Source organism: Miniopterus natalensis, chromosome 13 (genome assembly GCF_054644295.1).
Source record: "Miniopterus natalensis isolate mMinNat1 chromosome 13, mMinNat1.hap1, whole genome shotgun sequence".
Lineage (NCBI taxonomy): Eukaryota > Metazoa > Chordata > Mammalia > Chiroptera > Miniopteridae > Miniopterus > Miniopterus natalensis.
Window position 1 is genome coordinate 28,206,887 of NC_142093.1, and position 127,977 is coordinate 28,334,863.

Consider the following 127,977-nt stretch of genomic DNA (forward strand, 5'->3'; position numbering starts at 1 on the left):
TCAGCGGGGCGCAGACGGCCTGCGCCGAGGCGGCTGCGGCCCTCCGGGCAGCTGGGATGTTGCTCAACAATCATCAGAACTATAGAAGTGTTACAACAGCGAACAGGAGATAAGTTTATTTTTGTTTCCAAAAGGCTTTAGATTTTAAGTGTCTCGTCCCTGATTCAGGCCCAAAGCCGGTGACTCCACAGAGGAGACGGAGAGGGTGCCGGCGCCACCTTACCGACCGGCTCCAACCCGACACGTCTGGCGGTGGCTTCAACGTTTCACAAAAACTCAGTGACCAAATACTGTCCACCGCCGCGCCGGCAGCCCTTCAGTTCACAACACTCAGTTTCGGGTCCCGCGCTCCGGGCCCCTGGGCGCACACCCGGCGTTTACTTCCAGGCGCCGAGCGCGGGGCGCGGCCGAGCGCACCCTCCCGGCGGCGGCCCCGCAGAGGGGCAGAGCGCGTCCCCGCGTCCCCCGCGTCCCCGGCCGCCCTCGCGCCGGGCCCCGCAGTCTCATTTGCCGCCCTCCGACGCGTGACCCCGGCGCGCTCACGTCCCGGGCCGGCGACAGGCGCGGGGTGCGCCGCGCGGCCCCATGTGCCCCCTCCTCCCGGCGGCCGCCGCGGTCGCCGCGTCCCGCTCCTCGCTCCGGCTCCTCAGCTGCGGGCGCGCCGCCATGTCTACCGCGGGGCCCCTCAAGTCCGTGGACTACGAGGTGTTCGGGAGAGTGCAGGGTAGGGGACCCCCTACTGTGGGAGGCCACAGAGGTGTTAGGGGAGAGGGGGAGAGTGCTCAGAGGGGGCTTCTCCTCCTAGGGGTCCCCTTCCCCGGGGCCCGGACTTCCGCTGGGCCATGACACAGCACCGCCAGGGGAAGGGGGCGGAGGGCGCGTGCGCGGGAGAGCTGGGGGGCGGGGGGCGGGGGGAGCGGGGGGAGGGGAGGGCAGGGGAGCGGGGCGAGGGGAGGGCAGGGGAGCGGGGGGAGGGGAGGGCAGGGGAGCGGGGAGTTGGGGGGAGGGGAGGGCAGGGGAGCGGGGAGCTGGGGGGAGGGAGAAAGGGGCGCGGGGGCGCGGGGGCACCTGGAGCCGGCTGAGGGGGTGGGCCGGGAGGGAAAGACGGAGCTGGGTAGGAAGGAGGCGGTCCTTGAACTGGTTGTCCTGCTACTCGCACTGAAACCACTGGGCTAAGACACCTCCATGAGGTCTGAAGGTTCACTTCGCTGGGGTTATACTTTTTTTTTTTTTTTGTACTGTGTAACTCTGGCTTGAGTTACTATTGCAGTTATTATTAGAAAGCAATGGATGAAAATAATATAAATACTTTTAGAAGTATAATAAGTATTATTAAATGGAAAGGTAACTTACATTGGAAATCTATTTCATAAGGAGAAATCTTGGTTAAAGGAAGGGTTGAATTATCTTTTATTTTGGGACTCTAGAGGTGTTTACGCTTTGGGGCAATGTGCCAGGGTAGGATTAGGGATGCGTGAGACTGTGACTTCGGTAAGGAGATGGGCCTTTCTTTCAAGGAGTGGTTGTGAGAAGGGAGGTAGTAGAGTGGGAGAACCTTCTCCGACAGTGTCAGGGAAGAATACCTGCGGAGGCTGAGGACTTGGAAATCCATTCCCTTAAAATTACCCATGGCTTTGCACCCTGTATAAAATATTCCGGTGCATCCAGGGATATGGTTCTCTGGACTGAAAACTGCCACAATACGTCACTGAAACATATTACACATAAAATATGAAAATGGTGGCGAAGGTCACCTGACAGAATATTTGGTCTCCTGGACAGAAGTGGCAGTAATTAAGGTGTGTGTGTGTGTGTGTGTGTGTGTGTGTGTGTGCGCACGCGGGCACATTCACACGGGTGACATTTACTGGGAGTGTTCCATGTGCCAAGCATCTTACTATTATTTACTTAACCCTTATCACAATGTTTTGACATATATATCTTATTCCTTTTTTATTTTTTTTTTATTTTTAAATATATCTTTCTTGATTTCAGAGACAGGAAGGGAGAGGGAGAGAAACATCAGTGATGAGAAAGTCATTGATCAGCTGCCTCCCGCACGCCCCCTACTGGAGATGGAGTCCGAAACCTGGGCTTGTGCCCTGACCAAATCGAACCCCGATCGCCTGGATCCCAGGTCGATGCTCAACCCCTGAGCAATGCCTGGCCAGGCTCTTATTCCTGTTTTAACAATGATAAAACATATAGAGAGGTTCAGTAATTTGGACAAGCCCTTTTATATGTAGCATTTAAAATATTTTTATAGCCCTACAAAAACCCCATTTGTAATATTATCCGTCTTTATTGCCTTGCTATTCTTTCTTCATCTTCGTTTGGTGCCATAATACACTATCGTGAGGAAACAAATATCTCTTGTTAATTTAAATCCACTTACAAAATTACCTAAAATTACCTAACCCACTGTTTCTTCTTCTGTATTTTTTTTAACCAGGCTCAATTGCTGTACATAGAAACAGTATCTTTTGGCTGACATATCCGCTATGATTTCCCAATTTTTTCTTCTATTTTTTTTTCAAATAAGGTATAATTTAAATTCATAACATTCACCCTTTTTAGTGTACAGCTTAATGGGTTCTGAAATATTCATACAGTCATGTGAACACCACCGCAGTTGAGATACAGAATAGTGTCATCACCCCCAAAAGTTCCCTGGTGCCCCTTTGCAGCCTGGCCCTTGGCAACCACTGCTTCGTTTCCTGTCCCAGTGGCTTTGTCTTTTCCAGAATGTGGAATTAAAATTAAAATAGAAATGTTTTTATTACATTTAAACTTGGATTTAGTCCTTGTATTTAAAGAAAAAATTCTAAAAGCTGGGGATAGGTAAATTTTATGTCAAATATACTCAACTGCCCTTATAATAGGCATTTTACTTGGCATTTTAAAATAGAATAAATATACAATTTGATGTTTTATTATACTTTGAATAAAATATTCAAATAAAATGAAATATTCAGATTACAAATTTTCTCCCAAAGTAATCTTCCTTTTCTCTTTTCATTTTAAAAGAAAATAATTTTTAAAAACACATTTTGAATGTATTCAGATATTAAAAGTTTAGTTCATTTCATTTACTTACTATTTAATAAAATAGATAAAAGTTAAATTAGGAAACATTTTTAAAGGTAGACAAGCTGACTTTATTTTTATCTTTCTTTTATACAGGTGTCTGCTTCAGAATGGTAAGTCAATACAATCTGTGTATTTTTGGAGGGGGCATTTTTTCTCCCACAGTTATTTTTAATCACAGAGATAAAGCAGTTTTCTGCTTAGTTCTGGTCTACTGCTTATTTCCCATCATTGACAGTAAATAAAAATGTATTTGTATTTCTTCAAATACAAATTACTGGTTGAGATTTTTGTTAGATCTGTCTTTACAAAGTAGTCTTAAAAACATTACAGCCTCCTTAGCCTTTAGCTAATGTTTTCTATGAATTTCAAAATATCTCTCTTGAGGTGATCAAATTAAACATTTTGATTAGATATATTAAATACAAAATATGGGATCTTCCACTTATTCTGGAGGGAAGAAACCCTCTCCCCATGGGGATGTATCTCAAATTGCGTAACGGAACATGCTCGTGTTGCATAGTGGTCCTTAGGTTTTTAGAAGTTCAAGCTCCTTATTGCCTCTAAAATCTTTATTTTGTTAGCATACTCCTTTCCTAACGGGTAAATGTGACTTGTATGTTCACCTACTATCTGAGCTGGCAATCACAAGATTAGGTCTCTGTTCCTAACCTCTGAGTGTTCTGACGTGGTCCCACCTAGAAAGTCTCCACACTTTGAGATAGCTGCATCCTCTACAGTTCAGATTTTTCCTTTTTCATTATTACCTATGAGAGCTTGGCTTATTTTCAGAAATGGCCCGTACGTCAACCTTAGCTGTAACCATCTCGGTTTGTGTTACCTCATATTGTTTGCACCGTGGAGTGGAGAGAGAGAAATCTTGGTCAACCTGGCTTCCAAACAGAAGAACTTGTTTTTAAAAAGTTCTAGCAGACTGGATCCACAAGAATTTTAGTATGATGTAGTTAAAATAACTCAAAATCAAAATATTGCTAGGCTTTTATTTGCCAATAGCAAAACTGAATTTGGAACCAAGAAAAGGAATTTTTAAAAACTAACAAGAATAGTAGGAGAAATAAATTTGCCTGTAGAGAATCATAACATTTGTTTGGCAAATCCAGAGCCAACAGAAAAACCACAGACTACTTTAATCCAGTACTTTCTATTGATCCTAACTGGATATTTTTCCTCGGTGAAATTCCTTGAGAATTTCAGAGTGATCATCATTTGGAACCCAGATTAACAATGTTTAGTGTTAACTGATGTGAGGGCAATGCAGCCAAATTTTATGGATCCCAAAACACATCATGGAAACTTTTGAAGTAATTCTTACTATCAGCTTATTTTCTCATAACATGCTTCTCTTTACTGAAAGTGGAATTTGACAAAAAATTATATTTAAGTGAAGGTTCTTATAAATAGAGGTATTCATTACTGTTGGTCAGCTGCACAATTTTTTGGCATAGACTATATTTTAGGAAATAAATGATCAGGTTAGTGCTTTTTGAATGTTAGAATCAAGTATGTTGACTTCAGACTTTTGATGATGGACTTTCTTTCCCTTGTTTTCTCCTGAAACCAGTACACAGAAGGTGAGGCTAAGAAAATAGGAGTGGTTGGCTGGGTGAAGAACACCAGCAAAGGCACTGTGACAGGCCAAGTGCAAGGCCCTGAGGAGAAAGTCAATTCCATGTAAGTAGCAAGGCTAATAACACTCATGCAATTTATGAACTTACTGATGTTTTATCGGATAATAGGAATAGTATTGATGTACCAAATTCAGTTTGTAGATTGTAACTAAACTAACATGCTTTTAGGCAGATCAGCAAAGAAATTCTCAGACTTGGGAATGGAATTTCTGCATTTAGGAATGGGTTTCCCAGGTGGACAGGCCCTCAAAAAGATCAATGGCACTACTCTCCAATCTCTGTGAATTGTGTTTTAATTCACTAATGTGGGGGGAACATCCAGGGTCCACCCATCTTTCATCTAAAGTGGTTGTGACAGAAGCATATGCCTTGGATGGTTCTTGAAGTTTTTAAAGTAGCCTTCAAGGCAAAAAGATTGTCATCTCCTTTTTATTGTTTAAACATCTTTTCAATCTAATTGTAATTTTATTTTTACTGTCAGTGAAAGTGTGTTTAATGAGCTGTATAGTTACCATAATATGAGTCCTTGCACATCAAAGGAGACTAGATTCAGAAATATAGAAAAAAGTGCCCTGTCATCTTCAAAGGCCTTATCTTTTCAGCTTTGTAAATTCCACTGCTGTCTGTAGTCTTGTTTTAAAAAAATGAAAAAACAGCTAATATTTATTGAGCATATGCACCATGTTAGGCAATATGCTACACACTTTACATAGATTATCATATTTGCAAGGTAGGTCTAATTAATACCCAATTTATTTTATTTCATTGTTTGCAATTTATCTGTTTTCAGATTTAAAAAGCAATACTTTTTTGTTTATTGTAATAACTGAAGTAATATGCAGAGAGTTATAAAAGCAAAGCTGGTAATCTTCCCCTTCCCCTTTACTGCCCTCCCTTTATGTAACCTGTGCCAACCTTCTGAAGCTTTCTCTTTCATGTAAAAGTATTTAAGCACACATTTATAATTAGCGTTCTCCTTCTTTTTACTGAAATAGAATACCTTGTGCATATTTTTCTGTAACTAGTTTTGCTATTTGATGGACATTCAGCAGTCAGTAAATATATAACTACCAACTCCTTATTTTTTCTAATTTCTTTATGTATAGTTACTTGTGCTTGTGTGTAAAACTATACCCTAACTTGAAAAGTGGGGTCCAAAAATTCAATTTTATAAAATGTTAATAGAAAATATTTTTCTGTAGGATTGTCACAACATGCACAAAAGAAGAGACTGTGAAACTTAAAGTTGTGTAGAACTAATAGTTCAGTGTGCAAGGAAATGACAAATGGCTAAGAGGAAGATTGAGAATGGGGACTGTGTGGGGGAGGGACACTCATGTCAATCATGTTATATCCTAATCCATGTTGTAGCAGGTTTTTAATTAACATCAGTGCAATCATGTCACACATTCTTTTTTTCCAAGCCCTGCACACCCCTCCCCCCCCCAAACCACCAGTAATCTGTGTTAGCAACCTGGTGCATTTCCTTCTGTATTTGTTTGTGATCAGTGTTTGCTTTTTAAAAATGAGATTATGGTGTATGCACTTCTCTTCATCTCACTTTTATCATTCAAAAATACATCCAGAAAAATTCCCCCAAGTCAAATGGTATAGCTCTAACTCATTCTTTTTAATGGCTGCTTAATATTCCACAGTATAGATATACCACTATTTATTGCATTTGGGGACTCATTTTATTGTTTTTGGGAACTCATTTTATTTCCTTCTGTTTTTTTGTGTGCATTTTTTTTGGCAATAAGAGCAATGCTAAAATAAACATTTTATTGGTGATTTTATTTTTATAGGATAGATCCCCAGGAGTGTGATTTGTTGGTTGAAGTGTCTGTGTGCTATTAATTTTAAAATATTTGTCAGACTGCTTTCAAAACACTTGTAAACAAATTTCATTTTTTCCTTCTTTATCCTGTCAGCAGTTGGTATTATTGCTCTTTATTTTACCTGATTATGGGTAGAGTGATATGTGATTTTTTACTATAATTTGCATTTTTAATTTTTATAAACTCAAATATGGTTCTCTTTTCTTTCTGGTTAGTAAACAGACTGTAAGAGTTATTTCCTAGGTATCCTTCTAACTTTTTGATGCTTTATTTATTACATTGCTTATTTATTCCATCTGGAATTTGTTTTTTATTTTATAATAGGAGATTAGGGACTGACTATATTCTACCAGATGGATAGCCAGTTGTACCAGCACCATTTATTAAATAGTCATTATTTTCCCATTGAATTGAAGTACATTTTTGTCATATATTAAAATCTCATGTCAACTGAATTTTATTTCTGGATTCTCCGTTCTCCTGATTGATCTACTTATATATGCCTAGACTAATGCTCCATACTGATTTAATTAAAGTGGCTTTCTAGCTTGGCCAGGCGTGGCTCAGCAATTGAGCATTGACCTAGGATCCAGGAGATAGCAGTTCGATTCCCAGTCAGGGCACATGCCCGGGTGGCGAGCTTGATCCCCAGTCAGGGGCGTGCAGGAAGCAGCCGATCAGTGACTCTCTCATCACTGATGTTTCTCTCTCTCTCCCTCTCCTTTCCTCTCTCTGAAATCAATTAAGATATATTTAAAAAATAAATAAAGAGGCTTTCCAGTATATTTCCTTTTTTTTCATTCATTTATTTGTTTTACTGGGTATTTTCTCTCTAAACTTTAAGATAGTTTTATCCATTTAATTGGAATTATATTTTTTGTTTTGTTTTCTTTTTACTGAATTTATTGGGGTGACACTGGAAGATTTTTTTTAAATGTTTTTATTGATTTAAAAAAAATCTTTATTGATTTTAGAGAGAGGAAGGGAGAGAGAGAGATAGAAACATCAATGATGAGAGTCAATGATCAGCTGCCTCCTGCACGCCCCCGACTGGGGATGGAGCCCGCAACCTGGGCCTGTGCCCTGACCGGGAATCGAACCCCGATCTCCTGGATCCTAGCTCAATGCTCAATTGCTGAGCCACGCCTGGCTGGCTATATTTGTTTCTTAAAATACTTACCTGTCTTACAAATATGTTTTTAAAAATAAACTTTATTTTTAGAGGCTTAGATTTACAGCAAAATTGTGAAGATAGTACACCCAGTTTCCCCTATTAACATTTTACATTAGTGTGATGCATATGTTTCAGTTAATAACACATATTGATGCATTCGTATTAACTACAGTCCGTAGTTCATTCAGATTTCCTCAGCTTTTACCTAATGTTCCTTTTCTCTTTTAGAAACTCATCTTTAATGTGCCTTTTAATTTCACATTTTTACGGTATTACGAGGCTTCATATCAAGGTATCCCGTGTACGAATGTGGGTGCCTTTTCATTTGCTCAGGTCTTTAAACTCACCCTTCAGCGTGGTCTTATCGTGGTCGCCCTGGGCTCGTCTTCCTCATGGGCTTGGCCTGAGCCTGCACCGCGCCCGAATGGGTGCCTGTCCCCAGTCCTACGCTCTTTTCCTCCTCGACTTACTCACTTGTTCCGTGAAACGTAATTCTCAACAAACTCCCCGAGGGCAGGTGCATGAGAGACCAAAACACTGTATTTTGCCTGCCTTCATTTGCCCTAGTACTTGATTGTTCAAGTTATAAAATCCTGTGCCAAAAACAGTCTCTCCCATTCAGGATTTTAAAGGCATCGTCCCGTAACATCGCGTGTTGCTGCTGAGAGATTTGATGTCATTCTCACACAAAGGACTGGAAGTGACGTCTGCTTATTCCTCTCAGAAAGTTTTATAGATGTTCATTTATCTGTGTCTGCATTTTCACACTCCTCTGCCTCTGTCCACGTTTTAATTTCACTTTAAATGCTGGGCTGTTGGAAGAGGAAGGTTGTCTTTTTTCTTCTTTTTTTTGGTGACAATTTCTTTCCCTCTGTCTTCCTGGCTTTCCTCTTTTGGAACTTCTATATGGACCCCATCCTCTAATTTTCAGTTTTTCTCACCTGTTTCCAAACTGTTATCTGGGAAATTGCCTCAACTTTGTCTACCACCCTTCCTGTTAATTCTTTTGTTTGTTTCTGCTGCTATATCTTAATTTTTCTACTTCATAGCATCTTGGTTTTTCATATCTCTATGAGGATATTGTGTGAGGATATTTTAAAGTTTTCTTCTGCTTTTTGCATTGTTTCTGTTTCCTCCAACTTCGTTTTCTTTTACCTCTCCTTGACTTTTCTTTGTTTCCTGTTTTGCTTCTCTCTGGCATGCTGCAGGCTTTCCTTACAATCATATTTTCAGCAACTTACTCATAAATATGAACAGACAGCCAAGAATAAACAGACTTTTAAGGAAATTTTCCAACATGTAATTGTAGACTCGTTGGCTTGAGGAATGGTGGTGACTGATGGAGAGCTGGCCGTGTTGTTGGGGATCCTCCAAATGTTAAATCAATAGGCCTCTGCAGCCCCTCATCCCTTCAAATCTCAACTCTTCTGTGGGTTCCAATTGTTTTTTTGCTTCTGCAGGCACTTGGGCTGCAATATCGTTTGTTTTTCTGTGTTATTTATTCTTCCTCCATCTGTTTTCCTTCTGATTTGTGGAAATCTCCTTTTCAGGTTATAGTTTTGTATCAGCTAGAAATGTTTTCATCTGCAAGTTAATAGAAAACCAGACTTAAAATGGATAAAATAATTAGGAGTTCTTTTTCTCAGTAACAAGAAGTCTGGGGTAGGTGGTCAGTGGCCTTGGTTCAGTAGCTCAGGGATATGAGGACCAACCTCTGTGATTCTCTTGGACTTTCCCTCATGGTCAAAAGTGGAAAAGTGCAGCTGCACATAATATGCACGATTAAAGCAGAAGGCGGCAGGAAGGGACAAGGTTGTGCTGCTTCCCCTGAACTTCCTAACACGGACGTCTCCTTGTGTCTCATTGACTCCTAGGGGGTCATATAGTTATTTTTTGCTACAAAGAAGACTGGGAAATTGGTTTGGCATATTGATACCCTGAACAAAATAGGCGTTCCCTTGCCTAGGAAGAAGGGGAGATGAATGGGTTCTAGGTAGTCAATGCGTGATGTTTGTAACATCTTTTACATTTTGATGCTATCATTTTAATGGGGTTTCAGGGAAGAGGAGATAAACATCTCACATTGAACGGTACTGTGAAGGTGAGAAGATCCCCATACAGTGCCTGGTGCATAATAAGTAATCAATAAACATTTGCTATCATTATATGACCCTTGTGCTCTGTCTTTGCACATGTGTTTTAGTGGCAGTTAGACTGTCCGGGTGGAAATGCCACTAAGATCTTGGATATATGGTGCATTCCTGCAGAGAAACTGGGCTAGAGAAATAAATTTGGTTGTCATCAGTATGTGGATAGTGTTTGAAGCCACGTACGTGGATGGGATTATGCTGGGAGAGCTGATGTGATGACAGGCAAGCAGGAACCAGACACCAGAGAGTGTAAATCAAGCTTAACAAATATTATAAAGTGTCATTGCAATGAAAAATATTTAGATTTGAAAGAATGAATTTATTCCTCTAGCATCTACTATATGCAGTACAGTGTTTAAAGTACTGAATTATCAAAAAGTTAAACCACAGTAAGAGAAGTTACAGAAATAGATTGTAAAGTCAGATGAAATGTGGTGCATTTGTAGCTATATAAATATTGCCTTATTTCTGCTAGTTTTTAAAAGCTTTTTTATTTTTTATTATCTTTTAGAATGCTATAACAGTAAGTCACAGAAATCAGAGTCAAATTGTCTTTAAAAACACAGGTGTGGTTTCTTCCCAAGTTATTGAAATGTGGAATTCAAAAGGGACCATCATGTAGAGGCAGCCTGGCTGTGATTATAGCAGCCCTGCTCTATTTTTGCTAACGAGCCAGCAGGATCCAAGGACACACTACAGATGTGTGTATATGTGTGTGGGGTGTGTGTGTGTGTGTGTGTGTGTGTGTGTGTTCTTCCCCGCCTGTGTTTCATTTTCTCAGAAAGAATGACTGATGGCTTTCTTTAGCAATTTGCATTATATTATTTGAATTGCCAACATTTTTTATGTGTAGAAACCATTTTGAATCTATTGTTTTATTAAACCTACTTTTTTTCAAAATTAAACAGTATTTTCTGTTTCTTGGCAATCATTTTAAATTAATGTGTAGAGTTATGACACTGAGCATTAACCTTTGACTAAATCTACACAAAATATATTTTTCTTAAATACTAAATAGTAATTTTGCAAAAACAAAGAACCGAAAAAACAAGAAAACTAAAAACATTTGTATTTGGAGACAGTGAGCCAAATTCTAAAATTCAGATTACATCTTGGTTGCTCCATATTTTGAAAACCACATGTCATGTATCTCTGTCCTCTGTACTTCAAAGCATCATTCTCAGACTGGGGTGTGTATAAGAGGGTGATCAAATACATCAGGATGGGAGGGATGCTTGCAGGCAGTGTCGGTGTTTAGGCTGGAGAAAAGAACACTTGAAGGGATAATGATAGTTTCTGGTATCCGAAGGGCTGGCACACAGGAGAGGAGACCTGTTCCCTGTTGTTCCAGAGGTGATAATTTTGGTTGTAGCAATGAGTGAATTCACTTATTTCAGTTCACCTGATAAAGAATGTTCTTGTAAAGCATCTAATGTGTCTAATGGAATTTTATCAATAACTAGGAGTGGTTGGTATCAGAGGTTGGGAAACTATAACCTTGAGCCAGATCTGGCCTGTTGCCAGTTCTGTAAATGAAGGTTTACACAGTCACACCCACTCATTCATATTTTGTCTGCCGTTGCTTTCGTGTTACCACTGCAGAGTTGAGTAGTTGCAACCAAGACTGGATGGATGGCCACAAAGCCTAAAATCTTTACTATCTGGCCCTTTACAGAAAAAGTTTGCTGACCCCTGGTGTAGATTCCACTCAGCGGAAGGTGCTCCCTCCCGCCTTGGGGAGCAGGGCAGGCCTCTGTTTCTGGCCTCGTCTGCTGCTCTCCCTCTCACTGCCTTTCAGTCCCTCCACCACCCCGAGCTCTTCCTCCCGTAGGGCAGGACATTTGCAGAAGCCCCACCCTCTGTCTGGGATGGATGCCTGTTTCCATCTCCAAACCTCGAGATTGCTCCCCACTCACCCTGTTCTATCCTCTCACCACATGCTCTGCTGCTACAGGATTATGAAGAATTAAGATTCCCCACTTCCACCCCAAGAGAATGCCGTCATCTGTAAGTAACAGAAAGCCTGATACACAAGTGGCTCATGCAGATGGGACTTTGTTCTTCTTAGATATAGAGGGGTTTGGAGGTCAGTGGACCTTGCACTTGATCAGCTGATCATCAGTGTCAGGATCCAGGAATGTAGGATGCTCTTGTCCTTTCCCTCATGGTTGTGAAATGACTGCTGCAGCTTCTAGCATCACACCCACACTCAAGGCTGGGGGAAGGGGTGGGTCTGGGGCTGTTCCCTTTTATCTGGAAAGCAAACATTTGCAGAAACCTGCAGCACACTTCCATATGTGTGCTTCTGGCCATTCCTAACTATAATTGGCTTCTCCAGCCACTGGTAAGGAAGGTGTTTTGTGTTTTTTTATCAGATGGTCAGGTATAGCTGTAAGAGGAGACAGAGAGGCTCAGGAAGAAACAAGTTTATTATACTTACAGGTCCTAGAGACAGAAGGCACGGCATACCACTCAGGGTCATGGGAAAACCTCAGGGTGGTCAGAAGGGGGTTTAGGCCAGAGCCTTTGTTGGGGTTTCTGGGGGAAAGGCAGGGCAGGGCTGGACAGGGTAAGCAGTTGAGGACTGGCTAGTTTGAGTAGTGCTAGAGAGCTTTGGACTACAGGGGTGGTCCCTAGTTGCCTGGCACTTGGCCCTGGGATGTTTGAGAGAGAGAGAGAGAGAGAGGCATATTGCCTCCTGGGATGACAGGCCTGATAGAGGAAATAGGGCTCTGGATTTATTAGTTTGCATGTTAGAGTCATGCTCAGGACTGAGCTCTTTGCTATCTTCAGGAATTTGCTGTCCTCCAGAAAGGGCAGTCTTTCTCCAGCCAGAAAGGTTTTTAAAGGTATCAAACCGTAATATACAGAAAATAAAAAATACATGCAATACAGTGAGGGAGAGGGGAGTAATTAATACAGGTGTTGGGTTCACCACTCAGTGTCCACCATACCTCTCAAGACTCCTTAAGGGAAGGCATTGTCTTTCCTGTTCTTCCTCAAACTCCCAGTGCCTAGCAGAGTACCTGGCACACAGAATGAAGGGTGATGGGTGTGTCCGAAAGAGAAGGCAGAACAAGGACATTTGGGAGAAGGGGATGGCAGGTGCAAAGGCAGTGAGCTGAAAGAACCTCTGTTGTGTATTTGGGGACAAGTGACTGGAGCCTAGACAGGTGACAGGGACTACTGGAAATTGAGGCTGAAAAGGTAGTTTGTGGCCAAACTGTGAAAAGCCTTGCATATCATGTTAGTTTGTTCTTTCTGTCAGCTTTGGGGAGGCATTGAAAAGTTTGAGGCGAAGGATTTGTGGGTTAATGTTAACTTGGAAATGTGGGGTAGGAACTGGAGGAAGAGAGATTGGCATCAGGGAGGCTAGTTAACAGTATCATACTGTGGCTTGATAAATTTGGGGAATTTGGAAAATGTAATTTTGAAGTCATCCTCTAGAACAGTTATCTCCAAGTATGACCCTGGACCAGTAGTGTCTGCGTTACGGCAATTTGTTAAAAATGCAAGTTCTTGGGACCCACTCTAGACATTAGCAAGCCCTCCAGGTGACTCTGCACTACCTGAAGCTGGAGAGTCACTAACCAGAGCAATAGACACTTGGGTGGAGGAGAGTTTGGAGATCACTTGATCTGATGCAACCAATCTGCCCATTAGAATCACCTGGGGCACTTTTTCAGGGCAATTGGGATGAGTCCCACAGCAGAGCTAAAACCAGAGTGTCCAGGAGTGGGAACCAGGCATCAGTTTATTTCCATTGCTCCCAGGTGATTCCAATGTGCAGCCAGGGCTGAGAATCACTGATCTTGTCTAGTCACTGAGCTTGTCTTGACAAAGCTCAGGGCTGGAAGATGAGTTGCTCAAGGTCATACAGCAAGTTCAGGTAAGAACACACTTTTTAAGCTGTCCTCTCCATTATGCTTTAAATACTGTTACAGCCCAGCCCAGTGTGGCTCAGCGGTTAAGCATTGACGTAGGATCCAGGAGATTGTGGTTTGATTCCCAGTCAGGGCACATGCCCAGGTTGCGGGCTCGATCCCCAGTCAGGGGCGTGCGGGAGGTGGCCGATCAATGACTCTCTGTCATCACTGATGTTTCTATCTCTCTCTCCCTCTCCCTTCCTCTCTCTGAAATCAATAATGATATATTAAAAAAATACTATTCCAATTTTTTGGTAATTTGCCTTAAGATAATGGCTTCTAAATCATTCACGGAAATGAATATAACTGCCAAAACTTCAGAAGAAAAATAGGTTACAGATAGCATTATAAAAAATTCAGTTCCCCTTTGGTTAACAGTATTTTACACTTTAGAAAGTTATCCTTTTTATAAAGATTATGTAAAGATGTGTATATTTTATGTGACAGATAAGATATGGATAAATAGTGCTTTGTTTTGTGTGTGTAAGTAATGACCGTTTTTCAAACTCTAGGTGGAGCTCTTTGGTTTATGTTGTTTTGTGTATCATTTTGAGAGTCTTTGTTTTAAAAAGGAGCTGTCTTGGATTTTAAAAAATTAAATATTTATAATGACTATCCTTAACATTTCTCAGCTCTTTTTTTTTTTTCTGGTTATAGAAGTCAGTTGGATACAAACTCATATATTTGTTTCATTGCTTGACCAAAAAATCCAAATCCAGACCTCTGAGAGTCATTTTCGAATCTCTTAATTAAATCTATAATGTTATCTCACAGAGTTTAACGAATGGGATATGTTTCCCATGTTTTTTGTTTCTTATAAAGCCTCAATGTTGAAATAGAATTTCTGTGCGATGATTTTCCTTTTCTGAATAATGTCAGTGGAGAAAGACCTTGTAAATAACACAGTTGTTGCTATAGGAATTTCTTCAGCTATTTTTACCCTATTGTGCACAAAGTGTTAACAGCTCCTTTCCTGTAACATAAATGAAACATCTGCTGCCATTTCTTTTTCTCTTTCCCCTTTACCAGCTCAGTATTCTCCCTTCTGCTGGGAGCGCACTTGAAGCAACGTTCCCAGAATATGCACATGTTTTTCGTGTAAGCCAGTGGTTGTGGTTCCTAGACCAGGAGCATTACCATCACCTGAAAGGTGGTTAGACATGCAGATTCTCAGGGCCCTCCCCAGACCTATTGAACTGGGAACCATGGGGGGAGGTCCAGCAATCTGTGTTGAGCCACTGGCATAGGCTATTTTGAAGGGATAAAAATCCTATACTCATTGGTGCTCACATAAAAGTAGTCATTCTGTGCGATCAGCTATGCCCATTTTGAGGTTGCCGGGCACTTTTTTAATCACCTAGGGGTTTAGTTCAAAGGCAGAATATTCAGTCAGTAAGTCTGAGGTGGAGCCTGATGTGTGATGTGGATTTTGCTTGTCCCTGGATCACACTTTGAGTAGGGAGGCCAGCCAAATAAGACATATTGAGACTATGCCCCTGCCCACATGTGAGAGTGATCTATGTTGTGGGTATATATTCTTTATTTAGTATTCCTCATGTCCATGGGGTTTTCCTTTTCAGTCACAGTGGGAAGAGACAATTTCTGGAATATAATGATCTCTTGTTTAGTTTATAATGACTCACCCTTGCTAAATGCTACAAGAGTGTATTGTTTGCCAGTATCTTTGCCTGAGACCCTGTATTTTAATCAGCAGTAGGCATACTTGAGGATTGCATTGTTTTTTCAGTTGAGAAACTAACTCATTCATGATATATTGAAGCAAGAGAAAATTCTGAAGTTTGGTGGTGTTTTCAAACAAAATAATTTCATATAAAAAGACGTGGTTCATAAATGTTTAGAATTATTCCTTGAGTGTTCGATAGTTATTGAGCACCTGCCATGTGAAGCATTATGTTAGTCACTTTGGGAAATTTCAAAAATAGGTACAGGTCCTTGACCTTGAGATTACAATTTACCAGAGAAAATAAAACACCTGTGAAAGTTAATTGCCAAACTACGGACTATTCCATCAAATGGTAAAGAGGTGTGGTAGGCCCTCAGAAGACCAAAGGATAACTCTTGGCTTGAGGGGGTTAAAACTATGCAGTCTGGCCCGGCTGGCGTGGCTCAGTGGCTGAGCATCAACCTAGGATCCAGGAGATTGCAGTTCGATTCCTAGTCAGGGCACATGCCTGGGTTGTGGGCTCGATCCCCAGCAGGGTGTGTGCAGGAGGCAGCCGATCAATGACCCTCTCTCATCATTGACATTTCTCTTTCTCTCTCTTCCTTCCTCTCTCTGAAATCAATAAAAAAAATTTTTTTAAAAGAAAGACAAAAAAAACCCTATGGAGTATGACTTGGTTGGGCTTTGAGGGTGGGCGGAATTTGGATATTCAGAGGAGAGTGAAGGGAGGGGGCTCCATAAAGAACAAGGTGGCAGGGCCAAGGTGCAGCCTCGAAAACTAACCATAAGTGCACGTGAGAACAGGGGAGTAGTTGAGACTGCGGAGAGCTTAGACTTTTCCCCATAACAGTGGAAACTTAAATTCAAGATTCTCTAGCAGTTTGGCTGTAGTACCCCCACCTGCCATCCGCCTCCTCCCCCATTTCCTAGCTTCACGTTTACCGACCTAGTGCCTGCGGTAATGCTCACCTGACAAGGCTGAGAGATGTAGCTCACAAGTGGGGAGGCCGGCGGCCCCTCTTCATGAGGGACTCTGTTTTGGTTTTGCCTAGTTCTTTTTGATGCTTTCAACAATTGCATTTGGCCTAGCCATCTCAAAAGCTAGGTGGTAATCCCTAGGTCCCTTCGTCATCACTACATCTATTGACCCGTGACCTTTTGTGTCCAGCTCCTGCTGAATATAAAAGCGCATCCAGTGTATCTCCACTCATTTCTTTACCAGTCCTCGTTATATTCAGTTTTGCCAAAATATTTTTGGATTTTGACTCAGTTAAGGAGCATATTCATTGTTCCTCTCAGCTTATCAACTGAGAAATGTGATAAACACCCTTTCTCTAATCATTGTCCAAATAATGGATGACAATATTGAACAGGACAGGCCTCACTAGCATGCTTTAGAAACTTCTCTTTTTTCACATAGACATGTTTGCAAAGATGTAATGATATTATTCTTTTGGGCATTATATAATAATATTCTTCAAATGCATAGAAAAGTGAGGGAATAGCATAATGAACACTACATCTAGTTTTCATATTTGTAATTTAAAAAATATTTCTGTCACAAATATAGACACTGATTTTTCCCCTCCCTGATTTGGGCAAACCAGCTGTAAAAGACATTTGAGGTATTGTTGGGGGACATTTGAATATGGCCTGGGCTTTCACGAACATTAAGGGATTAGTGCTAAATTTGTTAGGTGCCATAGTAGCATCACAGTTATGTAGGAAAATGTTCTTTTTTCACAACTGTGTACAAAAGTTTTGGGGCAGAATGTCATGATGTCCATAATTTTATTTACAGTACTTCAGACTGTCATGAAAACTCCAGTGGGAAGAGAGTTGAATAGGAGGTACCTAAAGAGAGTCAGAGTAATGGCTAAATGGCCTTTTGTCATCTACACTGACGGCAATTGTTTCGAGTCTGGGATATTTTCACAAATTTTAAATAACAAGCCAACTTTAAAAAATCAGCACGTACTGTGCAAAAAAGAAAGTCATCCTGTTCCTGGGCCCTAAGCCAGCTCAGAACCTGCTCTGTCCCATTTCTTTACCCTTAATATTACTGTAATTTAAAATAATAAAAATTGTTTCTATATTTTGATGTAGCCTTCTCAAAACTGTTTGTCAAAATGTCCCACTTTGACCATTGACTCCACCAAAACATGCCTTACACAAAACCCCTGTGTCAAATCTGCTACCTCAGAATGTCCAATAAAGGAAGAAAGCTATGTGATGGTGAATTAGGGACCATAGGATGTAATTGGCTATTACCAAGGGAAGTGTGATTAATATAATTTTAGATACATTACTACGATAATATTTAGACAAGTGTAGCAGAATCGAGTATTGTTATAGATCTGCTGAGTTATTTGAAAGTATATATGTATGGTAATCACTGAATTTAACTAGGAAACTCAATGAATTTAATAAAGAGGAAGAACAGTGAAAATGTAAGAACTTGGAAAAATGTAAAATGGATAAGACACTAGTACTGTAGAGGATGATTATCATAGATAATACATTAATTGTAGCCTGGCTATGTCTATAACTATTAGAAGTAAAATTTGAAGTATTGCCATTTTCTGGGTGGCTCAGGATGACAAAGGCAAAATCTGTATTGAATGCATGCACTTAAATAGCATAGAAAATGGGCAGCCAAGCGAAACACCGGTAAGATGAGCCAAAGATTTACTTTTGGCACCAGTTTCCATTTCTATATGCTTGCTGGAATTTGCAAAACTTGGGTTCGCAGCCCAGAGCTGATTAGAAATGTTACAAGAAGAATTTTTTTTACCTGAACTATTTTAAATGGTATTCTATCTACATTCCTCCCTTACTCCTCCCCGCCCCTCCAAATTAGAAGCTATTTAGTAAAAAAAGGGAACCTTTATTTTAACGACTCCACTCTATAATTTCAGTAATGAATCTTCCAGGGCCAATTAACAGGTATAGCTCCATTTGTGCCAAACCAGATGGCCCCTGTGCTCTTGAGTTCTTGTGTCTCTGTATGTCAGTTCTCTGCTGTGTTGGCTCTGCCTGGTTTTTGTTTTTGTTTTCTGTTTCTTTGACTTTTGGGGCATGCTCATGAAAGCCTTCCCTTCTCCCAACTCACTTCAATTTCTAATCTGTGGGCATTACTGACATATATACACGTATACTCACCTTTATTTGGCCTCTCGATAAACAATCTTCAACTTGTAGGAATTTAAGACTAGTTATGATCTACCGGCTATATCTATATTCATGTTACTCTAGACATTTTTGACAAACAGCACACAGGAAAGGTCCACAAAAATTATTAGGTTTTCCTTAAAGAAAAATATTGCCTCTGTGTTTATAAGTTAATTTCGTTTTTAATAAAACACCTGTTGCACATGTTTTAAAAAGTCAAATAGTGCTAAAAGTAAACACACAAAACCAGAAGCTCCCCTCTTCAACCCATCCCATCCCTCAGCAACTATTTTAGTGATTTCTTTGGGCATTTCTCCCAATTTCCAAATAATATACTTAAAGCGGTATCTCTAAAATCATTACTTTAGACATCATCTATTGACTTTGTTTCAATAAATAAATCTACTGACTTTCTGTTAGGACAGATGAGCTCTGTTGTACTACAGAACTCTTTTAGAGCACTACTCAGACTCTGTTTAACCTCTGTGTGCACAACGTAACCCTTTCACTGATTATACCAGCTTTCCTTCCCTCACTTCCCCGGTATAGTCACATCTGACTTTTGGTTAAACAAATCAGCAGTTGGTTTTCTTTTTTTTTTAAATCCTCACCCATGGATATTTTTTACATTGCTCTTTAGAGAGAGAAAGAGAGAGAGAGAGAGAGAGAGAGAGATTGGTTGTCTCGCACACACGCCAGCCGGAGCCAGGGATTGAGCCCGCAACAGAAGTACATGCCCTTGGTCAGAATCGAACCCAGGACCCCTCAGTCTGCAGGCCGACGCTCTAACCACTGAGCCAAACCAGCTAGGGCAGTAGTTGGTTTTCCTATTCTTAGAACTCTGTGTTCACTGCTAAGCAAGGTGGCATATTCCCCAAGAACGCGGCACTTAACCGGGCTGCCCTTGCAGGTGCGGGTGAGCTGCCGCCCTTCCTCAGACTCTTTTAAAGCCTACAAGGGGGTGCAGCTGCTCACCTTCCTCCTAAGAAGCCCCAGGAAGGCAACTGCCTTCAGTTGTTGATTTCTTTTAGAATTCGGTGATATTTAGTGGTACTTGGTTGTCATTTGTAGGCAATAGAATCCTGTTATACTTTATTAAAACACTTTTTATGACAGAATAGACATCTCTTAGATGGTTGGAAGCATGCTCACATCTCTGGCTAGACTGGAGAGTCTTGAGGGCAGGGATTGTGAATGAGGCTTTATAAAGAACAGAGAATTTGAGAAGGAGAGGTGAAGCTCAAAGGCCCAAGGAAGGAGGCTGTGCTTCATACGTTAGGTCTCTGGGCTGTTGTATCTGAGGCCCTGGAGCTCCTGGAATGGAATGTAGCTGTGCAGTCCCAGGGGGAAGGAGGCTCTGGTTAACCAGTTACTGCTCCTTTTTCATAGCTTATCAGTTGGGAATTGGAGGCTGTGAGGTTGAACTTGTGGCTTTTGAGGCTCGTGGGTTATCTCATATTCCCAAAGTTTCCTGGTGGCCTTTTTCATGTCCACTCTGTCCAACCTCAAATATGGATCCTTTCATCTCATAAAACTACAAGAGCTTTAAAAATCAAATACATGAGCTGTTTTCAGTCGCAGATATTCTCCCAGTGCCGAAGGTACCGAGTGGAGTAAGGGAATTCATGGGACAGAAAACTGAGTTAATACTTGTCTCTCTATTAAGAGTTTTAATTCCTGATGACTGAATTTATATCTTTTTTATTAAGTAAATTTAGCTGCCTTTGGTGGCATTTGTGGTTACATAAGAGTTACAATATGTTGTTGGTTGCTAAATACATTATTAACCTGTTTGAGAGTAACTCTGGCACTTTTTGTTCATGAAGGTCAGCTTTCACCAGCAGAAGGATTACAAACAAAATTAACAGGGGAACTTACTTTTATTTCATTTAAGAGCTCTTTTCACCCCTTAAATTAGTGATTCTAAAAATTTTGAACTGGAAAATTTAATAGAGGAAGTAGATCTACGCTTCTTTGGAAATTGTACTTGTCAGTTCTATTTTTGGTTTCTTAGGAAACAAGTTAAAAGCAGCTCTTTAGACTTTAATACATTTCTAATTACATTTCTTTCTCCTCTTTTGAAAAGCTTGGTTTTCTTTAAAAAGGTGCTGAGTTCTTTGCTTGTATCAATAGGAATATTGATTTTAAAAATTCATATCCCCTCCAACCATAGTCAGTAATATATTATACATATAAATCCTGGCGGAGGGACAGCACAAAAGTCAGGTGTTTTAAGCAAAGCTTTCGAAACTGAAGTTGTTTAATGTGATCACATGCTTTTATTTGTGAACACATTTGTAGCAACTGAAGTGGTGGCCTGGGTCGAGTTTCCTTCATCCCTGCAGATCACCAGCTGCCCATGCAACCGGCGGCAGTGAGTGGGTGCGGAGACAGGGTTAGTTTCCACACCTGGACCAGCCGGAGGAGGGGGAGAGGGGGGCAGGCGTGGTGGGGAAACGGAACTGCAGTCACCTCTCAGCCCCCATGTCCATAGTCTGTAGCTCAGGGACCGTGTGCGTTGCAAGGCTATGTGACTGATTTCCACTGGGTAATGCACATCTTTTCCCATGTACTTTAGAGATGAAAAGTGGGAGGAGAGGGGAATTTTGCAGATTAGTTGCTACGTGTTTTGGTGTTTCGAACCAAGGGAAGTTGTACAATCCCTCAGCTTGTCTTCCTTTCTGATGTTGTCTTTCACAACCACCACCTGGTTATTAATGACTCTTCAGCTGCTGTCACCAAGTTCCAGGGAGATTCGTATTGGCCCTGACAATCTGTAGAGGCATGGGGAGTACATATGCTCTCTGCCATTGCCATGTACCTGCTCCATTGGCCACCTTCCTCCCTAAAACTCTAAGCTTGGGGAGTCATTTATCTTCACATGGTTGTCTACTTGTCATTCAGTTATCCACTCACATATCACTTCCTCAGTGGGGACTGTGTTGCTTACTGCATCAGAGTAGGCCTAGTGTTCCTCCCTGTCATATCACCTTATCTTTAACCATAGCACTTGTTGCCATTGGATATTTTTATATTTACTTGTTTATTCTCTATCTCCCTCCGAGATCTATGCTTCATGAAAATTGGGCCTATCTCCTGACTTGTTCGATGGTCTATCCCATCATCAAGAGAAGGGATTCAGCCCCCCCCTTTTTTATGTGCAGAACCAGCTAGCAAATATTTTAGGCTCCATTGCCCAATGGTCTCTGTCAAAACTACTCAACTTTGCCATCTTAGCACAAACACAGCCATAGACAATATGTAAACAAATGAATGAAGCTGTATCCCAATAAAACTTTATTTATGGACACTGAAATCTGAATTTCACATAATTTTTATTATGAATATTATTTTTTCATTTCTCCTAACCATTGTAATACATAAAAAACATTCTTAGCTTGTGAGATTTATAAAAACAGAAGGTTCGCCTGCAGGCTAGTTTGCTGACCCCTGATGAAGAACATTGATTGGCTGGTACTCACTGCAAGTGTATGATTGTGAATGAATAAAAAAATAGAGTGATGGGGGAATTTTTACACAAAGAAATCAATGTATTTGCTCCTAAAAATAGAATGGGAAAGTATGTTTATAAACCAATCCTGAATGTATAGATTATTCTGGAAGGGTAAGGATAATACTGTCTTTTGACTGTCTGGGTTTGGCCTGGAGTGTGCAGATTACCAAAACAGCAACAACTCATTTCCTTTTTTATTTTATTTTTTACTGTAAATTTGCTTAGTATCAAACTCATACACATTGTGATACAGATTGTCAGTTGTCTCCTAATATCCAACTGTTCCCTTTAGTAATAGAAGCTCTGAATTTAAGCTGTACCCATGGGCTCCTTTCATAAGACTGTATTTGTCAGTCTCCTTAAAGTCAGTGTGGCCATAGAAATAAATTGGCCACTGGGATGTGAATGAAAATAGTGTGTGTAGTGTCTGGGTTATGCCTGGATTGTGTCCTTAAAGCAGGGGTGGGGAACATCCAGCCCGGGGGCTGTATACGGCCCACAAAAATCATTTTGTCTGACCCTCCTAAGGCAACCGCAGGCACGACTCAAAATTCAATTAATCTAGGAGCTTTTTTCATAGCTAATTTTTAAGTTGATAATTTTGGATGGCCCTCAAATGATGTTATAGATATCCAAATGGCTCTTGGAAGAAAAAAGATTCCCCACCCCTAAGAGGAAGGATTTAACAAAGTAATTTGTCATTTCTTTCTCCTAAGCATTTCCATCACTTAGATCCTTCCTGCAGTTGGAAGCAGGGTCTGTCTCCAAGGCCACAGTAATACAACATTTACAAACAGTCATTTTTTATTTTGAGGACAAAGGGAAATGTGGAGAAACATTATCCAGAGGCCTGAAGAGTGGTAGTCATGAGAGTAGATGTTCAGCATATGGGCTGCATTTTCCAGTTCAACGTGCCACATCCTGAGTAACAGAGGCACTTGTACATTCTTTAATAAATGTATTTATTTGTGTCTTTGTAAGTGGTGGCCCTATAAAGTATGGGCCCAGGGAAGGGGGGCTCTGGCTAGGGTCTAAGGGCAGTACTGCCTAGAATTTCCTACTTATATAGACCAATAAACGTTCTTACTTAAGCTAGTTTTTAAAAAAAATCCTAAATCATTCAATAAAAATTATCTACAATTAAATAGACTTAGGGAATAGATATATGTATAGAATATATGTGAAGAAAACTACAAGCCCTTATTAAAATACATGTCAGAAAAGCAGAAAACTTGAATAAATGGGGAGAGGTGCTATTTCTTTGATTAAAAAGACTCAATACTATAAAGATATAAATTCATTTCTAATTAATTAGTGCACTTAAAGCAATTGTAATTGTAGTGAAAATTGTGATGGTCTCCCAACATCTATTCCATTCCAGGTCTGTGGGTGCCCCCATTAATCCAAGTAAATATATATTTTTTCCCTTACCAAATGACTTTTTAATTTTCAGATCACAACACATATTCTCCTTTAAACCCATCCCTAGACTCAAATTATGTAATTATGAAGGTTAGAGAAACTTCTGTCCATGTTGCATATCATTATATCACTTTGGGGACTTGGGTAGTATTTGGTATACTGGGCATTCAGTAGATATTTGTCCAAGTTATATCTTCACTTTCATAACTTTACAGTCAATTTCTTTCTACTTGTGCACAATTATTATTTCAAGTAAATCATTTTGATCTTATCCTTCCTGGTTTTGATTGATTAAAAAAAAAAAAAGAATAGGTGACAGAATTCAGGCTAATGACACACAGACAATTTTCTGGTGCTTTCTTGTCTTCTGCTAGATGTGGGTAAGGATGCAGCGGTCCAGGCTGCATCTGGCAGACCACCCTGCACCCATGAAGAGACCTAGCTGAAGGGTGAACTTGACGTTGGATAGCAAGGCTGGGAGGTGGGAGACAGAAATCGGGGGCTTATTAATGACACCCATGGGCCATTGTTTCAAGCACCCCTGAAATTTGGCCTACCTTTGTACTCATAGTTATGAAATCCAATCATTTCCTTTATTGTTTAAGCCTCATTGACTTGGGCTGTCAGTGTTTTGCAGCATAGAGCATGTTAACTAATATTGTAATCATTATTTCCCAGGGATTTCTTTGTAAAAGAAATGACAGCCTGGCCGGGCGTGGCTCAGCAGTTGAGCCTCAACCTAGGATCCAGGCGATCGGGGTTCGATTCCCGGTCAGGTTGCGGGCTTGGTCCCCAGTTGGGGGCGTGCAGGAGGCAGCCAATCAATGACTCTCTCATCATTGATGTTTCTCTCTCTCCCTCTCCTTTCTTCTCTCTGAAGTCAATAAAGATATATTTTTAAAAAAAAAAAATTACAAAATGCTTTTAAAACTTATCTTAAAGAATGAAAAATTTAAAATCCTAAGAGTAATTTTTGCAGTATAATACTGATACAAATAAAGACCAGTTAGGCCAATAAAATAGAATAGAAAGTTCAGAAACAGACTCTAATACATGCACTTACTATATGATAAAGATGGATAATTTTAATAAACAATGCTGAGACCATTGGTAACTATTTGGAAAAAAATAACAGCTCTCTCCCTTCTATCAAATAAATCCTATCTAGATTAAGATTTAAATGTAAAAGATTAAACCATTAAAGAACTAAAAGAATATATAGATACCAAATCTTGGAGTTAGTAAAGGCATTATAAACTGAAAGTCAAATAAAATGTGAAGGAAATGCAGGAGGGTCTTGAAGTATTTAAAACCTTATATGCCTAAGGACACCATAATAAAAAATTATGGTCAAAAGGTAAATTGTCAAATATAGAGTAAAATAGCCCATTAATTTGATTTTATTTGTACTGTGTTCAAAAGATTAAAACCAGAGTTTTTAATAGGCATGATATATGAAACCTCAAGACTGATCATCTTTCACCCCATCAGCAGTTTCTTTTGGGAACACTGTGTAATGGGCTTTAGTCAGTTCTACAGGAAGTAAGACATCAATAATTGGAAATGAAAAAATTTAACTATACACTTTTATTGAGTTAAAGCTTTTGTCTGACCCAGCTTTTTCATCCATGAGGCATGCTATTCAAAACTTAAGTGCACTGATTGATTGATATTTTTCTTTTACCAGGAAATCTGTTATTGCAATATAATATTACAGAAATACACACTACAAATCCTACCTATAGAGTATTAGGTACTATCAACATCAAAGACCCTTATTTTCTCAACATTTAATTTCTTCTATATTTAGCCTGTTCACAAGTTCTAATAACATTTCTTCTTCTTTTCCTGTTGCTTTGTAATATTACAATCAATTTCTTTGTAAGTGCAATGTGTGATATCCCCGACTAGATGTGAAAACTATTTAGGTTAGGCCCTAGCCAGTTTTGCTCAGTGGCTAGAGCGTCGATTTCGGTCAAGGGCACATCAAGGCGCATGCGGGAGACAACCAATCGATGTGTCTCTCTCACATCAATGTTTCTCTCCCACCCTCTCTGAAAAGCAATGGAAAAGATATCCTCAGGTGAGCATTAAAAAATAAATAGAATAAAACTATTTAGGTTAGGAATAAATTATCTTCTTTTATAAACCTTTCCTAAACTTTATTAAAATGCTATCCCCACAGTGTGTGGTCACATGACTGGGATATTCCTTAAACTGTGAATATTGAGTTGGTATCACTAGTGAAAACTCCAGGAGCTATTTTGGGATATTTTGTTTTCTGATAATGAATATTCAAGTGGAAGCAGGAAAAGAGAGCCATACACATTTGCTTGTTTTTGAGACCTCCCCAAACTAGATCAGAATGGAGACCTCAAACCTCAGTGACTAAACTGCATCACTCCTTTCTGGTTAAGTTTCCAGTGGCAGGTTTTGATCTTCACAGAACATTGTGCGCACCTGCCCGCAGGTTGGCATTTCTCTTTTGTTAGCCTTATTAGCTCCTTTGGGAATGTTGCTGATGTCAGGAGAGAAGTGTTAGATTCCTGCAGCGCTTCTAAGATGGGGGGAGGACAGTGTCGGCCATAGACCAACTTGGTCAGTCTCACGTACCTCACCAGACCTTCTCAGATGCCTAGATTTCTTTCTTTGACATAACTAACTCAGAGATGATAATTTATGGATATATCTCCTTTGACATTCAGTCATCTTTTATGACCATTGTTTGTATATTTAATCTCTTGAGTCAGTGTTAGGAATAGGTTTAGCTGCATGTCACAGAAATAAGTAATATTGTAATATTGGGTGAAACAAAATATTCAAGGCTCACATGCAGTTAATTCCCTGGTTACAAGGATCCCAGACTCCATTCTCCGGGTCACCTCATATTTGCAAGATGTTCTCCATAGCTCCGGCTATAAAACATCCACAGCCCAGAAAGCTCCTATCATAATCAGGATACTGTGCTAGCCAGGGTTTATCAACCTTGGCTCTACTGATATTTGGACCAGATAATTCTTAATTGTGGGAGGCTGTCCTGAGCTACAGGATGTTTAGCGTGTCTCACGTAATTGGGTCAGGGATACTCCTCTACAGCTAATTTTGCACTTTTCATGTGATTCAGGCTTTGCTTTAGGGTTAAATATATACCAATAATTATGAGTAATGTACTTATCAAACAAACCCGTTTTTAGAGTATATGTATTTTCTAGATATTTATGGCTATATTCTCTTTCACTAATTCATGTATTTACTCTTCTAATTTACTTCTTTTATCTGGTTCAGAGATCACAAACTCAGAGTTGGTTGTTGACTTCAACCTGGGGCTGATATATTCTGTTGAGATGGAATAAAGTTGTTGTTGTGTTATCTTATTGTAAACTTATCTTCTGACAGGGCATACACGCTCCGCCTCCCTCTTATACCTGGCACTTCCCACATTTAAAAAAAATATATATTTTATATATTTTTTATTAAATTCACTCCCCACATTTTTGTTAGCTCCTCTGTCCTTGAAGGCATGTGGGTTTCAAGTTTGGGACCTTGGGCTCAAAATGTCATTATAATGCATTTGCTTGCAAATAGTTTTCTTAAATACTTCTACTGGATGATGTTGTGAATTAGAGGTGCATGTCATGAATTGCAATTTAGATCAGTTATTTACTGTCATTGTTGGCTGTTCCTAGAGAATGACTTTGAATTGTCTTCCAGTACAATTAAAATGTTTTGTTTTTTTAATAAGTCCTGTGCTGTTTCTAAAATGTTTCTGTCCAAAATGTGTTATTATATGTTTTCATTTCATTAGGTTGCCTGTCACTTGGCTAAAGGTATAATTAGTGATATCTCTATTGTGTTCAAAACTAATATACTAAAAGGCACTTTGAAAACAAGATACTTTATCCTTTATGCTTTGACAGGCAGAAGAGCCCTTACGGTTTTCACAGATGGCATCCTTTATTTATACCAGGTGTCTGTCAGCGAGTGTTCTATAAATTCTCCATGATATCATGGTCTCTTCCTTGTTCCCTGAAGCAGGTGTACCACTTATTTCACTTTAGTTCAACAAATCCTCTTTGTGACCTTTTCCACAATTATAGAGTAAATAAAATTCACTTACTTGCTCCAAAATATAATTTAGAAATGCAAACTAAATGTTCCCCTGTAGGGGGTGCAATCTGTTTTAAACTCTTAATATCTGTAATGAAAGCTATAAACCATAGAGGGAACATTCATAGGCACTCTGTGTATTAACACAGATTTTTTTTTTAATATATCTTTATTGATTTCAGAGAGAGGAAAGGAGAGGGAGAGAAAGAGATAGAAACATCAATGATGAGAGTCATTGATCGGCTGTCTAGCCCGCAACCTGGGCATGTGCCCTGACTGGGAATAGAACCCCGATCGCCTGGATCCTAGGTCAAGGTTCAGCCGCTGAGCCACGCCCAGTCGGGCTAACACAGATTTTTTAAGTGATTTGAAAACCATGTAAATTTTATGATAGCCAATGTTTTTCTCAAGTTATAAAATTTGAATAATGTTAGGATAAAAACAATACGCTTATTTTTTAATGTTTTCGGGTATTAATCAGGATTCTCCCAAGAATCAGAACCAATAGTATGTATATGTAATATATTCTTACTTATATGTGTATACATTTGAACTTATGTAAATTATATATATACACACACAAATGTACAAACACATATACATATAGGTAGAAGTAGAGATGGAGACAGACTGATTTTTCACTGTGGGAGCTGGCAAGTTCAAAATCTGCAGGACAGGCTGGAAATTCAGGTAGGAGTTGATGTTGCAGTCCTGAGTCTAAGGCTGAAAACTCAGGCAGAATTTCTAAGTTGAAGTCTGAAGGCAGAATTCTTTCTTGTCTTGGAAACTTCAGTCTTTCCTCTTAAGATGTTCAATTGATTGGATGAGGTTCACCCACATTATGGAGGATAATCTGTTGACTTAAAGTCTACAGATTGTAAATGTCGATCATGTCTGTAAAATACATTTACAGCAACATCTAGACTCGTATTTGACCAAACAACTGAGCACTATGGTCTAGCCAAGTTGACATATAACATTAATCATCACTGACATCTTGCATACATTTATATCAATGTAGGCATGGACCTAAATAAATATAATGGTTGCTAGGTATTTGGCAGCCTGGCTTTACTATTTAGTACAATTCTGCAGTAATAAAGATGTTAATTTATACCGTAGTACTCGAAAGTTGAACGTGTAGGCCATGAAACACATAAACCGTAAACCATACTTCTTGTCAGTTTGGATTTTTTCTATAATATTTTTTGGGGTCAATCTCCTATAATAGTATTGTTTCAGTTTGTTCTTTGAAACTTAGATTTCAAGTTCTTTGTGTGCGTTCGATATTGGGCAGTCTTGAACACATAATTAGAATAGTGGCCAAAATGTGGATTAAAGAGGGAAGGTTAATCAACTTGCTATCCTGTGGAATTTCTAAAATCCTAAAATTTTTATAACACAGAATGTTCCAGGACCTCACAGAGATCCATAAAATGTATCTTGTGGGTTATGTTCCTCATTTGTTTTGTGTAAGCTTCCAGTTCAAGGAGATGTCAAGCTTGGATGTCTTCTAGTTGCCCTTATCCTATAATTCTTTTTTTTTTTTGGTCTCCAAGTTAAAAAAAATACTTTATTTATCATTCCTTCTACAGTTCTAAAGTGGCTGGTTCTCCCACTCTCCCTTTCTCTCCTCCCTCTCTCCTCTCCTTCTCAGTTCTGATCCTGATGTTCATAACATACTGTCCTTAATCTTGGATGTCTTATTTTTAATTTACGTGACAGTCTTCATCTATATTTTCTTTCCTAAGGTTATTACAATTTACTTTTTAAACTCTAGAATGGTGTTCAGTGTGTGTGTGCGTGCACATATGTGTGTATTTGTGTGTCTTTAATTGTGGGAGCTTGATCTCTGTGTGACTTTCCATTAGCTTGACATCATCATGTGACCCCTAGGGTTGAGCAGGAAATGAGTTTTTGTCCGGAATAGCAGGATACAACAGAAATTATTTTCTTAGCTCCAAAACCTCTTTGCTGCAGGAGCACAAATTGAAATGGTGGCTTAGTGATTGATTTAACTCATTAGACAACCTGCTGATAACAATTTATGTTTAGACTTTGGAAGGAATGGGAGATATTTTTCCAGGGCTCTGTATAGGTCCCAGTTATAGAAAAAAGTAAGAAGAAAAACTGTTACTTGTATATAGTATTGAGCAATATTCTGTGTCATAAATTAAACTTTATAGGATTAATCATTTGTCATATTGGGTCCTGATACCCTATCGTGTGATTGTGTGTGTGGGGGGGAGTCATATATGTTACTGAGGCAATCCCTAATATAAAGTTTATTAGCTTTTCTTTGATTTGTCCTTTGTTAAAGAAAAGTATTGAGGAAATGACAAACACTTTTTATTTTTTTTGGCAAGCTCAGCTTTTTCAGGCTGTTTATTTTTGCAGATGTATTTCATCACTTCTTAAGAATGAAGCTAGGAATGTTTGCTGGCTTCTAGGTTAGTACCACCCAGAAATTTTTTAAAAAAATCTGTTTTCTTAAAATATGATATTTGGGGGAGGTAGGGAATCTTTTCATTTTTGTGAACTAGTAGATTTTAAAGATATATTTAAATAATGCATTTTAATGCTGCTTTTAAATATACAGCATATTTTAATTCCATATTGCACTCAGGAAATATTTATTAAATGAATCATAACCCAATTAGTATTAATTGTTTATGTTTTGTATGTCTTTTCTTCAATTGATAACTTTTGGAGAGCAGAGAGCATATATATTTTTGTGTTTTCTGCATACTAATACAGTGCTAAGTATTGGACCATTGTTTGGTAATTATTTAAAAATTTTTCTTCATAATAATAGTGTTAAGACGTATCACTTAGAATTGCCATCTTGCTGTATGTAATGGAAATCTAATTAAAGTAGCTTAATCAGAAAGGAGTTATTTTTCTCAAAAGAAAACAAGAAGTTTGGAAGTAGACAGTCTAGGGCTGGTACAGAGGTGTCATGATGTCAGTGTCCCAGGTTTTTTTGTCCTTAACATATGGCTTTTGTCCTTGTATTCGTATGAGACTCTTCTCCAAGCACCATATTCATTTTTCTGTTACTTTCTATCAGAAAACAGTAGCTTGTCTGGAGGTCTCTGCAAATAGCCTTCTGCTCTTATCTTTTTAGTCAGAACGAGGGTCACATGGGCATTTCTGTCGGCCAAGGAATTTTGGAAGGTGGGTATTTTTAACTGGGTGCATTGCCATCTAGGCAAAATTTGGAATCTTGACGATAAGACACATGTCAAAAGTTTGACAATCCAAGACAACTATGTGATAAATTCCATATACGGAGCCAGACAGTACATGCTATCAAAGATTAGAGGTAGAAGAGCTTTCTGGAAGATAGAGTTGACTAGGAAATCTTCAGTGTAAGAGGCCTGTAGGTCTTGAGCAGAGTCTTAAAAGATGGGTCAGGTATTTTATAGGGGAACTGGATGCCTGTTTTGCAAGTGAGGAATAACATGCTTAAGATATATTTTTGAATCACTAGAGCAGCTAGTGATATGTTCTCATATTATGGGACAATAGAAAATTAAGTTGGGACAACATAATGGAGGGTTTTGAATGTTGCCACAGTGGGTTTGGATTTGAGACTTGTTCAGATCAGCAGATCTATTGCAGGTTTCTGAAAAGAGGCATAATATAAGGAAGTAGAATAGAAATGGTAATATGTTAGATTTTTAAAATAATGTTAATTCACGGATTAGTTCACTAGAATTAATATCTAATGCTGTACCTCCTACCTAGTAGTTAAGATAGTTCATAAGATTTTTACCAAAGCAATTAGTCCTAAGGTATATTTAAAATAGATATTTGATATTGTTATAATTGAGGCCCTGAGTTATGGAACAATGGCACAACAGAAATCAAATTTGCTGTTAAGCTTATTTTTTTATATTGCCAAGGAATTCTTGGTTTCTGTTATCACTACATAGATTTGAAACACTGTTGTCAGCATATTTTATCATATTAATACCCAAGTGTAATCTTTCTTAATTAAAATCATTTCTCTAAGCTTGTACTGAATCATTTATAAAATGATTGAAAACAGACTGGTGCTCTTTTGACTAAGTGTACTCTTATTTATTATGTTCTCAACCTAGAATTTTAAATTTGTTGAAAATGCTTAAATTTCAGAGCACTGATGTTGGCTTAATGTTTTATTTTCCTTTGTAAATTAATCTTAATACATTTTACAAAGTTTCTTTTAAATAAGTGAGGTATGTTAGAGTTTTTCCTAGATATACTTATGAATTTTTAAAAATGATAGATGCTTATTCAACTGAAAATTTCAAAGATTTGTTATTTTTTATTTTAATAATGAGATCAGTTACTTTTGATGGTTTGACATAGCAGTTTGAGTAAAGAGACAGTCTGATTCAATTGAAACATGAGAAACATGCTTGAAATTATTTCCTATATAATTATCAATGAATATCTGAAGACTGAGTTACCTCTTTTATTTACTAATTGGAATATTAGAATTTCATCTCCATTAGTGCCTCATCTCTCCAGAATCTCCTCCCTAATTACCATAAGATCTTTCCTTTCAGAATCTCATTAATGTGAATTTAACTCCATGTAGAAATAATGCAATTACATTCAATTAGTTAAAATTTAGTATTCATTGTTGGGGGCTTTTTGATTGTTGGTCAGCCCCCATCCCACGGATACTGGGTTTGGCCATGAGACTGCTTCGGTCGATGGAATGTTAGTGGATATTGACATAAAGACTTATACATACACTTGCATGGTTGCCTTTGGTTTTGCACTCTGATAATTTGCCACGAGAAGAGCTTTTCCTGGGCAGCTGCTGCCCCCTCAGCTTAGGTCCCAGAGTGAACACAGGTGGAGTAAACCTTGAGCCCATCCCAAAGCGTGAAGCAGAGACACCCAACTAAGTCCTTCTTAGACCAAACTTCAGTTAACATACAGACCCATGAGTGTGAGAATAAATGTCTGTTATGAGCCACGAGTTTGAGATGCTTTGTTCTATAGGATTATTATGGCAATAGCTGACTAATACAGTCTAAAAAATAGGACTCTTCATTAAGAAAAAGCATAATTGTACATTGTTAAACTATCAGCTCCCTGCTTTATTAGATGAAAAGTAATAGCACAGTACACTAATTAATTGAGAGTTTCTTTTGGCTGGTGGGCATTGCAAGTTTTACTGAGTAAAATGCCTGAAATGAAACTTGAGGAATCAGTTGAAGTGCTTTTTTTTTTTTTTTTTAATTAACCTGGTTGGTACTTTAATCATAAAATAGAATGGCATAGGAGCCATGGCTAACATTTGTTGAAGGCCTACTTACACACATGGTTGGCATCCATATCACATCTTCTTTTCATAGCAAACCTGTCAATCAGTCAACACATTTATTGAACACTTACTATATGTCAGGTATTGCAAGATGTATGTTATTTGATTTTTGTTGAATGAAGAAAGTAAGGCTCAGAGAGATTAATAAAAGAATTTATATGCATACATGCATAACCCGTGGACACAGACAATAGTGGGGTGAAGGCCTGGGGGGAGGGGTACAAGGTAGAGGGGATCAATGGGGGAAAAAGGGGACATTTGTAATACTTTCAACAGTAAAGATAAATTTTAAAAAATAAAAATAAATAAAAATAAAAATGAAAAAAAGTAAGGCTCAGAAAAGTTAAGTGACTATTCAAGTTCTCACAGCTAGGAAAGGGAAGAGCTAGGATTAGACTTGAGGTCTATCTGACTTCAAAGATAATACTTTTATCATCATTGTGTTCATGTTTGGAAGGGTGGTAGAAGTAGGGGAAAAAATGGAATTTTACTTACTTCCTACCTCTTTCCAAAATTGTAATTACAAAAATTGCAGAATGAATCTGGGTATAAGCTTTTCTGGACTTTTCCCAGACCAGACCACTTTTCCTGTTAGCTATTCAGAGTGAATTTAAGGAGTTTGAGAGCTTGGTTTGTTTATGAGCCTAGAATTTAGATGGTGGTATCAATTTAAATAGTCTGAAGTGCTTGGTTCTACAACACCGTGTTAGAAACTGTTGCAGGGCCACTTCTGCTTCCAATTAAGCCCAGACAACTGACTTGTCTTGCATGATTTGCCACTAAAATTTTAATTTGTGTCAGAATTATTATCATCATTTTTAAAAAAATCGTCACCTGAGGATATTTTGAGAGAGAGAGAGAAAGAGAGAGAAACATCAAAGTGAGTGAGAAACATCTCCTGTACACTCCCTGACCAGAGATCGAACCCGCAACCTTTTGGTGTACAGGAAAACACTCCAACCAAGCCACCCGGGCGGGGCCTGTCAGAATTATTTTTAAAGGGAGAAATCTGAAAACCAGTTGACCAAAAGAACTTCAGTTCTCACTCATTTTTAATATAATTGTAATTGGTTGGTCTTTAACTTAGGAGGCAATTTTCCTAGTAACTCGCAGACATTAGTTCCTTTAAATAAAACCTTACCAAAGATACTGCCTTAATGGTGTTTTGAGGAGCTCATGTTTTCTTACATTCCATGATTATAGTGGTGCTGTTTTTTATTTAACAAACATTATTTTCTTTATTAAGCAAAGCATTGCATTGGGCGTGTTTCAAACATGTAAGCAATAATAAAAGAGGGTGAGTGAAAGACAAGACAGATCTGGAATGTGAGATGCATTTGGAAGTGGGTTGTCTCCAGATGCCACATGGGAACATTGGCATTAAGAGTCTATTACTGTTCGTCGGGTCTTAATACTAAGATTGCAAAAAGAACATTTTATCTTTGTGTGACCTTGACCAAATTCTTTAACCTTCCTAAATCTCTCATTTCTTATGTGTTAGATGGGTATTATGTCTGCCTTACCTAACTCAAAAAGTTGTTGTGAGGGTCAGATAAAAACATCTGTGAAAGTACTTTGCATTGTACAGTAGTAGCTACAGACATTAGTGATTATGTTTGTGGGGCAAACAAAAGTAGGCAGGATGGAGGAGGGAAAGGAAGTTTGCTCTTAAATTCATTCCTGCAGTATGGTTGAAATGGATAGTCCTCAGATCCCAAACGGCTGAAAGATGGCCAGGGAAGGGGCTACCAGCCTGGGCAGAGCAGTGACAGGGCTCTTTAACTGGCCCCGTGAATGCCGATTCCAATCCTTTCAGGCAATATTTGAGTGTCTGCAATGTGCTGGGCACCATGTGAGTTACTAAGGGTACGCACAATGACAGGAGTCGGTGCTTGCCCCCTAGCAGTTCCCAGTCCAGCTGTGGACAGCACAGCTGTGCGTCTCTAGCAGTGAGCCGGGACAAGGGCTGGGCTGAGGGATTGGAGCAGAAAAGGAGCTGGGTATTGTGATTGGGTCTTGCATGTCTTTTTCATGATTAAATATAATAATAGGATGATTTAAAAATAATCCACCATATTTTGATCGTTGAAATCACATAGGAAAGAAAAATATTAAGGACATTTTAAAAGGTTGGTTACAAACAAACATCATAATAACACATTTTTTCTTTTAACAGATGAGGAGTGACAGGACTATTGTCATCTTTACAGTTTTGTAGAGTTTCAGGTTTCTTATATGTTCTTTTTAGGCTTCAGAGACATCATTATCACAATGAAGTTCTACTCTTTTGCTAGTCTGTGTTCCAGTTGTGGGACACTAAATCTTCGGGCCTCATTTTTAACTTCATCTCATGTATTCAAAAGTTAAATTGCTAGTGATCTTTATCTCTCACAGTTTTTAAAGGAAATAAATGGATAATATATTACTCATACTAATAAGGACCCAATGACAAAGATTATTCCCAATCAGTGGTAATCATTTTTGGCTCTTGAATGCCTAAGGATTTCTTTTCTCTTTCTTTCTTTTTTAGACAAATAATAAAATAAGCATTTATTTTCTGAATATACAACAGGGAGGGGAGACATTCCAGAAGATACCAAGGAATGTAAGGAAGATAACTAAGATTAAAACTCACTGCAGAAAATCCGGGGTGTGTGTGTGTGTGGGGGGGGTGTAGTCTGGTATTGATGTGAATTCTCTACTATACACTATACCTAACTAATATTTTCCTCCAGTGGAGCTGCTACTTTGGTGCCGACTTTAACTTAAATATTTAGAAAAAATCTGGGAAAGATGGTGAGAAAATGAAGTCTTGTATAAACAGGCAGGTCTTAATTATTTGTATTTACTGCAGAAATACCAGAGTGGCACCAGTGCGGCCCAAGTACTCACTGTTACCGTAAATTCACGCAATGTACTGGAGCCTTTGAGAGGTGGTAGACAACCCCACATTCAAGATTCAAAACAAAAAATATTTCAATACCCAAGTGAGTAGAAACGGATCCTCCCAGCTCAGTCTGGACCCATCTTTTAAAGATGTTGAGCGTCTGGAATTTTTATGTGCATTTGTGAGGCTGCAGCTTCCCCTGACACACAATTCCTTGTGATTGCTGGCAGTAGGCAGCAAGAAAGGGCAGAGCCAGGAAGGACAAAGAATTTTACGGTACAGAACTTTCCATCACGTACTGATGTCAGGAAAAGAGTGGAGCCATTTCTGATAAGAAGGAAGTGTTAATTTTAAACAGCTGTGAGTGTTCTTGCTGGGATCTACTCCTGTAAAGCAACAGCAGGGTAATTCATGGGCTGTGGGTCACAAGATGAGTTTGAGTAATCAATCCCTAAGTGAAACCGAGAAGTAAATACTAGAAGAGGTGACAGAGTTCAGCCCCCGGGGGTGGAACACAGAGTCTTTTACAATTTGATTTTCCTGCCCAGGTTTAGATTTGGCAGCAGCTACACCCCTCCTTTAAGCCCTCACCCCTCCCTGATGGTGAATCAACACTCAGGAAACTATAGAAGCACAGTATAAAAATTACCCCTAAGTTAGAGTTGCAGAAATTACATTGAAAATTATACAGCATTCCTGCTACCCAGGCTAACTCTCAGTAGCACACTCATTTCAATGCTTAAAGGAACGCGATCATGTTTCTCTAAACCTTTTTATTAATACCTTTGGCTGGAATAATGAAAAGCTGCCTGAGTCTATGAAACTGGGTAAGAGACTGTTATTTTGGTGAAGATACATATTTTCTGAAGATCTGTCTGCAGGCGATTAGGTCCAAGCGTTGGATGTGAGTTGAATTTGGAAGTTGACTGCTTTTGGTTCTAACTTGGACCTTTGGGGGTACACCCAGTTTTAAATCCAGCCTTAATACCTATGTGTGTTTTGAGTATCTTTTTTCAAAGAATGTGGAACAACTTTTTCTTTTTCCAGAGGCAGCTAAGCTGCATATTACGTGGGTAGGGGCTGGGGTTCTTGCTCTGCTCTTCCTTGTACGAGTTTGGAGTACATCACTCACTTTTTCTCTCTCTCGGCCTTTTCACTTGACTTCTAAAATATACACACTAATCGTGGCCCCCTTCCTCTGAAGGTGTCACACATGTTACATTCTTTGTGATGGAGCCTTAAAATGTTAGAAATAAGTGGTGACATTTTAAGACTTTATCAACCCAAGGTATTTCTATGTGTATGAACGGTGGCACCATTATGGCTTGAAATAAGAGCAAATCGTGTAAATGAATGCTATATCATTTTATCATCATTCTTATTCCCATTTAGTGAATATTTATATTCATATTTTATAAAAATTCTGCAAGTATTTGGAACTGTGGAAAGGGAATCAAAGGCCTGTACGTGACTATTTTCAGATTCCACCTCAGGTTACGGCTTTGAACTCTCAGGGTTGAGGATCTCAGCGGCCTTGTAGAAGTGAACCAGGCCCATACTCAAAGCTACCACCATTTGGGCTTGGTTTTGCAAAACTTTCCAGTCATCTGCTCAGAAAGCTAAAGCCCAGGGGCTCTTCAAGATAAGCCATGATGACAGAGTGGCTATAAAAGTAGCCTCTCATGGATGTAGAGAACTATGAACAGGTCAGGCTGGCTGAACAACAGCCCCTTCCTCTTGGAAAGGAAAGGAAAAGGGAGGGGAGGGGAGGGGAAGGGGGGGAGGGGAGGGGAAGGGGGGGAAGGGAGGGGAGGGGAGGGGCGGAAGGAAGCTGGGTGCAAGTAATGAATGTCAATCCCTTATTGCTTTCTTTTGGGAAAGTGATCACATTTACTATAAATTGGAAGGAAGGAAGGAAGGAAAGGAGGGAGGGAGGGAGGGAGGGAGGGGGGGTTTACGTACAAGTATTGAAGCAGATCAGAAATGCAGAGACATATGGCATCAGGCAAATCTTGAGCCTTAATCAAGGTCTACAGATAGTAATGTAGCCTGTTATTTTCCAGGTGGGAAGATGGAAACCATTGTAATAGCAGCAGCTAACATTTATGGAGTGTTCATTATTTACTAGACAGTATTTATTACGTATTATCTATAGATTACTCGTATGTGAGGCAGGTGCCGTCTTCATCTCTATTTTGGAGGTAAAGAGATCAGGGTATACAGAGATTAAGAATGTTACTCAAGGTCATACACAGCTGTGCTACCTTTCAGACCCAGGGAACCCGATTGCAGAAACCATGCTCTTAACCAGTATGCCATACTGCTTCCCATGAATTTGAAAAGTAGATTCATAGTTCATCAGTTGGTGTTGTGGGGAGGAGATGGTGTGGACTGGTGGAATCTAGTCCTAACAGAGGCCAAGTTCTAAATTATTTAGGAAGTGGCCCAAATAGCAAGGTAATCCTAAAAAAAAAAAAAGATGATTCATTCCAACAGGAATTGGGTATTGGATATTGTTGGAATGTCCCATTAAGTATTAGAGACCCATAACAAGGAGATTGAGACTTCACAGTAAGAAACACAGCTATTGGAAATGTATATAAGGCAAGGAACCCAGTCACAGTGAACCGTAGTAAAATCAGAGGAACAGGAATTCAGGGCAGAGCCAGGAATATCTTGACAAAGGATTTCTTATGTTATCTCCCCTGCTGAGGACTGGAGTTGGCCCCAGAATCACATGCATAGCTATAAGTCAGGGCTAATTTAACAGATTCAGCTCAGAGGGAGAGAGAAGCAAGGGCACCGAGCCAGGTAGGCCATTACAAATTAACCCAACTGGGTTAGAGTTCCAGGCAAGAGGCTAATTTTACTAATTTTACTAACATTATTTTCTCACCATGGCAGCGCCACATCTATGGGAGATGGCATCATGTAACACTGACATTAGATATCCAAAGACTGTGGAATGGCAGATGAATTTTCATACTATAATTACAAAATTCAATACCATCCTTTCATATCTATCTTATGGCCCAGATTAAGTTGTATTTTTTTAAAAAACATAGTCTGTTACATAATATATTGATTGTAGAGTTCATAAAGTCATTTGGAATGTCATTAGGGAAAATAATTAGATATGAGTTATTTAAATAATTAATTCATATTGTTTATTCTGTTTTATAATTTTGGAGAATATATATGATTTGAAGAGTTATTGATTTGTATCCTTAAAAGATAAAACTTTAAGACAGCAGTACTTAGGAGAGTCATTTAAGTAGTTTTGCTAATCCAGTCCTCAGTTCTGTGAAAGAAAAAATAAAGCTGTTTTCATGTAGTGCTTATCCAGCTGCCTCCATGTTTTATCTTTTAACAGCTCTAAAGACTGTATAATTATGTTTTTTCTAAAGCTCATACTTTCCTAATCTAGTTGTAAGTGCTGTTAAAAATCTCCCCCAAATGTTTTTCAGAACCCAGATTAGTTTCATTTGTGCTAGGAAGCTGTTCTCCAGGTGACAGACATAATATAGGGTGGTTTCTACCCCAAAGTATTTCTCTTGCTTAGTCTGTGTTTTTGTCACTGGGCTCTATTTCTCTGATTGTTTCCACTCTGTCTTCTTCCATGGCTCCGCCCATTGATTAGAAATGGCTGCAGCAGCTCCAGACATGACATCCTTGTACTGCATTTTCCATAGGGGTGGAGAGCTTCTGACTGGACCAGTTTAAATCTTGGGGTTGCTTTTGGCCCAATCACTGGGAGCAGGGGGTTGGGGTGCAGTGACTGGCTTATCCCTGCCCTTTCCTGAATCATACACTGGACAAAAGGAATGGTGTTAATCTGCTTAGTTCAAACAGTAGACCTGATGTCTTGGTCAGTGTCACCCAAATCATGGAGGCACATAACAGAGGTGACGTGGGACTGGGAAGGCATCTTTACCTTGTTCCCAATTTCACATGGAAAGTTTTCAACGTTTTACCTTGAATTATGATATTTCGCTATAGGGGTTTAAAAAAAATTATCAATTTAAAGAAATTACCTTCACAGTGAGCTAAGAGTTAATTTTTAAAATCATGAATCGAGGTTGACTTTTGTTTTGTCTAAATCTGTTGCGATGATCCTGTGGATTCTTTCTTTATTCTGTGATAAATTACACTGATTGATTTTTAAAGCAGTTTTAACGGGGTATGACAGCACACAATGAGCTGCACATATCTGTAGTACATAGTTTGGTCATTTTCACATATGTGTATACCTGTGACATCAGCACTGAAATCAAAGTAATGAACACATGCATTCCTGCTCTCTGAAGTTTCCTCCTGTTCCTCTGCAGTCCCCTCTGCAGTCCCCTTCCTCCCACACACCCCGCCACACAAGCCCCAGGCAACTAATGGTCTATTTGCTGTCCCTATAGATTAGTTGCATTACTGATTGAATTTTTGAATGTTAAACTCACTTTCCATATCTGAAATAAACCCGCCTTAATCATTATGTATTATCTTCCTTACACATTTCTGTATTCATTTATCTAACTTTTGCTTAGGATTTTTGCATCTATGTTTATAAATGCAATTGGGCTGCAATTTTTTTTCTAATGCCCCTGTCATACCTTTCTATCAAGGTTATGCTGGCCTCCTAAAATAGGCTGGAGGGTGTTTTCCATTCTCTAGAAGAGTTTGTGTAAGACAGATGTTAGTTTTTCCTTAAGTATTTGCTTTGACTCAATCAGCAAAAGCAACTGGGCCTAGAGTTTTCTTTGTGGGAAGGTTTTTAGTTTTTGGTTCAATTTTAAAATTGTTACAGAACTGTTCCCATATTGTTTCTTCTTGTGCTATCAGATTTTGTAAGATGCATAATTTCTTGACTTTTTTATTGAAATATAACGGAGACATTGTGCATAATAATAAGCATAAAACTTATGATTTGTTACAAATGCACAATTTGTTGATATAAAGTTGTTTATAATATTCTCTTATCTTTTAATATCTGTAGGCTCTGTAATGATATTCCCTCTTTTATTCCTGATATGGTTATTTAAGTTGACTCTGTATTTCTTTATTCTACATGGTGGCGGGGGTGTATAAACTTATTTGTCATTTCAAAGAACTAAGTTATATCTTTGTTGATCTTCTCTATTGTATGTTTGTTTTCTGTTTTACTTGTTGCTGTTCTTTTATTTTCTTTAGATTTAAGTTGTTTTTTTTATAACTTTTTATTATAGATGTTTAGTTTATTACCTTATAGTTTTTCTTCTCTATTACATGTATTTGGGGACATAAATTTTCCTCTTAAAATGGGTTTAATATATCATAAATTTTCATGAACATTCACTTCAAAATATGTTCTAATTTCCATTGTGAGTTCTTCTTTGACCCAGGGGTTATTAGGAAGTGTATTTCTTAATTTACAAGCATTCTAAGCATATTTTCATTATTGATTTCTAGTCTAATGTCTTAGTGTTCAAAGAATTTACTTCGTATGAATTAGATTTGTTGGAATTTGTGGCTATTTGCTTTTACATATGATTGATTTTTATAATGACCCATATATATGTGAAAGCAATGTATGTTCTAGTCTTGGGTACAGTATTTTATGTGTGGCTATTAGGTCAAATATGTAAATTGTGTTGTTTAAATCTTGTATATCTTTTGAAAAATGTCTTTATTGATTTCAGATAGAGAAAGGGAGAGGGAGGGAGAGAGAAACAGCAATAATAAGAGCCATTGATCGGCTGCCTCCTGCACGCCCCCTACTGGGGATCAAGCCTGCAACCCGGGCATGTGCCCTGACCGGGAATCAAACCTTGACCTCCTGGTTCATAGGTCAGCACTCAACCACTGAGCCACTCCAGGCAATCTTGTATATTTTTATAAATCATATTGTCTGATGTACCTGAAAGAGGTATGTTAAAATCTCCCTATGATTTTTTTTATTTCTCTATTTTGTTTTATTAATATTTGTTTAATATATAATTTGGGGCTATGTTATTAGGTGCATAAAATGTAGAATGATTATCTTTAAAGAACTTAAATGTTTGTCATTTTGAAGTATACCTATTTCTAACAATGGTTTTTGCCTAAAGTCTCCTTTGATACAAATACAGTTTATATGCTATTGTTCATGCATTTTCATTTTAGATGTGCTTAAAATCCCCTAATTATTTTAACGATTGCCATATTCAGTTAAAATTAATTTAGATTTATCCATATGTTTGTCCTTTTTGTTGTTCTTTGAGCTCCCATCTGGGAACTGAATCCCTTAATATTTTCTTTAGACTGCTGGTGAAAAGCTCTACAGTTTCCCCTGAAAATGTCTCTTTCACTTCAGTACTGAGGAGTAACTTCACTGGTAGGGATTTCTAGGTTTACAGCTCTATTCTTTCAGCACTCCGAAGGCACCATTCCATTTTCTTCTGGTTCTCTTGATACTTTTGAGAAGTTTTGATGTTAATCTGTCTCTTTTTTCCCCCCTTAATTTTAATGCTCTTCCTTTAACTTCGATTTTCAGCATTTATACTATGATGTGCCACAGTGTGCTTTTCTTTTATCTTGTGGAAGGTTCAGAGAGCTGCTAGAATCCATGGCTTTTGTCAATTTGGGGAAAGTCTCAGCTGTTACCTTCTCCAGTGTTGCTGCCTCGTTCCCTTTCCTCCCTTCTAGGGACTTTCTCAGTATCTCACATTTGGGCATACGTGAATGTCCCTGATGAGCAGTCTGACCCCATCCCTGCCACACTGCCTTGCTCCCTTACCTGTTTCTAACTACCTTGCTGATTCTCTAATGAGCCAAGCATGCTCTTACCCAAGGGCTTTTGGAAATATCGATTCCTTAGCCGGGAATATTGCTTTCAGGTATGTCCAAGACTCATTCCCGTACATGATTCAGGTCTCTGCTCAAGTGTGGCCTTACCAGAGACGCTTTCCCTGGTCGCTTTTTCAAAATTATTACCCAGACACCGCCTCTCCCATATTGTACTCTAACCCTTTACCTGGTTTTATGTTCCTTCATAGCACTTACTACAATACCACACAGTATATATTTAATTTTTATCTGCTTGTTATCTATCTCCCTCTATTAGAATATAAACTTCATGAGGCAAGAGACTGTTTTGCTCACAGCTGTATCCCAACCCCTGGAATAGTGCCCAAATCAGAGGCTGGTGCTTAATGAGCACTTGTAGAGTGAATGGATGATTAACAGGTAGTATATATAGAAAGATAGAGTTCAACGAATAAAGAAGACAGGGAGAAATAAACTAAGCAAGGCTTTTCACTTTTATTATCTATATTTTGTTCTTTTGAATATAAAGATAGCATCATTGATGATATTTTTATCCATCCTTGTTACCTAAAATAGCAAAATGGAACATTAATATGTTTGAAAATATTGCTTTCATTAGTTTAAGCTACCTGGCGTCTCATCATTTAGTTTGGACATGTGCTCCATAAATTTTTAAAGATATTTAATTTTAATTAAAAAAAATTAGGACGTCTGTAATACTTTCAACAATAAAGACAAAATTTAAAAAATAAAAATTTAAACCTACTGTATTAATCAACTTGGACTGGCATAAAATACCATACACTGGGTGGCTTAAACAACAGAGATTTATCTTCTCCTAGTTCTAGAGGCTAGAAATCCAAGATCTGAGTGCCAGCCCGGTCAGGTTCTGGTAAGGACTGTCTTCCTGGTTTGCAGATGGCTGCCTTCTTGCTATGTCCTCACATGACACAGAGAGAGCTCCAGTGTCCCTTCCTCCCCTTACCACGGCACTAATCCCATTATAAGGTCCCCACACTCATGACTTCATCTGAACCTAATTATCTCCCAAAGCCCCATCTCCTAATACCATCACATTGGAATTAGGACTTCTACATTCAAATTTTGAGATACACAACTCAGTCCATAGCACCTACCAAATAAGATGCATTAGTTTCCAGTGAATTAATAAATATGTACATTCAAGACTTAGGTGTTTTCATAGGGTGTAATTACTGTGATTGCACATAAAAATTTATTATTTTTGCAAAATATTGTGAATGCTTATGAGTAAAAGGCTAAATTGGCCAACACTTAGGTACTGCCTGGCTTATTTCATTTGTTGTTTGAATGGATATCTAGTGTATAGCTATTTAGGGACTCACATGAAAAATCACTTTTATTGGCAAAAAGCCTAGCTCTGATCTTCTAAAGGTCTTTTAGGAATTTTTTTCCTTAAATAAATAATAAATCCACCTATAATGCCTAGACCTACATACAATATGCAGTCATTATAGCTACTTATAAAGAATCTGTAGTGTAAGTCAAAGCTGCTTGGCTGGACAGACTTGACTTTCGTAATAGTAAGGTATTTGCTTCCCTGGCACCAGCAGTATTTTGCTAGATTGCCTGAGGTCAGCATGCCTTCCCGATGTTCATGGACTGTGCTGCTTTGCCAGGAATGTTTCTAAGGGATTCTGCCTGAAAGAAGAGATGCCATACTGTAACTACCTATAGAGAGAGCAAGAAGGCCTCTGTTTCATTCTGTCAGTCAGCCTAAAACAAACAGCCAGCTTAGAAACAGAAATGGAACTCAAAATCATCAGAGACTCCCCTCACTGCCCATGCATTTCCTTGTCTAGAATGAAACTAACGATGTAAATGAAAGCTTCTTGGAAAGGTTAAGGAGGAAAAGCATCCACCACCCCACTGCTCCTCCTATTTTTCACCCCTGAAATAGGATGGTTGGTATCTGATATGAACTAGAGGAGTATTTGAGGCTGCGCCATATGTCCCTGTTAGAAACACTGAGCTCATAATGACTAAGGATCTCCAGGGGGTTATCTAAGCTACCAAGGTTATAAAGGGCACAGCACTATCATAGGTGTAGTAACATTTAGTGTGATTCTTTCCTGACCACCCATGGTGACCTAAGAAGGTATCATGGCAGACGAACTCTAAATAGAGGGGCTCACGCATAATTCACCAAAGAGCCAACATGTTTCAAGGAAGAAGGTACTGGTAAATATTTCTAAATGTCATCTGTGTACATATGAACCTCTTCATTTCTTTGCTTTTAGAATTCATCTCTTGTGAGAACAAAGTACTTTTTCAGCAATCCCTAAATTTAAAGTATTTATAACTGAAATGATACATCTACTCACCAATGAAAAAGTCAGAGTGTTCCCCAGAAGGAAATGGGACCCCAGTGGCCCAGGGGCCAAGAGCTCCATCACCAGCAGCAGGAGTTCCTTCTCAGAAGGAAGCTCAGGGGTGCTCCTGCCTGTGAGACCAGCGGGCGGTGGAGGGCCTGGGGTCACTGCAAGGAAGCGGGAGGACTGCGACTCCACAGGGCTGCCGGGGGGGGGGGGGGGGGGGCGGGAGGGCCGTCACCATCCCACTGCTGCATTTTTGGAAACTGAACTCTAGATGAGGCCTGAGATCCCAATCCCTCAACTAAGAAGAGAATGATAAATAAACTACATATTGGTTTATTAAATTAGAGTGGGAAATGTACCTCATTCAGGAGTCAGTCTGCATGATACTGGAACTTTCTTGGCAAGCAGTAAGTCAAAAAAGAAAATTGCCCTGTTTCAAGAAGTGAGGCATCAAACTTCTGTGGCCTGGAGAACTCGCTCTTCTCTCCACTCTGGAGATGTGTCTTTTCCTGATTAATAACTTGAAAAGGTTGTCTCTGGTCAGAACTCTTCTGCCATATCTAAAGACGCCAGTAACGTTTTCTTCAACTTTTCATTTTCCCATTTTTCTTGGTCCTCAGAAGTTTGTCACTGTAGCATCCTGTCTCAGCATACCAATGACAAAATTCCCAAGACCGAGGCTTATGTTACAAGGGTGCCATTTAAAGCAACTCTCATGAGAGGAGCAGCTCTGCAGCAGGTGAGGCGAGGACAGAGGTGATGCAGGGCTCGGGGCACCTGGGGGCCAGGCCTAGGGCTTCTGTTACCTAACGGTCTGACCTTGACTATGTTTTTCTGGCTTCAGTGGCTTATGCTGCAAAATAAGATCCCTTTCACCTTTGACATGTAACCCAGATTTAGCGCTTTATTTTAGCAGTTCTAGAAAGAAGACGTTTAGGCTGAAGGGCTGAATCTCTGTTCTCATTGAGGTTTTGTACCATAGTTTTCTCGGTTACGTCTTTGCTTTTAACCTGGCAGCCTTTATTTGTGTTCTTTTATCTTCGTTTGGGGAGCTGGCGATTAAGTGCGATCGACGTGGTCCACAGGGTCTGTTCTTTTCACCTCTGGAGCAAGGACTACCACAGGGGAGCACCCCTCCCCTCCCCAAATGCCTGGGAATGGCAAGCCATGAAAAACACTTTTGGAAGGAAGTCAATTCAATTAGTACAAAAGTTGATTAACCTCTAATTTAGGCATATCATAGGAAACTATTTATAATATAAAGCCGATCTGCATCCAAATTCCCATGGAAATAGCAGTCTTACAACAAAATATGTCCTTGCACTGTTCTAAAATCTCCAGCTGCTTTAAGTGTGACGCTGCACCTAAAACAGAAACCTACTAACAGAGTGTGTTTGAAGGGCGTTCTCAGGTGCTCAGGAGGGAGGCTTGACCCGAAAACATTCACTGAAAGGGGGCAGTACCCCCGGGCTTTCCCTCCAACTTCTTTCATGGAAACTTCTGAGAGCGTTGTGCTGTTCCCGCCTGAAGTCAGGCGGTGGGAGAGACTGCTGAAAAGCTTTCCAGTCTCCCCTCCTCGGAGACGGAGCCTTATCTCTGTTTGGGGCCGCGGGGGTAGGCACCTTCTTCTCTCGAACGAGCAAATGAAGCTCTGGTTCGAGAGATCAGCCGTATTCCAGGAATGCCACACTTACTCATTAAATGCAGTGATGGCGAGAGTGTGAAAATATTTCAGGTGAGATAACAGTACATGGAAGAAGCGAGCTGTAAGGGGCCTAATAAGTGTGCAGACGCCATGACCACCGCAGGCTCGGGGAAGGAGCAGGTTCGCCGCATCCTTAATATTTCAGTTAATTGGTGCAAACCCGTGCACGCCACGCGGAGGTGACTCTCAGGCGAGTCACTGCCGTCCGCAGCGGTGACAACACGGCACCGCACGAGGCAGAGCGACTTGTCCTGTAAACAGAGGAGCCTTCCAGAATCTCGTCCCCAGGTGGCCCTGCCGGCCACTGACCCCGTGAGGCAGTTCGACGTATCGTAGTCATTTCGTCTTGGTGGCTGTTGGTTTTCTCCATTAAAGTAGAAAACAGGCTTATAAGTGACAGACTAAACATATCCTTGGCACTTCAGGTAAAATAAATAACCCGAGGTGACCATCCTTCTTTGGCACACCCCTGGTCAGGGGTTTGCAGCCGCAGGTACACACCCTCTCATCATTCTAAGGGTTTGCTTGATACGAGTTTATGTAGTCCCAGTTTGTCATTTCTCTTTTGACTCTTCTATGGAATTTTTTTAAACCGTGTAAATTTTAAATTTTTTTCATGTATTTGTGTTTACCAATCTCTTCCTTTACGCCTCCAGATTTTAAATGGAAAGGCCTCCACACCCCAAGTTAATAATGAACTTCTCCCTTGCATTCTTCTACTGCTGTTATGATTTCATATTTTAAATTTAAATCTTTGCTCCTTTGGAATTTACCTGGTATAAAGCATGAGGCATGAATCCAACTTAATCTTATTAAAAATGTCTCTCCAGGTGTCTAAAGACAATTTTTTTTTTTTAACCCTCACCCCAGGATATTTTTTCATTGCTTTTCAGAGAGAGTGGGAGGGAGAGAGAGAGAGAGAAACATCACTGTGAGAGACACACATCGGTTGGTTGCCTGCTGCGTGAGCCCCGACCCGGGCCGGGGATCGAGCCTGCACCCGAGGTCTGTGCTCTTGGCTGGAGTCGAACCTGGGACCCGACCCTTCAGTCCACAGGCCGACACTCTAACCACTCAGCCAAACCGGCCAGGGCTCTAAAGACAATTTTTTGAGTTGTCCATCTTTTCTTCACTGATTTCAGACACCATGTTTGTCAGACACAAAATTCTGTATGTGTCAGGGTCTGTTTCTAGGCTTCTTGTCTGTTCCATGTATTCATCTGTCTATTCTTGCGTCAGGACTATGTTTTTAATTATTGTTGCTTTATGTTATTTTATAGTGAGCATTAGGAATAGTCCCCTCATTTCTACTATTTTTTTTGGACAGGAGTGTCTTGAAATTCTTGTATACTTTTAAAAAATGTAGTCTAGAATTTGCTTGTCTAATTCTCCTCCCATCCCTTCCTCAATATTTGGCTTTGTTATTGTAATTACAATAAATTTCTAAATTAGCTTAGAAAGAACTGACAACTTTATGAGGCTGAGGCTTGCTCGGTACAAACTTGGTATGCCATTCCCTTTGTACAAGTCTTTGTGCCCTTCAGGAATGCTTTAAAATTGTATTCATAAATCTTACATATTTCTAAAACGTTTTCTTTGATATTTCATCTTTGGTTGTTACCATTGTAAATGGAGTCTCCCCCCACTTCATTTTCTAACTCACTCTGTGCATCTGAAATTCATGATGTATAGTAATTCTGTTTCATGCTACCTTACTAAATTTTCTTATTGTATGTAGTACATTTTCAGTTAAATATCTCAGGTTTTCCGTAGCAATCACAAATTGTGATGGTTTTATTTCCTTCTCTAAATGTATGTATCTCTAGTTTCTTCCTCTTATTGTGTTGTCTAACATCCATGACTCTTAGATAATAGTTGTAACAAGTGGGCGTCCTTCTTTGTTCCTGACTTTACTGGGAATGTTGCCTACTGTGGCCCCAGTAAGTGCAATGGTCACTTTAGGACCAATGTGTATTTTATCAAGTTAAAAAGACATCCATCTATTTCTACTTTATTGAGTTTAACCATATTTCAAAGTGATAGTAAAGCCCCAGGGTATCTGCAGCCTCCCTAGAATGATAGGATCAAAGCTCTAAAAGGAAACCTAACACTTTCTAGCCCACCTCCCTCCCCTCCTGAGTAATAAATTCCAACCACAGGAAGACTGCAGTCCCCCCCAGAAGTCACGAAATTATTTTAGAAAACAAGCTGGAACTTAAAAAAATGACTGTCTCTTAGGTCTCCCGCCAGCGGTCCTTTGGGTGTACAGAACCAGCCTTGGAGATTTCTCTTACGCCCGTTCCTGCCCCCCTGTGCTTCCCACTTTCTCCCCCCTGGTTTCTCTCCCACTTTCCCCTCGAGACGCCCCCACTCAGCCCTCCTCCTCCCACCGCACGCCTGGGCCTCACACGCCGCGGGGCTGTGCAGCCTTCCCCCAGCTGCCCGTTGCTGAGGAGCCAAGTTTATCAAAGATTTCTAGACAGTGACATAATCCCGTTTCCACCCCAAAAGACCTCTGCCATTTGGTCTTCCTGGACAAAGTGCAATAGTTACTTCTGGAATTAAAGCAAAAAGCTTGTTGGAGCCATTGAACACCTGAAAATACGCTTCAGCTGAGACGGTGCCTTTAGCAAAGCGATTTGAACCAACAGTAGAGTAGATGTGCCGCAAACACCATTGTCTCTTATATTCATTTGTGGGTGGTATTTGGATCGCAAAAGAAATTAGGTCATGTTTACAAAATTCAAAGGAAAACCATAAGCAATTACATAATAGAACTGTACTTTTTTTTTTTTTTAAAGCTACAATCTTTTTATTTATTTATTGGTTTTTTAGAGAGGGGAAAGAAGGCGAGAAGGGGGAGGGGGCAGGCAGGCAGACAGACATTGATTGGTTGCCTCCCGACCCGGGATTGAACCCCCAACCTGGGCATGTGCCCTGACCGGGAGTCGAACCCGCCACCTTTGAGTGTATGGGACGACGCTCTAACTAACTGAGCCCCGTGGGCCAGGGCAGTACTGTACTTCTGATTTTGTACTTATTGTGTGTCATGACTTGCATTAATAAACATCAAAATTAGTAAAAGTTTTAAATGCTAAGAAAACCTGTATACAAATGGGAAAAAAATAGTCACTTGGCAAATTATTTTGATTAATAATTTTCTGCTACAAAACGGAAGATAGTATTTCTATTCATATATAGTTATCAGGCTTTGGAGTCCAGCTTGGGTCTGATCCCGGCCTTACCACTCACTGCCTGGCCGAGTGACTGGAAGAGTGACCTGGTCTCAGCACAGCCTCGCTTTCCTCCCCTGCGGCACGCGGCGCGGGTGGCAGCCGAGGGAGTGCTGCGCGTCCGTGCGGGCCTTAGCGAGTGGAAGCTGGGCCAGCACAGCCTGTCGCTAAGGGCTGTAATAAAGACTTTCTTTAACGTTTATGAATTTGGAGATTAATGAGCAAATGTCACCGCTCTGATACAATTTGGATATATAATTGCAAAGCAGCTCACTTCTCCACTTCCTCTTTTCTGAGAGAGAACCAAGGTACTTGTATGGGTTTGACTGAAGTTCTGCTCCGGCTCTTCTTAGGAATTATTTGGGCAGACATGCCAATTACCACTTACCAAAAACCCAGAGCCTAAAAATATGTTAGCTTTTTAAAATTAAGTTTTCATCAGACAATTATTATTTACTGACCATCTAATAAGTGGAATACGAAAGTACTACAAAAGACTAACATGATTCATACTCTACATATTTAGAGCTATAGAGGACTTGGGGATCTTTTATTTACACATTCATTAAGTAATTCTGGAGTGTCTGTTTTGTGCTAGATACAATGCTAATGCCCTGGAGATACATAGGTGAAACGATAGGTTCCTCCTCTGAAGAAGCTTACAGTCTAGTATGTGTCTAGAAAGGAACTTAAAAGCCATCTCTTAAAATAGTGTAAGCCTTCTCTGACACTCCTAACCCTCAGGTGAGGGAAACAGTCCTCTTATGTGTCCCATAGCCCCCTACACTTGCACTTATTTTAGCATTTCTTATACTGCATCAGTTGTCTCCTATGCTGGACTACAGGCTGCTTGAGGACAGGGACTGTGTCTTACTTATCACAGAAGCTCTGGCAGTGGCTGAAGTCACCCGGGAACAGCACAGAGAAAGGCAAGCCAGTGGAGGCCACAGAGTCTTGTGGGAAGCTTATATTTAAGGGGTAGGTAAATCTTCAGATTTTGAAGTGATGTTTCAAACCTGTCATTAGAAAGATGAGGCCCCTGGCCTGTGTGGCTCCATGGTTAGAGGCTGGCCATGGCGAGGGGTCTTGGGTTTGATTCCAAGTCAAGGGCAGGTACCTGAGTTGCAGGTTCTCCCTGGTCCTGGTTGGGGTGCAATGCAGGAGGCAGCCAGTGGATGTGCCTCTCTCACATCAGTGTTCCTCTCTCTCCCCTCCTCCTCTCTTCTGCTCTCTCTAAAAAGCCACGGAAAAAATATCCCCAGGTGAGGAATAACAGCAGCAACAAAAAGATGAGGAAAACTGTCTTTGGAATTAAGTGGTTTGCCTACAGTTACGGCAGAGCGCTCTTAAAAACCCAGGCGCCCCAACTCGTAACTCTCAGCACTATTAGCTTACTGCTCCAGACTCTATAGTTTAGTCTTAAAATGGAAAACCCCACCTACCACCTTTCCTCTCCTCAACTATCTTGTATGACAGACTAAAATCTTGGATTTTGGACCCCTTTATATAAAACAAAGTATCCTATATTTCTTATGCTCCTACCAATAGCAAAGAAAATTTTACCATTGGAAACTACAGGGCAAGCGGTCTATATGGACACCATTTAAAATTATAATGTGCTATATGAATCAATGGGAATTGTGAAAAACATAATTAAATCTATCTTATGTTTCAAAGGCAATAAATTAATCTTTTTCTAATTGTTTTTATATCCTTTATGTAAAACAAAAACAAAGCCCCTGTATTTTCTTTCAACACTGCATTATCCCCAAATACCTTGCCATATACAGACATGGAATGATTTTGCTGAAATAAACCCAAACCAAATAATTTCATTACAGAAGTTTTACAGATTTTCCTTCATTAATCCTGCCATCTTCAATGCTATGTCCCAAATGTGTGGTTTGAAATTCTTTTAACTCTTAATTATCAAATGAAATATTTATACCACAAAGTGGGAGGCCTGAAAAGATATGAAACTCTGATGTATACCATCTGAATAAGCGGGTACCACATCATGGAGCCAAGTCCCAGAACAGCATCATCCTTGCTGAGCCACAGAGCTAAGTAATACCTGGAGAGTATCCTTTATTTGGCTGGAAGAACTGAGCTTTGAAAATGAACCATCACAAACCACGATTAATGAACTGTTTATAACTGAAAAATTCAGATAAGGTCTGTTGATAAAATGAGTGGGAGCACTAAATACTAAAAGTTGATGGCCCATACCTCAATAGCTGAACATTTTTTATTCTCGAAAAATGGATTTTAGCCATTTGAGTATGGCATGGTAAATGATCCTGTTAGAATTCTCATATATGGACATATAGCCACCAAAATATCTCAAACATATTTTGAAATTGGCCATTTTCTATCATAGAGGTTCCAGAAAAATGAGGGATTCTTCTGTTTTTAAATTTTCCTTTGGTTACTTTGGGTTTCTTTTTAATTTTTGTTTTTCTTAAGCATATTTTATTAACTTCTAATACACATGTAGAACTGTTTCACAAATTTAATACCCTCATGTGTTCAGCACCCAGATCAAGACACAGAACATCACCAGCCACCAGAGTCCACCCTCATACTCCCTTCCAGTAAATAGGCACCGATCCCCAAAACTGTTGGGAAACAATTCTCCTGGGTCTTTGTTTCTGCACAGCTTTCAAGCAGAGGGACTAACTGCCTTTGTTCAGAATCTTTTCAAGGACATCTGTGAGTAACCTTGGGAGACAGAGACAGTGTCTCCCTCCAGAGCAAAGGGCAGGTGTGCTTAGAGCCTTGAAAAAAGAGATTATCTCTCTTGTGGAGCAAAGTACAAGTTTGCTTACTGTTCAGTATAATAAAGATAATATCTCCCTTCACAGCGAAGGGCAGACATGCTTACTTCCCATTACAAAATATTGAGGTTCCCCAAACCCAGGGTTCCTCTCCTATAATGCAACTCACTGTGTGTGTGGGTGTCACTTAGCTCTCTTTATGCTACAGAATTAGAAATTAGAGCTCAAAAAGCTGGTGCAGGTACAGACACTGGCTATTATGTTGTAAGGTCCTTTATCTCTGACTCAGCGTCCGTGATGGGGGCAAGCTAACTTCTTAGCTTGTAAGTAGGGTAAAATCTCACATTCTTTACAGCTCTTGGTAGTAATCCCTTCTACCATCATAGATTAGTTTTAATTGTTCTTAAACTTCAATATAAATGGAATTATATACCATGTACTCTTGTGTCACGCTTCTTTCATCCAACATCATGTTTGGAAGATTCATTCATGTTATTGCATATAGGCATAGTTCTTTATTTCTCATCATATCCCATTGTGTGAATATTGAAAAACTTGTTTATTTTTTCTACTAGTGATGGATATTGGGGCAGTTCCCAGTGTGAACCATTAGAATTGTGCTGTTACAAACACTTTTATGCATGTCTTTGTGAATATATGTATTTCTGTTGGGTATGTTTCCAAGCTGGATTAGGGAGTGTGCATAGATAGTTTCCTAAAGTTTGTACCAAGCTACTCGCCCATCAGCAGTGTATGAACATTCTGGTTTCTCTGTGTACTTTTCCACCCTTGTTATTTTCCATCTTTTTAGTTTGTTTTGTTTTGTTTTGTTTTGTTTTGAGACTGGCATGCTTTTATTTTACCAGTGTGCCTGTAAGGAAAGATAAATATGCTAAAGGTACACTCCAGTTTTACAAAGGAATCTCACAAGTATTTTTGCTACTTAGGAAACGAGTAAATTGTCTAGACAATTATAGCCACAGCTTTTTTGGGTTATTTTTCCATGAAGACAATTTCCAGAGTCTTCAGTGTCTAACAAGACCAGGTTATTTGAATTATATTTCTAAAGATACAGTTTTAACAGAAACCAGTTGAAAACTGTTATGACTATTTGTGTAAGTCTATCTTATACAGGAAAGAGACTGATATTCTTCCAGATAATCCTGATTGAAAGCAAAAGAAAATTGATACAGCTGAATCTTCCCAGTAAGCAGAAACAGAGAAGGTAAAAGGATTTTACTAAATATTAGTGAAATAAGGGCACAATATGAATCTTACACATAAATAAAAAAGCACCCAAAGTTGCCTGTTTCTCTTTTTAAAAAATATGTTTTTATTGATTTTTGAGAGAGACGAAGGAAGAGGGGGAGAGAGAAACATTGATGTGAGAGAGAAACATCTATTGGTTGCCTCCCATACTCACTCTGACAGAGGACCGATCCCACAACCAATATATCCCAAGCAGAGGAGAAATGCAAATACAACAATAACAATGACAATAAAACATATTAGAGAGTGATAAGTGCTACGGAAAAAAACAATAGGTAGAGTTGAGTGAGGGTACTGAGAGTTCTGGATATAGGGAATAGGGCAGAGATTGTAGTTTAATAGGGTGGTCAGGTAATGGGCACGTATTTAATATGATGGTAGAGCCAGCATTTCATGATGAATTAGATATGGGATATAAGAGAAAGAGAAGTTGAGGATGATTCCATGGATTTTGACCTGAACAGCTGGTAGGATGGAGTTGCCAGAAGCAGAAATAGGGAAGGCTGTGATGAAGCAGATCCTTGCAGGAAAACCAGTAGTTTGCTTTCGGACATGTTAAGTTTGAGATGACTGTTGGACAACAGAGTTGAGATACTAAGTGGGCAGGATGAGTCTGGAGCTCAGGAGAGGTCCGGGACAGAGATACATACTTTGGAATAATTAGTATACATGATAATTAAGGCCAGAGGGCTGGATGAAATCACCAAAGGTGTGAGTATCGACAGACTGAGCCCTGGGGTTTCCAATGTTATAAGGTCAGGCAGAAGAAGAACCAGCAGAGGAGACTTAAGAGACCAGGGAGGGAGGAGGGAACCTGAGAGTGTGCAATGTGCTGGAAGCCACGTGTGTAGTGTTACAACTGTGATGCAGTGCTGATGGGTCAAGTAAAATAAGGGCTTAGAATTGACATTGGATTTTACAACCAAAGGGTTACTGGTGACTCAATAAGAGCCCTTTCCGTGAAGTGGTGGGGGTTGGAATAGGTTTGAAAGGGAATGGGAGGAAAGAAATTTGAGACAGTGAATATTAATTCTTTTGAGGAATTTGCTCCAAAAGAAAATAAAGAAATGGGGTCATCACTTGACAAGAACTGTTTTGGAGGAGTGGTAGGGTGACAGTTTGGCTGTAAGGAATTTAAGAGAAAATGGGAAGGGACAAAATGGAAACAAGTCAGCAAGTATAAATGACTCTTGAGGACTTCTGCTCCAAAGAAATGGGATGATGGCGGATGGAGAGAGAGAGTGGTCAAAGAAAATGTTTTTCAAATGGAAGAAAAAGAAATATGTGTGCATGCTGACGTGAATGATTCAGTAGGGAGTGAAAATTAAAGAGAATCATTGGAGGGATGTCCTTGAATAGGTGAGAGCAGATGGAGTCTAGGGCCTGAATGGAGGGGAAGGAGGAGTTGGCTTTAGATAGGAGCTTGACAACTTAACCCTTTGCGGTAGTTTGTCTACTCTCAGCCACCAAAGCTTTTTTACCGTTCCGGTCGTATGTCTGCTCTCAGCCACCACAGCAAGGAACCGTACGAATCTTAACTCTATTCATTCATGTATCAGTTCATAATCTCTCTGAAAGCTCTTAATTCCGACCAGTACGACACCCATGTCCAAATTTAATACGACCGCAAGGGGTTAATCTATGGGAACCAGCAGGAAGGCAAAATATGAAGGTGTGTATGTTGGTCGGTGAGTCAAAGTGACAGTGGAATCTGTGAAATTCTCTTCTGATTGCTTCAGGGTTCTCGGTAAAATAGAAGGTAGGATTATCGGGTGAGGGTGAGGTGAGGAGAGGAGAGGAGAGGCAGTGTGTCTCAGAGGCGAAAGAGCCATGGAATACTTGTCTAGCGAACAGGAGAGTGACTGGGCTATGACATGTGGTATGACTGTCCAACAGCATTCAGGTCACGAATTTCAAGTGAGGCCCATAAGCAGGTCTGTGAATATTTTTCAGTCACATTCAGTTACAGGTGCAGAATGATTGAGCAGCTGGATCAGAGCTGAAACGAGAAGGGCAATAGAATGGTCACAATAATTGATCTCAGAATTTAAGATGGAGGAATAGAGGACATACAGGGACAAGGGGCAGTAAAAGGGTGGCCTGATCAATGGATTGGAAGACCCAGGAAATTGAAGGGTCACTGGGGTCACGAAGCAGAGTGAGTTGGAAGGATGAGAGGTGGTGGTCCGAGAGTAGGCGGCAGGGGGTTGGTCAGAACCCTACTCATTCATCAAGGTGGCTCTAGGGAGGCAAACAGAATGAGGTCATGCAGGGGAGGAGGTCAGGGACTCAAGAGGCCAGGGAGGGAAGGGTGGCCTCTGTGTGTATTGAAATCACTGGAAGACAAGACTAGAGAGAAGTGAGAATGAGCCAGAAGGTAAACTCCTTGAGAAATGAGGGGGAATGACACGGGAGTAGCATTAAGTAATGTAAACTGATGACAGGAGATTTAAAGCTGGGTCTGTACTCTAGGGCCAATGTTAACTATATAGCAGCACCACCTTTGGCTAAAATCAGTAAGAAGGCAGATGCTTTAGAATTTCATATTATTTTATGTCACAGATCCTGTATTATACTACTTTTTACTCTACAGTAGTGGCAGAATGGTGAACAGAGTTTTGCCCTGATTCCTAGTATTTTCTTCTCAGCTGTCATTTAAAAATATATTTTTGATATTTTTATGTTTGGCACATTACATTCTGACTACATCCTATGAATGTGGTACTATCATTAGCCCCATTTTACAGATATGAAAACTGAGGTGCAGAAATTATAAGTAATTTGCTCATGGACACATAGTAAATGGCAGTCAAGAAATGGACCCAGGCAATCAGAGCCCAAAGCTCTTCCTCTTAGACACTGTAGGATATATACTCTGAGCCTTTTTCAGGCTCAATTTTCTCATCTATAAAATAGGGTCAATAATTTTTATCTCTCATGGTGGTTGTGACAAATAAGATAGGGAGGTTGGGCGGTGGAGGCATTGATGCTGTCTTTATTTGTTTCTGTATTATTTGATTTGTTATAATGAACATGAATTATTCATGCATTTTAATCGAGAAAAAAAATTAAGGTCTGTAAGAGTGCCTGGCAGAGAGAGGCACCTAATAAAGTCATTGTTATTATGTCTGAAAGCAAAGTCAGAGTTTCCATTTGACTTAATAGGGATTTGTCAGCTCCGGAAGCTTGGGTGCGAAGGGAAGAAATAAGGGCAATAGCTAGAGGTGAATTCAGGTTAGAGCTTTTCACTTCCCATTGAGAGAGGTTTGTACATCCTAAAGTGAAGGGTAGAAACCAGAGGGAAGGAGAATGAATTGGTTTAGGCAAGTGGGAATTAACCATCGGAGCAAAGTCCCAAGAAATTGGCAGTGGGGAAGTGGGGAACAGCCCCAGAACCTTAATTCAGCCCCAGAAACTTGAGTGAATTACTTATTTTAGAGAAAGTTAATAGTGACTTAATTGTTAACAGATAAGCCCTGTCTTATAAGCTTGCTGAAGTAATACAAATATGAAAAAATCATTTTGGAAAATGAGAAAGTAATTAAAAAGAACGATATTTTCTTTATTTATCTACCTGGTTCTGGGAGATGTGAGAATAGGTTTTCTGAAGAGAAGCCAACAATTTATTTTTCCACTTGTGGGTTCCATGGTAAAATGATTATTGGCAAAAGCCATCTTTTCATGCAGCTTCCCTTGGTGTAAGTCAGAGGGGCAACCACAGAGGAGTTATTTCTGCAGCTGGGGAAAAGGTTCAGAGCTGTCTTCCTGGAATCGGCTCTCATTTCAGAATCTAAAATACATTTAAAGTATTGTGCTGCTTGGGAATCGGGGCCCTATCCATCCTAAGCACATCTGTTGATAGCTGTTGAAATTCAAATAAACTCCAAGTAATGCTTATATTACACTTATTGATTTCAAGAAGTGTTTAAAAAACACACAGAAAACTCTAGTCACTGACACTGCCTAAGACACAATGTGGAAAGCATTGATTTTCTTCTGACTATAGTTACTTTGAGCCAGAGCCACAATATTTAGTTCCTTTAAAATGCCTCCTCCTCCCTACCTGAACTTTTCAACTGAGATTCATTTTCATTTTCAAAAGTTTAAATATGAACTATAGCAAATAGTTGAAATGAGGTTGTGGACTATAAAGTCATAAAGCCAGGGTTGAATAAGTGTGTTTTCCTTTTTGTATTTTCTCCAATTTTAGTAAATGAAAATTTTCATTTAGGTGCTATGATTAAGGAACTCGGTGTCTCTACTTCTTTACACATAATTCCATTCATTCCATGAAGGACTCAGGGCATCTTTAAAAGGCAAACACAGGCCAGAAAGATAAGGGAACTTCCCTTAAAATTTTCATTTGTATTTAAGTATAGTTGGTAGACAATATTGTATTAGTTATATTAGTTTCAGATGTACAATATAGTGATTTGACATTTTTATACCTTACAAGGTGATTACCTCACTAATTCTAGTAATCTGTCACTGTGCAAACATCACATTATTGACTATGTTCTTCTTCACCTTTTCACCTATCCCCCCATCCCCTTCCTTCAGATAACCATCCCTTTGGTCTCTGTTTCTATTAATCTGTTTTTGTTTTGTTTTAAATTCTACATATAAGTGAAACTGTATGGTATTTGTCTTTCTCTGCCTGGCTTATTTCACTTACCATAATACCCTCTAGGTCTATGCATGCTGTTGCAGAAAGCAAGGTTTCATTCTTTTTTATTGCTGTGTAATATCCTGTTGCATGCATATATATATATATAATATCTTCTTTATCCATTTATCTATTGATGGGCACCAAGGTCGCTTCCATATCCTGACTATTGTAAGTAATGCTGCAATGAACATAGAGATACACATCTTTTCAGATTAGTGTGTGTGTTTTTCAGATGAATATCCAGAAGTGGAATTTCTGGGTTGTATGGTAGTTCTTAGGTTTAGAAGAATTTCCATACTCTTTTCCGTAGGGGCTGCACCAGTGTGCAGTTCTACTAACAGTGCACAAGGGTTCCCTTTTCTCTGAATCATCATCAACACTTGTTTGTTGGTGGCAGCCATTCTGACATGTGTAAGGTGAAGTCTTACTGTGGTTTTAATTTGCATTTCTCATGGTTGGTGATGTTGAGCATCTTTTTATATGTCTGTATGTCCTTTTTGGAGCAGTGTCTATTCAGGTCCTTTGACCATTTTTTAATTGGATTTTTTTTAGTGTTGAGTTTTATAAGTTCTTTATAAATTTTGGATATTAACCCCTTATCAGAATATGTTTTCCCATTCAGTGGGTTCTCTTTTTATTTTGTTGATATTTTCTTTGCTGTGCAAAAACATTTTAGTTTGATGTAGTTCCACTGTTTATTTTTTCCTTTGTTTCCCTTTCACAAAGACATATCAGAGAAAATATTGCTCCGAGAGATGTGCAAGACTTTACTGCCTAGGCTTTCTAGACATGCAGTGCTTTCGGCAGATAATCATACTTTTATCTCACCCTTTAATGTGTCATTCCACTGGCACAACGTGAACACCCACGAAATGGCAGTTGCCATTTTTTGTGCATTGAAAAGAGCATTAGGCTGGAGAGTCGGGAAATCTGAATCCTCCTTTCAGTTCCTCAGCTAAGAAAGCCATCTAGGAAGTTTCTTCTCTGCATTAGGCACCGCTCCAGGCACTTTCCATAGGCCAACAGAGTATATATATTATTAAAATCACAGGTGAGGAAACTGAAATTGGGTGGTACAGCAGGCCGAGGCTGTGCCGTGCTGTGTCTAAAGCAGTAAGAAGTGGGACACCAAAGTGCCCAACTGTGGCAGCTGGTGTATGAAAGGCGGGGCCTGTGGCTCCAGGGCCCTGGAGCCGGCAGGTTTCACACACCCGGGGCTGCACTCACCACTGAACTTGGCCGCGGGTCCTCCAGGAACTGGGAGGCGTGGAGAAGCTAATTCAGTTCACTTTTATCCTTCTGTTGTCCGCACGCTTCACACTTCTGCGTAAGGCCGTCTGCTCCCATTCTCATAAACCTTTAACCCAGGGTAGCCCTCTGAGGCCTGGTTTAGCTCAGCGGGTTAAGTAATTTGTCCAAGATCATATAAAGAGTGAGTGATGGAGTGAGCGGCTTGTTCGACGCCCAGTGGTCTTTCCCTTCTCCCAGTGATGGCTGCGCCAGCGACGTGCTTCGGCCAGGTCACTCCACCTCTCTGGGCTGTAGCTCCCTCACCTGTACAGAGAAAGGGCAGATAAATGACCCAGCCTGACTTTGTTAAATGCACATCACAGGATTCGTTTGTTTTCTTCAAGACTGCAAATTCTTCAAAGACAGTGACTATACTTTCCACATTCTCGAATCACTCCAATTGCTTTGCAGGTAACAAGTGCTCAGTGAACATTTGTTGATGTAGAATGAACGAGTTAAACAAAGAAAATCGTCTCAATGATTTTTCACAGCACATTTTCAATGCTAGAATATAAGCGCTTGTGGGGCCCCTAAAATCTCATGGGTTCCTATTTCTTTTATAAAGATTGCATTTATCATGAGCCTTTTCACAGGAAGATGCTTAGCCCGGGTCAGCTTGTTCTCATCTGAACAGAACAAAGCATTGAGGTTAGGAAAGCAGGAAGCCTAGAAGGATCAAGGTGAGAGCTGTGGTAGGCAGACTTCTCTCTAACAGTTGTTTGGCCTGTTTTTACCTTTGTGCTGCTGTTATAGCAACAAAATGACAAAACTGACTATTCAAATCTAATAAAACTAGAGCCTGTCCAAACCGAATTTTGAATAAATGACGAACTATGGGGAGCATGTCTTAACATCTTTATTTGGGCACACAATAGAGAACTACTAAATCTTACGTTCCTGTCTACGATTTAAACACACAGTGTTTTAAATGTACCCTTAGAAGATAAAATACAATTACTTGTGCATTATTTAATAGTGTTCTCTTTTTATGCAAAAAAAAAAAAAAATCCAATGAAAGATATACAGCCCTCAGGAGGCATAGAATATGTGGATTTTGTAGTTACTGGTTTTGAACTTAAAATCTCACTGAAGTCATTAGTTAACATTTCTAAATCTTTATGCCGAAAACTTCCTAGTAGATATCCCAACAACCTTCCTGCCCCCTCCACTATCCCCATCCAAAGTGGGGAGGGCGGGAAGACCTGCACTGCCAATAGTGACAAAGGTTATTTTTGGAATAAAAACAGGAATTTGCAGCATGCACCGGCGTCTGGTTTTGTCTCTTGAGTGTCACAAAGACCAGCATCATATTGAAACTATAAAATTATTGTTTTCTGAAACTAAAAGGAAAATCTGGAGAAGTGAAACATTATTTTTTTTGTTGAAAATTCCTTAAACCTAGAATGTCAGATTTTTAAAACTTACTAAGTTTTTCAGAAGGCAGCTTGGGCGGGGGAAGCCATACGGATTCAAACTGCTTTTATGCTGCCAGAGCACAGACCACCAGGGGTGCTTTCCATAGCCTTCCACGAAGTCAACATCCACATTCAGTTTCAACTGGAGGAACAGGAAATGGTCACAAAATGTCTTGACTTCCAGTTATTTTGACCACTTTGTGATAGCATTTAGCTTTATTGTCCCAGAACAGGAAAAGGAAAGCACCATGTTAATTAAATTTTGGTAATAACTTATCCTTAGTGTGGATAATTTTTACATTCTCAATGTTATTTTAGTGTGCAAGAGAAGGTACAGGGCTCGGTTACAGAAAATGTCATGGCAACCTGAACTGAGATGGTCCTGAATTCCCTAGTCTGTGTTTCAGGCGTCCTAATATTATTTTAAAGTTCTGTACAAGGTAAGACATGAAAGGAGAAAAAAACCTCACCTAAATAACCTTGGGCTTAGTAAGTGCTCCAATACAGTTTCTTTCAACCCTGAGTTAAAAGGATCTTGCTCTACTGGATGACTGTCCTGGCTGCTCTTCTGTATTTTTTCATGTTAATTCTATGTAAGCCCTTAAGTTGCAGAGTTAGAGAGCCAGGCCAATGGGAGCTAAATCCCAGCGCACTTTTTGGTAACAGTATCTCACTGTCTGCCATGTATCTCCCATGTCGCTCCCAACCACAGGAAACCAGGGTCTAGCTCTGTGGGACTGTTTAACAGACGTGAAAATCTCATGTTTTCAACAGTTTTCCCATTTTGAAAGGATACTAGTACTGCTCAACTATTTTTAGCTTCTGGTGTTAGATCAGGAAAGAAACCCATTTTTTAACATTTCCCCTTAAGTCCTAGAGTAAGATAGGAATCGGGAAACCGTCCAGGGCTTTATGTCCCTGATCCCAGGGCCATGCTTCCCAGGGCTCTCACCAGGAGAAACTGATAGCTCTGAGTGCTGATCAGCACTTTTCCAAGGAATAGTAAGCTCTAAGAAATGATTATGCAGACTTATAGAATCTAACATATTAAGTGAATTCCATTTAGGTGAATTTGGAATGTCAGCACGTACTGTTTTACAATGAATATCCAAGCCCTGCTTGATTTGCCTGTTTGTTAAGGACAAAATAAGTTCTGATTTAATATATTTTTTATTAGTTAATGTTTAGTCAAATAATAGAATGCAACAGTATGCACATCCCTAACTACACTGTCTGTATTATAGTAGTTTACATAGTTGCTATGGGTTTTATATTTATGTATCACATGTCCCTTTTTGGAAAAGAAGAAGGAAGCCAAACTTCAGTAGCTTACATGCCCACCCACTCTTCCTTGTTAGGGAAGTTCCTGTAAAGAAATTACAGTGATAAATGTGTTTTTAATTTTTACTCCCTCCATCTACCCGCCATGGGCGCCCAGCATTTTCATTCTGAAATACACCCTGGCCTGCCCAGCACGTGCCCTCGTTTGCTCCCCCCGGAGTGGCTCTGTAGCCACCTCAGTGATGCTGACTTGCTGGGTGCTGTGCTGGGCCGCAGAGCTCTCGAATGGATTCGTCTTGCTTAACTGAGACTTTATGCTAGCGGATTAGTAACTCCTCATCTCCTCCCTCCCTCAGTTCCTGACAACCACCAGAGAGAGAGAGAGAGAGAGAGAGAGAGAGAGTGTGTGTGTGTGTGTGTGTGTGTATCTCACATTTTCTTTGTCCACTCATCTATCAATAGACATTTTGGTTGTTTCCATATCTTGACTACTGTGAATAGTGTTGCAATGAACATGAAAATGCAAATATCTCTTTGAGATCTTGCTTTCCATCCTTTTGGAGAAATACCCAGAAATGGGATTGCTGGGTCATATTTAGATAATTTGATGAACTGAATTAAGTAAGTTAAGTACCATGGCCCATCTGGCATGGCTCAGTGGTTGAGCGTCGACCCGTGAACCAGGAGATCGAGGTTCGTTTCCCCGTCAGGGCAGGTGCCCGGGTTGCGGGCTCGATCCCCAGCAGGGGGCGTGCAGGGGGCAGCCGATCAATGCCTCTCTCATCATTGATGTTTCTCTCTCTCTCTCTCTCTCTTTCCCCCTTCCTCTCTCTGAAATCCATTAAAAATAAATAAATAAATAAATAATAAAATAAATAACCATGTACAAAGTAAATCAAGAGCACAGGTACGGGGCACTGTACATAGATGTTCTGTGGATACCAGTGTCTCAATCAATAGGCTGAGAGGTGCAAGTTATTAGTCTAATGATGGAAAGGGAAGAGCAGACTGATGGTGGGGGCTGGACCAACTTCAGTTGGTTGAGACTCCCCATCTTCTTAGAATTAGGGTAGCAAAGGCATCCTGTGACAGAAATTACCAGAGCTAGAATTTGGTGAAACGCATGTGCTCATTTTTTTTGTGATGTGGAAGTTAATTCTAGGCTCTGGTATCATGAAGTAAAATATAAAAGCCAAAATCAAAACCATATTCTTGTAAATGAGAGTGTTGTAACTCCTGGTTAGAGAACCAGGAAGATCTCGATTGTGGAGTCATTTTCTAAGGAGTTAAATATAGATGGAAGTAACACAGAACTTAGATGTTTATAAAAATGTTTTAACAGGTTCCATTTGTTCCCCATTACACAAATTTAATGAAATTTGTTTGCATAAGAGAGAGTTATAAAAATAGTAATTATACCCACCATCTACTTATTGTCTTCCTTAGAATGAATGAGTTATAACAGAAGCAAGCAACATAATTTGCAAGCTTAACTGTTGTTTATTTTCAGTTGTACACTGACATATCCTGTGCCCCACGCAGAGGCCAAAGTGACTGCTGCTATTCATTTTATTGGTTTTATTAATTATTCATTACCTAGGAGACCCCAGTTCTCTTGGAAATGAAATTTGTTAATTTGAGTATTTTTGCCTCAAAAATTTGACTTCAATAGTAAATCAGAATCTCTTATGAAAGAATAGAAGAATATCCAAGTTTTCCAAATCCTTCAGAGTACAACTCCCATGCCTTGGGGAGAGGGGGGCGGGAGGGCAGGGATCTGGGGATTTAAATAAAAAAATAAATGACCAGCAAACTCTACCATCAGGGATGACCGGGAACTAAAAATCAGCATTAATTAGCCTTTTCAGACAATTCCCAGCCCCTATCCTAAGCCTCCTTTGTGTCCTCTGCCAGCTCCAGCCTTTATTTTTCTCTGAGGTAAGCAGGTCACCCTGTTTGTTGTCAAATTTAAAGAAATTAGTTCTGAGCTGGAACACAATTCTGCTTGATTTGGTCTTAGTTTAGGTCACATGTTCCCCCCCCATATATCCCTATGAATGTTTAAGAAAAAGCACTGAATAAATACTTAACAGACCAAAACATTTGACTTGCTTTCAAGTGATTAGCCAACTACACTGAGCTAGTCACCCCCAGTGAGACCACTGGAAGGAAACAAACATTTGCTGGATAAGAAAACCAGACTGGTAACAGTCTTTTCCTTTTTATATATACTGGTAATCTTTTTTATATGTAATCTTTAAAATTTTTTAATTACAGTTGACAAACATATTAGTTTCAGGTATAAAAGATGGTGATTAAACATTTATATAATTTACATAGTGATCATCCCCGATAAGTCTAGTATTCATCTGACACCATACGTAATTATATTATTGTATTGTATTGTATTCCCTATACCATAGTTTACATCCCCATGACTTTTTTTGAAAAAAATGTCATTGATTGATTTTAGAGAGAGAGAAAGAGAGGCAAAAAATGTATTCATTGGTTGCTTCTTGTATGTGCCCTGACCAGGGATCAAACCCACAAGCTTGGTGTTGGGATGATGCTGTAACCAAATGAGCTGCCTGGCCAGGGCCCCCATGGCTATTTTTAGGTTAATGGAGAGCAGAGTTTGGGGAGGGGCTCAACAAAGGAGCAATAGACCTGCCAGTGCTTCCATTCCAGAGAGAGGTGTCCCTGCCCCTCCAGCCCTCCCCCTGAATTAAGTCAATTTAATACTTTCCTGTGTGTGTCTGGGTGCTTTCTGAGCCACTGTTCCTTCGCTGGAGCTTAGGAGAGTGTTTGCGAGTGAGCAAGTCCATGCACAGGTCCCCAAGAGGATGCTTAGGTCTCCAGCTGTCCTCTCCCTCACTCAGACGCAACCTCTCCACTGGTTCTCACAGCCAGATGTTGTGGGGATTCCTCCTCCTGGCACTGTAGCCCCGGGCTGGGGGGCCTGGTGTGGGACTGGGACCCCTCACTCTTCAGGGGGACGTCTGCAGCAAAGGTATTCCCCCTGACTTTTATTCACCACACCCTGGGGACCTGCTGTCTGTGTCTCCACCCCTCCCAGCGGTCTCCATGTAGCTGCTGCTGTATGTCCTGTTCAGCTGGTCCTCAGGTGGTTCTCGATGGTGCTTCTATAATTTAGTTGTAATCTTGATGCGGTCTTGGGAGGAGGTGAGCACAGTGTTTGCCTGCTGGCCATCTTGAAGGACGCATTCTTGCAGGCACCTACTACTGTGGGTACTGGTTAGAAAGGGCTTAAGTTCCTTCACCTTTTCCTCATCTAGGAGATATAACAGGAATTCTTTCCAAAACCGAATTGAATTAGAATAACCTCTTTCAAAGCGCATTTCCTTAAATGTGGTTTGTAATATGGTACAGTAAGTGATAGGTTTTTCCATGTCTTTGCCCTGGAAACGAGAACAGACTGGAATGTGTTTCAGTATAATCTGGGTGACCAGAGAGCGGACAAGACAAGGTAACTGAAAAGAAAACCGTATCCTCACTAACCTGTCCGAGGCAATGACGTGTTAAGTGAGAAGCAGTGGGTAGTGCAGTTTGTAAAGAGGCGATCCATGTTACCACTTCATCAGTGTTTTCTAGACCAAATATGTGTAGGCTGGAGAAAGAGCAATCTATATAATTCCATGTCAGTGCTCTTCCTCAATGGGAACATTCTTGCATAAACAGATGGATGATAAATTGGACAAGTACAGTGCCCGATATAAATGAATGCATGGGGTTCTATTTTATATATCGATCTCCTCTGAATGTGGTTAGCAAGTATTTATTCCCCTAAACTTGATCATTGCATAGGAAGCTTTTAAGATCAGTTTCCTAGACCAAAGACCACTGGCATTTCCACCAGTGTAATGATGCCTCATGGGATTTCTACAGGAAGCCCCAGCTAGTTTCTTTCTTGGATGCAAGTTTAGCTGCGGCAGGAAACAGTGTGCAACCAGAAGAGGCTCCCAAAGAGTCCTCTGCGTGACTGTGGGGGGCAAACAGCACTCTCTAGACCCCATGGTGGGGAGTCCAGCTTCTTCCACAGAGGACCCTTCTTCTAGCTTCCACTTCCTCGTCGTAACTCCTGAGACCTCCGACTTTTAATCCTGTCCAAATGCAAGCATACCAGTCGCCCCGCGAGCTTGGGCTCGTAGGCCATTGAGTAGCCCTACCCGAAAGTCATTGCAAAACAACGTGGCAGCCATCTGTCTGCTGTGAAGTAGCTTTCAGTTCAGAAGAGGGGAATGCAATATAATTAATTAAATTGCATTTTGATTCTGGTGACTAGACATTCTTTCATCATTTTATTAACAGTGTCAGAGAGATTGAGCATATCTTATAATGCAACATTACAATTATGAAGAATTTTTCTTAGAGGGGCTCATTACATGTTTCTCAGCCTCCTCAATTAAATCTTTTTCTCTCTTCTTCCTTTTAGCTTCTGATCCTTCCCTCTTTCACTTTGTCACTTCCCACTAAATAGGCTACTTGAATATATGAATGTCTTTTTATTTGTCTGAGATTCATCAAGCTGTTAATTAGATTTCTTTATGAAAAACAACAGTTTTAAGTCAGTCAACAAGCGCACGCTATTTAAATTTTTGTTATGAGGGTGACAACAGTACACTCAATTTTTTGTTTTCAAAGTTTAGGCAGAAACACATTTATTGGGGTTTAGCAATGACTTTTTTAACTACCTACAAAACAGTCATTAATATTAGAAAGATAGATACTTCCTTCTTCACCTTCTATTGTGTTCTTTACTTTTGTAAAAGAAGGAGACAAGTTGGCATGGATTTTTATGAGCAAAAAAGAAAAACATTTTCGTAGGAAATGGCTGTGTTTGGAATCTCTCTTTGTATAACAGACTGAAATTTATGAGCATTTAACACATTAACACTAAAAAAAATATCCAGAGTATAATATTCAAGTACCAACTGCAGGTGACCACTTAGGAACTGAAACATCACGATGGCATTCTTGCCTCCTGTTGTGAGCCTCCCTGTAACTGAGTCACGCACTTGAATTTCAAAATAAAACCCCCTCCCTAGGGGAAAATGAGACTCTAAAAAGAATAATTTTTTAAAAATCCTGGGAGGTTGAAAAGATAAGCCATTTCCCTAACTGTGAGACACGTCCAGGAAGAGGAGTTTCACTATTTTGAATTTTAATCAAATATTTAAAGGCACGCGGAAAGCCCCATTTCAGGGTCATCAACATGTACAAGATGCCCTGTCACAGATGACCCTTAAAACACAGCCCAACAGCCTTTGACACATTAATTTTTTTTCCCTTCTGATTTTCAGCCTTGTGAATCGTTTGCTTTTCTAGTGGTTCTTGTGTCATTAGTTACCTCTCCATTCTGCCTTCAAACCACCGCTTTGATTTAATCCTGCACAAGTTATTTTCAGAGCGGCCGGCAGAGAGGGACGCTTTATGCGTTTGCCTGTAAAGCCTGCGGGCATCTGTCGGGGGCTCCCAGGGCCGAGCCCGCTGGGCCTGGGGCCACGCTCCCGCCCCCTCCCCGCAGCCACAGGGAAGCTCTGCCCGCGGGCTGCCGCAGAGAGCCTAGGCCCGGAGGGCAAAGCTGGAGACCGATGGCCTCCGTAAGATACTTTTTTATGACCTCAGAACGATGCATACATACCTCACTTTAATGGAAAAAATATCTAAGAAAGTTAGTTGTAAAGCAAAATTCCATAAATAAATTTCTATCCCCCCCTCCCAATAATTTCTATTATAAAATCAGAGAAACAGCATCAGCAAGAAGAAAAAAATAACCTCACAGTTGTGTGTTTATACCTCTCTTTGTAGCCAACAGGATGTAAAGTGAGTTGGAAGGTATGTAAACCGGTAACAGGAGAGCATGCATTTAAGGGAGAAAGGATTAAAAAAGAAAAGCAAAGGTGGGAGATAACAGAGAGCCAGGAACAGGGCTTTTAAAAAAGTCTAAAATAATGACCTCTGCTCAGGGTGGGTCACCCTTTGGCTCTAAACTATCAGCTGATGGCATCAGCCCAAACACTCAATTTGCTTATGAGCATGTTGGGAGGAGGGCGGCGAGGTCAGGGGAGGATGGAAAATGCAGGGGAGTCTGGCCAACTCCTTTTCATTTGGCTTCATGTAGGAACAGATCTTAACATCTGGAACAGAAAACTTAGACTGTGTGTCCTTAAGGCAATCTTCCTCAAAGACTGTCCTGAGACAGGGTGCTCGTAAATATTGGAAGGCATTGGACTCAGAATCCAGGCAGGCTTGGCTTGCCAAGAACAGAACCTTGAAGATGTGTGAAGTTGCTTAGGGTCTCTCCTCCCCTTCATAGTCAGCAAAAAGTTGGATCTGTTCTTGCTGTCTCCGTTTGTTCACTTCCCCTCACTCTTAAAACCATTCTAATCTGGCTTCCTCCCACCACCACTTCTCTGAAGCTGACCCTGCTAAGGTCCCCAAAGCACTTTTCAGTTCACATCTTACTTGGGTCTCAGCAGCACTTGGATGTTGACTGCTGTCTCCTTAAAATACTGTGCCCTTAGTTTTCCTAACGCCACACCTTGTGGTCATCTCCCACTTCCCTGTTCATTCTTTCTACCTGTCCTCCGTCTGCTTCTCCTTTTCCACCTGACCCTTCACTGGTGGTGGTCCTTGGGAATTCTTTTCTAGTGCTGAGAACTCAAGATCTGACAGAATCCATAAAAGTGTTGCTACGTATGATACTAGAAAAAATATTTCTCATTTTCTGTATACCAGTGTAGAATTTGAAGTTCTGGTTAAGTGAATAATAGCAGTGGTAGACATGGTTTATTGTCTTGCTCAACCTCTGTTCCAAGCTCTTCTTGGTACCTTTCCTTTACCACAGACTCTGGAGAGGTAGGAACTGTTTTCCTGATTCCCTTGCAGCTAGAGTGTCAAATATGATTTAGGTTTCATCAATCAGAAGTCCTCCTCTGAAACTTGGAACTGAGGTGGGGAGAGAAGCAGCAATGCCTGAGTCCTCCATCTAGCTGACATCATGATTTAGCAGACATTACGTGGCTCTGGAGCCAACAATTCTGCTGGGGGTTTCCTGAAGCCTCGACTGCAGTTAGGGTAGCGTGTTCATAAATGCAGATTTGGGTGGCAGCCTTCTGATTCCCAGCAGTTCCCCTAATGGGCCTATCAGAAAGAAATAGTGTAAGGCTTGCAAACAGCAATTACACAGTGTCCTTCAGGGAGGTTCTGGGTATTGTCTAGTGGAGCTTTCAGGAATTTTTAGATTCTACATGGATGTGCTGCATCTATTAGCAAGTTGAATTCAGTCTTCCTGATTGTATGTTTGTATATATGTATGTGTACACACGTGTGTGTATCTAAATTTTCCTCTGAACCAGACATAACATCCTCTAGGTTCCCTCATTAATTGATGCATTGAATTAAAATCTTTCACACCTGTCATATGTGCATGAGAGTCACGATTGTGACATTTGATACTTTAGCAGCCAGTTCTACAGAGTTGCTCTAACATGCCCAGTACAGATCTGTTCTTCCAGCCCTCCCAGTGATTTTGTAAGGACCTAATTCCTTATATTAAATTCCATTCTAATGTAGCTAGGCTGGTTTTCATTACCTGCACCCTGACTGATACAATAGCTAAAATTTATTGAGTGTTTACTATTTTCTAGATAGTGCCGAACACTTTACACAGATGATCTCACTCAATCTTCATAATAACTCTGAGATAGGCAACATACTCTGTTTTACAGATGAGGCACTCACTGAGTTTATGAAACTTGCCCCCGCTGACCAGTTAGGAAGTGCTAACTGGATTCATATCCAAGAAGAATGATCCCAAAGTCCACTTACGTTACCACCATGCAACTTGCACTTTTCTTTCTACTTTGTAAAGTGGAAAGAAATTAGATCTGTCACCTTGTTGATCTGGAAACTGGTGTGGCAGAGAAGCTAGAGCTTTCAGTCATGCCTTCACTTCTCCCAGTGGGCTGGTTCTCAGAGTCCTGGGCATAGCTGCGGCCTGGAGGTAGCCTTCCGGACTCTCCCACTGATGTTCGTGACATGCCATTTCCCACTGCAGCCGAGAGCGGCTCTGCCAAGACCAAGGGGCATTACTAGTGGAAATGCACTACAAGTGTGTGACTTCGATGAAGGGTCACAGAGCTTGTAGAACAGGCTGGCCACCATTACTGGCAAAGACAGAGAACAGTTACACTGTAATAACTGCTATTAAGGGCCTACTATGTGTCAGACATTGCACTGGGCAATTTGCATACTTTCTCTTTAATCCTTTCAACAACTCAATGAGGTATTATCCCCATTTTAAAGATAAGGAATCCAGCCTCAGGTTAGCTATGGACATCCTGGGGTTCCCTTGATAACCACTGCACTCCTCACGAATCACGGGCCATATATCTGACAGAAATGTTAGACATTACATCCAAATGCCATTAAAATGCTTATCTTGACAAAGAAGTACATGGCATTCTTTGCCCACATGTAACTGAATAAGGAAACTTGCTAAAGAGAGGAGAATAGCGAAAATATTATGAACTATCCTTCTGTTGTTAATGCTAGTTTGAAGGCTTGAGATGGGCAGGCAACTGAGTCTTTTCCAGCACGCCCCGCACGAGCTTTTACTGCGTTAGCTGTCTGCTTCTGTCTGCTGTCTTGCTCTGCTCCACATTTTATACTGATGCTGCAGGGATATCCGAAAGGATTATGCTGCCCCACTTTCGTCCCAGGAAATAGAATTGCTATGAATTATTAACCGTGGCTTTCTAGTGCTTTAATTTCACCTCTTTGTTTCAGGGGAAGATATAAGTTAAATGGAATTTTTAATATCACCTCAGGAGCTTACTACATTTTGTGGGAAACACTGACTGACTTGAATTATAGAAAAGAGTCCTGTGTCGATTTCCGCTTCTACATATGATGGATTCTCCGCGGATTCCACTCCCTGAGAGCCTTGCTCAGTGACGGGCTAATAGGGCAGTTTTCTAGCTGAGCTCTTCAGAGCCTTTGGGATTCCCCAGAGGCGCCCGAGGTGCAGCTGGGAGATTCTGCACCCCCACCCCAGCCGTTCCCTTGCTTCGGAGAAGCACTTCTCTTCCACTGTAAGCATTAAGCTTTCGTGCAAGATTATGCTGGAAGGATTGTTCTCTTTAAAAAGCTTTAAAATCCTGAATGAATACGACAAATATAATAGTAGGTATTTGTACATCTTTGGGATACTAAGAAAAGTGCCTAAGGATTTTTATTTGATAATCACAATATGTCAGCATATACAGCCAACCTTTACTGAACTTGACTAAGCTGGCAGCATGTCATGTGACCAGGTTTGCAGGATGGACTGGGACCCCCCTGGTGCTGTAATACTAACCCTGAACTCTGGGTGAAGCCAGTTACCGTGCCTGTTTATATAATGAGTAAACTCACAATCACAAGAAATACAGTAAAATTGGGGGGCTGGGAAAAATAAATGAACACATTCTATAAATAAACTTGGTTTACATGCTTATATTCAGGTTGTTAGGTCAGAGCTATAGGCCAGAGCTATAGGCCTCCAACTTCCTTTAGGGGAATAACTGTCATGAGTAAATTATCATTTTCTGTAATAAGAGCACCTATTTGTTTACCTTTCGAAAAGTGTAAAAAAACACCGACGTACAGAAAGGCTTTGCGTCATATGAGGTAAGATCAGAGTTGAAAGGTCCTGCTCAGGATTCAGTTGTGCGTGTGGACTGTGTAGGACCCTGGGAGCTGCAGACCGGAAGACGGCGGCAGGTGACACAGAGGCATTCATTCAGTATCTACTAATTGAGTGCTCGCTGCCACTGGGCACAATGATAGAGGCTGGGGATAAATCGTGAATAAGACTCCAACCCTGCCTTCTCAGAATCTGTGTTCGCGTGGGGAGGGGTGCGCAGTGGATGGGCATAAACACTTACACAGACACAGCGATTATCAGGTGTGATAATCTCCATGATGCACACAACAGGTTGAGGGTGGGGTCTTTTAGATGGGGATTCTAAGAAGGGCCTCTGGGAGGGCAGAAGCCTGAGTGCACTTTAGAAGGCTACAGCTGGCCTCTTTGCTGTGCCAAGGCCACACATGACTGGCCCTTACTGCCCTTGATAGCTAAATGTGTGCCATCTGCACCAAAGAATTAGAATGCTGCGGGCACCCTGAGGGGCCCGTGTAGTTGGTGACTGCCTGAACAGGAAAACACAGCACAGTTAATTTATTAGACGCATAGATTTTTTCCTTAGTCACTGAACACTTACCAGCACTGTGTTTATTCATTTCTTTAATGCAAAGATGGCGTCAAGGATACTTAACAGTAATACATGCAAGATTACTGTCCTTTAGCATGCCCTAAAACAGCGCGTTCACAACTGTGCAGAGGCCTCATCACATGGGTAAGAACGGCATCCGTAATGAAATGCGTTCTTCTATTACTGTACAATTGATAAGAAATAAACAGACTTTATAAATATTGGTTTCCTTTTCAAAATCTCTACATAAGACATTTAAAATATATTAAAGGAAGAACATGGTTATCAAGTAACATGACTTCTGTTAGGCTTTAAAAAAACAAAAAATAAGAAAGTTCATCAATGGATCATGTTTCTTAAATAAAAATACCTGAAAGCTATATGTAGACAAAGCAAATTCATATTTACAGCAGAAACACCAGACTTCAGTCTCTTTCAAGCAAATATAATTCACCCATCTATCCAACCACCACTCAATATTTATTGAGTCTACTAAGCTAATAGGTAAAACGTGCTGGAGCCAGAGTGGTGTATTAGGGTCCTGCGGGCTGGCCCCTTGGCTGGGGGAACCCTGCTAATGTTTCTTTCTCTGCATACTTACTGGGGCAATTTTCTGGAAGACATGTAAGTAGCCAAGGTGTGGTTAGATAGCCTCAAATAAAGAGCAATTTGAAATTATCCAGGCAATGCGATAACAACGGACTGACAGGGTGAATTCAGGAAAAATACAAAAAGGAACTCCTAAGAAAAGAAAAACTATTATACTACTAAGGAAGTTCAGTAAGGCGTCTGTTCACAATGTAAGAGATCACTGGTTTCCCTATACACCAGTTTAAGAACACGATGAAAAAGCATCTTATTCACGATAGCAAGAAAAGTAGAATATGTCTGAGTATAAACTTATCAAGAAGTATACAGGACCAGAATTAAGCAAAGTGTAAAATTTGAATGAGGAACATAAAAAAGTAGAGAAAATTATTACTCTTGATGACAAGTTTAAATGTTTGTTAGAATGTCAGATCTCTCTGAATTAATTTAAGATTTAAAAGGGGATCTGAAGGGATTGGACAAAATTATGCGAAAATCGAGTAGACTATACAAGACAAACAAGGATATTCAGAAATAGAAGACTAATGGGGGGGGGGCAGTGTAGGGACTACTGGTCATTAAATGTATTCTAAGGCTATAGTTAAAATAGCTTGGTCCTGCTTTATGGATTAACCAAAGATATCAATGGAGCCAAATAAAATGTCTAGAAAGATACACATATACACAGAGTTGGTATATGGTAATAGTTGTGCTGGTGAAAATGTCTAGTCGTCCAGAGTTAAAATATCTTTTTCATAAATGCAATCTCATAATTCCAGATGGATTAAAGATAAAGCCATACTTTCAGTTAAAGATGTTACTATTCTGAACATATGTGTTTCACCTGTTTCCTCCTAAACTCCACCTAAAAGTGTGACTAAAATGGATTTTTTTTTAAAAAAAAGTTTAACCATCCACAAGAACAAAGAATGGGAGAGAAACTCTCCTTTCCAAAGTTTTGTTGCTGTACAGCAAATGAGCTAGTGGTGACGCAGACCTGGATTGTGAGCCTGGGGTCGGCAGGGAGCAGAGAAGTGGCCCATTTAACACAGTGGAACCCCCCAAGGTGCAGGCAGATGGCAGTGGGTGGAAAGGTGGGGTTAAAAACAGAACTGATTCAAAATCTGTTTAATCAGCAGTTATTCTTGCACACCCACGTGGAAGCCGGCATTTCCTGTTCAGGAGAGGTCTTCTAGGTACAACTGAAAAAAGTTATAGTGCTAAAAACAGAGGAATTCAGTGGAAGATACACACTGAATGTGGGAAGAAGGTTAAGTCCCCAAACATGCACAGCCAGACAAATATTCTAGGCAGGACACTGGAGGATCCGATCAGTCCAAGGGAAAAGATACCAAAACCAGAGGCTCCCCAATGAATGGTTCATTCAACTTACCCTAGTAGACGTAAGACCGCAGTTGCGCAGCTGGCCATTCCACTGCTCATTCCAGAAAACATCTGATTGAATGGTTCAGTCTGCCCCGCAGATGGACTATCCCTACTGAGAAGCCTGTGGCCCAGGCATTGTGGAGCCATAGCATAAAGTGGCCCTCCCCTTGACACACACGTTGTAAATGGAGCTGAATCACCTAACAGCGTGACCATTCTCCCCCACCAGTGGCACACATTCCACCCTGGCCGTAGGTCTGGCCGGTGAAGTTTTGATGGTGTCAAAGACCAGCTACATACAGGTAGGCAGACAGGCTTTCAACCAGTTAAATACATTATCAGCTTGGGTGGATTAGTCCATTGCAGCTCCTATGCCCACCACCCATTACTGGTTCCATTTCCTCTCTCTCCATTCTCTCTTGAGCCCACTCAAATATGGCTTTCAATCCACCAAAACTGCTCCTGTCAAGGCCATCAGTGACCTCTGGGTTGCTAAATGCAATGGTCAATTCTCAGTCCTCACCTTACTTGACCTGCAAGCAGCACTGACCCGCCAGATGCCTCCCTGTTCCCTGAGGGCTTCATTTGCCCCTCAGGACGTGATGCGCTCCCAGCTTTTCTCCTCCATCACTGGCGCTTTGCTTTCCTCACTTGCTGCTTCTTCCTGAGCTCTTAACACTTTGGGTAGACCGAAGCTGCAGTCCTTGGACCTCTTCCCTTTTCTACCTATATTCATTTTCTTAGTGATCCCATCCAATCTTATGGCTTTCTAATCTATTTACAGACAAATTCCAAATTTTATCTCCTCCAGCCACTCACAGATCCAACTGCATACTCAGTATCTCACTTAGCTGTCGAGTAGACATCTCAAACTCCCATTCCAAAACTAAACTTCTGCTCTTCCCCAGATCTGCTTTCTCACAGCCTCTCCATTTCAGGAAATGACACCACCATCCAAGTAGTTTTCAAACCAATAACCCTGATGCCATCCTTCAGTCCTCTCTTTCTCACCTACATCCAATCTGTCAGCAAATCTTTTGACTGTATCTTTCAAAACATACCCAGAATCTGATCACTTGTCACCATGACCACTGCTACTACCCTGGACAAGTTATTTAAGTCTTCTGTGTGTCTCCTTCCTCATCAATAATTTAGGAGTAATAATGGATGATAGCTTACAGCGTTAAAGGAAATTGTATATGTAAAGAACTTAGCACACTGCTGAGCAGTTAGTGCACAATAAATGTTAGCTTCTATTTCTGGCTTTTCTAGAAGGATTCAAGGACATCTGACCTGTAAAACTGAAGTCATCAGCTCCATTTCATAATACCTAAATTTTATTCTTCAACACATGCAATTTCCATTTTTAAGATTTCAACTAAATGAGTTGAAGAAAATAAAATTTGCTCAGGGCTTAGCTTCCAAAAAGAAGAAAAAGTGAAAAGTCATCTTTCCCAGTAAAACTGTCACAAATAAGTACCAAAGAGAGTGTTATATAGCACAATTGCAATTTGAAGCATTAGAATTCTTCTCATGCCTAAAGTAATTTTCAGCTAATCAGACAACTTGAGCCTAGGAAATATTTTTAATTCAAGGTTAAATGAGATAACATGCTATTGCACAGCTGTACACAGCACTAGTTTCACAACCTGAAAGAACTTTGGGGATATGTTGTGGAATGTTTCTATAAAAGCTGGGATAACTGCCATCGCTTGTATAAAATGGCCTCATATTATTAACCTGTTGTTCCACTTATTCTGTTATCCCAACTAATTATTAATAGGTAAAAAGTTTCTGGAAAATCCATAACAGTATTATCTGAGTTGTCAACTTCAGGGTGTCTCCCAAAAACGTATACATACTTTAACAGCTGATAGCTCAATTTTGAAAATGAAGTGTATTTTAATAAACACTGCTTTTATAATTATTCAGAATGTGTGTATACATTTTTTGGGACACCCTATTGGAATAAATAATATGTATCTATATATATCATCTACCATATCTACCATGTGCTGGGTAATGAGAATTATTACAATGGTGAATTATTTTTATTACTTACCTCTTTGTAAAAATATTGTAATCCTTTTGTATAGCTCAAGAGCTAGGTAATAATGGCTTTGGATGTTTTAAGAGGGGAGAAATAACCTCAATATGAAATCATCAGTAGTTGACTGTGCTTAATTTTTTAGCTTTTCTTTGTCCATATTTAATTATAATATTAAAGTCTGTGGTATTCCGATATAGTAAAAGTAAATTCCCATTGTGGGGTCATTTTAGCTAGTCTAGATATACTTTCCACGTTAATTTTTATTTATTTATTTTTTTTGTAGGAAGTCCTGGCTGAGCAAGGTTGGAAGTCCTAGTTCTCGCATTGACCGCACGGACTTTTCCAATGAAAAAACCATCTCTAAACTTGAATATTCTAATTTTTCTATTCGATACTAATAGAAATTATAATGTTTAGACTGCATAGTAGACACTATAGGGTAATAGCAAAATAGGGTGAAAAAAGGAACTCTGTTCTGAAAACTACAACATTACGTATATTACTAAAAATGTCGGACACTGGAATAGTTTTACTCAACTAGGTTTTTAACAAGCAGAAATTAGTATCCTAAAATTTAAAATGTCATTACAAAATATTTAACATGAATATTTAATTTAAACCTGTCTCATGAAAACTAATTCTAATGAATGTTATATGTTATTTGGCTAGGCTAGACATAAATAAAGTTAACCATTTAAAAATTATTTTTATGTACTGTTGTCTGAATTAAATTCTACAACTTTCCAAATAATTTGTTATTAAAGTTGAGTAATTTTAATTATTCAAAAAGAACCAGTAAGTGGATATAAATGTATATGATGATCAGTATAACCGTAAAATAATATCAATAAAGAGTTAAATTTTTAAGTTCTGATGAAGTGAGAACATGATTCAGTACTTGGGCTGGCGCCCCCTAATGCGTTCCGTGAACCATATTGTTCCGTATAGTGAACAGATGAGTGATGGCAACTGACGAGAACCCAAGGTTTCAGGAGAGCAAGATCTGTATCAACAACCACCCCCGATGGATAGCCCTTACCCAGAAAAGGGCCGAGAGTCTAAATACATCATACTTTCCCCCAAACATGGCCTATCATTTGGGAATTTTCACATGTAAATGATTTTTAAGCAATAGTATTTTAAGGAGAAGTTTCATTTCTATACCACAGAGTTACACTACTGAAAAAGGAAGACAAAATACTGGGGAATTTCAAATGTTGTGGGTATATACTTGCATATATTCTTCAATGACTTCCAAAATTTTAAAACAATGAAATCCATCATTAAAAAAATTTTTCCTAGAATTTAATACATAAGCAAAGTGAAAAGGCACACCAGCATGATTGAAATGGGGTGGGGTTCCCTGGAACCCTGCACACTTAGTCTCACTTTCCCTCCTGCATCTTGTCTTCCTTGGACAATTTCAAGCTCCTTGGGGATAAAGATTGGAAACCACTCTTCTACCTATGGAAGAAATTTCCACTGCTACACTCCATGGCATGGAGCAAGAATTCAGGCCTCTCCTCTCCCTGCTGGAAGGTCAGAATTGAGAAAAGGAGATGAGGGCGGGCTGACTTTGTTCCCTTGAAAGGTTAACTCTCTGGATGATGATAATATTGATATCCAAGATCTATGACAACACAACATTAAGGAATGACAAAGATATTGTGGAATAATGAACTGTCCTGTTACTTTAATACCATCACCATGTTAAGTACTCCATGTGTGGAATATTATACAGGAGAATGTATTGTGATACTCATTTGAGTTTTGCTCTTTGTATTTCCCAAAGGAAGGTAGACAAGTCTTGTGTTCCCTTACCTCATGGAGGGTTTTGGTGCCAGATCCTCTGAAGACAACTTTCCTTCCAAGTTTTCATTTTAAAGAGGGCGTTATGTTGTGAGTTGAGGAGAAAGACAAACATAGGCCTTTAGCAGGTAAAAGAGAAGCAGAAGTGACAAGAGCCAAAGGGACAAGAAGATGATCCAATACTTTGGAAAGAGACCAAAGGCTGTGGGTTTCCCAAGAGATGGAGACCTGTGCCTTTCTCCTCAGTGGCACCTCTGGGGGATGGTTAAACCTAAGGAGCACTTGTGGTACATCCAGAAAAGCTGGCTCCCAGCCACAGGGGCTGCTAGCCCTAGCAAGATTCCTGTCCCCAAAAGTGTTGCAATGTATCCTGATTACCAAGGACCACGGTGGGCTGAGCAGTAGTCATAGTAACTGGTATGGACTAGAGACCGAAGAAGGCTTTCCTGAATGTTCTCTGTGCCTAAGGACCTTTACCTGGTCCTTCTGAGAAAGGTGCACAGTACCAGCATGATAGATTTACCTTCCTGCCTCCCAGACAGGTGGGGCTTGAAGCAGGCTCGGCTTAATATAGAGAAAATAAAATAGATATTTCTTGCACACTCAAGTTTGAAACAAATCTGTATGTCTTTATATATAAAAAGGCTAAGTGGTTTTTAAGAAATATGATCTCAGATGTGACACCAATATGTCACTTTTTATTACTGCCATCCTCTGACAGTTCCCTCCCCAGCTCACATTATAAGGAAATCACACTTTGCTGGCATAATCTTCTAACTGCACAAACTGAATCACATTAGTCAAGGCTGCTTAATGATTAATACATGACTAAATTCTATTACTGGGTGAAAATGTTGTAAAAATGATTAAAAGCAGGTGCTCATGAATGGGTAGAAAGCAAGAGAAGAAAAGTAAAGCACTTTTTAAAATGTGTTATAGAGGCCGGGTACGTTTTAACATTAAACCTGATATGTTAAATTTCATATGGAACCTCCACAAAGAAGTTTTAATTTACACATATTTTACATAATAACAAACTGTGATTCAGTTAGTTTTGTTAGAATTAGACATTTTAAAAAACAAAAAAATACTAAGCAAAAGGTGGGTATCTACTTCAGTTACTATCAACCAAGAGTCTCAACACTCCACATGCCCACACTCTTCTCTGGAAGCAACGTATCAGAGTTACAGGAGTATGATTTATGGAAGCATATTTATTATTTTTCATGTTTATATAAAAATGACTTTTTTTACTGACATGAAAACAGGCATGTAGGTTAGAAGAACAGAATAGAGAGTATAGAAATAAACCCATGCATATATATGTGGTCAATCTATAGCAAAGGAGGCAAGAATATACAATGGGGTAAAGACAGTCTCTTCAATAAATGGTACTGGGAAAACTGGAGAGAGACGTGAAAGAATGAAACTGGATCACTTTCTCATACTATATACAAGAATAAACTCAAAATGGATTAAAGATTTATATGTAAGACCTAAAACCATAAAACTCCTAGAAGAAAATATAGGCAATAAACTCTTTGACATTGCTCTTAGTAATTTTTTTTTATATGTCTCCTTGAGCAAGGGAAACAAAATAAAAAATAAATGGGACTACAGCAAACTAAGAACTTTTTGCACAGCAAAGGAAACCGTCAACAAAACGAATCTACTGAATGAGAGAATATATTTGCCAATGATGCATCCAATAAAGGGTTAATATCCCAAATATATAAAGAACTCATACAACTTAACACCAAAAAAACACACAATCTACTTTAAAAAATGGGCGGTTGACCTGAGTAGAAATTTCTCCAAATAGGACATAAGGATGGCCAATAGACATGAAAAGATGCTCAACTAATCATAAGGGAAATACAAATTAAAACCACAATGAGCTATCACCTCACACCTGAGTATCATCAATAAATCAACAAACAAGTGTTGGTGAGGATGTGTAGAAAAGGTAACCCTCATACACTGTTGGTGGAAATGTAAATGGGTGTAGCCACTATGGAAGACAGTGCGGAGGTTTCTCAAAAAGTTAGAACTAACATGACCCAGCAATTCCACTTCTGGGTATTTATTTTTAAAAAATCCAAAACACTAATTTGAAAGATATATGTACCCTTATGTTCACTGCAGCATTATTTGCAATAGCCAAGATACAGAAGCAACCTAAGTGCTCATCAATAGACAATTAGATAAAGAAGATGTGGTACATTTATACAGTGGAATATTACTCTGCCACGAAAAAGAATGAAATCTTGCCATTTGTGACAACATGGATGGACCTAGAGAGTATTATGCTAAGTGAAATAAGTCAGACAGAGGAAGACAAATACCATAAGGTTTCACTTATATCTGGAATCAAAAAAAAGCAAAATAAGTAGACAAAACAGAAACAAACTCATAGATACAGAGAACAAATTGATGGTTGTCATATGGGAGAGGGTTGGGAGGATGGGGGGAAAAGGTGAAGGGATTAAGAATACAAATTGTCAGTTGTAAAAACAGTCATGGAATGTAAACTGCAGCATACAGAATATAGTCAATAATATTATAATAACTATGTATGGTGTCAGATGGGTATTAGACTTACCGGGTCGATCACTTCATAGTTATATAAATGTTTAATCACTATGTTGTATACTTGACACTAACAGCATATTGTATGTTAACTATAGTTGAAAGATTTTTTTTAATTAAAAAAAAATTTTTTTTAATGAAAATTTTAAAAGCCTGTCTTTAAAAAAAAGTGAATCAAGAAGTAAAGCTCAACAGAATTTTCTTGGCTGGAGGGAATATGCAATGACAGCCTCTACCACGTGGGGCAGATAGCAACGACAGGCGTGGGAGAGACGAGGCTTTTCCGTTAGAAAGGGCATGGGCTTCTAGGCTCTAGAAGCAGCGAGCCACATTCCACCCGAGGCTGGGCATCTCTGGGACACGCTGAGCCTGCACAACGCCTGTGCCTCCAAGGCAGGCGCCGGGTTAAGCAAGAGCAGAGAAGCACTGAAGGAGGAAACTAACAGCAGGGGGAGGGTGGGGAATAGTGAGTTTGACTTTGCTTGAAACTCGTCACCATTTTTACAACTAAATATTTTCAACATTGTCTACCGAAGCCATTTTTCAGAAACAGGTATCTCTATACTGAGAGTTGACAGAAAAACAGAATCTACTTCCAAAATTTAGCTTGTATTTGGATGTATATAGTCTGCAAAAATATTTCATACAGTAGCTCTCCCTGACCTCCATTAACATAGCATGTTCACTACTTGGTTAAAAGGAAAAGATCTTCATGTCTGGAACTAATTCAGGAACTAAAAATAGGCAGCATAGTATGGCAGAAAATACTCGGGGCTAGGGAATCAAAAGACCTGCATTCTGAGCCCAGACCACCCATTAATTTGCTGTGTGTCTAGGTGCCCTCAATTGCAAAGTCAAGAATCTGGATTAAATCAGGACTCTTGCAGGATTCCAGGAAGCCAGAGGCTCCCAGGGGGTGGTGCCAGGACAGCTGCAGAAGGGCCATGAGAAGGATGGGCAGTTGGGGGCCTTAATCCCTGCTCCAATCAGAGCAGCCCTACTCTCATCTCTGTCATATATTAGGAACCTCCAGAGGACATCTTTTGAGAAGAATTCTGCCTCAAAGAAACAAACAACAACAAAGACACTGAATCAGTGTCTGGAATCCTCTTTTCTAAATTTCTATAAATGCTAAACTCAAATGTATTTCCCATTCTCTTGATTACTTCTCTCAAGCCAATGTGGTATGTCTACTTCACCTTCAACCATTTCCATTGAAACATGCATACTTTGTGAAAAGTATGACTGGAAATAGATTCTTATTGTTCATAGTGGTCTCTATAAGAATCTATGGTAGCTAAATATTTCTGAAATTGTTTTCCTTTTGTTTTTTGTTTCTATGTTTATGTTACCAAAATGAAAAATATGCAAGAGGAAATACAAATATATAATAAGTGACTTAATTTAAAAGTGTTTTATAAGCATATCTTGCAGACTGTAACCTAACATTTAGAATTATATGAAAGAAGCAATTTTCCTTTTTCTTAACTTTGAATAAAACTGATGTCTGATAGGAATTTTAAAATTTAGAATTAAAAAGTCTAGTTACTGTATCGGCAGGTTTTTCTATAGAAAGTGAGCTTTTCTTCTAGAGAGCATGCTTTGTGCAGTCTCCTCTGCTTGAAGGTCAGTATACTCTCTGGTTGGATGTCCAAGATGCTTGGACATCCTCAAAATACATTTTTCTTGTATCAGTTTTATTTTCTATGTTGGCAGATGCTACAAGTAGCAGTGAATATAAGCCTCCAATTTGACTCCCCCCTCCCTTTTCACATTGTATTGGAAATGGAGTTTCTATTCCAAAACAATTCTAAAAAGTGAGGGTTACAGTCAGTCACCTGGTCATTTGCAAGCATCAAAGCAGAATTTCTACTGAATTCTGATCAGATTAATCTGGATTAAGAACATGCCTGCAGTGCTTACCCAGATAATTGGCATAAAGTGGATGGACACAATGTACCATTATTTTTTAGATGCAGTATCTCTGGTACTATTTTCTGAGGTAGCAAAAGAAGAAGAAAACCTTTCTGTCTTTTCTCTGATCCCAACTGTGACTCTTTCTCTATAACGTAACTCCTCAATCACAGCACACTGGAAGGACACAGGGAGTGGCATGTTGGTAGGCCCATTACTTAAAGCATGGAAGTCAAGGCAAGGTAGCTTCCTGACTGTCCATTGTATAATTATTTATACTTTACAAATTATTTTATACATCCTTTTATATGTATGATGTATTTCATAATTTTAAAAAATGTAAGGCTCCTAGAAATCAAAATACTAGATTAGGGCAGATCAACCATTCTCAGGCTTTAGACCCAAGAAGGATGCACTCTGACTGTTGGCAAATATCAGTATATAGCCAAACTCTCCTCATTAAAAGATGGATAAACAGGAAACAAAAATCTGCCTTACAATTCACAAAAACACCATGGCCAAGGCAAATGAAACATCATCCTTTACAATCAGGGGAAGTACACAGCTCTCAAAGCTGTTAGAAGAAAAAAACAAAATTTCAAGAAACATGCTGTGTCCTCGGTAGCATGTAATAAAAATTGATCTTTGAAAGAAAAGCAAGGAGCCAGTGGGGAGAATATGTGCAAATTAAAATGAAATATATGGATTAAGGAAAATTACTTGAGATATAAAAATCACATTCTGAAGAGCAGCCAACACACGTGCAGTTACACACTTAGCTATGGAAACTATAGGAAGCCCAAGAGGGAACAGGAAAATTGCAATCGATTCCGGAATTGGTAACTGGTGGATTTCACCAGTGACACAGAGCCGCGGCTGCCAAACACAGCTGATGATCAGAATTACCTCCAGGGCACTTTAAGTACACTTATTACTAGGCCCCACCCCGGACCTAAGAAATCAGGATCTTTCCTGGGTTTTGTGCCTGCACCTGCATGTTTTAAAAATACCCCCAGGAGATTCTGACAATCTGCAAAGCTCAGGAAGCACTAGGGTAGAAAATAATCTAAAAAGTTTATCAAGAAAGAAGAACAAAGAAATGAAAAGGCGAGTGTAAAAATGATTAACTTAGAGGAATGAGGGCACGTATCTTACCCACCAGTAAATCAATAACAGAAGTTCATGTTGGAGGGGGGTGCCCAGAATTGAAACAGAAGGAAAAACCAGTTATCACAGAAGAGAACTTTCTTGAGTTAAAAAATATAGCTATAAATTGTACAGTATAAAGTTATACAGCTAAGAAGGACTTAAGTTTTAAGCAAAAAATTACTGAAAAGAGGCCCCTACATAAAGCTTGACTAAAAAATAAATTTTTGAGATAAAAACTCTCTAGCATTCACCTCATAAACCTAATGGCTGCCCAGCAACCATTTCATACCAATTCCCCACTCAGCCATGATTTGGCTTCCTATTTCCATCAGGAACACGCAGGTCCCTGATCCCTGCGAAAAAGGAAACGAATGAAGTGAGCTCCAGAACTGCGCATTTTTCTGCTTAGAAGCAATTTCCAGATGCAGGAGCAGGAAAGGGGAATCCACACAGTGTCGGGAGGCCTTGCTGCAGAGAAGAGGCAGTGAATGGAGTTGAGGGAGGGAGGCCAAGTTACATGTGGCGAGTGTCTACCACTGTGAATGGCACAGCTCTAGATTCATGGGGGGAAATGGAAACAAATCCACTGAAACTGGACCGCAGCTGCCTGTCTCTAGCTGGTAAAATTTTGCTTTATTTGTATCTATGTTCACCAAACTTTTCCATAATCAGCAAGTATTCCTTTTATAAAATTTAGAAAGGCATTGAGAAAAATGTATCATTAAATTCCTAATAGCTAATTTGAAATGAGAGGTGGTAATTTCACCAGAGAAGTTTTAGAATTAAAATCTAATAGTATAGAAACTGAATTAGCACTCATTAAAAATAGTGTTTTTCTCTGGGTAGAAATTTCTATGTCGTCAAAGTTTAGCAATAGAAACCTCATTTTAATTTAAGGAAACCAGCTTTAAGTTTTTATGTTAAAGTGAAACCAAGTTTCTTTACAATAACGTTTTTTTTCTACACTGCGATGGTTCTAGAAAGGACTATTTGTAAGAAATACAAGAAGAGACATTCCATGTCAGAGACATAATGGATTACTCTGAAAATATAAAATCAGTTAAATGTTGAAACTTTCATTTACCTAATTGTATATCATAATTTTAAAAGAGAAAGAGCTTTACATTTATCGTTGCATACAATTTAACAAATATTTTAATAAGGTAGATGGTAAAATTAGTTTAATGGACTAAATCAAGATGAATAAAAGATTTAATATTAGATTTTTAGAAAACTGAGAGGATATACTGTAAATCCGTCCAATCTATGACCTACTCATCCCCCCTTCATACTGATTTGCTTCAATTTAGCAACAATAAGCCTCTTAATGGGCCCCATTAGTGCCTCCGATATGCAGTTTGAATAATACATCTGAGACATCAGCATTCTGGGATTTAAGCCGCAGCTTAACTGTGATTTTTAAAAGAATGCCCATGTCCCGTTCATTTTATTGTTTCACCCATTGTTTGAAAACAAAGTGGGAGGGGAAAAAAGACTAGCTATTTCCAAATGTCATCAAATGTGGGTAAGTAAATGTCTAGAGCTGTCGATCCATGGCACATCACAGGGCTTTAACTGGGCGGTATGTGTATACGTGGGCACTGCTGCCAGCCATGAGTTCAAGCTCTTTACTAACACAAGTATAAATTTGACCAGCACATCCTTTGAAAAATTAACATTGTCCAGAGACAAAATTTGGGTGCATTAAATGGTATGCATATTATTAAAGTTGAAAACATCACTTTGAGATATGACAGAAGAGATAATTTAAATGCAAATCATGTCTTTCCAAACCATAATGTGCATTGTTTTTTAAGTGCTGGCTGTCCCTGAGTAGCCCACAATTTGACTAGGAAACAATCCATTCACAAACACAAATCTAGAGTACAATTCCAAGGTAACGAACAAATGATGTCACGGTACTGTAGTCCATAGAGCATTAGTCCTAAAATTCAGGGCTGTTACAGTGTGCCGCCTTATATCTGGGAGGGCCTCCAGCGGCCCATTCTCTTGCCCATTTGCTCCCCCAGAGATCCCCTAGCGTAACAAGCCTCCTGACCAGCGACCACATGCACCTCCTGCTTATCCCTAAGTCACAAGTCTCAGTTCCCTGCCAGCTGCAAACCTATTCGAACAAGCCAATCACATGCTCCAGTGGAAACCAGGGGTGACCTCATCCCTTGACACTATGAAGCCTGCCTCCCACAGCCTCTGGCTGTTCATTTTGTTCTTGGGTGGCCCTTCATAGCATGCTCGCCTACTCACCTTGGCTGTGGGTATATGTTGCTAATTAACTGCTTCCAGTTTCATCTGTCCAGTGTCAGGTGTCATGTGTTCTGCCACTCCCTAGGGCAGGAACCTCTCCTTTATCAGCGGGGTGAATAGGAGGTGGTTAGAATAGGCTATATCTCTTTACACTGTAAAAGCTCCAGTTTTATAAAAAGATTCTTCTAGTGGCTGGCTATAAAGGTTTGGAGAAGTAGGTTGGTCTAGATGGAGAATGGTGTAAAGGATTTGGTTTTGCATGTGGCTTTGGTCTTATTCTGGGATTCTCTCTGAAGGAGCATATAGACAAGAAATGATAGCCAAGTAGCAAAGTACTGATTTCATTAACTGAACAAGGATCCAGTTCAACAATGGAGAACTCAAGTAGAAGCTAGATTATAGAAATTGAGTTAGGATAGTAGGCCAAGGTGAGCCTTCTACTTCCTAATCACCATCCCTTAAATTCTATACCCTCTTTCCAAATAGCTGTGTGATCATGGATGATGGGTCCATCAGCTCCATCCAGCTGTAGGTAGGCCAAGAGGGCTGAGAGGGCCAGGCCAGCTGCGATAGAGAGGGCGAGGCTGTGTGCATTCCCGAGCACTGACCTTGAACAAAATGAGCCCAGCCTCTAGTGAAATGGTCCCAGTCAGCATCCATCTCTGACTGTCTGCTGAACAGGTTTGTTCTCCAGTGCAATGAACCTGGGTGGAGAGAGGGATGCCAGAAATGAAGCAGCAGTTTCCTTTCTAACCCAAGAACTAAGGTAAAAATAAGTTCTTTCCCCAGAACAGGAAGGAGAGTTCACATAAGTATAACTATACCCACAGAACAAGACAGAAGTGAGGATGAATAGACTGTTTGGAGCAGAGGAGCCAAACTGTGGAGCTGTGAGGCCAATGGGGCCACTGTTAAGAGATTTATGTCTTTTGGGAGTGTGAAGTCCAAAGCCAGACAGGGCCAAGAAACTACCTGAGAAATAAATGCAGTCTGATGAAAAACATGAAGTCTCCCTTGCCTAAACAAGAAGGTCTCAGGACACTCCAGTTAGTCCAGTCTGTAACTCAGTGACAAGTTCCAGAAGCAGGCAGAAAACAGTGGGCTGGCAGTGGAAGAGCAGGGACTGCAGAGGACTGACTGGATGCTTCTGCCATTCACTCAGGAAACATCTACTGAATCTGCCAGGTGCCCCCACTGTGCCCGGGGCTCAGCACACAGAGGCATATGAGACAATCTCAGCTTTTAAGACATTTATATTCTGATGAATGACTGAGTAGCAATCATGTGCCAGGGAGTATATTATGGACTATCTCATTTTAGCCTCACAAAAATACTATGAGAAAAGCAGTTACAATAATTATTACCACTTTACAGATGCGGAAGTTAAGGTTCAGAAAGATAAAACTTGCTGAAAGCCATGCTTCAACTCCAGGGCCCATTTTGTACTATGTCCCTTGAAATAGGAATGAGAAGCAAAGAGAATATTAAAAATAGGAAACACAATTTCGGTTCAGAAAGAAGACCATAATGTATCTAAGTTAAAAGGTATGAACATTTTTTCTTAGAGAAGGCAAAAATGAAAAGTTTAAAAAGTAGTAATCATAAGAAAAAATAACAAGCCTCACATTACTATGTATGAATAGAAAATGACAGAAAGAAAAAAATAAGCTTAGGATATAACCCCATGAAGTATGCTCGAGATAAAATTATATGGTTTCTATAAATTTTATTTTATGTAACCATAAGCAATCATTAGGGAAATAACATACTTAGAATTACTGTATTTTCCCATTAGTGAGGTTTTCGGGTCTCATGCATCAAACCACATTCAAAGCAAAAGGCTAAAGTTAATTATTTGGTCCTATCATCTATACTATTCAGGCCCATCTTTAGAGAGGGAAATACAAGTTTGGAGCAGATTATCTTGTGGATGAGCTTCTCAGCCTAATACTCTTACAGAGATGAAATACAGCTTAAGGATTAATAGAGGGCTCAACAAGCAAACAGGATCTAAAATATAAACAAAAAGCAAAAGCAATTAAAGATTTTGCAGAAGAGGCTGATTCGAAGTATATGCTGATGCAAACTGTACTTTACACACCAGGGGTTGCCGTGTACTATGAAACTACCCCAAGAAGGTGATTTAGGACACCGGCAAGGCCCAACTGACACATTCAATGAAGGGCAGTTTAACAAAGCTCTTTCATGTGAAACTGCTCCTTTAACCTCGCTGAGGCAGGCAGGATAGGTGTTAGCATCCCAGTGCACAGACAAAAGCACGGCGGCCCGGGGAGGTCAGACCTGCCAATCTAGGTTTCCGACTCCGGAGCCCGGGTTCACCGTCATTGTGGTAACTCATTACCTGCAACAACAACGGCTCACGGGCTCCCTGAAGTCCCCATGAGGTTGAGTAGCCATGATCCAGATAAAGGAAGGACTGTGGTATTTCCTGAGTCTCTTCTCTACATGGCAAAAAACTGCAGACATGCCAGGTTTCTTTCCAATGTCGCCTATCTTCTCTTAAAATATAGGACAATCCTATAATATCTCTTTTCCTGAATGTTACAACCCATTATTAAAGCCTCAGAAGTTGGCAAAGAAAGGAAGGAAAAAAGAAAACTGAAGTCAGGTAAGTAAGTGGTTTGCTCCCAGGCTCATGATAAGAGGGATAAAAGCATGGCCAAGTCTCCAAACTCTTGAAAAGCTTATAAGCACCAAAGTGATGAACTATAACTTGAAGTGCTTAGTACCATTACAATTGCATTAGGGGGAAAGGATAGGTTAGAATAATAGTTTAAAAGTGAGGGCTTATAAAATGTTTATTTGCTGTACCATTTTCAAAAGAATGACATAGGTCTAGGAGGTAATTACTAATTAAAAGTGTTGCACTTTTCTGTCTAAAACCTCAACTGTGATTTCCTTTTAGGTATATCCTAACTTTAGGTCAAAACTGTTATTTTTCTTTAAGTGGAAGCTCAGGTTACTTCTTAACTCTTCCCTTTTGTTACAGAAGGAAAGCGTTATTAAATTTATTATAGATCTACCCATTCATATCAGAAGAATTACCATTGTTTACCAGTCCATGAACTTCCTTTCAAATTGTGCACTATGTAAGGTCATGAATCTGAGAGGTGGTGATTTCTGTGCGCTTAGTCTTGATTGCTATTGTTTCTGTTTCACCAACCATGGAACCGAACCGTCAGCTCTGACTGCTGCGCATCTGTCAGAATGCACTGTTTGGTGACGTTTTACAAGTCGATGGTGCACTTTTACTTTTCACGCACTCCCACCCCATCACTGAATGGTTACCATGTTCTCCTCCCCATCACCGCCTTCCTGTCTTGAAAAGCTTTCACTCACCATGGACTCATAACTTGGGCGAATTTTAGCCTTTCTTGTTATTTTTACCCACTCTCACAGTCTAGTCAACATTAGGAGGGCCTTATTTAGTAGTTTACATTCAATTTTTATTACCATGGTTTAAAGAGGTGGCGAAACTAGATGTAGAGGCAATTAGGTTTAAAAAACCCCAGAGAAATGGACCTAAAAACAAATCCTCACTGTGTCACACTCCATGGGTGCTTTGACAATGGGTAAGGGTGGGAGAGCATGGTCAGAAATAATGCTTGTAGCGCCTACTTTGTGCCAGGTGCTTTACACATATGTTGTTTAATACAACAACCCTACAATGTAAGTTCCTTTATCCTTACTCTTTTGGGTCTTATTTATTTATTTTTTAAAGCTTAACAAGAGACATATTCAAAATCTAAAGCTCAAAGGATTTAAATAACTTGCCCAGAGCCTCAGAGCTTTAATAAGAGCTAGGATTTAAACTCAGGTCTAACTCACAAACTCAATAAATATTAGTTCTCCTGCCCTAGGGAAAGTACAGAAATGGCAATTTGTACCATCAAAGGGATCAAAGGTAGATTTTATGGGCAAACATTGAAGAACTTAATTGCTTAGCTTAAAAGGAAGTTTTAATTACCGTTTTTAAAATGTAGGTATTCTCTAAGGAATCTGTTGAATGATTATCTGTGTCCATAAAAAACACTTAAAAATTAAAAGTTGTATGTATTTTGTAGGATATAAGGAAGTTTTCTAGGTCAATCTCATTAATAGGGCCTATTATTTGCAAGGTACTTGTCTAGGTGCTGAGGATCTCAAATGAATAAACTAAAATCTCAGGGTTTGATGAGAATAGGCCAGAGTATACAATATACTCAATATATGTTGGATTACTCAATAAATAGGTAGTAAGATGTGGCAATGGCCTGCAAGGAAGATGGCCACATAGATCTGAAATTCTTCAAATGAATAAGGAAAATTGCCTGAAAAAGTTGCTAGGTATTGTAAATAATCTAGAGGTGATTTAAAGTATATGGGAGGATGTGTGAGGTTATCTGCAAATACGATGTCATTTTATATAAGGAACGTACTTGAGAATCCTCGGATTTTGGTATGGGGGAGGGACCGGAGGGGGTGGTGTCCTGGAACCAACCCCCCAGGGAAACTGAGGATGACTGTATTCGGTATGTAAGACAGTCTTATTTGTTTACCCACCCACTCCTTACATTCCAGTCTTTTTTAACCAACTCCGGAGTCTAGGTAACTAGGTACCAAACTTCTGTTCATAGACGCTTCTTCCTCGCACGTCTTAAGCTCAGGTATGTACAACGGGTCCTAGGCCCGACCTCCGCTCGCCCTCACCTCTCCAAGGTAAACACAGAGACAGACATACTGACTCTGGGTCACAGAATGTCAGATGTTACCACGACAGATGCCAAAGACATTTGGCTCCGTGAGTGGAAATTGGGAGGCAATGGTGAAATGAGGTAAGAAATTCCAGGGCCAGAAGGTGGCCGCAGGTCATCAGCGGCTGTTCCCGGAGCCGCTCTTTGGAAAGCGCCGCAGGAACAGCCCCGCCCGGTGCTGCCCGGCTGGGTGCGGCAGACGCCCCGCCGCGGGGGTCTCGGGGCGGGACCGAGCGCGCCCCGCTCTAGTTTAGCGCCCGCGCAGGGCCGGGGAGGGGGTTCGTCAGGACCCCCAGCAGCCAGCGCCCAGCTTTCTCACGCAGACCAGGCGGCCGGGGAGCGGCGGGTCGTGACTGCACGGTGCTGAATGGTCCACGGGGAGCCACGCTTCTCCCCGGCCTGCCTGCGCTTCTGCAGCCCCGGGTGCCCTCCCGCGGGCTCGGTGCGGGGGCCGCGGCGCGGGGACACTAGCAGGCCGCCCCCGGCGCCAGGGCCGCGGGAGGCTGCACGCCGCCCCCTCGCCGATTCCCGAGGGTGGGGTGGGGCCTGACAAAGGTCCTTCCCGGCCAGAGTGTGTGAAGGCCAAGTTCAAAGGCAGGGTGTCCAGCCCGGGGTAGGTCCGGGAAGGCAGCCCAGACACCCGGCCGCCGCCCGCACCCGCCCGCACCACGCTGACCCGCCAGATCCAGAGTCGGGTTCCTGCGCCTGCGCGCCCCGCCCCCGCCGCGCTCCCGAGGCCGCCGTCGCTTAGCAACCACCGAGTCCCCGCCGGGCTCCCGCCGCCCTTTCCCCGCCCGGGCTGATCCCCACGGCCCGTGAGGGCCTCGCCGCCTGGTGAGGGCTCCTAGGGGCCATGGAGGAGCCGAAGGACGAGCCCCAGTAAGTGCTGGCGTCTGACTTCCTACTTTTCCTCCCCAAAACCACGTTCCTCCTTCGAGGGAAGGGGCAGTGAGGCGTCAGGGCTTTTCCCCTCGCTCCCCCTCCGCCTCCTCTCGAGTAGCCGAGCACTTACAAGTGATACTTTTTAAAACGCGCTGTTCACGGGGCACCTACCATGTGTCAGGACTCACAGGCACTGCCCGGCCTGAAATTCTCGAAGTCGCCCTGAGTCACCCGCTCCTCACACGGCCACATTTAATCTGCTGGCGAATTCTGTGGGCTTTACCTTTGAAACACATCCGGGGTCCACGATCGCCAGTGCCCGACACTGTCGCCCCTTCCCGGGCCCAAGTGCCAGCGTCTCCTCTCCCGGCAGCGCAGCAGCCGCCCTCCCCGCGCCCCTGCGGCCCCTCCGCACGCCCCGGGGGAGTCCGCACAGCGAGGGGGTCACGGCCCCCGGGCCGCTGCGGAGAACAGCCGGGGCTCCAGGGTGGCTCAGGGGCCCACACAGCCCGCCCCTGCGGAGAACAGCCGGGGCCCACACAGCCCGCCCCTGCGGAGAACAGCCGGGCTCCAGGGTGGCTCAGGGGCCCACACAGCCTGCCCCTTCCTCCTGACGCGGCCTGTCTGCGGCTCCCCCACACAGGCCTCCTCGCCCTCATCTGCCGGGATTCTCAGGGTGGCCCCCCGACCAGCATCACTGGGAACTTAGAGATGCAGCTCTCGCCACCCCGCCCGCCCCCAGCCTCTGTCCCCTCGGTATTTGCACACGCTGCCTTCCCGCTGCGGGGACTGCCTCAGCACCAGCTCCCGGGCACCTGGCTCACTAACATTGACGTCTCAGCTTAAAAGCCGTCTCAGGAGCATTTCCCCTTCCCTGCCCCACGTAGTCTCCCTTTTAGTATTTTGTTCACTTCTTTCATAACACCACAATTAATAATTGATGTACCTAGTTTTTGTTTACTTCTTTTTGATAAACGCTAAAAAATACCTTTTACTAATCGATACATTCCATGAAGGCAAAGACTGTGTTTCACTCATCATTAGGTACCCACCATCCAGATCATTATATACTTATATTCGGAGCCAGTAGAATATTTGTTGTTACTAGAGAATCTTCTGGAATTGTTTCACTCTGGCTTTGTTTTAGCCGTACACTCCCAACCCTTACTCTAACACCCACAAACAACACTCAGCACCCTTGGATTCCAGTTCCCTGCATCCCAACAGAAATTGCTCTCTGTAAAGGATTTGGAAAAACTGATTACCGGCAAAGTATAAATCATTTCTAAGGTTGTTTTCTATTACCTTTCCAGAGACATAAATATTTATTTAAAGACTGTGATTGATTCATCACTGTAGACTTCTGACATCAGGTTTTGCCACCTACTTTTCGTAGTTGTAACCCAGCAATATGCTTGTACTGGAATCGGGTCCTTGGAGGAAAGGATTCTGGCTAGGAAGGGGGGCTGGCTGGAGAAGTGAGGAGAGAGGCTTGAGTACAACTGAAGACAGGAGGTGGAGCAGGGTCCCACAGGACCTCAGAGCTAAGGCAGTATTTTATTGCAAATGCTATGGAAAGCCATTTGAGGGTTTTAATTGAAAAAGGACTTGATAAAAGAGATGGACCTGGCTTTGGTTTGAAGTAAGGTAGGGATTATATTTAAGGGCCATGTATAAGACTAAACAGAATTATTCACTTTCTCTATAAATTTGGACTCATTCACTCACCTTCCATGGGTCAGGGCTTTGATTGTAAAAGCTTCTATATAAAAGTGTTCTAATTCATATATTTCATTCTTACCTTTGTTTTTCAAGTACATGACATTTAAATACTCCCTTTTATAATGTCTATTACTCCTTATTTAAAAGGAGAAAATTCCATAAACTATTTCTTTCTAAACATTTCTTTAACATTTTAGAGAAGTCAGTAACTTTCATTTTTTTGTACCAGTGTAGTTATTAGAAGCAAAAAGTGAAAAGAAATTGAATCATTCTGATTCCTGCACAGTGGACTTTTTTTGATAAATAGTAGTGGTTATTTGGTAGCTTTTATAAGTTTGCCAGGTGAACTTTTAAAGTTAAATAGTTGTCTTTGTCCAGATGGTGAATTTACTAGGTAACTAACTTTTAAAGATGAGTTAAGATTAGCATGTAACAACCACACACACAAAATACTGCAAATATGATTTGAAAGCATGATAAGATCACTCCCCTTTCTCTACTCCAAGCAAGTGAGAGTCCGTACACTGCACTAGTGTACTGGAATGAATCACCATTGCTAACACAAATCTTGTATCTCACATGATTTAAAATGAGAAGATACCCTCCAAATCTGAATAGCACAAGCCCCTTATAAACTATTAATAAAGCCTCAACTGTCTTGACTGGTGCGTGAAATACATTTAAATCTTATTTTGTGTAATTATAACTCTCTACTGAAATGCTCATCGTAATAAATAATTTACTATGTTATTTTGTTTTTCAGACAGCATAAAATAGAAGATGCTGGTATAGTGCATTTAACCGAAAAAAAAGAGCTCACACACGAAAAAGAACCCAGAAAAAGTATACCATGTTCAAAGCCATGTGTCAGGAGAGGACGTGTATATTATGCTAAATTCATTGACACAAATGCAAGAACATACAATGAACCAGTTCCCTACATAGATACCAAAAAAGGGGCAGAAAATCAGGTTGGACAGATGTTCATTATATACAAATATAGATTTAGATTCAGAAGCTGTTTGGCAGAATAATTTGGTCACAGGCGACTTACTTAAATGTAACATACTTCAGACTAATACTTTTTGTAAGCCAACAGTTAAAAGCAGTAACCTGGAACTGTACTCACAGATAACTTTTGCATACAAACTATGTGCATATACACACACACATATATTTCACATATATTGCATATATATATTCCATATTCATTCTAGAAAAATGATTATTTGGATTCCTTCCATATATATATAGCCACACAGTAGTGCTTGAAGGTTGCTGAAGAAATCCCTTCTATTGTATTTGTGACATATTCTAATATAAAAATTTCCCATGATACTCAGTAATTTGATACTTTCTATAAGATAGTATCTACCATTTATTGAAAGTGTACAAAGTGTTAGGAATGAGCTAAGTGTTTTACGTGTTATATCCTTGAATCTGTGCAATAATTTCTAGGAGGTACTGGAAATATTTTACAGATGATAAATACTCTAAAAAGTAAATTAACATGTCTGAGATGACATAGTAAGCAAATGTCATAGTCATATCTCTGACCCAGGACTGTTGCTTTAGCCAAACCATACTTTTAATTCACTATTATACTAAAATATGTTCCATTATCTTTTTAGAAGTCAGTTTTGTTGAGGTACAATTTATTGTATTAGTTTCCTACTGCTGCTGTGACAAACTACCACACACTTAAACACTAGCTTAAAGCAACACACATTTATTCTCTGCAATTCTGGAGCTTAGAAGTCTAAAATCAGCCTCATTGGCTATTGGCAGGGCTGGCTCCTTCATGAGGCTCTAAGAATGTTTCCAGCTTCTACAGGCTGCCTGCATTCTTTGGCTCATGGCTCCTTCTTGGTGAAAGCCAGCAGCAAAGCATCTTCGCGTCTCTCCCTCTGACTCTCCTGCCTAACCTCTTCTAAGGACTCTTGTGATTGTATCAGACCCACCAGATAGTTTGAGACAATCTCCCCTTCTCAAAATCCTTAATTCCATCACAGCCACAAAGTTCCTTTTGCCGTGTAAAGTTGGATATAGTTATGAGTTAGGTGTAGCTGTGATTTAACATTGAAGTGGAGATTGCTTTTAGAGGGTTCTCTTTACAATGATAACATCAACTGTTCTTATAAAACAGCAGACTGTGGTGTGGATGTGAGATCTTCCTGAGGCAGGAATTCCTGTAGTCATATATGCTTTAATATCAGGGCATAAACCCCTACAAGGGCAGTTTTAAGACATTTTATTTTATAAAAATTATTTGGGATTTAAAAGAAATTGACTAGGCATACACTGGGAAAATTACGCATGGTACAGAAATCCAGGTTACTGAAGTCCTCATTTGTTTTATAAACGTTAATGACTGATTCTACTGAGCTCTATGGAGTTCTGGCTCTATAGAATTTAAACCAGGCTGCTAACTGAACCCATCCTTATGTTGGAGACACTAAGGAAAAGAAGCTAGTTTAAGAATAGAAATATGAAATGTAAAAATTTCAAAATTTAATAATTTTCTCTTACTCCTAATTTGTAGGTCTCTTGAAAAAATAAATGAACATAAGTGTTAGGAGCTGCTGTCAGCAAGACTGGGTGACAGAGTAGCAGTAGAATCTTTGTTTTGTTAGTGCTAAAAGCTAAATGAGTCAGAGACCTTTGAGAGGTGGACAGTGGATAAGAATGAGGGGTTACAAAGACTGAAGGTGCCTCAGAGTTAATGGTGTGCTTGATTCTTGTGAGAAGGGAGTGTTCATAATTTAGAAAACAAAAACAGCAGCAATAAAAACCTGTAAATGTGCTAATTTCCAAGTATCCAAAGAGTAACAAAAAGTGCTCTTCACATACTTGCAAAGTTTGTTTTTTATTTTAGATGACACATTTCTTTTTAAAAGTTAGCTTGGTTTTTAAAAATAAAAACCTAACTGGTTTATAGTACTGCTGGCTTTAAAATAAGAGTAAAGAAAATAAAGTTGCCTAAATATTTAAATGGACATATTTGTTGTCTCATGTATTTTGCCAAGATAATATCTTTAGAACACCAGATTGGCTGATTGTATTTAGTTGTAAGGTTTTTAAATGAAATAATCAGTTACACAGTTCTACCTGGGGACATGAAATTGGTGGTGCTAGCAGGAGTAAAAAGGTGCTCAGCTTAGTCACTCCCAATGAAAACTAGCTTAGTGGTCTTGTATTTTTAAATATTGGTATTTTAAAAGAGATTACACTGCTTTCCAAAATGGATTTTTTTCCCCAAGGTGTACTTTTCAGAGCACTAGACCTTACTTATATGCTTAATAAAATAAAGTTCCAAAGTCAAATATATATATTTTTAAGCTGTATTTTTATCTACCTTTCTCTGAGCTTCACAATTCACATTAGTACATAAAGGTTCTGAGAAATCCCGTAGTAAGCTTGTTTAACTTTGCTTATCTCAATCTTTCCCAGTATTTAACTATGGAAACCTCTTTTATGTAGCACCTATTAATATGGTGCAGAACTGGTGTTCTACAGAACACAATTTAGGAACCACTAATTGGGGGTGTTACAAATTGCTTTAAAAGATTTGTCAGCACTCCTGGTATCTACTAGAGATGAGCTCAGACTATAACTCTAGTGTCTGTGATAGCACTTCAGTTTTTTAAAGCCACTAAGCTCTACGAGTAAAGCGTGATTGTCTATGTGTAAGGTGTTATTAAAAGTCCACATTTCCTCAGGAATCCCTCAAGTGTGATTTTATGTTCCACACCTCACCACCACGCCAGCTCTCCTGGCCAGGCCACTGTGGCTGCTGATGTGGAGCTCAGCTTACCTCTTGCTTCTTTTAACTGGTTTTTCCAGGATGTCTCGCTTTTACTACTGAGGATTCTCCATTAATTTCCCAAAGAATGGAAAATAAGTAATGCCTCCTAACGCGTTGCTAAAGGCTTAGGGATAACACAGGTATAACACAGACTGCTTCACAGTGGTTTCCAAATGCGGCTAAGGGATTCATGCAATGGCTCTGAGGTCCTTCAGGGGCCAGGCTAACAGCAGCCTCGTCATCAGGAATCTCCAGCCATCTCCCTACCATGGAACCCCAGTAACTGTCATCCTGGGGCAGGAAAGGAGACAGGCCTTGGGCAGGAAGGAAGGATTTCCTTCTCTCCTTGGGTCCAAAGTTTTGAACTTGGAACTATCTTTTTTAGGCAAATCCCCTTCTACCATCCGCCTGATGTGGTCTGATTCCCAAAGCCGAGACAAAACAATCACTAGAGGAATTCAGATTGACATAGCTCAGCATAACTCCGTGTCAACCCCTCACAATTCAATGTAAGCGACAGTAGACAGGGAAGTAAATTTGCAGTCTCTCCCTTTAGCACAAGATGAAGGAAAAAACAAGCCTCCACCTATATCTTTAATCCTAATCTCTTATAAGCAAGTGCTTGGACCAAAAAGGCAAGCACCTAAGAATGGGTGCAAACACACATCCCCTCTTCCAGGAACAAACCAGACTTTTCAGGGATGGGGCAGACTCCAGAAATAGAAACGATAAAAACATTTTTTGAACTGTAGGATTTCATCCTACTGAAGTGAGAATTCATCCAACTGACAACACTAATCAGGACATTTTCTCCAACTATGGGGGTCTCACAGTCATTAATCACATGTTAGGGAAAACTATTCCTTATTTCCTTTGTGGAACTCAGGAGTCTATTTTGGTAAAATTCTAAATTCAAAAGAATTCTCCTTGAAAGGTGAATCAGTATCTCTCACTTAAAGATAGTTTTTGCATTACACTCTGGTTTGAGAAAAAAAATGAGGCCTGCCAGGTATTTCCTAGTGGTTCACCTATCCCAGGATCAATTTCCCAGTTCCTGGGTATTAGCAAAATAAGTTTCTGGTCAACAAAAGATGATATTAAGTGCAATCCTTGAAGCCTATCATATATCTTTCTCAGGACCCTCACTTAGCATCCAGTTATTTTTACTTTTGAAATAATTTAAGTAAGTGTGTGCTCATCTGGCTTTGCAGCAGATTTGATACAGCGATGTGGCAGGGTAATGAGAGGCTTGCACAGATGGGCAGGGGTTTGAACTGTGGTTACTTAATCTGCCAGCAGTTTTCTCATCTGTAAAGTGGGTGTACCTACCTCCATAGACTTGTGGTGAGAGTGAGAGAAGGCCTGGACGTCCTAGACATCTGGGCTTAACGAGCACTATCATAGTCATGGAGCTGCAACAGCCAGGCATGCTTATAACAGTAAGAAGTGACTACTTTCAGCCAGATAGTGAGGAGACACCATCTGTTTAGTAATCTGCTCTAGAATTCCTAGGATTTACATCAAGTAATTTTATTCTTTGTAATTCACCTTTTAACCCATTCTGAAAAATGAGGCAGCTGGTCTCTCCTGTTCTCCAAAATCCTGTACTTCCTACATTTCTTTGATCTCTGCAAACTTACTCATTACCTCTGGTTACAATTAGTCATTGTCCTGAAGGCTGGAGCTCATTTCAAGTTGCAAAGTGAGGTCCAACTGTCTCTTCAACTATGCCTCTTCATCCCAACTTTTTCAGTTTGAAGATAATTTCCCTTAAACAAAGAACCTAAAGTTGAGTAGGTCTGACTATAAGTTCTGAAGAGCGTACTCTTCTCCAGATCTTTAGCCTTTCCTTGATTTCTTACTACAACAGAATTCCCACCCCCTCACACCCCCCATCCCGAAAAACCCTATTTTTGCTGCCTTTAGCATATTCATGAATTTTTTCTATTTAAGCTTCTTTACAATCTCCTGATAAGTTGACTGCATCAAATCATTTCTTTCGAATTCGATAGTGTGCCCCTCTTTTATACATGGCTGTCTTCAGAAACTAAGCTCATGTCAAAGCTGACTCCCCATGCAGCCACACAGTTGTCTTTAGATGCCTCTTGTTTTTTATATCAATGTAGCTTCAATTGCATTGTCAGGGTTTTACTTATAATAATCTCATATTCATCCCCCTTGATCACATTTTTGAAGTCTTTGACTACAGAACCATAGCTGATTTTTTAAAAAGGCTCATCTCCTTTCTTAAAGCTAAGGTAGGTGTTTGATTATACCTAAGGTGTCATTCTCTAATAATACCCAAGAACTCTTAGGTGTCACAGTTGCCTTCTCTCAAGGTTCTCTTACTTCTACCTGATCCATCAGTTTCCAAAAAAACATTTGAGTCAGAATTAAGTCGAGTAACTGCAGGGAATTTTCTCCCAGCTTTCTCAGCTTCTACGTGATAAATGGTCATATGTGCTAATAAGAACCTATCAGTTCTCCCTTCCCTGTGTACCCAGGTCAGGTTTCATCATAAAAAAAATTCAGTAACATCAGAAATATTTCCACTCAGAACAAAGTTTTTCAAGCAGTCATTAGTGAGTTATAAGTCACTGTGGGTTGCAACAGGCATTGTGAAGTAAAATGGAAGAGAAAAGCAATGAAATAGAAAAGTAGTCACTGCACTGCACATAATAAGCACTGTTTTGTGATACTGTTTTAGTTTATGTATGTGTATGTGTTGTGTCCTCCTGCAGGACATAAAGTATATTTCATGGTGTGGGTCAAGGATAAAAAGCTTTGAAAACCACCATCTCAAATGATAATACATTATTTGTATTATCATAATGAAAAGTGTACAAAAATTTCAGATTAAATTGTGTTTAATATCTATATATATACATACATGTGTACATATATAATAAAATTGTATAAAACAGGGATATAACTATTTTGTTCATTTTTATAACTCCATCTGTTAATAGAAGGTAGTTTAAGAATTTAGCATCCGTATTTTAGCTAAAAAATATATATTTCATTTTTAGGTGTCTTTTAAGAAATACAGTCTTTGTGAAAATATATTCTTAGATTTCAGAACTTCTAGTACTAGAATATCCAATGGCTTGTGGAATCAAATTACTGAATATTCAAGGACATTAAGAAGCATATGGAAATGTCCTACAGTATCCAATTTTGTGTTTCCAATTTTTTTCCATAAAGGGTGACTGGTTGTCCCATGGTGAAGAACCTGAACATCACTTCCAACCACCTTATGACACTAAGAGCACCCAGAGGAGTGACTTTCAAAAACCAACATGTCCCCTGGTTTTTCCAGTCAAACACAGCAAGCTGCAAAAGCCTTCCTGCGGAATAGGTAAGGTTAGCAGTGGTAACACCTCTTCTCTATGATCTCAGGTTACTCCTATCAACTTAGGATATATTGGATCTGCTGACACCTCCTGAGAAAACTTCTCTATAGGAGTTCAAAATACACATACAGCAAGCGCAGCCCTTGACAAGTTTGTTCTTTATCCCTTCCTGGTGCACAGCTTATCTCCAAACACTTTTAATATAACATCATAAAAAGTGTACTGATCAGTAAACACCAGCCTCCAAGTCAGAAACTTAGTAGCAGTCTGCTTTTTATTGCCACCAAATTTTTTAAATTGTAACTATTAAAATAGGAGGCAATATTATATATAAAGGTAAAGAGAATGTAAGGAAGAACTTTCTGGAATGTAAAAATGGAAGCCTGTTCATGGATAAGAGCAAGCAAAGAAGAACAGGCCTAGAATATACAGGAGGCGCAGCCGAGATGAGTGGATCTGCCTGTCAAAGCCCCAAAGCGGTAGGCAGGCTCCATCAGCAGGCGTACTGGAAGGAAAAGCGGGTGGGGGGACCAGAGGTTACTTAAGGAAGCATCACAGAGCATAAAACAATGGCAACAAAACAACTAGAAAATATGAGACAATAAAAGCAAAATGGAGAATCAGTCTGGAAGGTCCAACCTCTCTGCAGCTCCAGAAATGAAAAGGGTAAAATCAAAGGCGAGGTAATTATCAATACAATACATTCATTGAGAACATACTATTTGCCAGAACTTTTATGGAACTTTCTATTGATTCATTCAGTTCTCACACCAACCCTACAGAATAGGGTAGCAATACAGTTAATACTCTCATTCTTCAGATAAGAAAGCAAGCATAGAATTTAAATAACTTGCCCAAAGTCACACAGCAAACAATCAGTATTTGAACTCAGTCTGACTCCAGCACCTGTAATAATAACCAGTGCTCTTCACAGCCTCTAGAGTAAAAGTAAGTTTCCCGACTTATATAAAAGGGTCTACTAAGTGCTTTGAAGTACGAAGAGAGAAAGATACACACCTACCTATCACTGTGAAATTGCAAAATAACAGTTATAAAGAGAAGATTCCATAAAGAAAAAAATAAGTCACCATCGATGGAGTGAGTGAATATGGAATGGAGCTGCACTGAGACAGGAGCACAATGTAGTTGATGTCTTCAGAGGTCTCAGGGGAAATAATTTTTTAACCTAGAAAAGAGGATTCTTTGACATGGACACTAAAGCCTTTTTTTCCCCAAGTGGCACTGGGCATTGGACCCGCTAGGAAAGAAATGTAGTCCTGGAACAATATTTGGACCGTAAGTGAAAAAAATTCAATTATATTGTAAATGCTATTTAGCAAGTCTCAACTTTTGGCATCAATTTATAAACACAATATGGAAAATTTAAATATGGTTACAGAACGGAGTTATATTATCTGCCTTGACAAGAAGAGTAAATATACAGTTGACAGAGGATGGAAAGTAGAAGAGAAGGGTGCTACTATCATTATTTAACATGAGCACTCAAGAGATACCACCCAAAGTAGATGACACAAGGAATAGGAGATTAAGGTCAAAGGAGCTAACACAAGGACCAGTTTCCTCTCCAGCCCTGGCCTCTCACTGAGCTTCAAGGCTGCACGGCCAGCCGCCTACCTAGCGCCTCTTCTTGGAGAGCTCATCTTCCCCAACAGCACAGGGGGACTAGAGCGTCTTGTCCCCCATCCAGGCCCAGTCCCCCCAGTCTTTCCCCTCTCAGTAAGTGCCACTTATGTTCCCCCAGACGCTCCAGTTTTGCCAATCTAGAAGTCAGTCCAGAACTCCCTACCTTCCACATCCAATCCATCAGCAAATCTTCAAAATAGACCCCAAATCTTCTTACCAATGTAGTGCGGCCACGGCTCTCCTGCTTCCTTCCTTTCTCCAAAATTTGTTTTCCACGCCATCGTCAGAAGGACCTTCTACAAACATAGAGACCACCCTGCTCCTTTAAGTTCCCCAGCTACTTCTCGTTGTTTGTCCTGAGAAATAAAGTGCCTACCACCCTACTTAGTACATAGCAGACAACGAATAGTAGCTATTTCTATTATTGATGATTGCACTGTACTGAATTAGGTGCTGAGTTGGAACCTAGCTTGGGAACCTGGCATGGACATCTTTTCTCCCTCCGCTCGCCTGCCTGCCTGCTTTCCCTCCTCCCTCCTCTCCCTTCTCCTTCTGTTTTTATCGGTATTTCTCGTTGCCAAGATCATTACTGTATCTCAGGTCCTAGCACAATGCTCAGACTCAATGTTTATTGATTAGTTTAATGATAAATGCATATTATCCAACAGATTAAAGTTATAATGTAATTTAAACTAACATACACACCAATATAGGCCTGCAATTTATTCATATGTCAGATGGTATTTGGATACTAGATAAAGATGATTTTAAAAGAAAATATTTTAATGTAACATTCTGAAGTATGTATATAAACTAGTCTGTATGTGCCAGATTATGCATGTGGACATAAAAATGTGTATAAAAACATGCATTAATGCCAATTATAAGTCATCTCATAGTCATTCTGTTCCATCAACCCACTTAATTATGCCTGGTCTTTGGCATTTCATCTTGTGCTGACAGTGAAAGTGCCCTTTATGTCTTGTACCACCACGCAATTTCCTGGCTGCCATCCACAGTCAGTTCAACAAATGTCTACATTCCATCATATCCGAGTCCCTGTAAGAATAAATATTCACTCTTGGTTTTATGTAATAAAGCTTTATAAATTGGAAAGGCTGATCTAATTTGTGAGGGAGGTATTTCATATTTAAATGAAACTTGGGCTGTTTATTGATTACTTGACATTTTAACATTCTTTTGAATTTCAAATTCAGACACAGTGGTAAAAATCATTTTCTAAACTAGGTTTTAGTTTGTGTTGCTTTTTTTGCACCAAGGGGTAACATAACAATTTCTTGCTATAGTTATGTTCAAGTTTGTGTTTTTTCACTATATTTTGAAAATCTGTACTATTATTTTTACATTAATAATCTTTTTATATAAGATCAAAATAAACTATTTAGAAGAATGGGATTTCTAATGGAAAAATGTTACGCATTTTTTTAAGTAGGCACAAACAAAATGTTAAGAAAATTTCTCAAAGTAAAAACTTCTAAGTTTCCTCCGATATGAGGAGTAAGTTCTGTATTTGAATAAATCTTGACCTTGTTGATAAAATATAGATGGCTAGATACCAACTTGTTTGTTGTAGCCTTGTTTAGAAAATTCCTATTTTAATTAGATCAAGTTTCTAAGAAACAGAGTGGATTTCAAACATTCTTCATAGACTTTGCCTCATTTTTCGTAAGCCTCATCTAACAAGGCTTCTTTTTTAAGTAATTAGTTTGGGTCCAATTTGAATTCTTATGTAGAGTAACCATTAAGAACTTGAATATCTTCTTTGATGTTTTCCCACTTAGATGTCCTTCACTGCTGTGGGCTTCTTTAAAAATCTCATATATTTGCAGAAATGAACATGGCAGTTATGTCCAATTTTGACAGGCATAATGTGTGGGTAATGAATTTCTCTCTGTAATAGCTCAGATTACCTTTCCTCTCCTTTTATTAGTCCCCATGAAGACATTTTTTTGTTATTTTGAGCTTCTGAGTGGTTCTAGATTACTATATAAAAATGATGCACTTAAATGGATTTAACTGACTTTCTTCTGAAATATTTCTATTTTTTATCTGCATAACAAAGCACTCCAAAATTTAGTTGCTTAAAAGAACAATCATTTTATTTGCTCATGATTCTGCAACCTGGACTGGGCTCAGATGGGCAGTTCCTCCGTTGGTCTTACTGGTGGGTGCTCGTGTGGCTGCATTCAGTTGGCAGGTTGTCTCAGGATTGGATTCAGCTAGGACACTGGAATGACTGGGCCTCTCATCTCCATGTGGTCTCTCCATGTGATTTCTCCAGCAGGGTAGCTGGACTTCTCACATGGCAGCTCAGGACTCCCAAGAACACAAAAGCAGAAGCTGCAAGACTTTCTGAAGGTTTATGCCTGGAACTGGCACCATATTGCTTCTGCCAAATCCTATTGGTTAAAGCTAATCACAAGGCCAGTCCATATTCACGAGGAGGGGACAGTTCAAGGATGTGAATACTCGGATGCCTGATTCATTGGGGCCACTAATGTAACAGACTACTATAATACCCTTAAATAGTTCTTTCTGTGAGAGTTTAGGAATGGCCAACTCTTCACCTTTCTTTGTCTGAAAATGTCTTTAAATTGCCCCCTTTAATGCATGAAATAAATGATATCCTATCCCTTTTACTTTTCATGTTACAAGTATTTCCTCCCATTTTACTATCTATTAGCTTTGGTGTTGTTCATTGAACAGGAATCCTAAATTTTGATGTAATCAAGTTTATCAACTATGGGTTGTTCATTGGTTGTTTTTCATGAGTTTTCCTACCCTTAGATCACAAAAATTTTCTCCTATATTTTCTTCTCTTGATTTTATAATTTTACCTTCCATAAGTATGTCTTTAATCCTAGATTCCACCTTTATGTGCAGTATTAAATAAGAGGACCTATTCCATTTTTCTCCATGGAGTAAAGATTTTTGGATACCATCTACTAAACAATCTACACTCCCATTGTTGCTATGTAGGACATCCTTCATTGTATGTTAGGGTTCACTATATAAATGGGTCTGTCTCTGAGCTCTGTTCCTTAGTTTCATTTTCAGTTGGTCAGTACTGAAGTGTTTTCATTATACGGATTTTCAGTTTGTCTAAATATCTGATAGGGAAAGTTCCTGTTCTTTGCTCTTCCTTTTCAGAGTTGACCACTCTATTTATGGACCTTTATTTTTCTATTTAAACTTTGAATTCATGACATTCCTCAAAATATCCAGCTAGAACTTTATTGGGTTGTATTGACATTATAGATTAATTTAGGGAAATTGTCACCTTTGTAGTGACATACTATCCTCTTTCAAATGTATGGAAAGTCTACTCAGTTCTACTTTTTTAAGTTAAAAGTTTAAAATTTTTCTCTAGAGAGATTCTGAATTCTTTGTTAATTTCTAGAAACTTTATACTATATAGTTTTTGTTCCTACAGAGAATGCATCTTATTTTTCATTTTGTTTTCTAGTAGGTTACTATTATAGAGAAATGCTTTTGATTTTTATATACTTATCTGCTTACCTTCCAGCAACCTTATTCTCATAATTTGTTGATTCTACTGGCTTTTTATTTAGGTAATTATATCACCTACAAATAATGAGCTTTTCTTTTCCTTTGAAATCATTATACTACTATTTTCTTTTTTTAAATAATATTCACCAGACTCTCCATTAATATGTTAAACAGCAGAATTTTAGTTCTGAGTTGTTATGGGTATAATACTTATTTTTCTGTTCTTTAGTCTTTGTCTTTTTAAGGAAACAAAAATTTTTATTTTCTTCTACATACCTTAGGCACCCTCCTTGATTTATTTCTATTCTTGAGTTCCTCCTCTAGGAATTTTTCAAAGTAGGCTTGCTTTAGGGGGAAATATTTTGAGGCCTTCTTAACCTCCCAATATTTTTTATTTAGGCTTCAGTTAAATGATAGTTTAGTTGGGTATAACAATGTTAGGCTTAAAGTTATTTTCCCTTTAATACTTTAAAAATGTTAAATCAGTTTTCATTGTGTCCAAAGTTGTGTGAAATTTGATATAAAGCTGCATCTCCTCTTTGAAAGCATTTAGAATTTTTCTTTGTCTCTGATGACCTTAAATTTCTCTATAACTGTCTTAGATGTGAATTTTTTGTTATCTACACTGCAGGACTAGGAGGAGAGTGAGGCGAGTAAGAAACCTAGGGTGCAAATTTAAGGAGGCACTCACTCCCAGGATCATGCAAGTGCCGCCTTAAATTTTGCATCCCATGGGCCTCACCTGCCTCACTTACTCCTGGCCCTGCTACCTGTGTATATTCTGTGAGCCCTTTCAATCTGAGGTCTTTGAACTTTAATTCTTGGATATTTATCATTATTATTTCTTCAAATATTTCCTTCTATTTCCTTCTAGGTCTCCTTGATTCTAGTGTTGGTGCCTCTACTGTCCATGTCTCTTAGCTTCTATTTTATATTTTTGTTTTTTATCCTTTGCTCCTGCCTTCTGGGAGAGTTTCTTAGTCTGATTTTCTACTTCATGAATCTTGTTATTTATCTCATTTTTTATTTTTTATTTTAATGATTATATTTTTATTTCTAATATTTCATGTGATTTTTATGGCCTCTAATTCTTGCTTCATATTAATACGATCTTCTATATCTGTCATATTATGCTTATTTAAATTCTTTAAAAGCATATAAGTTATGCTTATTTAAATTCTTACTGTACAGATTCTAGTAATGCTACTTCACATAGCATGTATTTTAAATTTTGTTGTCTTTCTTTTATAGCATCCATCTAGTTTATCTTAGGTCGTGTTCCCTGAGGAGAATTGGCAATCCTGTGTAGTCAAAGGCTAAAGACAAGATCTGGCTTGTGTGCCTCCCATTGAATTTCAGGGAAAAAATAAGGGTCAGGCTGGAGAGTATCAGTCCCTGCAAAACCAGTTTTGACCATCTCCATTTGTTGTCACTTCTCTAGACCAGTCCTCAAGTCAGGACTCCACTTCTTTCCCCTTTAATAGAAATATTAAAAAGAGGCATAACCAAGAGAAGGCAATCTCCTGGTATTTTTAATCTCCCAGCACTGATGGTTGCTAGGGGAATCCAGGAGGAAATGCCCAATGGGGATGCATAGCCACCCCCCCTTTTTATTATCATCTTCTTACCCTAGAGGGATTTCTGTGCTATTCTGATGTCACTAAATTGACAACAGATGGCTAGACAGTTTCTGCCCAAGGCAATGTGGGGGAAAGCCAAGAGCAGATTTCAAAAGCTTTCCCCACCCTATTCTGTACTGGCTGCATCTGACCTCCCTACCCTCCAGCAAGCTGCCACCAAACCTTCATAGTAGTTCACTAAAGCCTTAGAGAATTATCAGATTCATGCTTCTGCTCCCTTCCATGGCTTCCCCTTTGTCAGGATACCAGAGAGTTGGACCCTGCCTAACTTTGAATACCCTCTCTAATTTTACCCCGGCATCTTAGAGATTTTGTCTTTATCCTCCCAATTCTGAAAGCAAATTATTATCCCTATTTTTAGAGAGGACGGAATGAATCTCAATGAAGTAAAGTGATTTTGTTCAAAGTCACAGCTAGGAAATGTAGTAGAGACGAATTTGAGAATATGTTTGTCTTATCCCAAAGCCTGTGCTTGGAATACTTCATTAATGCCCCCTCTTCCCCACATTAAGGCCTAAATTTAGAGCTGCTTTATTTTATTCAAAAAGTTACCAAACTGTGTTTCTGAAAACACTAATGTTCTGTGAGCTGGACCAAGGCATTCACCCAAAACTGGTAGTTTTTTCCCAATTGGTGGGGAAAAAAATGTTATGGTTAGAATTTTCTCAATGTCATAGTTGTCCACAAATTTTTATTAAATCTTTGGCACCTGCTGTTCTTTTGTGTGCTAGCAAATCCTAAAAGAAAGGTAATGATTGAGTAGAAAATGAGTTTTGAATATCTGATCTCAATTAGAAATCAAGAATATGTTATCATTTAGTATGTTTTACCTACTAACTGGGAGAAGATTGTCATTTCATATCATGTAATATATATGTGAACACTCATCAATCTTGCTAGTAACATTAATTTATATTAATGTCTGAATATTGAACTGAATTCATGCATGCTTAATAAAGGTGAATTTACTAACATATTTTTCCTTCCTGTGCATCCTCCCTAATTTTAAAGGCATGATTGAAAGGAAATAAAGCGAGAAAGAACTCATGGATATGAACAATGGTGTGGTGACTGCAGGGGGAGGGGGCCAGGGGAGGTGGAAGAGGGTATTGGAGGGATAAATGGTGATGGAAAAAATAAACAAAACAATTTTAAGTTTATATTTAACAGTTAATACATGCATACAGTGCAAAATTCAAATGTACAAAAGAATATACAGTGAAACTGAATCCACCTCTGTCGGCTAATTCTCTCCATACAAACCCATTGTTATCAGTCTCTCATTATCATTTCATAGATATGGTAGGTGTACATAACGTTTTATGTACATATTTTTTACAAAAGAAAGTATTTTTTAATTTTTGGCTTGACAGAATTTTATGCCACTAAATTGGGAATTACCCTGACTCCTTACATAACCTTGTATGCTAAAAATAAAGTGAGTTTTAAAAATTATTTAAAATATTAAATATAGAGTAGAGAGACCAATATAAAAACACTATATGCCCACCACCCAGATTGAAAGATTATTTAAAAGTCAGGTTTTAATACTCTTGCAAATTTTCAGAGCTTCTGTTATGGGAAATGAAAAAAATTATGTTTTCAATGGCAACTGCAGCAGCCCCAGGGTCTTCCAGTTCGTTCTCTTGGTGCTAGCTGGGAGCAACTTATGCATAAACTTCTCATAGCCTTTTTAGGAGTAAATAAGTTGAAAAATATATTGTACTTAAGCTCTTCCCAAAACTTTGGTTGGTATTTGAGCAAGAAGTGTATCTAACAGATTTTGAAAACTATTATTGCATTAATATTAGTTTTTTAAATTACTAGTAATTCCACATGTGGGGCAAATTTGGTTGTTTTGATTTGGTTCCTTTCATAGAGAAAGAATGCTGAACCCATTATATTTATTATTTAGATGTGTGTAAGTAACCTTCTATACTTAAAAGAACAGCTTCATTAGCATTTTTGAATATTATGAATATTTTTGAATATTAGCATGAATATTATGAATGCGGATTTTATATCCATCCACAAATCAAATTTTTGTCCTGACTTCACGAATCTCTTTTTCCCTTAGTTCCACTTGCTTGTCCTGATGCACCCACAGAACTTCAAAAGAATTTTAAAGAGCGCATTTCTTTTATACACCAATATGATGCCAGGAAAACTCCCAATGAGCCTATCCGGGGCAAGGTGAGACAGTATTTAGAATCAGTTACTTACTGCTTTAGGTTGGGATATACTCACGATAGAGCTTTAGCCTTTTCAAGTCCTAATCACCTTTCTCAAAGTCTGTTTAAGCAAGGTCTGTTTTACCCTTTTATTAGAAGGGTGAAAATCCCAACCACGCCATAGTTAAAGCTAAGGAATGATGTCATAATTTTGGATCACAGTCTTTAGAATTTGGTTTAAATTACTAAAATCATTCGCTTAAGGTAATAGCAAAGCAATCTGATAAACTTTTTGATATGCTTGTGTGTGTGTTGCAGGGGGATGCATGTGAGGTTTATGAAGCCAAATAGAAATGTGATAGTCAATTGCTGGATTTTTTCCAACTACAAATGTTTGTTTTCATATTTCACTACGACTAAGTCTTTTGTTGGAACTAACAGACATTTGGGGTGCAATCATAAATCCTCATGTCTATAAACTGTAGTTTCTACTGTATCCGTAGCAACCTATAGAGTAAGAAATGAAATTTGATGTGAACAGTCCTATACAATCCAAACGATAAGAGTTGAGAACGACAGATAACAAGATGCTGCTTCTCTGACTTACTTCCTGCTTTTCCCTTTCTGTTCATTTTCTGGTGCACCCTATTTTATAATTTGTTTAAAAGGTTCACCAGTAATCATTATGCTGCTGTTTCCTGTTTCCAGTTTTGGACTAAGGTGACAGCCGTTGAAGAAGCAGAGACACGAGAGCCTGAATCACCAGGACTTGATCTAACACATGAATTCAGTTCATAGTTCCAGCAACTTGTGTTCCCTGGTTAATGTCAACTTTGTTTTCCTTTCCAGCGACATGGAGCTTTTGTACAGACAGAGATAAAACCAGGGAGTAGGCCGAGAGTTCCTAAGGGAACAGAGGTATTACTGAATGCTCCAGGGTCATGCTCATCAGAACAGTCCAAAAAAACAGAGAAAGGAAATTCAGCGGAAAGCAAAATGATCTCACTGGGTCTCTGCCGACAAAATTCCCAAGAGCTGTCAGAGACTAAAGCCCACTTATCAGAAACAGACGTCAGAGAGGCAGCCAAGGCATGCCCCAGAAGCCCCGAGAGAGGGGAGAAGATCGCAGAGGTCTGTCCAACAACTGCAGCAGATGCTCCGATCACCAGGGACAATCCTTCAACTCCACCAATAAAAAGTCAGGATAAATTATCTTCTTCAGATAAAAACGTAATCTTTGGAATGCAGAGAAATTTCAGAATCACTATATAGGCCCTTGCATTTGCTTTTTCTTTTATCAATAACCTCAGAACATACAATTTACATAAGTGAGAGAATTTTTTAAAAAGATAATTACAATATACCAAAATTTTAAGAGTGGTCTCCAATGAGTGATGGATTATGAGACATATTTCTAAGTCATATTATTTATGAACAAAGCAACTTTGTTTTGCACAAAAAATAAATGTAATTAAATATTATTAACCTTTTAGAAGAAGGCCCTTTTAGATAGTCATTAGTTATGGCTCTGGAATCAAACAAACCTGGGTTGGAATTTTGGCTCTGTTGTGTGACCTTGGGTAGGTTACTTAACCTCTCTAGACCTTGGTTTCCTCATCTGTAAAATTAAAATAATAATGACCTCGTAAGGTTATTGAACATGAGATTATGCACATTGATCAATCAGTGATCAATGTAATCACATCATCAATATTACTATAATAAAATTTCAATTTAAGGACAATATTCTTCAGTAAACTTAACATTTCTTCCTTACTCTAAAATTTTGAATCCCTCTATATGTATTTAAGACTGTGAAAATCTAAAAACATCTCTCCCAGTACAACACACACACACACTTAATTCAAAGACATATAGGTACTTAGAATATAAAAATATTTCCTAAATTGTGTTCTATTTTATTTACATCATTTCTGGCACTAACTCAACCTTTGCTTCTTTTAGATATGTCTGGTGTGGTTAATTCTACCAGCTATTGTATTTGGTATACTTGGTGTGCCAGAATGCATCTACTAAAAGCTATGTTATGTTGTGTACAAGTAGGTAAAGTATCCCTCTGTTGCCAAAAGAGTACTTACAAGCTCCCAAAAGTTCCATGAAAAGTATCTGTACAATTGATAAGACACCAGGTGTATCTTTCTCTCTCTCTCCTCCACCAAAGAAATTTTAACAGACTGCAAATGAATGAATGCTATTATTGCATATTCGTGCACTGGGGCCCTGTGGTCCTTACATGGCAGATTAAGGCTAATAGTGAACCCCTGGCATTACATACACCTTGAAATGCTGAATAAAATGGAGCAACCAGCGAATATATGGCTAAACTCATGCAACAGAGAAGTCCCTGTTCCAAAATAGGGAACTTACTTGTGTATCAGTACATACCCTGAAGACCCTTCCTTGTGGGTGCATGTAGACTGCCTCATTATTTTAATAGCTGCGTAGTCTCCCATAGCATAGATATGCTCCGTAATTGGAGCAATAAGAATGCAAGCTTTAGGGTGTGTGGGAGGGGGTAGCAGTTGTTAGCAGATCTGGAGAGAGGTCTTAAAAGCAAGGAACTTGAATTTGATTCTGCACTGGAGCATCACTGGAAACTTATGAGATCCAAAGTAGAGAGTTGGAATTGAAACCTGCAGAAAACTGGAACCCTCAAATAGCTAAGCTATAGGTACAAGGCAGACTGGAAGAACTCCACTCACAGCCAGGCAGACAGCAAGAACGTTTGCCTCTGCCTAGAATTATAGTGAACAAACTCTTTGTTAGGAAGTGAGACCTCAAGCTTGTGCCTCATTCCAGCTTGGAATATGAATTTATACGCAGGACATCTCACAGGACACAAAATTGGCACAAAAATTAATCCTGCTGGTGATAACACTGAGGTGCCCACAAAAGCAAATGCAAAACTGTATTTCCACAATTCACAGGAAAAAAAACAGTCCCTGATAAAGATGAGGTCACAAACAAAAATAACAAGTCACACAAAGGAAAACTAAACGGAGAGAGAGTTTGCACTACAACAAAGAGGATGAGTCAAACCTCAAAACTGGAGATAATAGAATTAATTAAAGCATTGCAATTTGAAGGTTCTTGTCTTTCTCCCACTCTGGCAAATTCCATTCTCTGGCCTTTTCTATGATTTCTATCCCCTCCATTCTCTCTCCTCTCCTTCTGGAACAGCTGCTAGCTCAACGATGAACACAGATTTATCCTCAATGCATCTGTTCTCTCATTACCCTTCTCATGGTACTTTACCTCTAAACAATGCAAGGGCCCCTAACTTTCTACTAATTTGCCTTTCAGCAATGTCCATTATTATTATGCCAGGCTATTAAAATTTATAAAAACTTAAGTATTATATTTTAAATTTCCAAGATCTATGCGTGCTTTCTAAATACACAAGGCTCCCCCTGTAGTGTAGATATGACAGCCTCTCTTACCCCTTTAGAATATTATAAAGTCTTTTGTTCCCTCTCTTAAGTATTAATTTTTGTTTGTTTAGTAGAATGCCTCACTTTCTTAGTATTGTATCTTTTTCTTCAAAGTTTAGTGATTCTTGGTTGTATACTCTTCTTTGATGGTAAGATTTCCAGATCCCTATCAGTATAAGCTGTTTCTGTCCATTATAGCCTCTCTTTGGCACAGGGTTGGGATATGTAGTCAGACAGGGGCTGAGGAGGATTTGTCTGATAGGCTTTTTGATCCTTCTGAGGGTCAGGAGCTACTCAGGCACTGCCTTGCTTTTTCAGACCCAGTGCACGATTCAGTTCACACCACAGCTTCCCAGTGCTTAGCACAAGCAGAACAGGGAGGGGAAGACTGATTTGCTACTCCACATGCTGTTCCCTAATTCCCCAAATTGATAACGGCCCCAGAGTCCCTTCTACTTCTTAATATCCATTGACTCAGCATAGAGTTCAATAAAACCTGTCTCCACAGCAGTCATCTCTACATGTGTCGGATTTTGTTTCATTTAGTTTTGTTCCTCCACACATTTGTTCTCTGGGAATATCTTTTTAAATTTATTAAAAATTTGTTTTTTCTGATAGTAAGTTTCCCTGTTTTCAAATGCTATTAAACTCTATTTTATTATCCATATTTAGCTATATGTATTTTTATGAGATTTAGTGGGCAATAAGTAGATATGTATATCTGTCTGCCATTTTGAGTCAATCTCTAATTTCCTTTTAAGTAAATCATTTGAAAACTTTGTACTTTAACATTAGTAAATAAATTTTCTGCAGTAGGCCTCACAGTTGACTGACAAACATCACTGAGAAATGACACAGTTCTCTTTCTTAGAGAATATGTTTTAGTGAGAGATAGAGGGTCTGGGGCCAAACAGCCATAGGCTAGTACCATAGGCTGGGATGGTGGTTCTCAACATTTTCAAATAAGAGGGCATCTTTTCTGCATTAAAAAAATATTTATAGTCCCTTACAAAATAGTAATAGAACTTTTAGTATTCATAGTTTGAGAAAATACCTAATAACAAAATGCAATGATGATTTCCAGGTTCAAGTCTCTGTTTTTTAACTAAGGGTGTATCTCTGTTGAATTTCATAGTCTATTAAAGTTATAATGCCCTGTCAGTACAGATAGTGCTCTTAAATTTCACATGAAAAATGTTTTCCAAATAATTCCCTTATTAAGCATTTTAATAGGATAAAAGCCCTTACCAAGATACAGGATTTTTTCAGCAAACTACACCAAACAAAAAGCATGATCTTTCATATATTTTAATATTTAAGAATACCTTAAAAAAAAAAAAAAGAATACCTTAATGCATGTGGTAATGGTTTTTGACCCTTAACACTGCTATTACTAATACCATAAATTTGTATAATGTTTTAAGTTTTAAAGCATTTTCAAATCCATTATCTCATTTGATCTTTGTAATAATCCTATGAGCAGAGCAAATAATAATATCCCAATTTTATAGCTAATTATAGGCTCAGAGAACTTCAATGATTTCCCCAGGTTTGCAGATAGCAAGGAATAAAACCAGGACCAGAACTTCAGTTTCTCAGCTAGCAGGACCCGTTATGAATGAAAACACAAGGCCAGTGTCAGCAGTATCAAAAAAATAATTCCAACGCTTTTATTGAGAGATTATTATTTTACTGCTTTAGGGGATTTAAGATGCTTTTTGTTAGATTTCTTATCACTGTAATGGACTAAGTTGATTTGGGAAGCACCCATCATTACTAACATATAAATTTCATTAAAATATAACAAAAACATTTGAAATATACAACGAAGCACTAAAACAAGAAACTGAAATCCTCAGGTGCCAGGAACAAAGAAAACACAAAAGTGGTGAACCAGAGATGACACTAAATAGGCAACTGAAGATGTGGAATCAGAAGTGGAACTTAGGAGCAAGGACTGTAATGGCTGAGTTGGGAGGGGAGCTGAGGCCCATGTGCCGTGGAGTTGGAGCTGAGCATAGAGCCAGGACGCTAGAAGGGCTCTGCTGCTGTGAAAAGTACTCTAGAATATCTCTTCCCACCAGCCTGGGAATTAGGGGAGGAAGCAGACTGATGACCACTCAGGCACACACCTCCCAAACTGTACACAGGAGTGGGAGTCAATGTGCCTTCAAGAGCAGTGCCAGTTCCAAGCCAAGAAAGCAACAGAAAAACTGGTTTGAACCAGGGAAACCTGAAGGACCAAGGTAGAGATAAATATGAAACTGCCTCATGCTAATACTTTACAATTCTTTATACAGGAGCCACCATGAAAAGAAATATCCATAATGCCCATGATGAGATGCAAATACATATATATACACACATATACACATATATGTATGTATAATACACATACAACATATACATACAATAATATGTATACATATGTGTATATATATGTACACACACACACGCAAGAAGAAAAACTTTTAGGGAAGGGAGTTAGAAGAATCCATGCCCTAAGAATTACAGACAATAGAACAAATAGACTATAAAGTAAACATGCATAAAATGATTCAAGATAAAAAATATATCATTTTTTTAAAACTTAGTAGCTTAAGAGAAAATATCAGTAAATTGGAAGATAGAGCTGAATAAATCTCACAGACTACAGCAGAAAAAGATAAAAAAGAAATCCTAAAAAGACGAGACACAAAGAATAGACTGTTACTAAGAGTTCTAGAGGACATAATAGAATTAAGAGGGGGAGAAATTTGAAATAAAAATAGCTCTAATACAGATTACTACTTGTTACCAATAACAAATCTCCCCCTCTACCTTATTAAAAGAATCACCCATTTTTAACTGAGAATTGGCTGCCCACAATAAAAAAAATATTTCCCGCTTCCCTTGCAGCTGGTTTGACCAAATGACTATGTTATGGGATATAACCAGAGCAGCATGCGCAACTTCCAGAAATGTCCTTAAGGGAGGAGGTAGGCCCTTCTCTGTCCTTTTTCCTTCCTAGTAGCTGGAATACAGATATTATTGGTTAAGTTTGAGTAGAGAATCTACTTGCTGAGAATGGCAGAACAATAAAATAGAAGGGTCCCTGAGCCTCTGATGCCATTAGCCACCACCTGGATTACCTAATTTATGTGAGAAAGAAAGAAACTTCTATCTGGTATAAACCACTCTGACTTAGTTTTTAAATCACAGCAGAACCTAATCCTCAAGTATATAATAACTGAAAATTTTCTAGGATTAAAGAAAGATATGCAATTAAATCCACACATAGACACACAATAGTAAAACTACAGGTCCTCAAATGTAAAGAGATGCCCTGGCTGGTGTGTCTCAGTGGTTGGAGTATCTGCCACTCACCAAACGGTCGTGGGTTCACTCCCTGGTCAAGGACACGTGCCTGGGTTGCAGGTTCGATTCCTGACCCCGGTCAGGGCATGTGCAGGAGGCAACCAATCAATGTATCTCTCTCACATCGATGTTTCTCTCTCTCTCCCCCTCTCTTCCTCCCTTCTGCTCTCTCTAAAAATCAATGGCAAAATATCCTCAGATGCGGATTAACCATCACAACAACAAAAATGTAATGAGAAAAACTTTAAAAGCAAATAGAAAGATGGTTGTAATGGCAACAGGTTTCTCAACAATAGATGCAAATAGAAAGTGGAGTAATAGCTTGAAAATGCTGAAGGCAAAAATGGTCAACATAGACTTTCATGCTTAACTGAAATATAATTCAAGAATGAGAACAAAATATGGACATTTTTTCAGACATACATAGATTAACAATAACAACAAGCGCTTATATAATTTTACAAGGCACCGTTGTAAGTGCTTTATATATTTTAACTCACACTGTTAATCCCCACAACAACCCTCTGAGATAGATACTATTAATACTACCATATTAAAGATTATGAAACTAAGATACAGGAAGGTTAAGTAACTTGCCAAAAGCCACACATGTTGTAAGTGGCCAAATCCGGATCCAAGCACAGAAATTTTGCTCCAGATTCCATGGTTTTCATTATTCTGCTACCCTGTGTCCATGACTAAGAGAATTAGTTACTCACAAATCTTTGAAATAACTACTGAAAGATGTCAGTCAAAAGACTGATGTTGGACCTGAACAGAAATTGTAGGATGTAAGCAAAAAACAAGACAAATCAGCAAATCACATTGATTAACTTAAGTATTAAACTACAAAAATATTCTTTGGTGAAATGATTCTGGTTTTAGACTTCAGGGCATTTTTTCCTTGTAGTGTCTTTATTTGGCAAAAGAAAATATTTGACAACTCTGTCAGTTCCACAAAAAATTTTGATAAGTTTCCTGGTACATGAAGTCACAAAATCTGGAAACTATTGGTTCAATCTGTTGTGCAACAAAAGTTGTGTTTGTTTTTTGAAAGAGCAAATTTGCAAGGGTAAATATTAATATGTAAACAAAAAATATATGTATTGGTAATAGGCTATTGGTTGGGTATTTGTAGTCACGATGTAAGGATAGGATGCATGCAATCATTAGTGAGAATCACTGCTCTCCCAGAAACATACCACCCCAAAAGGGCACGCTATAAATCAAAATGTAAAAAAAAAGGGAGAAAAAAGCCTTCTGACCACATAAATTCATCGCTAATGTATTAAGATATATAGAGGGAATGCTTTGGGTTGATAAATTATATCAAGATGATCTACAATATGTTAGCCAGAAAGGCAGAGAGCCCAGTGCTGTTACATGCTCACTGAAGTCAAAGATGGATAACCACACTGAACACCTTTGAATAGACTATTTCTTCACTATAAAATTTTCTCCAAATGATGCTGTAAACTGTGTTTTTTCATTCTGTAGATTGATGATCCCTAATGTTTTACTCTTAAATAACCTTACAGGTCACATGATTTCCTCATTCTCTAGTCAACTTTGCACTAGAAGGAGACACCCATGAGTGTTCCCCAGGGTTCTTAGCTCTTTGTTTCATAATCATGAGCAAATGAATTGAAGAAATGTATGATCTAATGCAATTTTCATGGCTAGAATTTCCATTGTAGCTCTCACAGAAATTAAATCTCTAAGTTCTTTCGAAACAATTTCATTTTTAGGGTGCTTTTGTTTGTTTGCTTTTGTTGTTTTTTTTTATAGCAGCAGCAGCTTATTTTTTTGTTGTGGTTGGAGTTGGACATAGATATTTTCAGGAGTCAGCCTACAGTCAAAATTCCCTTAGCCCATGATGTCCAGTAAACACAATTTTGCATAAAGTAATTCCTATATACACTAAAAATGTCACTGAGCCACAAGAACAAAAGGAAAATCCCTATTATAGAAGTCTGCCTACCCGTAGGATTTCCTCCATTCTGTTTTTATATTGGGCTTCTACAACCCTAATACACTCTTGTGTAGTAAAGGATTAACCTTGCTCAAAGAGAGGTCTGGCTTTTGACCCTGGCTCCTGTGAGGTAACTTCTAAGACCTTGGAATATCCTGCCTGATAAGAGTTGTCTTTGTGTACCTGGGGGCTTAGGCCATGCCAGATGGTCTATGCTAACAATGTGATTTATTGTGGGGGTTCTTGGCCACACAGTATTAGCTTGGCCTCCTGAGAGGATAGATAAGGTCAGCCATGCAGGCAGTCAATCATGATTATACGACCAAGCTCAGTATAAACTCTGGACACCAAACCTCAGGTAAGCATCTTAGTTGGCAGTACCCCACGTGTATCATCACGTATTACTGAGAGAAGGTAGCACCGCCTACAGCTCCACTGGGAGAGGACAACTGGAAGCTCGTGCTTCGAACTCCCCTGTACATGGCCCTGCGCGCCTCCCTCCTCTGCTGATTTGAACGTGTATACATCATATACACATATATCACATATACATGTATAAATACTTGTATATACATGTATATCACTGGAATACATCATAACCATGAGTGTAAGAGCTTTGAATGACTTCTGCGAGTCCTTCTAGCAAATGGTCAAACCTGAAGTTGCTCTTGGGGATCCTCAAACTTGCAGTTGGTGTCAAAGTGAGGGTTGTCGTGGAGCCTTTCAAACTTTGCAATGCTAAAGTATCTGTTGTGAGGATTAAACAGATAATGAAGTATGTAGGGAAAATCCTTGGACATGTGGAATCTCTCACTATAGTAGAGGGAGTTGAAATATTTGATAGAAGGGGTTAAAAATAAATTGTATTTGTTTAGCTCTAAAAAAATGTTCCCAAGTATTTTCAATCAAGAAATTTAGAAAATTTTAAGGACAAAGTATTGACTCTACTACAGTTAATCTCAGTTATGGTACTATGAAACGGCCAAAAGAAGAACTTCACATTAAAACTCTCATTTATTTAATGAAGCCTAATAAAGGTGGTTTAGGCCTCAGTGGTTATCATTATTTCTGGTCTATGGTATAGCACCCTCCCTTAGTGACTTCCTTTAACTCTGCCCATAGCTTCCTAAATCCCTTTATTAAACCCTCCTCATTTCACCCCCCGTGAGTGGCCATAATTTGCTGGCTGGATCTGACCGGTACAGTGATTGGCACTAAGACCATATGTATTATGGAATCTTCTTTACACTGAGCTCCAGGTTATAACTATGAATTGATTAAAGTTGACACTTGAAATGTATTTGTCATCCCTAGATTTGGGTTTTAATCCTTTTGATTTGAGGCTCTACCAAGAAACATGAAAAATATACCTTATTATCAGACACTTCATTACCTTCTCACTTCCAATCACCGAGCAACAATTCTAATACCTGTGACCTCAGTAATGGGAATTTAGGCCCAATATATCTGTCAATATAACACTGACAGCCACCAAGATGCCCTATGATCCAATGAACTTCTGTGTCATACCTTTTTGTTTGCCAGTAACCTGCTTCTATATCTTACCCTAATCTCAAATGCCTCAGAAACCAGGCAGGTAACCTAAACATGTGAAGACCATGCTATAAATAAGGCAGTGGTATAAAAATCAAGAAGTTGTGATTTCTAGTATGTCAGTATAAAAAAGACTTGAAATTTCACTCTCATAAAAGAAATTAGAACACTGGCAAAAACTGACAAAATCAACTGTTTCAGAACTCTGGAAATTAACCAAAGGCTTACAACAATCAGAAGATCATTTATTCTATAAAAATAACTGAATCTCTGGGAGAACCATGAGCTAGCCCTATTCCCAATTCCACTCTCAAAAAAGAGTAAAATACTTAGGAATAAATTTAATGAAAATGTATAATAATTTTACACTGAAATCTACAAAATATTGTTAAAAGAAATTAAAGACTATCTAAATAAACACATTGCACATTGATGGATTAGAACAATTAACATTGTTAAAATGGCAAACTGATTTACAGAGTCAGCACAATACCTATCAAAATCCCAGGTGCTTTTTTCGCAGAAATGGAAGCTTGGGGCGTTTCCCTAACCACATTACACCTTTCTCTGATGCACCCTTGCCTTCCCTAGGAATACTGTTCCAACTCTACTCCAGTAGGGTGGCTTGCTCAAGTCTAGCTCATCTGTCCTTCTGACTTTCTAGGAAATCTTGAGTCCTCTCAAAAACCAAGCCCCAGCTTTCCCAGGAGCTGCCCAATCACTCATGTTCCTTACTCACTTCTGTGCTGCAGACTTGATGCACATGAAGCACATCTGGCTACAGGAAACCAGGAAACTTCAACCACCACACCAGCCACAGAATAACATTCCTCTCATAATAGGCACCTAAATTCTCTGCTTAACAAAAAAATAAAATCGACATCGACAAAATTTTCAAGAATTCATGTGGGCAGTGTGTATGTGCATGCATCTGTCTGTCTGAAGTGAAATGATCCTAGACTTAGAGACATTCTGACTCAGCATTTGACAGTAATCCCCTCTCAGGAGGCTAAAAAAACATCCCAAAAATCTCTGGGAAGGCAGCTTGGACTGAACACTGAACCAAATACTGGAAAATCTGGTTTCTATCCCCAAGACAGGTCATCTCATCTATATAAACATCAGTTTTCTAATCTATAAAGCAAGAGCAATTACATTCAGCTCTGCCTAAGTCACAGGTGCTCTTAAGGATCAAAATGGAGAAGAAAATTGATTTGAAAGTGCTTTAAAATTTATAAAGCAACAGGCAGATGTGTGGTTTCATTATCTCATCTTTGAAGTCATGATCCTATGAAAATTTCAGTAAGCAAATGAAAATGGTTGCTTAAATAACTACCAATTCCTTGGTTACAGTGAAGCAGTGTTTTGAAGGGAGAAAAAAGAATATTACCAAATGCATTTATTTTATTATATTTCTATTTCCAATTTTGCATATTTAATATATTTATATTTACATATAGTATATATAAATGTAAAGTACATATTTTATATATATGTGTATATATATTAAAATTTTCCTTCCTAGGCCACAGAGTAGTTTGTAAATCAGTGTCATGCTGACATTTCTCATAACACCAATCACACCAAAGTTGTCAAAGTTGCTCAAAGAAATCAGTGACAGCAATGGAGGGAGCCCCACCACAAAACGGTCCAGTGCGATGCTCCTTTCTTCATCTTGCTTCTACCATCACTGCCAGGAAATTCACACAGTACAAAAACAGTGATTCTATCCTGGTTTAGTCTATATTATATCTCAGTGCTGCCAGCTATCAAAAAAAAAATTACATTTCAGATGAGGAAGAGGGAAAGGAGGTAAAATCTCTTACCACCTCTATAAGAATGGTATGCAAATTGTGAGGTGTTAATTATAAAAAGTACTTTGCATATTCCTTTGAAAGTACATTACAAATATTAATTGTTTTAGTGCTTTAAAAAAAGCATCAGCCCAGCCGGGCGTGGCTCAGCAGTTGAGCGTCGACCTAGGATCCAGGCGATCGGGGTTCAATTCCCGGTCAGGGCACATGCCCGGGTTGTGGGCTCAATCAATGACTCTCTCATCATTGATGTTTCTATCTCTCTCTCTCCCCTCTTGTCCTCTCTCTGAAATCAATAAAGATATATTTTTTAAAAATAAAATAAAATAAAAATAAAAATAAAAATAAAAATAAAATAAAATAAAATAAGAATCAAAGCAGGTGTGTTAGCTCAGACCTGCGGCTGCGCAGCTGCTGAGATGCTTTTTGGCTCTGCTGTGCAGGGTTCCACCCCTCAGGATCTGAACTGGGCAGGAATCGAAATAACTTGTTGGAAACACACAGATCTGTGAGTAGTTCTGCCTGGTGACTCTTCCAAAACTGACCCTGGTCGGCTTAAACTGTGAAAAAAAGTCAAGTAGCACCACTGGTCTTTAGAAGCAGCAAGTTCTGTCCCAGAAGCCCCTTCCCTTGTGATGTGGGTGGAGAGGACGCCTGGGTAGGCGGTGGGCTGGGACCCACGAAGGCCGGACAGGGTTCCTGACATTCTTGGGAACTTCCTGAAAGCCTTGAGAGGGGAGACACAATCCCTGGAGGGGACAGTCTACCCAAGAGCTTTGGCCATACCCAGGGCCACCCGCCAAGTGAACTGTTTTTATTGTTACCAAATGTCACTCCACCCAAGGCAGGATTTTCAAAGATTCCTCAGATGAATGGGAACCTATGGTGGCTCCTTGTTTTCTGAAGTATGTTATGACAGGCACTTGAGCTGTTTCTCCTTTGTAATTCAGGGAGAATTCCTCAGGGCCTAGAGGGTGACCTTTAAGACAGCAGCCTGACAGTTATTCCTTCCAGGTGGTTTCAGGGTCTCTGATGGGTTGGTAGATTCCTTCTCTCACAGATGTGTCTATGTTTTAGGCTGTTCAAGTAGGGAGAGAAAAGCTGTCACTATTTTGAGTATTTCCTTGTTTGGCTTCCAGTCCCCCAGATAGGACGGGGTGGGGGGTGGTGGTGGTGGGGGGGGTGTTGAGAGTGGGAAAAGTACCAAACTCAGTCAGAGCACCCACAGAGTGAGAGGCCCGGCCCTGCCCGGCCCTGCAGGTACCACCACTGGGGGCTGGCGGCCTTCACCAGGGTGCTGGCTTGTGTTGGATTTTTAGGCAAAGGGCAGGCCTGTCTCTAGTCAGCACTCCCCCACAGCCAGGAAAGAGGGCAGGAACATCTGGGCCTGGCATCTGTCCTGGTGTTGGATCCTGAGGGATACAGTGATGTGTGCAGTGCTGGATTCTGATTGGCTTTGGGGAAAGGGCTATATCCCACCCTGCCCCCACTCCAGAGCACATGCAACAGTCTGGAGACTTCAAGCAGGGAGGCTGGGTGCCCACAGGAATCACACCTGCTGTCACAGTTGTCCACTTCTTGCTTCTAGTAAATTTCAGACATGCCGGTGGTGGGCGAGGGCTGATGCAGCCATGGTGGCGTCTCCCAGGAGGACGACATCAGCGCCAGAAACACAGTAGTTTTGCCAGGCAGCTAATCCCACAGTGTGGGTGGGCGCAGGAGTGGGCCCAAGCATGCTCCTGCCTGAGGAACAGCTGCGCTGCCGTGGGAAGAGCCAAGCCTAGGGAAGCAGGAAGCAGGTCTCCAAGTTTCAGCTCTGTCACTTTCCAGCTGTGTGACCTTGAGAATGTTACTTAACCTCTCAGGGTCATGTTCTCTCATTTGTCAGATGACGATAATACAAAGAGCTACATCATGGTGTCAGTGAGGGATAAATGAGGTAATACATGTGGGATGCTTTGTAAACAATAATAGCTGCTAGCACGTACTGAGGGCGCTGGGTGCCTGGTACTGCTCTATGAATGTCACACGTCTTAACTAGAATCCTTACCAACCCTTTGAAGTGGCTTACTATCATTAAAGCCATTAAAATGGGATGGGAGGGAAGGAACACGGGGCACAGAGATATTAAGTAACTTTCCTTGGTCAAACTGCCAATGTGGAATGGAGCTGGTATTCCAATCCAGGCTGTCCGACTCCAAGTCTGCCCTCCTGCCCTCTAAGGTTATAATGTGGGAAATACTGCTGTGCATGCCCATCTTGGAGGCTCCCTTTCCCCTTAGCCTACTGTTCAGTCAGTTGCTGAGTGAGGTCTGTGGAGTCTCCTGGTGTCTCAGATTTGTTCTCGTTTTATTCCCTCAACTCGTCTGGTGGATTTTAAGCATGGCCTGAAACTTTCTGACCCTCCTCCTACTGACAAAGAGTCTTTGAATCCAGGTGAGCTTGTGACTGCTTAGACCAATAGACCAAGGCTGAAGTGATGACATCAGACTTCCAAGGTGAGGTCATATGAGGCCAGTGTTCCCTGGTACACTAAGCTCCCATGTGTGAAGTCTGATTTCTCTGAGGCAGCCATGCAGGGAAGGCCACATTTGGCATCTTAACCACAGTCCTGGCTGAGCCCAGCCTTCCCGTCTTCTTCACCAGGTGCCAGATACAGGAGTGGAAAAGTCATTTTGGAAGTGGCTCCTGCAACTCCACATCTCTTCCAGTCCCAGCCATTTAAGCCATCCCCAGTCTTCCCAGGGGAGGCCCCAGACCGGGGAGCAGAGATGATCCCCACCCACTGCATGATAAATGGTTATTGACTGGTACTAAATTTGGGGTTACTGTACTGCCAATAGATGACTGGAACATTCATTCTGTCCCAAGCCAGACTCATCCCTGCCTCCTACGTTCCCCCTCCTGTATTTCTGCCTGTAGTTAATGACAGCATAGGTCACCCAATGGGTCAGAAACTTTCATGTTCCATCTCCAGTTAGTCACCAAGTTTTATTTCTTCCATCTGTTTCCTGTTTCCCATTCCCACTGCCTCTGCCTTACTAGTGCAGGAACTTACCCTCCACTCATCTACAGGCAATGGTCCCCTGACTGACCTATCTGCCCTTAGCTTCTCATGTCCCGTCCATTCCCTGCACTGCTGCTCGAATTGGTCTTTGCAGACTCACCTAAGTCTGATTGGTCTCGGCGTTGCTGAAAACTCTCTAAACGCTCCCCATTGCTACCTGAAGGACTTACAAGACCATCACAGTCAGGCAGCCCCTCTCCAGCCGGCCATGCCTCCAGCCCAATGCCGTGCTCAGACCTGGAGCTACTCACTCTTTCCAGAGCACGCGAGGCGCGCTCGTGCAGCTGCACCTTTATCCATGCTGCTCCCTCTGCCTGGACCGCCTGTCCCCTCACACCTCCCCCGTGTCTGTAATATTTTTTCATTCCTCCAAGGCCCAGCTCAGATAACAAATCTCTGCAGCTCCCTTCCACCAACCCAATGAGAACAAACTGTTCTTCCTGTGCATTCCATTGTTTCCCAGTTTGCGTGTCACTTTTGTTGTTTATCTCATACCTTGCATCTGCAGGGCCTACTGTATAGCCTGCCTGGCATGCAATATATATTCAATGCTTTTCAGATTTCCACTGCTGCTGCCCTGATTCACAGAATAATCTTTACCCTGATATAATGTCTTCTTAAAATACATCCCCCAACAGATCAACTCTCTATCAAAAATTTAGGTGGCAGCTGTGACTTACACCTAAGCCTTGGGCTGACGGAGACTTAAGAGTAATAGTCAAACAGTGGAAGTCACCCGGTAAGTGAGGAAGGTTAGCATGTTGCCCACCTCTGTGCTGCTTCTGACCCTCCTATTCTTGTCTGTACCCAGATATTCTCCAGCACAGCACTGTTCTGAATTTTTAAATTTATGCTCAAAGATTTATCTTCATAATAGTCCCTTTTTCTTGGACAAAGTCTATTCTTTCATTCCCGTATTCTGTCCTCAAGTCTCCACAAGTCTCAGGAATGCTCATGAGGTCATTTTTATTTCTGGGTGTTAGATAGCAAGTTCACTTTCTCTGTTGCCCATTGCCTTGACAATGGCACATAGACATCTGAGAACAGGAGTATTGTTTCTTCCTTCCTTTCCAATTATCTTAACCTGCGTCTTACTGAGCAATGTGCTTCCTCCAGTGCTCCTTTCTCTCTTATACTCAGTATTCTCCAATAGTAACTGGTTTTACAGTTTTATCTGAGGTGGGAGTTTTTTGTTGTTTTGCTGTACACTATAATTCTTATAGATAGAATCCTAAAATGCTAAAAATGGAAGTCTTTTCTTTTTCTTTTGTCTCATTCTATTTCAAGCAATTATATACCCATGTACTGGGAATCCTACTTATTTATTTTTAATTTATCTTTATTGTTGAGAGTATTACAGGTATCCCATTTTTCCCCCCAACTGACCCCCTCCACTTCGCTCCCACCCCTCCCTAGGCCTTCACCCCGTTATTAACTGTGTCCATGGGTTATGCATATATGCATATAACTTCTTTGGTTAATCTCTTCCAACCCTCCACCCCTCTTCCCTCTTTCCTCTGAAATATGATCATCTGTTGCATGCATCAGTGTCTCTGGATCTATTTAGTTTGTCAGATTCTTTTGTTCGTCAGTTTCTTCTTAAAGAAGACCCTCAACTTTTCCTGTAGTGCTGGTCTGGTGGTGGTGAACTCCTTTAGCTTTTTCTTATCTGTGAAGCTCTTTATCTGACCTTCAGTTCTAAATGATAGCTTTGCTGGGTGGAGCAATCTTGGTTGTAGTTCCATGTTTTTCATCACTTTGAGTATTTCTTGCCACTCCCTTCTGGCCTGCAAAGTTTCTGTTGAGAAATCAGCTGACAGTCGTGTGGGTGCTCCCTTGTAGGTAACTAATTGCTTTTCTCTTGCACCTTTTAACCTTTAACCTTTGGCATTTTAATGATGATGTGTCTTGCTGTGGGCCTCTTTGGGTTCCTCTTGTTTGGGACCTTCTGTGCTTCCTGGACTTGTAAGTCTATTTCTTTCCCCAGGTAGGGGAAGTTTTCTGTAATTATTTTTTCAAACAGGTTTTCAATTTCTTGGTCTCTTTCTTCCCCTTCTGGCATCCCAATAATACGAATGTTGGGCCTCTTGAAGTTGTCCCAGAGGCTCCTTATACTATTTTCATATCTCTGGATTCTTTTTTCTTTTTGCTCTTCTGGTTGGGTGTTTTTGTTTCCTCATGTTCCAAATTGCTGATTTGATTCTCAGTGTTCTCTACTCTACTATTGATTCCATGTAAATTATTCTTCATTTCAGTTCCTGTAACCTTCATTTCAAATTGGTACTTTATTATGTTATCCATTTTCTCAGTTATTTCCCTAATAGTCTGCTTAAACATCCTTGTAAATAAAATTCTGAACTCTGTATCTGTTAGCTTGCTTGGATCTATTTCATTTAGTTCCTCTTCTAGAGATTTCTTCTGTTCTTTCCTTTGGGACATGTTTCTTTGCCTCCACATTTTGGCTGCTTCCAAGTGTTTGTTTCTATGTATTAGGTTGAGCTGCTATGTCTCCTGGAATTTGTAGAGT

At 39.8% G+C, this 127,977-nt stretch overlaps 2 protein-coding genes across 3 annotated transcripts; both read left to right on the forward strand.

The window, feature by feature from the left end:
* The first annotated feature begins 585 nt into the window (after positions 1 to 585).
* ACYP2 (acylphosphatase 2) lies at positions 586 to 77,710 on the forward strand. Its single transcript, XM_087823561.1, has 4 exons — positions 586 to 724; positions 3,184 to 3,200; positions 4,670 to 4,779; positions 77,290 to 77,710. The coding sequence occupies exons 1-4, from the start codon at positions 586 to 588 to the stop codon at positions 77,402 to 77,404; spliced, it is 381 nt and encodes a 126-aa protein (XP_087679687.1). The 3' UTR covers positions 77,405 to 77,710.
* Positions 77,711 to 92,300: 14,590 nt separating this feature from the next.
* On the forward strand, positions 92,301 to 112,292 carry CIMIP6 (ciliary microtubule inner protein 6). 2 transcript variants are annotated; one of them, XM_016222179.2, is made up of 5 exons: positions 92,340 to 92,365; positions 94,854 to 95,061; positions 101,100 to 101,253; positions 110,141 to 110,256; positions 111,084 to 112,292. In XM_016222179.2, exons 1-5 carry the CDS (start codon positions 92,340 to 92,342, stop codon positions 111,504 to 111,506), a joined length of 927 nt encoding a protein of 308 aa, XP_016077665.2. In that variant the 3' UTR covers positions 111,507 to 112,292. The 2 variants fall into 2 exon arrangements, 1 of the variants encoding a protein (XP_016077665.2); XR_015715552.1 differs by lacking the exons at positions 94,854 to 95,061; positions 110,141 to 110,256; positions 111,084 to 112,292 and adding an exon at positions 105,195 to 105,520 and having other exon boundaries at positions 92,301 to 92,365.
* The last annotated feature ends 15,685 nt before the right edge of the window (positions 112,293 to 127,977 follow it).

Excerpts from the sequence above, each read along its gene's own strand:
- ACYP2 (XM_087823561.1), top strand. The coding sequence starts at position 586 with ATGTGCCCCCTCCTCCCGGCGGCCGCCGCGGTCGCCGCGTCCCGCTCC. Across the intron at positions 4,780-77,289 it reads GAGGAGAAAGTCAATTCCAT|GAAGTCCTGGCTGAGCAAGG; the intron begins GTAAGTAGCAAG and ends TTTTTTTTGTAG.
- CIMIP6 (XM_016222179.2), top strand. The coding sequence starts at position 92,340 with ATGGAGGAGCCGAAGGACGAGCCCCA. Across the intron at positions 92,366-94,853 it reads GAGCCGAAGGACGAGCCCCA|ACAGCATAAAATAGAAGATG; the intron begins GTAAGTGCTGGC and ends TTTGTTTTTCAG. Across the intron at positions 95,062-101,099 it reads AAAAAGGGGCAGAAAATCAG|GGTGACTGGTTGTCCCATGG; the intron begins GTTGGACAGATG and ends TTTTCCATAAAG.